Source organism: Heteronotia binoei, chromosome 2, assembly GCF_032191835.1.
Source record: "Heteronotia binoei isolate CCM8104 ecotype False Entrance Well chromosome 2, APGP_CSIRO_Hbin_v1, whole genome shotgun sequence".
Lineage (NCBI taxonomy): Eukaryota > Metazoa > Chordata > Lepidosauria > Squamata > Gekkonidae > Heteronotia > Heteronotia binoei.
The window spans coordinates 12,963,593-13,106,827 of record NC_083224.1 but is presented as its reverse complement, the minus strand read 5'-3'; the positions used below and the strand labels follow the sequence as shown (position 1 = coordinate 13,106,827).

General features: G+C 49.1%; 2 protein-coding genes across 4 annotated transcripts; one reads left to right on the top strand and one right to left on the bottom strand.

Moving 5' to 3' along the window:
- Positions 1-31,611: 31,611 nt before the first annotated feature.
- On the bottom strand, positions 31,612-55,123 carry ZGPAT (zinc finger CCCH-type and G-patch domain containing). The gene is given in 8 exon segments (XM_060230588.1): positions 31,612-32,464; positions 35,298-35,613; positions 35,616-35,717; positions 40,104-40,235; positions 42,244-42,402; positions 47,472-47,605; positions 50,872-51,952; positions 54,923-55,123. Coding segments are annotated over 7 exon segments (1,584 nt in total). The 5' UTR covers positions 51,474-51,952; positions 54,923-55,123; the 3' UTR covers positions 31,612-32,325.
- A 2,070-nt stretch (positions 55,124-57,193) lies between these two features.
- Positions 57,194-100,080, top strand: ARFRP1 (ADP ribosylation factor related protein 1). Of its 3 annotated transcripts, none has more exons than XM_060230584.1 (8): positions 57,194-57,473; positions 63,676-63,775; positions 64,692-64,779; positions 68,664-68,746; positions 70,783-70,864; positions 79,649-79,719; positions 97,361-97,461; positions 99,195-100,080. In XM_060230584.1, exons 2-8 carry the CDS (start codon positions 63,683-63,685, stop codon positions 99,280-99,282), a joined length of 606 nt encoding a protein of 201 aa, XP_060086567.1. In that variant the 5' UTR covers positions 57,194-57,473; positions 63,676-63,682; the 3' UTR covers positions 99,283-100,080. The 3 variants fall into 3 exon arrangements, with proteins under 3 accessions (XP_060086567.1, XP_060086570.1, XP_060086569.1); XM_060230586.1 differs by having other exon boundaries at positions 57,412-57,502; XM_060230587.1 differs by lacking the exon at positions 99,195-100,080 and having other exon boundaries at positions 57,399-57,473; positions 97,361-97,465.
- The last annotated feature ends 43,155 nt before the right edge of the window (positions 100,081-143,235 follow it).

The following is a 143,235-nucleotide window of genomic DNA, read 5'->3' as shown; positions in this document are numbered from 1 at the left end:
CTCTTTCTAGACAACTAAGAGATCCCGTCTTCCCATGCAGCTGTTCATGCTAAGCTAAACAGGGAGGAGACTAAGGGTGTTTTTACACTCAGTTTGATCCAGAGTTTTAGAGTCTTCAAATCGCCTGCCACCATTCCGCTCTAATTATTTCCCTTTTACATTTGCGGATTTGCTGCACTCATTTTGCGTAGCCAAACTTCTTACATTTCCTGCTGAAAGCGTTTCAATTTGGAGGGGGGGGGCGGTCTCTGATCGGAGGGCAGCCGGAATACCAGTGCTTAGTTAAATGTACTGTATACGATTGCTTGGAAATCGCGTCAACCCTACAAAAACGATACAAATTTAAATTACAAGATGAGGCAAGCAATGATATGTAAAAATTGCAAGCGCTGTCAGTTCTCGCGCCAATTGCCTCACCTTGTGGTGACTTTTGGAGGAGTCTTTTAAAACGCATGAAAACTTCTTACAATACAAAGTTTGAAACGCCTGTAGAGAAAAGACCAGATCAAAACTAGTGCGGAGGAAAACGTTGCAGCGGCAGCTCCGAAACTCATCTCACCGAAACAAATGTAGATGCTTCCGGCAGCAACGATGCCAAACGGTTGTGAGAACATTAGGTAATGTAAAAAGTGAGTTTCCAACGCCGTGATAGAGCGTCACAAACTGTCAGTGTAAAAACATCCTAAGTCCTCTGCGTGGAATCCTGTGCATAACAAAAAGACTTGGAGCCCCGGCATCGTTGTTAGTTTTACATCCATCATCCACTTACTTTTCCCTTTGGAGTCTGCCCTCTTGAGCTTCTGTGGTTTGTTGTTTGATGCACAGAGCTCCGTGGATCTTGGCATAGGCTGCAAAATATATTTTTTTTAAGTAACCATTGAGAAATTCTTCATGTCACTAGCCCAAGAAGAAAAAGCTAAGCTCGAACTTCCAATCTAGAAGAAGGAGAAGGAGGAAGAGCAGGAGGAGGTGAAGAAGACTGCAGATTTATACCCCGCCCTTCTCCCTGGATCAGAGACTCAGAGAGGCTTACAATCTCCTCTATCTTCTCTCCCCACAACAGGCACCCTGTGAGGTGGGTGGGACTGAGAGGGCTCTCACAGCAGCTCCCTTTCAAGGACAACTCCAGGGAGAGCTATGACTGACCCAAGTGGAGGAGGGGGGGAATCAAACCCGGTTCTCCCAGATAAGAGTCTGCAAACTTAACCACTACACCAAACTGGCTCTCTAGGCCCTTGCAGTTAGAGGCAAGAAACTTTGGTTACCATACCAACCTCTAGGTAAGGTTGCCAGGTCTCTCCTGGCAGCCAGTGGGGGATGGGAGGAGACTTAGAATCATAGAGTTGGAAGGGACCTCCAGCGTCATCTAGTTCAACCCCCCTGCACAATGCAGGAAACTCACAAACACCTCTCCCTAAATTCATAGGATCCTCATTGCTGTCAGATGGCCATCTAGCCTCTGCTTAAAAACCTCCAGGGAAGGAGAGCCCACCACCTCCCGAGGAAGCCTGTTCCACTGAGGAACCGCTCTAACGGTTCTTCCTCATGTTGAGCAGGAAACTTTTTTGATTTAATTTCAACCCACTGGTTCTGGTCCGATCTTCTGGGGCAACAGAAAACGATTCTGATGAATAGATAAACTCTGGGTTTTTCTTTTTGTAGAAACAGTCCAGCAAGTTTACATATTTGGACACACCCCCTGACTTCACCATTGTTTCATAGTGGACTTTTGGATAAAGCAAAGCAGGAACTCCTTTGCATATTAGGGCACACCCCCTGACACCAAGCCAGCCAGAACTGCGTTCCTGTGCATTCCTGCTCAAAAAAAGCCCTGGATAAACTGATATGAGCTCACAGCTAGACAGCTTCAAGAGGGGATTGGATAAACATCTGGAGCAGCAATCCATCAGTGGCTATTAGCCGCAGTGTGTTGTTGGAACTCTCTGTCTGAGGCAGTGATCCTCTGTACTCTTGGTGCATGGGAGGGGGGACAGTGGGAGGGCTTCTGGTGTCCTGGCCCACCTGATGGCACCTGGGGTTTTTGGCCACTGTGAGACCCAGAGTGTTGGGCTGGATGGGCCATTGGCCTGATCCAACAGGGCTTCTCTTATGTTCTTCTGTGACACAGAGTGTTGGACTGGAGGGGCCATTGGCCTGATCCAACATGGCTTCTCTTATGTTCTTCTGTGACACAGAGTGTTCGACTGGATGGGCCATTGGCCTGATCCAACATGGCTTCTCTTATGTTCTTATGTGACACAGAGTGTTGGACTGGAGGGGCCATTGGCCTGATCCAACATGGCTTCTCTTATGTTCTTCTGTGACACAGAGTGTTCGACTGGATGGGCCATTGGCCTGATCCAACATGGCTTCTCTTATGTTCTTATGTGACTCAGAGTGTTGGACTGGATGGGTCATTGGCCTGATCCAACATGGCTTCTCTTATGTTCTTATGTGACTCAGAGTGTTGGATTGGATAGGCCATTGGCCTGATCCAACATGGCTTCTCTTATGTTCTTATGTGACACAGAGTGCTGGACTAGAGGGGCCATTGGCCTGATCCAACATGGCTTCTCTTATGTTCTTATGTGACTCAGAGTGTTGGACTGGATGGGTCATTGCCCTGATCCAACATGGCTTCTCTTATGTTCTTATGTGACTCAGAGTGTTGGACTGGATGGGCCATTGGCCTGTTCCAACATGGCTTCTCTTATGTTCTTATGTGACTCAGAGTGTTGGACTGGATGGGTCATTGGCCTGATCCAACATGGCTTCTCTTATGTTCTTATGTGACTCAGAGTGTTGGATTGGATGGTCCATTGGCCTGATCCAACTTGGCTTCTCTTATGTTCTTATGTGACTCAGAGTGTTCGACTGGATGGGCCATTGGCCTGATCCAACAGGACTTCTCTTATGTTCTTATGTGACTCAGAGTGTTGGACTGGATGGGTGATTGGCCTGATCCAACGGCTTCTCTTATGTTCAAACTAGATAAAAAGATGCATGACCCAGAAAACCTGCAATTTCATCAAAATCCTGCCACAGGGCTGCTCCATTGGGTTTGTTCCCGTCCCCTTCTTGCTCTCTGCAGCTGAGCTCTCGCCCCTTCCAGTCAAGAAAAACGTTAAAAAGGCAGAACTTACCGCATCAACCAACCTCACATCATCTTGTGGAAGGGCCTTCTTGCTGTGTTTCCTTCCGAAAAAAGAACATATCACAGGATAATTTAATAGAAGAAGCCTTCTCAGGGGCTCCCTGGGAAGGAGTCTACACATTTTTGCTGGACTTAATAGCCAGTCAATTAGGGTTGCCAACCTCCAGGTGGGAGCTGGAGATCTACTGAAATGACCACTGATCTCCAGATGGCAGAAATCTTTTCCTCTGGAGAAAATGATTGTTTTGCAGGGTGGATTGTAGGGTAGTATATACCCTTCAGTGCCCTCTGCCCTCCTCTGCTCCCCCTTTAAATTTCCAGGAATTTTCAACCCAGAATTGGGAACTCTTCCCCACCCACCAAAGACCTGAATCTTGGCCAGAACTAGGGATGCCTCCGAATTGGGAGATCCCCTGCCCCCAACTGGGGATTAGTAACAACGAAAATATCCACTGCGTAACTGTACGTTGCAAATAAATGCTAAACAGATTTCTTTTAAACACTATTCATATATACTTATTTGTATACCACAAACCAAAATTCCTATTAATGTCCATGAATCCGGCACAATTCAAAATACAGATCGAACTCCAAACGCGATAAGGGACGGTGCCAAAGCCCACTGTCTCTATGATCCTCTTGTGGATAGACGCAGACAGTACCAATAAATGTGTTACTTCTTGCTTGGAAAGCAATCCGAAATCCAACAGGTGCGGCTCCACGGATCCTAAGCTCAATCCGTGTTTCATTTGCCACTTCCACGGGTTCCAGAATATAAGAAATGCAGACAGGGGAAATCTGTTTAGCATTTCTTTGCAACATACAGTTACGCAATGGGTATTCTAGTTGTTACTAATCAGTACACTGTGGTTTCCAGCTTGCCCAGCTGGTGATTGGCAACCCTATGAATGCTTTTAGATGAGTTAATAAATATTTTTAATTAAAGGCAACTGTTCTCTCTGTGTTTCTGTCCCTCTGGAGGCCCATCTGGTTGAACACTCTGTGTCACCCAGTGGCCAAAAAGAAACTCAGATGCCATCAGGGGGTCCACCAGTGGGGCCAGGACACTAGAAGCCCTTTCACTGTTGCCCCCCCCCAGCACCAAGAATACAGAGCATCACTGCCCCCAGACATAACGTAAGAGAAGCCATGTTGTGTCAAGCCAATGGCCCATCCAGTCCAACACTCTGTGTCACACAGTGGCCAAATAGAAACTCAGATGCCATCAGGAGGTCCATCAGTAGAGCCAGGACACTAGAAGCCCTCCCACTGTGCCCCCCCAAGCACCAAGAATACAGAGCATTGCTGCCCCAGACAGAAGGACATAAGAGAAGCCATGTTGGATCAGGCCAATAGCCCATCCAGTCCAACACTCTGTGTCACACAGTGGCAAAAAAACAAAACAAAACAGGTACTATCAGGAGGTCCACCAGTGGGGCCAGGACACTAGAAGCCTTCTCACTATTGCCCCTCCCAAAGCACCAAGTATTTCAGAGCATCACTGCCTCAGACCAAGAGTTCCATCAATATTCTGTGGCTAATAGCCACTGATGGACCTCAGCTCCAGATGCTTATCCAATCTCCTCTTGAAGCTATTACCTTATGAACATATGAAGCTCCCTTATACTGAGTCAGACCCTCGGTCCATCAAAGTCAGTATTGTCTACTCAGACTGGCAGCGGTTCTCCAGGGTCTCAAGCTGAGGTTTTTCATGCCTGCTGCCTGGTCCCTTTTTTAAAAATTGGAGATGCCAGGGATTGAACCCTGGACCTTCTGCTTACAAAGCAGATGCTGTACTTTCCGTCACTTACTTTCTGCTAGGGTTGCCAATCCCCAGGTGGGGGCAGGGGATCCCCCGGTTTGGAGGCCCTCCCCCCGCTTCAGCATGGAATTCACTGCCACAGGAGGTGGTGGCTGTCATGGGTGCTGGGGACCCTGCAGAAGAAGCCGAGCCTGCAGAGCCTGCAGAAGGAACTGTGCCCCTGCCACCTGCACCAGTGCCCCTGCCTCCTGCTGAAGAAGATCCAAGCCCCCCTGCCTCGCCCTCTCGGGTGGCTCGTGTGCGTAACCGCCTTCGTCGGGACCTCAGGGATCGGAGGAGGGCGGCACGCTCACAAGCAAGACGCTCCCTGAGCCCTGAGTGTTGAAAGGATTCTGGCCCTTCTAAGTGTGAGGATGCTTAAGTTTCGGCAGGATCCTGGCTGCTGCTCTGAGACAGCAATTAGCCCAAATGAGCAACAGGCAGCAGAGGGCTATATAGCTGTGGGCTTTGGGAGGAGGCTTTGTGGAAGCAACTAGTCACATACCTGACATCCTAGCATCCACTCCGGCTCTTGACCTCTGGACCCCCTGACTTCGGCTTCGGAACCTCTGACCTGTGATACCTGGATTACGATTCTGTTTTGGCGCCTTGGACCCACCTTGCTCACCAGTTGCAGACCCTGGACCGCCCCTGGACTTTGCCTGACTCAGCCCCAGCTCGTGACAGTGGCGGCCACAAGCATAGCCACCTTCAAGAGGGGTATAGATAAAAATATGGAGCAGAGGTCCATCAGTGGCTATTAGCCACATTGTGTGTGTGTGTGTGTGTGTATAAATTTTTGCCACTGTGTGACACAGAGTGTTGGACTGGATGGGCCATTGGCCTGATCTAACATGGCTTCTCTTATGTTCTTCAGGGTCATTAGAAAGTGGGGGGAGGGGAGGGAAATGTCTGCTGGGTACTCATGATTCCCTATGGAGACTTATTCCCATAGAAAATAATGAAGAAATAATGAAGAAATTTCCCATAGAAATAATGAAGAATTGATCCATGGGTATCTAGGGCTCTGGGGGCCGTTTTTTGAGGTAGAGGCACCACATTTTCAGTATAGCATCCAGTGGCTCTCCCCAAAATACTCCCTAAGTTTCAAAAAGATTGGACCAGGGGGTCCAATTCTATGAGCCCCCAAAGAAGGTGCCCCTATCCTTCATTATATCCTATGGAAGGAAGGCATTTAAAAAGTGTGTGGTCCCTTGAAATGTGATGGCCAGAATTCCCTTTGGAGTTCAATTCTGCTTGTCACACCCTTGCTCCTGGCTCCACCCCAATGTCTCCTGACTCCACCCTCAAAGTCTCCTGGCTCCACCCCCAAAGTCCCCAGATTTTTCTTGAATTGGACTTGGCGACCCTACCTTCTGCAGAGGGTACACAGAGCCAAGAGACAAGCCAAAATGCCAAGTGTGGACACAGCAACGAAAGAAAGGACAAAGAGGTTTGTCATCTCCACCTTCGAAGCCATCCAGAAGCCTTTCCCGCAGACACACCATGCATCGGAGGCTGTAGAGGAAAAGACAGGTGTAAGAACGTTTGAAACCGTCTTCCTCTGGGTCCCTCTCACTTGGCAGCGGCTCTCCAAAGTCTCAGGCAGAAAAAGTTCTCCCCCAACACCTTCATCTTGAGGTTCCGTAACTGGAGACTGAACGTGGGACTTTCTGTATGCAAAGCAGATGCTCTGCCACTGAGCGACTGGCTTACCCAGACGGTGAGATGTTGGAGACAGAGTTAGCCTCAGAGTTAGCCAAGCTCCAGGTGGGAAAAACAAACAAACAAGCAACTGTGAAATGAATGACGAAAAATATTCAGAGCAATATATCTATTCAAACAATTGCTTAAAGCAATACAATATTACTACAGAAACAAATGAACTCCACAATATCAACCTATAATCCCAATTAGGGTTGTCAAGTCCATTTCAAGAAATATCTGGAGACTTTGGGGGTGGAGCCAGGAGACATTGGGGGCGGAGCCAGGAACAAGGGTTTGACAAGCATCATTGAACTCCAAGGGAGTTCTGGCCATCACATTTTAAAGGGACTTTTAAATGCCTTCCCTCCATTGGAAATAATGATGGATGGGGCATCTTCTTTGGGGGCTCATAGAATCGGACCCCCTGATCCAATCATTTTGAAACTTGGGGGATACTTTGGGGAGAGGCACTAGATACTATATTGAAAATTTGGTGCCTCTACTTCATAAAACAGCTCCCCCAGAGCCCCCGAAACCTCCAGATCAATTCCCCATTATACCCTATGAGAATTGATCTCCACATAGGGAATAATGCTCAACAAATGATTCCCTCCCCCCCCCCACCCCCCGTTTCTGGCGACTCTGAAGCAAGGGATTGGCCTCTCTACTCACAAATTGCTGCCAACTTCTCCAAAGTAACACAGCACATCATCCCAAGAGGAAGCCTTTCAATTGGAGACTGAAGCCTCCAGAGGGGGAAAGTCACATGGTGGTTTTGGGGGTGGGGCTTCCCCCCGCCGGTCAGCTGACTGGGGGCCGGAAGGAGCCTGGGAAAGCGGAAGAACCCCCGATGGGACCTGGGGATTGGCAAACCTAATCCCAATCTCAATTATAAATGTCAACGATTACAGCCCGAAGTTTATTTATTCATGTCCATGCGCAGACATAAGAATATAAGAACATAAGAGAAGCCATGTTGGATCAGGCCAATGGCCCATTCAGTCCAACACTCTGTGTCACATAAGAACATAAGAGAAGCCCTGTTGGATCAGGCCAATGGCCCCTCCAGTCCAACACTCTGTGTCACATAAGAACATAAGAGAAGCCCTGTTGGATCAGGCCAATGGCCCCTCCAGTCCAACACTCTGTGTCACATAAGAACATAAGAGAAGCCCTGTTGGATCAGGCCAATGGCCCCTCCAGTCCAACACTCTGTGTCACATAAGAACATAAGAGAAGCCCTGTTGGATCAGGCCAATGGCCCCTCCAGTCCAACACTCTGTGTCACATAAGAACATAAGAGAAGCCCTGTTGGATCAGGCCAATGGCCCATCCAGTCCAACACTCTGTGTCACATGAGAACATAAGAGAAGCCCTGTTGGATCAGGCCAGTGGCCCCTCCAGTCCAACACTCTGAGTCACATAAGAACATAAGAGAAGCCCTGTTGGATCAGGCCAGTGGCCCATCCAGTCCAACACTCTGTGTCACACCATGGCCAAAAAAACAAAGTGCCAGAAAGACGTCAGTTTGCGACTTTTAAAACTTAACAACGATTCACCAGTTCCGTCGGGCTTAGTTAAAGTGCTGGTGCTCCAAATATTTCGTTGCAAAAAAATCCTTATGCTTTTCAAATTCTTCTTAAACGCCCACATCCAAGGCTTCCAGTTGCCATAAAAGAAAAATGCATAAAGTAAAGTGGGTGTAGCATAAACCTCTAACAGGAACGCGCATTTGCTTCTGTTTCCAGGAGAACCCTCTTTCAGAGAGGCACATCCCACTATTCTTTAAAGCAGTGGTGGGGAACCCTTTTTCTGCCAAGGGCCATATGGATATTTATAACATCATTCGTGGGCCATAAAAAATTTATCAACTTAAAAAACAGTGCTCCGCTAATGGATGAATGATTCAGGCCAGCAAAATTAATGCAAATAATTGTTTTTCTATTCGAAGTCGTGTGGGGGGAGCTTAATCTGGCACACACACACACACACACACGGCTTGCCGCCCTAGGCAAATCCATAGGTCCAGGGCTTTTTTGTAGAAAAAGCCCAGCAGGAACTCAGTAGCATATTAGACCACATCCCCTAATATTAGCATATTAAGTCACACACTCATTAGCATATTAGGCCACACCCTCTGGGATAATCAAGAGCAAACTGAACTGGGACAGTAACTTTTCCAGGCCCTGCTGCAATCCTCGATGGCCAGCCAGGCCCCAGGGAGGCTGCCGCACAGTACATCCGGGCCCTGTGATCCCTGCCTGGCCCTGGGGAGGCTGCTGTACAGCACGTTTGGGCCCCATAATCCTCGCTGGCCAGCCAGGCCCCAGGGAGGCTGCCATATGGCTCCGTTTGGTCCAGCAATCCCCGAGGGCCACACCAAGTGACCTCAAGGGCTGTATACGGCCCTCGGGACAGAGGTTCCCCACTAGGGTTGCCAATCCCAAGGTGGGGGCAGGGGATCCCCTGGTTTGGAGGCCCTCCCCCCGCTTCAGGGTTGTCAGAAAGCGGGGGGAGGGGAGGTAAATGTCTGCTGGGAACTCTGTTATTCCTTAGGGAGATTTATTCCCATAGAAAATAATGGAGAATTGATCCGCAGGTATATGGGGCTCTGGGGGGGGCTTTTTTTTAGGTAGAGGCACCAAAATTTCAGTACAGCATCTAGTGCCTCTCTCCAAAATATCCCCCAAGTTTCAAAACGATTGGACCAAAGGGTCCAATTCTATGAGCCCCAAAAGAAGGTGCCCCTATCCTTCATTATTTCCCATGGAAGGAAGGAATTGAAAAGGTGTGCCGTCCCTTTCAATGTGATGGCCAGAACTCCCTTTGGAGTTCAGTTATGCTTGTCAAAGCCTTGATCTTGGCTCCACCCCTAATGTCTCCTGGCTCCACCCTCAAAGTACCCAGATATTTCTTAAATTGGACTTGGCAACCCTATTCCCCACCCCTGCTTTTAAGCATTCCATTGTGTCCTGCTCTCTCCAGGCCAGCCCAGTCGGGTCTCCTCTGCAGCAGGGCGTTCAGGCCCAGATAGCAAGGTTTGGGAGGGTCCTTAAGTCCCAGCGGCTAGAACTGAGAGCAGCAGGCTGGCCTACAGGGCAATACCCAAGAGACCCACTGATGCAGTTCCTACGCTTGCCAATCCCCAGGTCCCAGCGGGGTTTCTTCCGCTTTCCCAGGCTCCTTCCCGTCCCCAGTCAGCTGGCCGGCGGTGGGGGGGGAAGCCCCGCCCCCAGAGGACCATGTGCCTTTCCACCTCCGGAGGCTCCCGTCTCCGACTGAAAGGCTTCCTCTTGGGATGGGGTGTCTGTGTTACTCTGAAGAAGTTGGCAGCAACTCGTGAGTGGAGAGGCCAATCCCTCCCTTCAGAGTCGCCAGAAACGGGGGAGGCAGGGGGAGAGGGAAACGTCTGCTGAGCACTTCATTATTCCCTATGAAGAGATCGATTCTCATAGGGTATAATGGGGAATTGATCTGGAGGTTTCGGGGGCTCTGGGGGAGCTGTTTCTTGAGGTAGATACACCAAATTTTCAGTATAGTATCTAGTGCCTCTCCCCAAAGTACCCCCCAAGTTTCAAAACGATTGGACCAGGGGGTCCAATTCTCTGAGCCCCCAAAAAGGTGCCCCTATCCTTCATTATTTCCTATGGAAGAAAGACTTTTAAAAAGGTGTGCTGTCCCTTTAAATGTGATGGCCAGAACTCTCTTGGAATTCAATGATGCTTGTCACACCCTTGCTCCTGGCTCTGCCCCCAATGTCTCCTGCCTCCACCCCCAAAGTCCCCAGATATTTCTTGAATTGGACCTGGCAACCCTACCAGTTCCCCTGGAGAATATGGCTGTTTCGGAGGGTGGACTCTGGGGCATTGTACCCCGGTGAAGTCTCTCCCTTTTCCAAACCCCCCAAATCTCCAGGAATTTCTTAATTCCAGAGCTGGCGACCCTACGCATCATGAAGGCTGAATGTCACTCATTGCACCGACTGAAGAATGAAGCTAATGTCAGTATCTGAGGGGGCCCATGGTTGGTGTCAGGCGTTTCCTGTACCTCCCCAGCAGCAGGGGCTGCTGAACAAAGCAAGATCTCGCTCTTGGTCTGCCAACCACCATCTTACTGTGGTCTCTGTTCTCTCTCGCACCGCGAGCTAAGAGCGAAGAAGCTCAAAGCCATGAAACCACACGGCACACACTCGCTGTCGTGTTCCTGCAAGCCTCTCTCACAGCTGCAATTAGGGTTGCCAATCCCCAGGTGGGGGCAGGGGATCCCCCGATTTGGAGGCCCTCCCCCCGCTTCAGGGTCATCAGAAAGCGGGGGGAGGGAGGGAAATGTCTGCTGGGAACTCTATTATTCCCTAGGGAGATTTATTCTTATAAAAAATCATGGAGAATTAATCCGCAGGTATCTGGGGCTCTGGGGCAGCTGTTTTTTGAGGTAGAGGCACCACATTTTCAGTACTGCATCTAGTGCCTCTCCCCAAAATACCCCCCAAGTTTCAAAACGATTGGACCAGGGGGTCCAATTCTATGAGCCCCAAAAGAAGGTGCCCCTATCCTTCATGATTTCCTATGGAAGGAAGGCATTGAAAAGGTGTGCAGTCCCTTTCAATGTGATGGCCAGAACTCCCTTTGGAGTTCAATGATGCTTGTTACAGCCTTGATCTTGGCTCCACCCCTAATGTCTCCAGGCTCCACCCTCAAAGCCCCCAGATATTTCTTAAATTCGACTTGGCAGCCCTAGCTGCAATGTCATATGGCCCTATATGGCCTAGGACCTACCTATCTGCAGGACCGCATGCTCCCCAGAGAGCACTTTGATCAAGTTCTCAAAATCTTTCGACTGTCCCTGGGCTAAAAGAGGCTAGGCACAGGGGTGGGGAACAGTGGCTCTTCAGATGTTTTTTGCCTACAATCCCATCAGCCCCAGCCAGCATGGCCAATGGCTGGGGCTGATGGGAGTTGTAGGCAAAAAACACCTGGCGAGCCACCGTTCCCCACCCCTGCACCAGAGCAAGAGCCTTCTCAGTTGCGGCCCCAGTACTCTGGAACACCCTCCCATAAACAGTCAGGGCCCTGCAGGGACTTGTTGCAGTCCTGCAGGGCCTGCAAGACTGAACTGTTTCGGATGGCATATGCCAGGGGTGGCCAACGGTAGCTCTCCAGATTTTTTTTGCCTACAACTCCCATCAGCCCCAGCCATTGGCCGTGCTGGCTGGGGCTGGTGGGAGTTGTAGGCAAAAACATCTGGAGAGCTACCGCTGGCCACCCCTGGCATATGACATCTAACGGAAGGGGGCGGCCACCACATCTGGAACTACCGTGCTTCGGTACTAACTGCCTAGGATCTGTACGCTTTGAGAAAGGAAAATATTACATGACCCGCCTGAATAGATTTCATTTGATTGTTTTACTGTTTTAATATTGCTTATTGTTTATTTTATGTTGTTAGCCACCTCGCCTGCATAGATTGGGCAGGATATAGCATAAATAAATAAATCTACTGCGAGCAACAGCTCTTGGGTAACTCAAACCTACAGAGACACCCTGCAGTTCTAGGGTTGCCAATCCCCAGGTGGGGGCAGGGGATCCCCCGGTTTGGAGGCCCTCCCCCCGCTTCAGGGTCGTCAGAAAGCGGGGGGAGGGGAGGGAAATGTCTGCTGGGAACTCTGTTATTCCCTAGGGAGATTTATTCCCATAGAAAATCATGGAGAATTGATCCGCGGGTAACTGGGGCTCTGGGGGGGCTGTTATTTGGGGTAGAGGCACCGAATTTTCAGTATAGCATCTGGTGCCTCTCCCCAAAACACCCCCCAAGTTTCAAAAAGATTGGACCAGGGGGTCCAATTCTATGAGCCCCAAAAGAAGGTGCCCCTATCCATTATTTCTAATCGAGGGAAGGCATTGAAAAGGTGTGCCGTCCCTTTAAATGTGATGGCCAGAACTCCCTTTGGAGTTCAATGATGCTTGTCACAGCCTTAATCTTGGCTCCACCCCTAATGTCTCCTGGCTCCACCCCCAAAGGCTCCTGCTCCACCCCCAAAGTCCCCAGATATTTCTTAAATTGGACTTGGCAACCCTATGCAGGTCAAAAATCTATTCTCCCAGCATGCTGTTCACAAGAGGGGGTAATTAGATGTCCTCAGAAAGCTTAGAATCAAGGAAAGGAGGGCAACGGCCACCCCTGCCGTTAACATCTGATATTCAGGGATTCACTGCCTTTCAATATGGACGTTCCACTTAGCTCTTATGGCTAACGTCAGAGAAGCTACAGGAAGACAACTGCATGGCTTGTGGTGAAGGACACTATGCCCTGTTGTTGACCCTCCAGAGGAACTGGTTAGCCCTCATGTGAAACAGGATGTTGGACTAGGTGGACCACTGGGCTGATCTAGCAGAGCTCTTCTTATGTTTTTATGAAGACTTTGGCCTCCATTCCTGTTGCTGGCCCTCCAGAGGAACTGGTGAGACAGGATGCTGGAAAAGAAGCAGTCTGCAGATTTATACCCCGCCCTTCTCTCAGAGCAGCTCACAATCTCCTTTACCTTCTTCCCCCACAACAGACACCCTGTAAGGTGCGTGGGGCTGAGAGGGCTCTCACAGCGGCTGCCCTTTCAAGGACAACTCCTGTGAAAGCTATGGCTGACCCAAGGCCATTGCAGCAGCTGTAAGTGGAGGAAAAGATGGACTGATCCAGCAGGGCTCTTCTTAGGTTGTTACGATGGCCTCAGCCTCTCTGCCCTTTTGTTGGCCCTCCGGAGGAAATGGTTGGCCCGTGTGTGAGACAGGATGCTGGACTAGATGGACCATTAAAAATTTAGAAGGACTAAAATTCTGTTACAGAAAGAAGCCTTCTTCATTCATAAATTTCAGACTGAGAGTCTCCCTGGGGTCTAAATGCTTAATTGGATCTATCAGTGTTTGTTTAAAATGGTTATTCTATTGCTTTAAGTAGTGATCGGAAACAGCTGTTGTAGACCATTTAATGCATGTTGGAGTGCTCTTGGTAGAGAACCATTCGTGCAAATTAAATACTAAGCAAGTTGATGTGAGCACGCAGTTGCCTTAGCAGGGGGTAAGATGTTTGCATGTCATATTGTAAAGTGGTTTTTGTTTGTAAGTTTATTTGCTAATTTCACCTTGTATATTAAGTTCTTGAATCAAGAATTCGTGGCCAGTGGAAGTGGCAAATGAAACACGAATTAAACCTGGGACTTGTGCAGCCGCACCTGTTGAATAGAGGATATCAGGATTGATTCCAGGATATACAGTACCGTCTGCGTCTACCAGCAAGAGAGATATAAAGACAGCAGGATTTGGTACCTGTTATTCCCAGCATCCAGTTTGGATCTTATTTGCAATAGAGCCTTTGTTTGAGGTAGGGTTGCCAATCCCCAGGTGGGGGCAGGGGATCCCCCGGTTTGGAGGCCCTCCTCCCGCTTCAGGGTCGTCAGAAAGCGGGGGGAGGGAAGGGAAATGTCTGCTGGGAACTCTGTTATTCCCTATGGAGATTTATTCCCATAGAAAATCATGGAGAATTGATCCGTGGGTATCTAGGGCTCTGGGGAGCTGTTTTGGGGGGTAGAGGCACCAAATTTTCAGTATAGCATCTAGTGCCTCTCCCCAAAATACCCCCCAAGTTTCAAAAATATTGGACCAGGGAGTCCAATTCTATGAGCCCCAAAAGAAGGTGCCCCTATCCTTCATTATTTCCTATGGAAGGAAGGAATTGAAAAGGTGTGCGGTCCCTTTAAATGTGATGGCCAGAACTCCCTTTGGAGTTCAATGATCATGCTTGTCACAGCCTTGATCTTGGCTCCACCCCTAATGTCTCCTGGCTCCACCCCCAAAGTCTCCTGGCTTCACCCCCAAAGTCCCCAGATATTTCTTGAATTGGACTTGGCAACCCTAGTTTGAGGACTGTGGACTCTTTAAGTTTCAGTTATTTGGGTTAAGAGCATTTGATGTGAGCCATAATAAGTGTTGCATGAGTAAAGAATGTAAACCATGTATTTGAAGTGTGTAATTTACACAGCGTTTTGTTTTGCTTTCTTATCAATCCCTAGGTGGGGGCAGGGGATCCCCTAGTTTGAAGGCCCTCCCCCCTCTTCAGGGTCATCAGAAAGCGGGGGGGGGGGATGTCTGCTGGGCACTCCATTATTCCCTGTGGAGACTGATTCCCATAGGATATAATAAAGAATTGATCTGTGAGTATCTGAAGCTTGGGGGGGGGGCTGTTTTTTGAGGTAGAGGCACCAAACTTGCAGCATAGCATTTGGTGCCTCTCCTCAAAACAACCTCCAAGCTTCGAAAAGATTGAACCAGGGGGTCCGATTCTATGAGCCCCAAAAGAAGGTCCTCCCATCCACCATGATTTCCAGTGGAAGGAAGGCATCAAAAAGGAATGTGACGGCCAGAACTCCCTTTGGAGCTCAGTTATGCTTGCCATAACCTTGCTCCTGGCCCCACCCCCCAAAGCCTCCTGGCTCCACCCCCAAAGTCCCCAGAAATTTCTTGAACTGGACCTGGCAATCCTAAGTGAGGGCCACTCCAAAAAGGGGACAAACTGGCAAACTAAGAAAGACTTGTGTACCCGAGGGCTCCCCAACATAGTGCCCGCGAGTGCCACTTTTCGGGCACCTTTCCGGGCACCCAAGTGTTTTTAGAATGTGGCTGGGGCCAAGAAGGCCTTTTGCTCAGCAAGGCTTTTGATTGGCTGTGCGGATTTTTAAAAAGCTCTTCACCAAAAGTAAGCTGTAGCAGCCATTTTGTGACTGGCTTCGCCCCCTGTGGCAGCCATTTTGTGACTGGTTCCACCTCCTGTGGCAGCCATTTTGTACCATGCCCACCACACTCTCTCACAATTCCGGATGTGCCCACAGGCTCAAAAGGGTTGGGGACCCCCGTTGTACCTAAACCCTTCAAGGATACACAGTGACGTTGTCTGGTTTCGTACTGATGCCACAGAAGACGTGCAGGGCTGATAGCATCTTCTGGCTCCTCTCTGAACCCTGAAGATCTGTATCGCAATCTTAGACGTGCTTGCTTGGGAGCAGACTTGAACTGGTCTAGACTTCCTGCCAAGTAAACAGGCATACACTGGGTCCCATGTACAGTAATAAAGCAGTAATTCCGGGCAACTCTGTCTCATTGCATCTTTTTTTCACTGTAAAAATGGTGGGATTTTTTTTTTTTTTGGTCTCTTCACGGTTTTTATTGTTGTTCAGTCGCACAGTCGAGTCCGACTCTCTGCGACCCCATGGACCAAGTCACGCCAGGCCCTCCTGTCTCCCACCATCCTCCAAAGTCTGCTCAAATTCGTGTTGGTTACATCAGCAACGCTATTCAGCCATCTCCTCTTTTGCTGTCTCCTTCTTCTCTTGCCTTCTGTCTTTCCCAGCATCAGGGTCTTCTCCAGGGAGTGCTCCCTTCACATTGGGTGGCCAAAGTATTTGAGAAGAAGAAGTTCAAAGTATTGATTCACCGTTTTAGCAGCATGCTAAAATTTATGCCACTTTCTAAATCAGGGGTGGGGAACCTTTTTTCTGCCAAGGGCCATTTGGATATTTATAACATCGTTCGCGGGCCATAAAAATTTATCAACTTAAAAACCAGTGCTCTGCAGAGGGAGAATGATTCAGGCCAGCAAAATTAATGCAAATAATTGTTTTTCTATTTGAGCTCATGCGGGGAGAGCCTAATCTGACGCGCGCGCATACACACACAAGGCCTGTTGCCCTAGGCAAATGCCTTGTAGAAAAACCCCACCAGGAATTCATTAGCATATTAGAACACATCCCCTAATATTAACATATTAGGTCACACACTCATTAGCATATTAGGCCACACCCTCTGGGATAATCAAGAGCAAACTGAACTGGGACAGTCACTTTTCCAGGACCTGCAGCAATTCTGGCCGGCCAGCCAGGCCCCAGGGAGGCTGCCGCACAGTACATCTGGGCCCTGTGATCCCTGCCTGGCCCTGGGGAGGCTGCTGCACAGCGCGGCTGGGCCCCCACGATCCTCGCTGGCCAGCCAGGCCCCAGGGAGGCTGCCACATGGCTCGGTTCCAACAACAACAACAATAACAACAAAATTTTATTTGTATCCCGCCCTCCCCGCCGGAGCAGGCTCAGGGCGGCTAACGGCATAATTCAAACCTTAATTATACAAAGATGAATAAAATTACATTTAAACAATTTAATTAAAATTCTGATTAAGTTTTAAAATTAAATTAGTAGAAGTGCTAATGCTATGTTTGCTTTTAGGATGGCGGTTTCCCTTAACAGTTTCCTTCTTCTTCAGCGAAAGCCGATCGGAAGAGGATGGTTTTGCAGGCCCTGCGGAACTGTTCAAGGTCCCGCAGGGCCCGCATTTCCTCTGGAAGTTGGTTCCATAGGTTCGGAGCTATAGAGGAGAAGGCCCGGTTCCATAGGTTCGGAGCTATAGAGGAGAAGGCCCGGTTCCGGGTGCTTTGCAACTTCACCTCACCCATAGGTTCACCCAGTAATCCCCAAGGGCCACACCAAGTGACCTCGAGGGCCGTATACCCCTGTTCCCCACCCCTGCTCTAAATAAACCTTTGCAAAAACTTATTTGCAGTTTGTTATCCCACGTTCTCCCAGAAGTAGCTTGTGGAAAAAACTTTCGAGCCCAGTGGCACTTTTAAGACCAACAAAACGTTTTTTTCAAGGTATGAGCTTTCATGCGCAGGCATGCTTCCTCCGATATGCTGAACTACAATTTGAAATGCATCCGTTTCCCCACTCTCCTGTCCTCTACCCCGAGCAAGCTACCACTAACGAAACCTCTGCCCCGTAATTCATCCACCCCTGAAGTGACGGTCTCCCTTTTGCCTATCTAGCAAGCTCAGGGCCTCTTAACTTTGACGCTAATTCACCAAATTCAACAGGACTGGGGCAGCCGGATATCCCAAAGCGCTTCTCATTTGACTCTCTGGGGAAGATGAAGGCATACTTTGTAAGCAAACATAAGAACATAAGAGAAGCCCTGTTGGATCAGGCCAATGGCCCATCCAGTCCAACACTCTGTGTCACATAAGAACATTATAGAAGCCACGTTGGATCAGGCCAGTGGCCCCTCCAGTCCAACACTCTGTGTCACATAAGAACATAAGAGAAGCCCTGTTGGATCAGGCCAATGGCCCATCCAGTCCAACACTCTGTGTCACATAAGAACATTATAGAAGCCACGGTGGATCAGGCCAATGGCCCATCTAGTCCAACACTCTGTGTCAAACAGTGGCCAAAAAGAAACCCAGATGCCAGGACACTAGAAGGTCCAAAAAGAAACCCAGATGCCAGGACACTTGAAACCAGGAGGTCCAACAGTGGGGCCAGGACACTAGAAGCCCTCCCACTGTTGCCCCCCTCCAATCACCAAGAATACAGAGCATCCCTGCCCCAGACAGAGAGTTCCATCAATACACTGTGGCTAATAGCCACTGATGGACCTCTGCTCCAGATGTTGATCCAATCCCCTCTTGAAGCTGTCTATGCTTGTAGCTGCCAGCACCTCCCGTGGCAGTGAATTCCACGTGTTAATCCCCCTTTGGGTGAAGAAGGACTTCCTTTTATCCGTTCTAACCCGACTGCTCAGCAATTTCATGGAACGTCCATGAGTTTTTGAATAGTGAGAAAGGGAGAAAAGGACTTCTTTCTCTACCTTCTCTATCCCGTGCATAATCTTGTAAACCCCTATCATGTCATGTCACCCTCAGTTGACATTTCTCCAAGCTAAAGAGCCCCAAGAGCTTTAACCTTTCTTCATAGGGAAAGCGTTTAACCTTTCTTCATAGGGAAAGCGTTCCAACCCCTTTAATCATTCTAGTTGCCCTTTTCTGCGCCTTTCCCCGATCTTTTTTAAGGCGCCGTGACCAGAATTGTACACAGTACTCCAAATGAGGCTGCACCATCGATTTGTACAAGGGCATTATGATACTGAAACCGACAGCACTTACTTCAGCCTTTCAGAAGCTTTTAAAACCGGAGGAGGGAAACGCATCTACACCAATCCGAACAGGATCCATGAATTATCCAGCTTGGCTTTGCATCTTCTGTTTCCTTCAGAGGAAAAGGGCAGGTCTCGCCCACCTCTTTGGCATCTCCAGGTGCCTTCGGCTCTCGTGTTCAGTTGCTTCTCCGATGAAGGCGGGGGCAGCATCTGCCAAGGGAACGTACAGTCAAACAGCGCAGCCCGTTTCCTGCCCACATCTCCCCACTACCGCTGCTCTGCAAAGCAAAAGCTGAAAAGCTAAAGGGCCCACAGGTAGATGGGGATACGGTTGCCTATCCCCAGGTGGGGGCAGAGGATCCCCCGGTTTGGAGGCCCTCCCCCCCTTTAAGGTCATCAGAAAGCGGTGGTGGGGGGAATGTCTGCCGGGAGGGGTTGCAAACACAGAAGAAGACCGAAACAGGATCCAGGATGACCTTGACAGGCTGGAGAAATGGGCTAAAATCAATACATTGAATTTGAACAGGGATAAATGTAAAAAGTTCTGCATTTAGGGAGGAAAAATCCCATGCATGGTTATAGAAGAAGAAGAAGAAGAAGATGACGATGACGATGATATTGGATTTATATCCCGCCCTCCACTCCGAAGAGTCTCAGAGCGGCTCACAATCTCCTTTCCCTTCTCCCCCACAACAGACACCCTGTGAGGTAGATGAAGATATTGGATTTATATCCCGCCCTCCACTCCAAAGAGTCTCAGAGCGGGTCACAATCTCCTTTCCCTTCCTCCCCCACAACAGACACCCTGTGAGGTAGATGAAGATATTGGATTTATATCCCACCCTCCACTCCGAAGAGTCTCAGAGCGGCTCACAATCTCTTTTCCCTTCCTCCCCCACAACAGACACCCTGTGAGGTAGATGAAGATATTGGATTTATATCCTGCCCTCCACTCCAAAGAGTCTCAGAGCGGCTCACAATCTCCTTTCCCTTCCTCCCCCACAACAGACACCCTGTGAGGTAGATGAAGATATTGGATTTATATCCCGCCCTCCACTCCGAAGAGTCTCAGAGCGGCTCACAATCTCCTTTCCCTTCCTCCCCCACAACAGACACCCTGTGAGGTGGGTGGGGCTGGAGAGGGCTCTCACAGCAGCTGCCCTTTCAAGGACAACCTCTGCCAGAGCTATGGCTGACCCAAGGCCATTCCAGCAGGTGCAAGTGGAGGAGTGGGGAATCAAACCCGGTTCCCCCAGATAAGAGTCCGCACACTTAACCACTACAGCAAACTGGCTCTCCAGGATGGGGGAGCCTTATCTTAGCAGTAGTCTGTGCGAAAAGGATCTAGGGGTCTTAGTGGCTCATACGCTGAACATGAGTCAACAGTGTGGCTAAAAAGGCCAATGCAATTTTGGGCTGTATCAACAGAAGTCTAGTGTCCAGATCACGTGATGCAATGGTATCGCTTGACTCTGCTCTGGTAAGACCTCGCCTGGAGTCCTGTGTTCAGTTTTGGGCACCGCATTTTAAGAAGGATATAGACAAGCTGGAACGGGTCCACAGGAGGGCGATGAAGATGGTGAGGGGTCTGGAGACCAAGTCCTATGAGGAAAGGTTAAAGGAGCTGGGCATGTTTAGCCTGGAGAGGAGGCGGCTGAGAGGTGATAGGATCACCATCTTCAAGTACTTGAAGGGCTGTCATATAGAGGATGGTGTGGAATTGTTTTCTGTCGCCCCAGAAGGTAGGACCAGAACCAGTGGGTTGAAATTAAATCAAAAGAGTTTCTGACTCAACATTAGGAAGAACTTCCTGACCCTTAGAGCGATTCCTCAGTGGAACAGGCTTCCTCGGGAGGTGGTGGGTTCTCCTTCCTTGGAGGTTTTTAAACAGAGGCTAGATGGCCATCTGACAGCAATGAAGATCCTGTGAATTTAGGGGGAGGTGTTTGTGAGTTTCCTGCATTGTGCAGGAGGTTGGACCCTAGAAGTCCCTTCCAACTCTGTGATTCTATGATTCCTATTGGTTATACTGGAGAATTGATCTGTGGGTATCTGTGGCTCCCGGGAGGCTGTTTTTTGGGGTAGGTGCACCAAATTTGCAACATAGCATCTGATGAGTCTCCTCAAAATACCCTCCAAGTTTCAAAAACATTGCACCAGGGGGTACAATTCTATGTGCCCCAGAAGAAGGTGCCCCTATCCATTATTTCTTTCAAAAGGTGTGCAGTCCCTTTAAATGTGACGGCCAGCACTCCCTTTGGAGTTCAATTATGTACTTGTCACACCCTGGCTCCCGGCTCCACCCCCAATGTCTCCTGGCTCCACCCCCAAAGTCCCCAGATTTTTCTTGAATTGGACTTGGCAACCCTAGATGGGGAAAAGAAGGGGAAAACTTTGGGGGAAGACTTTGTTCCACGTGACCGGTAGCTTGAGGGGAGAGCAGGTCTACCAGCGGTCATCAGCTAGGATAGCTCAACGCAACCTCCCCAGACTGCAGCAGTGTACATTTGAGTATGCCGGGGAGAAACAACAGAGACGGGTGGTTGCCTTCACGTCCAGCTTCTGGTCTAGACAGAGAGCCAGTTTGGTGTAGTGGTGAAGTGTGCGGACTCTTATCTGGGAGAACCGGGTTTGATTCCCCACTCCTCCACTTGCACCTGCTGGAATGGCCTTCGGTCAGCCAGAGCTCTGGCAGAGGTTGTCCTTGAAAGGGCATCTTCTGGGAGAGCCCTCTCCAGCCCCACCCACCTCACAGGGTGTCTGTTGTGGGGGAGGAAGGGAAAGGAGATTGTAGGCCGCTCTCTGTCCTTGAAAGGGCAGCTGCTGGGAGAGCCCTCTCCAGCCCCACCCACCTCACAGGGTGTCTGTTGTGGGGGAGGAAGGGAAAGGAGATTGTAGGCCGCTCTCTGTCCTTGAAAGGGCATCTTCTGGGAGAGCCCTCTCCAGCCCCACCCACCTCACAGGGTGTCTGTTGTGGGGGAGGAAGGGAAAGGAGATTGTAGGCCGCTCTCTGTCCTTGAAAGGGCAGCTGCTGGGAGAGCCCTCTCCAGCCCCACCCACCTCACAGGGTGTCTGTTGTGGGGGAGGAAGGGAAAGGAGATCATAGGCCGCTCTCTGTCCTTGAAAGGGCATCTTCTGGGAGAGCCCTCTCCAGCCCCACCCACCTCACAGGGTGTCTGTTGTGGGGGAGGAAGGGAAAGGAGATTGTGAGCCGCTCTGAGACTCTTCGGAGTGGAGGGCGGGATATAAATCCAATATCTTCTTCTTCTTCATCTTATCTGGGAGAACCAGGTTTGATTCCTCATGCCTCCATTTCCAGCTGCTGGAATGGCCTTGGGTCAGCCATAGTTCTTGCAAGAGTTGTCCTTGAAGGGGCAGCTTCTGTGAGAGCTCTCTCAGCCCCACCTACCTCACAGGCAATGTTCCCTCTAAGCCAGGGGTGTCGAACTCATTTGCTATGAGGGCCGGATCTGACATAAATGAGACCTTGTCGGGCCGGGCCATGTGTGAACCTATTTAAGATTAGGTAGCAGAGATATACATTTTATAAAGGACACAAACACAATTAAAGATTTTTTTTTTAAAAAAAACCCTTAAACTAAAACAAGCTTAAAACATTATCACTCAGTCTTAAAGGTGATTTCTTTGTATCTTTCCCAGGGGATCCAGGGAACTGGGCAAAGGAAGCTCTGGCTCTTTCCTTCCTTCCCCAGGGGACCAGGAGGGGAAGGAGCCTCAGCCAATAGAAGGAAGAAAGGCTCAATAACTCTGCTGTGCAATTGAGAGAGCCTGGCAAAGCAAGCTCTCCCTCCCCAACAGAAAAACCTCAGCCAATTGAGAAAACCGAAGTTTTGCTCTGTAGCTCCTGGGAGATTGAGCAAGCCTGGCGAGCAAGCCTGCAGAAGGAAGCAAGAGGGAGAAGGAAGCAGATAACAGCCAGTTGCTCGGGGGGGGGGGGCTGATGGGAGCCTTCTGGGGGCCTGATTCAGCCCCCAGCACACGTGTTTGACACCCCTGCTCTAAGCTGCAGAGTCTTGTGAGCAAAAATTCTACTTTGTGAGCTACTGGAATTAAAGTTGTGAGCTACTGCATAAACTATTGTGCTCTGGGGTCATCCTTCGTGAGCTAAGACAAAAATGTGTGAGCCAGAGGCTAAAAATCTGTGAGCTAGCTCACGGCAACTCAGCTTAGAAGAAACACTGCTCCCAGGGTGTCTGTTGTGGGGGAAGGAGATAAAAAGAGATTGCAATCCGCTCTGAGACTCTGATCTGCAGCTGTCGTCAAAGTTGATCGCCGAAGCAGCAAGCAGTGACTCTTGAAAGCTCATCTCTTGCCACAAATTTCATCTGTCTGAAGTGCTATCGGACTCTTGTTCTTTTCTTCAGGTCAGGATGGTCTAACTCTGGGGTTCTCGAGCTTTTTGGGGAGGGGGGCACTGCCCCCTTAGTCCCATAAACTTACTCCTGTTGTCCCCTACCCCACTCTATAAAAAGCATTGTTTAGAACAGCCGTTTGCAGGCTTATAAAGGAAGATAATAATCAAAAATTTCAGAATGGTAACAACTTTGTAGTGCCATTTACCAGCGTGGTGCCGTAACCTGCGAAATCGGAAAGGAGAAGACGACATTGGATTTCTATTCCACCCTCCGCTCAGAGTGGCTCACAATCTCCTTTATCTTCCTCCCCCACAACAGACACCCTGTGAGGTGAGTGGGGCTGAGAGGGCTCTCACTGCGAGAGCTACGGCTGACCCAAGGCCATTCCAGCAGCTGCAAGTGGAGGAGTGGGGAATCAAACCCAGTTCTCCCAGATAAGAGAGCTATGGCTGACCCAAGGCCATTCCAGCAGCTGCAAGTGGAGGAGTGGGGAATCAAATCCGGTTCTCCCATATAAGAGTCCGCGCACTTAACTACAACCCCAAACTGGCTCTCAGGTGAACAATGCAGTCAGAGGGGCCCACCTCCCTGACCCCTTGTCTCTTAGCAACCTTCCCCAGAACGGTACCACCCACTTTGGGAACCAGTGGTCTAACCCATGACATTCACTTCCCACAACCAGTGGATGAGAAAAGACGAATTTTTGTTTTGAAGCTCTCTGGTCCGTGCAGACCACACTTCTATTAGGGGCAGCCTCATAGCAAAGTTCAACCATGATGCAGTAGCCTGGGTGTGACACGTGAGGCCTGGGTGCGAAACTTGCTTCTTCAGAGGAATGGCGTGATCAGGAAAGTTGATGGCCAGCAAATTCAGTGATTCAAATGTGGAATTCATTGCCAAAGGATTCAGTGATGGCCACAGGAATAAACAGCTTTAAAAAGGGATTACAAAGATTCACGGTGGGGAGGTCTGTCAGTGGCTACTAGCGATGGTGACTCAAGGGCACCTCCACATTCAGAGACATTAATCCTTTTAATCCCAGTGCCAGCAGGCAACATCAGGGAAGGCCTCAGCCTCAATGCCCTGCTGTTGACTGTCCAGAAGGATTGGCTGGCCACTGTGTGAGACAGGAGGCTGGACTAGATGGACCCTCACTGGTCTGATGCAGCAGGGCTCTTCTGATGTTCTTATGAAGGCCTCGGCCTTTCTGCCCTGTTGTTGGCCCTCCAGAGGAACTGGCTGGCCCCTGTGTGAGACAGGAGGCTGGATTAGATGGACCCTCACTGGTCTGATCCAGCAGGGCTCTTCTCATATTCTTATGAAGGCCTCAGTGTCTATGCCCTGTTGTTAGCTCTCCAGAGGAACTGGTTGGCCACTGTGTGAGATGGGATGCTATACTAGGTAGACCACTGGTCTGATCCAGCAGGGCTCTTCTGATGTTCTTATGAAGGCCTCAGCCTCTCTGCCCTGTTGTTGGACTGTGTGAGACAGGATGCTGGGCTAGATGGACATTCACTGGTCTGATCCAGCAGGGCTCTTTTGATGTTCTTATGAAGGCCACATCCTCTCTGCCCTGTTGTTGGACTGTGTGAGACAGGATGCTGGGCTAGATGGACCCTCACTGGTCTGATCCAGCAGGGCTCTTCTGATGTTCTTACGAAGGCCTCAGCCTCTCTGCCCTGTTGTTGACCCTACAGAGGAACTGGTTGGCCACAGTGTGAGACAGGAGGCTGGACTAGATGGACCCTCACTGGTCTGATCCAGCAGGGCTCTTCTGATGTTCTTATGAAGGCCTCGGCCTTTCTGCCCTGTTGTTGGCCCTCCAGGGGAACTGGTTGGCCACTGTGTCAAACAGGATGCTGGACTAGGTGGACCACTGGTCTGATTCAGCAGGGCTCTTCTGATGTTCTTATGAAGGCTTCGGCCTCTATGCCCTGTTGTTGGCCCTCCAGAGGAACTGGTTGGCCACTGTGTGAGATGGGATGCTATACTAGGTAGACCACTGGTCTGATCTAGCAGGGCTCTTCTGATGTTCTTATGAAGGCCTTGGTCTCTATGCCCTGTTGTTGGCCCTCCAGAGGAACTGATTGGCCACTGTGTGAGACAGGAGGCTGGACTAGGTAGACCACTGGTCTGATCCAGCAGGGCTCTTCTGGTGTTCTTATGAAGGCCTTGGTCTCTATTCACTGTTGTTGGCCCTCCAGAGGAACTGGTTAGCCACTGTGTGAGATGGGATGCTGGACTAGGTAGACCACTGGTCTGATCCAGCAGGGCTCTTCTGATGTTCTTATGAAGGCCTCAGCCTCTATGCCCTGTTGTTGGCCCTCCAGAGGAACTGGTTGGCCATTGTGTGAGGCAGGAATCTGGACTAGATGGACCCTCACTGGTCTGATCCAGCAGGGCTCTTCTGATGTTTTTATGAAAAGGACCTTTAAGACAGGGGTCAGCAATATAATACCGCATTCAACAAACTTATGAATGATGCTGTTATTGTTCTCTCTTTAAAGATGGGAATCTGAAGCAAGTTTATAAGGGATTTTAACAAAACAGAATGGTCAAAAGAGAAGACACTGGAAGTTGAATCAAAAACCTAACTCTGTCCCCTCTACAACAGTTTTTAGAGAAGAGACAATAGGATAGGGGTGGCCGAACTGAGGCTGGCGACTTGGAGAATGCATTTAAAGAGGTTTTCTTTCCACCTCCACCTCTTATCTTCCTTCCCTCTGTCCCCCGGCTCTCAAACATCTGATGTTCATATCTTGCGACTCTCAAACATCTGACGTTCATTCTATGTGGCTCTTATGTTTGCCACCTCTGCTATAGGGGCTGTGATCAATGCTAAAACCTCTGCTTGGCAGGCAGAAGGTCCCAGGTTCAATCACTGGCCTCTTCAGGCAAAAGGTGGTGTGTGAAAGACCTCAGCCTAAGACTCTGGAGAGCTGCTGCCAGTCTAAGTGGGCAATACTTACCTTGGTGGACCACGGATCTGATTCATTATAAGGTCGCTTCATGTGCGTTCACAGAGAGACCAGGACTTCAGCACTGCCAGCACAACTGTGTAACACAAAAGTGTGAATGCACTTGCCTCCAGAAGCCGAGCTTTCTACAGCTTCCAGCAGTGTTTAAGCCAGGGGTCCCCAACCTTTCGGCACCAGGGACCGGTTTTGTGGAAGACAATTTTTCCACGGACCGGCGGGGGTGGGGGGGGGGGCAATGGTTTTGGGATGATACAACTGTGCATTTTGTGATGGTTAAGTGTGCAGACTCCTATCTGGGAGAACTGGGTTTGATTATCCACTCCTCCAATTGCAGCTGCTGGAATGGCCTTGATCAGCTGTAGCTCTCGCAGATTTGTCCTTGAAAGGGCAGCTGCTGTAAGAGCTCTCTCAGCCCCACCCACCTCACAGGGTGTCTGTTGTGGGGGAGGAAGGAAAAGGAGATTGTGAGCACTCTGAGATTTGGAGTGGACGGCAGGATATAAATCCAATGTCATCGTCTTATTATTATTAAAGAGCCAGTTCGGTGTAGTGGTTAAGTGTGCGCACTCTTATCTGGGAGAACCGGGTTTGATTCCCCACTCCTCCGCTTGCAGCTGCCGGAATGGCCTTGGGTCAGCCATAGATCTGGCAGGGGTTGTCCTTGAAAGGGCAGCTGCTGTGAGAGCCCTCTCCAGCCCCACCCACCTCAAAGGGTGTCTGTTGTGGGGGAGGAAGGGAAAGGAGATCGTAGGCCGCTCTCTGTCCTTGAAAGGGCAGCTGCTGGGAGAGCCCTCTTCAGCCCCACCCACCTCACAGGGTGTCTGTTGTGGGGGAGGAAGGGAAAGGAGATTGTAGGCCGCTCTCTGTCCTTGAAAGGGCAGCTGCAGTGAGAGGCCTCTCAGCCCCACCTACCTCACAGGGTGTCTGTTGTGGGGGAGGAAGGGAAAGGAGATTGTAGGCCGCTCTCTGTCCTTGAAAGGGCAGCTGCTGGGAGAGCCCTCTTCAGCCCCACCCACCTCACAGGGTGTCTGTTGTGGGGGAGGAAGGGAAAGGAGATTGTAGGCCGCTCTCTGTCCTTGAAAGGGCAGCTGCAGTGAGAGGCCTCTCAGCCCCACCTACCTCACAGGGTGTCTGTTGTGGGGGAGGAAGGGAAAGGAGATTGTAGGCCGCTCTCTGTCCTTGAAAGGGCAACTGCTGTGAGAGCCCTCTCCAGCCCCACCCACCTCACAGGGTGTCTGTTGTGGGGGAGGAAGGTAAAGGAGATTGTAGGCCGCTCTCTGTCCTTGAAAGGGCAGCTGCTGGGAGAGCCCTCTCAGCCCCACCCACCTCAGGGTGTCTGTTGTGGGGGAGGAAGGGAAAGGAGATTGTAGGCCGCTCTCTGTCCTTGAAAGGGCAGCTGCTGGGAGAGCCCTCTCAGCCCCACCCACCTCAGGGTGTCTGTTGTCGGGAGGAAGGGAAAGGAGATCGTAGGCCACTCTCTGTCCTTGAAAGGGCAGCTTCTGGGAGAGCCCTCTCCAGCCCCACCCACCTCACAGGGTGTCTGTTGTGGGGGAGGAAGGGAAAGGAGATTGTGAGCTGCTCTGAGACTCTGAGATTCAGAGTGGAGGGCGGGATATAAATCCAATATCATCTTATTATTATAACACTGTACTATGAAATAATTATACAACCCAGGGCCCGGTTGCTAACAGACCACAGCCTGGTACTAGTCCACAGCCCGATGGTTGGGAACTCCCGTTTTAAACAATGCCGAAGTTCCCCGAGATTGGTAGAAAGACAAAGAACCAAAACTTGAACGGCTGATCTTTTAACTTAAAAACTAATTTCAGAGCCAAAAAGGAAATGAGGGCAGGAAGTTAAACAGATGCCGAGGCCTGCCTGAATCACAGAACGTGTCACATTTCTCCCCCGCGAGCCGGCAAGAATACTGCGCACCACACGGGTATTTCTTCCTGAGATGAAACCACACGCCGTCTTCTCTGACAGCATCTCCGTTGGGGCTGCGGGTGCCAGTGAGAATGACGGGCAGCGGGGGCGGAATTCTAGCAGGGGCTCCTTTGCATATTAGGCCACACACCCCCATTGCAGCCAATCCTCCAAAAGCTGACAAAAAGGAGCCTTGTAAGCTCTAGGGAGGACTGGCTACATCAGGGGGGCGTGGCCTAATATGCAAAGCAGCTCCCGCTAGAATTCTGCCTGACGGGCAGCATCTCTTCCAATCCAGCTCCAGTTTTGAGTGAAGCAGCGGACTAAAGCTGGGGTTGAGTGACCGCTTATTATGTAGTTGGCCCTGAATCTCATCCCATGGTAGCAACACAATCTGTCAGGTGCCCACAGCAGCGTCACTGATTCCCCCACTACAACCACCATCCCAAGACTTCAGGGCAGTTTGGGGAACCGCTGGCTCACTGTGAGGCTGCACACGTGACCAGCTTTCTATAGACAGAGAAGGTAGAGAAGGGCTATGCTATTAAAGGTTTGAAATTGAAAATTGGATATAGAAGGTAGAGAAAGAAGTCCTTTTTTTCCCTTTCTCACAATACGGGAACTAGTGGGCACTCAATGAAATTGCTGAGCAGCCGGGTTAGAACAGATAACAAAGAAGCACTTCTTCACCCAAAGAGTGATTAACACAGGTGGTGGCGGCAGCTACAAGCATAGACAGCTTCAAGAGGGAATTGGATCAACATATGGAGCAGAGGTGCATCAAGGGCTATTAGCCACAGCGTATTATTGGAACTCTCTGTCTGGGACAGGGATGCTCTGTATTCTTGGTGCTTGGGGGGGTGGGCAACAGTGGGAGGGCTTCTAGTGTCCTGGCCCCACTGATGGATCTCCTGATGGCACCTGGGTTTTTTTGGCCAGTGTGTGACAATAGAGTGTTGGACTAGATGGGCCACTGGCCTGATCCAACAGGGCTTCTCTTATGTGACACAGAGTGTTGGACTGGAGGGGCCATTGGCCTGATCCAACATGGCTTCTCTTAGGTTCTTATGTGACACAGAGTGTTGGACTGGAGGGGCCACTGGCCTGATCCAACATGGCTTCTCTTATGTGACACAGAATGTTGGACTGGAGGGGCCACTGGCCTGATCCAACATGGCTTCTCTTATGTTCTTATGTGATGACACAGAGTGTTGGACTGGAGGGGCCACTGGCCTGATCCAACATGGCTTCTCTTATGTGACACAGAGTGTTGGACTGGAGGGGCCATTGGCCTGATCCAACATGGCTTCTCTTAGGTTCTTATGTGACACAGAGTGTTGGACTGGAGGGGCCACTGGCCTGATCCAACATGGCTTCTCTTATGTGACACAGAATGTTGGACTGGAGGGGCCACTGGCCTGAACCAACAGGGCTTCTCTTATGTTCTTATGTGACACAGAGTGTTGGACTGGATGGGCCATTGGCCTGATCCAACAGGGATTCTCTTCTGTTCTTATGTGACACAGAGTGTTGGACTGGATGGGCCACTGGCCTGATCCAACATGGCTTCTCTTATGTTCTTATGTGATGACACAGAGTGTTGGACTGGAGGGGCCACTGGCCTGATCCAACATGGCTTCTCTTATGTGACACAGAGTGTTGGACTGGATGGGCCACTGGCCTGAACCAACAGGGCTTCTCTTATGTTCTTATGTGATGACACAGAGTGTTGGACTGGATGGGCGATTGGCCTGATCCAACAGGGCTTCTCTTATGTTCTTATGTGACACAGAGTGTGGGACTGGATGGGCCACTGGCCTGATCCAACAGGGCTTCTCTCATGTTCTTATGTGACACAGAGTGTTGGACTGGATGGGCGATTGGCCTGATCCAACAGGGCTTCTCTCATGTTCTTTTGTGACTCAGAGTGTTGGACTGGAGGGGCCACTGGCCTGATCCAACAGGGCTTCTCTTATGTTCTTTTGTGACTCAGAGTGTTGGACTGGAGGGGCCACTGGCCTGATCCAACAGGGCTTCTCTCATGTTCTTATGTGACACAGAGTGTTGGACTGGATGGGCGATTGGCCTGATCCAACAGGGCTTCTCTCATGTTCTTATGTGACACAGAGTGTTGGACTGGATGGGCCACTGGCCTGATCCAACAGGGCTTCTCTCATGTTCTTATGTGACACAGAATGTTGGACTGGAGGGGCCACTGGCCTGATCCAACAGGGCTTCTCTCATGTTCTTATGTGACACAGAGTGTTGGACTGGATGGGCGATTGGCCTGATCCAACAGGGCTTCTCTCATGTTCTTATGTGACACAGAGTGTTGGACTGGAGGGGCCACTGGCCTGATCCAACATGGCTTCTCTTATGTTCTTATGTGACACAGAGTGTTGAACTGGAGGGGCCAATGGCCTAATCCAACATGACTTCTCTTATGTTCTTTTGTGACTCAGAGTGTTGGACTGGAGGGGCCACTGGCCTGATCCAACAGGGCTTCTCTTATGTTCTTATGTGACACAGAGTGTTGGACTGGAGGGGCCACTGGCCTGATCCAACAGGGCTTCTCTCATGTTCTTTTGTGACTCAGAGTGTTGGACTGGAGGGGCCACTGGCCTGATCCAACAGGGCTTCTCTTATGTTCTTTTGTGACTCAGAGTGTTGGACTGGAGGGGCCACTGGCCTGATCCAACAGGGCTTCTCTCATGTTCTTATGTGACACAGAGTGTTGGACTGGATGGGCGATTGGCCTGATCCAACAGGGCTTCTCTCATGTTCTTATGTGACACAGAGTGTTGGACTGGATGGGCCACTGGCCTGATCCAACAGGGCTTCTCTCATGTTCTTATGTGACACAGAATGTTGGACTGGAGGGGCCACTGGTCTGATCCAACAGGGCTTCTCTTATGTTCTTTTGTGACTCAGAGTGTTGGACTGGTGGGGCCACTGGCCTGATCCAACAGGGCTTCTCTCATGTTCTTATGTGACACAGAGTGTTGGACTGGATGGGCGATTGGCCTGATCCAACAGGGCTTCTCTCATGTTCTTATGTGACACAGAGTGTTGGACTGGATGGGCCACTGGCCTGATCCAACAGGGCTTCTCTCATGTTCTTATGTGACACAGAATGTTGGACTGGAGGGGCCACTGGCCTGATCCAACAGGGCTTCTCTTATGTTCTTTTGTGACTCAGAGTGTTGGACTGGAGGGGCCACTGGCCTGATCCAACAGGGCTTCTCTTATGTTCTTATGTGACACAGAGTGTTGGACTGGAGGGGCCACTGGCCTGATCCAACAGGGCTTCTCTTATGTTCTTATGTGACACAGAGTGTTGGACTGGAGGGGCCACTGGCCTGATCCAACAGGGCTTCTCTTCTGTTCTTATGTGACACAGAGTGTTGGACTGGAGGGGCCACTGGCCTGATCCAACATGGCTTCTCTTATGTTCTTTTGTGACTCAGAGTGTTGGACTGGAGGGGCCACTGGCCTGATCCAACAGGGCTTCTCTTATGTTCTTATGTGACACAGAGTGTTGGACTGGATGGGCCATTGGGCTGATCCAACAGGGCTTCTCTTATGTTCTTATGTGACACAGAGTGTTCGGCTGGATGGACCACTGGTCTGATCCAACAGGGCTTCTCTCATGTTCTTACGTTCTATGCAAAATGGTAGAAAGCAAACACGCACTGCTGCCATCTGACTTTCTAGAACTTTATGCAGGTTTGGGTGACGCAGCTTCACATCCAAAGACATGGAGGTTAACAACAGTCCGAGTACCAAACCGCTGTGATGTGACAATGGTATCTTGCAGCCACGTTCCCCAAGGCGGGCTTAACTTCTCTCATCAGAGCACAACATTAAAGCTGGGTGATGCGCACTGAATGCGATGTGCAGCCCAGAAACTGCGCATAGGCACGTGGCAGCTCCTTCGGCCAGGCCAAGAGGCCCCGGGGTCGAGATCCCACTTCTGCCACCATCTCATCCGCTCTAATCCTACTTACGGTGCTGCAACAGGGAAGAGAAGAGAGAAAAAATCCCCTCCTGACACAAGGGCTTCCCAGAAGCGGAAGGAGCCAAGCCGATGGCTGACCCATGCTGATGGTTTCCCCCTCTACTAAAACCTCTTCCAGAAGCCCCGGCTGTGGCTGGCTACGGGACTTCCCTGGCGAAGTCTTAGAAAAGTGACAACAAACGAAAAGGAAAGCTCATCTGCCCATACCCCTAGCACAACTGTTTCACAGCCAGACAGACAGCTGGGAGAATTCGGATCTGGCCCCGGTTTTTTTGGTCCGGTTCGGCTGCTGGGATGAAGGCAGTCCAGAAGAGAAGATCAGGTCCCGGCACAAAGTCGGCTGGGTGGCAAAGTCAGGACAGAAGCCCGGCTGACCAGCACAACTGGCCGAGGCTGAGACTAGAACTCGGTCATTTTCTTGTGTGTGTCGGCTTTCTTTTGCTCTCGTTGCAAGCTGGCCTCCTGAGTCCGTAGCTCGGCCAGCTTCTTGCGAGCACCGGCCAGCTTCTCTTCCAGCTGAGCCGTGGCGATGCTGTGCCTGAAACCCAAATGCAGAGGATTAGGAAGTCGTGCAAGGGCCACTCACGGGAGCTTGTTCCCTGCCCTCTCCCCACCCCCAAGCACCCAAAATTACACACCAAGGAATTAAAGAGTGTGTGACTCTGTGTGTGTGTGTGTATGGGTGGGTGGGTGGAGGGGAGTTAATACAAATTACCTACAGTTTGGTGTAGTGGTTAAGTGTGCGGACACTTATTTGGGAGAACCGGGTTTGATTCCCCCCTCCTCCATTTGCAGCTGCTGGAATGGCCTTGGGTCAGCCATAGCTCTCTTATCTGGGAGAACCGGGTTTGATTCCCCACTCCTCCACTTGCACCTGCTGGAATGGCCTTGGGTCAGCCATAGCTCTCTTATCTGGGAGAACCAGGTTTGATTCCCCCCTCTTCCACTTGCAGCTGCTGGAATGGCCTTGGGTCAGCCACAGCTCTCTTATCTGGGAGAACCGGGTTTGATTCCCCCCTCCTCCACTTGCACCTGCTGGAATGGCCTTGGGTCAGCCATAGCTCTCTTATCTGGGAGAACCGGGTTTGATTCCCCACTCCTCCACTTGCACCTGCTGGAATGGCCTTGGGTCAGCCATAGCTCTCTTATCTGGGAGAACCGGGTTTGATTCCCCACTCCTCCACTTGCAGCTGCTGGAATGGCCTTGGGTCAGCCACAGCTCTCTTATCTGGGAGAACCGGGTTTGATTTCCCACTCCTCCACTTGCAGCTGCTGGAATGGCCTTGGGTCAGCCAGAGCTCTCTTATCTGGGAGAACCGGGTTTGATTCCCCCCTCCGCCACTTGCAGCTGCTGGAATGGCCTTGGGTCAGCCAGAGCTCTCTTATCTGGGAGAATCGGGTTTGATTCCCCACTCCTCCACTTGCAGCTGCTGGAATGGCCTTGGGTCAGCCAGAGCTCTCTTATCTGGGAGAACCGGGTTTGATTTCCCACTCCTCCACTTGCAGCTGCTGGAATGGCCTTGGGTCAGCCACAGCTCTCTTATCTGGGAGAACCGGGTTTGATTCCCCACTCCTCCACTTGCAGCTGCTGGAATGGCCTTGGGTCAGCCACAGCTCTCTTATCTGGGAGAACCGGGTTTGATTCCCCACTCCTCCACTTGCAGCTGCTGGAATGGCCTTGGGTCAGCCACAGCTCTCTTATCTGGGAGAACCGGGTTTGATTCCCCACTCCTCCACTTGCAGCTGCTGGAATGGCCTTGGGTCAGCCACAGCTCTCTTATCTGGGAGAACCAGGTTTGATTCCCCACTCCTCCACTTACACCTGCTAGCATAGCCTTGGGTCAGCCATAGCTTTCATAGGAGTTGTCCTTGAAAGGGCAGCTTCTGTCTAAGCTCTCTCACCCCCACCTACCTCACAGGGTGTCTACTGTGGAGGGGGGGGGAGGGGGGGAAGGTAAAGCAGATTGTGACCGCTCTGAGATTCAAAGTTGTGAGCTATTGCATAAATTAGTGTGCCCAGGGCACTGTTCCCTCTAAACTGAGTTAGCATGAGCTAGCTCACAGATTACGTAGCCTCCAGCTCACACATTTTTTTTTTGTCTCAGCTCAGGAAGGACGACCCCAGAGCCAACTAATGTATGCAGCAGCTCACAGCTTTTTAATGCCAGTAGCTCACAAAGTAGAATTTTTGCTCAGAAGGCTCTGCCGCCTAGAGGGAACGTTGCTCTGGGGCCGTCCTTCCTAGCTGGCTGAGCGAAGTCAAAAATGTGTCAGCCAGAGGCTAAACCCCCCCCCTGTGAGCTAGCTCACGTGAATTCGGCCTGCTTCTAAGGGATCCTTATTCTAGATCAGATACGATCGTCCTGGTCACGCAGCACCCGGTTTTTCCAGCAACCGGAAGACGACGACGACCGATGTTGGATTTATATCCCGCCCTATGCAGAGTGTTAAAGCTGCAGTGCTGCAGTCCTAAGCTCTGCTCACGACCTGAGTTCGATCCCCGGCGGAAGCTGGGTTTTCAGGTAGTCGGCTCGAGGTTGACTCAGCCTTCCCCCCCTTCCGAGGTTGGTAAAATGAGTACCCAGCTTGCTGGGGGGAAAGCATAGAGGACTGGAGAAGGCAAGGGCAAACCACCCCGTAAAAACTCTGCGTGAAACGTTATGAAGCAACCTCACCCCAAAGTCGGAAATGACTGGTGCTTGCACAGGGGACTTTTCCTTTCTCTATACTCAAAATCTCAGAGCAGCTCACAATCTCCTTTATCTCCTCCCCCACCCATAACAGACCACCCTGTGAGGTGGGTGGGGCTGAGAGAGCTCTCATAGCAGCTGCCCTTCCAAGGACAACTCCTACGAGAGCTATGGCTGACCCAAGGCCATTCCAGCAGGTGCAAGTGGAGGAGTGGGAATCAAACCTGGTTCTCCCAGATAAGAGTCCACGCACTTAACCACTACACCAAACTGGCCGTTCTCCTTTATCTTCTCCCCCACCACAACAGACACCCTGTGAGGTGGGTGGGGCTGGAGAGGGCTCTCACAGCAGCTGCCCTTTCAAGGACAGAGAGCGGCCTACGATCTCCTTTCCCTTCCTCCCCCCACAGCAGACACCCTGTGAGGTGGGTGGGGCTGAGAGGGCTCTCACAGCAGCTGCCCTTTCAAGGACAACTCCTCCAAGAGCTATGGCGGACCCAAGGCCATTCCGGCAGGTGCAAATGGAGGAGTGGGGAATCAAACCCGGTTCTCCCAGATAAGAGTCCACGCACTTAACCACTACACCAAACTGGCTCTCAAGGTGCTCTCCTTGTGGTTTTGCGGCTGGATTTTTGCTACTCTTACACAGTAAAACCAGTAACCACGAGGCGCTCTTCTTACCGTCCCACATTGCGTGCCAGGGCCTCCTGGATCCCTCGGATGTCCTTCTGCGTCTGCTCAATCCTCTCCACCGTCTGGAAGAGGCGGACGTTCAGCGCCCTCTTGGTGCTCTTGCTGGCGTGGTAGATCTCCTTGCTGTCCCTCTCCAGTGGTGCCAGCCCCCCCTGCTGCTCCCTGGCCCCCTCGCCCCGGAGTTTTTCATTCAGAAAATCGAACACGTTCCGGGTAGGGGGCTTGGGGCTCCGGGCAGAGGGCCGGCCGGCACCGCTCCCTTTTGCTCGCCGCCTCTTGGGTTTGGCCGGGTTGAGTTTCCCCTCCGCTTCTTTTGGAGGATCTCGGCACATTGGTCCAAAGATTTGCCTTTGGGCAGCACCACGGCCAACACGGGCTCCACCCGGCCCTCAGCGTTCTTCCCCAGACCTAAACGGAGGGAGGAGGAAATACACGGTTCAGCCGGAATAACAGCTCAGAAGCCGAGCATCTGATGGGCTCAGAAAACTGGAGCGGGTGGCCCAGTTAACTTAAGAGGACGTTTTCCAGGAGGACCACCGACAGTCAGGAGCAAGTGGAATGAGGTTTGGGCCGGGGCTCAGTGGTAGAGCATCTGCTTGACACACAAAACGTCCATCTAGCCTCGGCGAGGGACAGAGCCTTTTCAGCCCTGGCCCCCGCCCGGTGGAATGAGCTCCCCCTGGAGATCCGGGCCCTGCGGATCTGCTCCAGTTCCGCAGGGCCTGTAAAACAGAGCTCTTTTGCCAGGCTTTCAGCCGAGGCAGCAGGCGTCACTTGTTACCGGTGTTCCCCCTTCATTCCATCCCAGGTCCAGATCTGCTGGACCTGGATAAGAGGTCATGTCTGTGAGGCAGAACTTGCCATTTTAGTCTCTACTGACAGTTTGGTGTAGGGGGTAAGTGTGTGGGCTCTTCTCTGGAAGAACCAGGTTTATTTTATTTATTTATTACTTTAAATTTCTATCCCGCCCTCTCCGCAAGCGGACTCAGGGCAGCTATCCCCCCACTCCTCAACTTGATTCCCCCACTCCTCCACTTGCAGCTGCTGGGATGGCCTTGCGTCAGCCATAGCTCTCTCAGAGCTTGTCCTTAAAAGGGGAGCTTCTGGGAAAGCCCTCTCAGCCCCACCCACCTCACAGGGTGTCTGTTGTCGGGGGGGGGGGGGGAGGTAAAGGAGACTGTGAGCCGCTCTGAGACTCTTCGGAGTGGAGGGCAGGATATAAATGCAATATCTTCATCTGGAGAACCGGGTTTGATTCCCCATTCCTCCACTTGCACCTGCTAGCATGGCCTTGGGTCAGCCATAGCTCTGGCAGACGTTGTCCTTGAAAGGGCAGCTGCTGTGAGAGCCCTCTCCAGCCCCACCCTCCTCACAGGGTGTTTGTTGTGGGGGAGGAAGATAAAGGGAGATTGTGAGCCGCTCTGAGACTCTTCGGAGTGGAGGGCGGGATATAATCCAATATCATCTTCTTCTTCTACCTCACAGGGTGTCTGTTTTGGGGGGGAGGAAGGGAAAGGAGATTGTGAGCCGCTCTGAGACTCTTCGGAGTGGAGGGCGGGATATAAATGCAATATCTTCATCTACCTCACAGGGTGTCTGTTGTGGGGGAGGATGGGAACGGAGATTGTGAGCCGCTCTGAGACTCTTCGGAGTGGAGGGCGGGATATAAATGCAATATCTTCATCTACCTCACAGGATGTCTGTTGTGGGGGAGGAAGGGAAAGGAGATTGTGAGCCGCTCTGACTCTTCGGAGTGGAGGGCAGGATATAAATCCAATAGCTTCATCTACCTCACTGGGTGTCTGTTGTGGGGGAGAAAGATAAAGGAGACTGTGAGCCGCTCTGAGACTCTGATTCAGGGTGGAGGGCGGAATATAATCCAGTGTCGTCTTCTGTAGTTTTAGATTTTATATATTTTAAATTGGTCTTTTGTTGTTTTTTTTACTGTTGATTGTTTTTATAATATAACCAACCCTGAGCCTGTTCCACAGGAAGGGACGGCTAACAATTGAATTAAATAAATAAATACCTTAAACGTCCCAGGTTCAATCCCTGTTATCTCCAGTTAAGGAGCAGGTAGGTGAAGGGAAACGCCCTCAACTGTGACCCTGGAGAGCCGCTGCAGTAGCAGATGCCTGATTCAGTCGTGGGCATTTCTGATCCAAAGGTCTCTTTCAGCTAGGGGTCCCCCAAATGGGGTGATGTCCTTCACAATGTTTTCTTGGAAGACTTTTGTTACAGGGTGGTTTGCCATTGCCTTCTCCAGTCATCTACACCCCGGTCCCCCCCCCCTCCAGCAAGCTGGGTATTCATTTTACTGACCTCGGAAGGAGGGAAGGCTGAGTCAACCTTGAGCCGGTTACCTGAACCCAGCTTCCACCGGGATCGAACTCAGGTCGTGAGCAGAGCTTGGAATGCAGGACTGCAGCTTACCAATGGTGCCCAGGGAACTATGGGCTATGGCACCTGCCAACACCGTTCCTGCGGCCTCCACATCTGAGAGGGCCAGAAATGTCTGGGGTGTGCTATCTGATATCAGCCCTATTATAGTTGTGTGCATGTGCATGAACATGTATGTATCACATACCAAAATCTTCCAGTTTGTCACATCTGATGTCATGAGGTAAGCATTCCTCTGAGCTTAGACGAAATTTCCCACAGAAACAAATGTACCAAACTGTGAGTTACCAGATCGACTTGTTCAGAGATCTTTCTAGCCACCCATCCATCTACTCAAAGGGCAACAGTGGGGGAGCTTCTGGAGTTCTGGCCCTGCTGATGGCACCTGGGTTTTGGCCACTGTGTGACACGAAGTGTTGGACTGGATGAGCCATTGGCCTGATCAATATGGCTTCTCTTATGTTCTTACGTGACACAGAGTGTTGGACTGGAGGGGCCATTGGCCTGATCCAACAGGGCTTCTCTTATGTTCTTACGTGACACAGAGTGTTGGACTGGAGGGGCCATTGGCCTGATCCAATATGGCTTCTCTTATGTTCTTACGTGACACAGAGTGTTGGACTGGATGAGCCATTGGCCTGATCCAATATGGCTTCTCATGTTCTTATGTGACACAGAGTGTTGGACTGGATGGGCCATTGGCCTGATCCAACAGGGCTTATCTTATGTTCTTATGTGATACAGAGTGTTGGACTGGATGGGCCACTGGCCTGATCCAACAGGGCTTCTCTTATGTTCTTATGTGACACAGAGTGTTGGACTGGATGAGCCATGGGCCTGATCCAACAGGGCTTCTCCTCTGTTCTTATGTGACTCAGAGTGTTGGACTGGATGGGCCACTGGCCTGATCCAACAGGGCTTCTCCTCTGTTCTTATGTGACTCAGAGTGTTGGACTGGATGGGCCATTGGCCTGATCCAACAGGGCTTCTCTTATGTTCTTATGTGACACAGAGTGTTGGACTGGATGGCCATTGGCCTGATCCAACAGGGCTTCTCTTATGTTCTTATGTGACACAGAGTGTTGGACTGGATGAGCCATGGGCCTGATCCAATATGGCTTCTCTTCTGTTCTTATGTCTGGGGCAGTGATGCCCTGTATTCTTGGTGCTTGGGGGAGGGGGAGCAACAGTGGGAGGGCTTCTGCATTTCTGGCCCCACTGCTGGGCCTTCTGATGGCCTCAGGATGGACTGGATAGACCACTGGTCTGATTCAGCAGGGCTCTTCTGATGTTCTTATGAAAGCCTCAGCCTCTCTGCCGTGTTGTTGGCCCTCCAGAGGAACTGGTTGACCATTGTGTGAGACAGGATGCTGGACTAGATCGACCACTGGTCTGATCCAGCAGGGCCCTTCTGATGTTCTTCTGAAGGCTTCAGCCTCTGTGCCCTATTCTTGGCCCTCCAGAGGAACTGATTAGCCACTGTGTGAGACAGGAGGCTGGACTAGATGGACCACTGGTCTGATCCAGCAGGGCCCTTCTGATGTCTTCTGAAGGCCTCAGCCTCTATGCCCTATTCTTGGCCCTCCAGAGGAACTGATTGGCCACTGTGTGAGACAGAATGCTGGACTGGATGGACCACTGGTCTGATCCAGCAGGGCCCTTCTGATGTTCTTCTGAAGGCCTCAGCCTCTGTGCCCTATTCTTGGCTATTATGTGCCCTCCATGCCCTGTTGCTGGCCCTCCTGAGGAACTGGCTGGCCACTGTGTGAGACAGGATGCTGGACTAGATCGACCACTGGTCTGATCCAGCAGGGCCCTTCTGATGGTCTTCTGAAGGCCTCAGCCTCTGTGTCCTATTCTTGGCCCTCCAGAGGAACTGATTGGCCACTGTGTGAGACAGGAGGCTGGATTAGATGGACCACTGGTCTGATCCAGCAGGGCCCTTCTGATGTTCTTCTGAAGGCCTCAGCCTCTGTGCCCTATTATTGGCTCTCCAGAAGAACTGGTTGGCCGTTGTGTGAGACAGGATGCTGGACTAGATGGACCACTGGTCTGATCCAGCAGGGTCCTTCTGATGTTCTTATGAAGGCCTCACCCTCCACGCCCTGTTGCTGGCCCTCCAGAGGAACTGGCTGGCCACTATGTAAGACAGGATGCTGGACTAGATAGACCCTCTTTAGTTTGATCCAACAGCGCTCTTCTTATGTTCTTAAGTTGGCATTCCCTAGGCACTTATCCCTTCCTCTGTACTGAAGTCTGCCAGACACATTTACTTTTTCTGTCATTGAGAATTCAGCCTTCTGCTGAGGCCCAGACACAAACAGCCTCATTCACACAAACTCGAGTCAACCCCCCTGAAACAAGCCGATTTTTGAGCAGGCACCAGGCGCTTACCTTTCCCCAGCTCATACCCCATCCGAGCCATGAGTTTCGAGCCGATGCCTCGGGTGTGCGCCTCCCAGCTGCCGAAGGAGGAACTGCAGGCGGAGGGAACTTCCCCGTTCTCGGGGGCCCCGGACTCGATGACTGCAATGAGGCGAGAGGAGCAGGTTGAAAAGAGCAGAGCTCACATTTCATGGAAAAATGGTCTTCGTTTGTAGATTATGTAGCAACTCGTGACCTCCAACCATACAATTCAGAATGTCTCAACTTACTCTATCTCTAATTTTTTTTTCTCCCCTTCGAAATATCTTCTTTCCTCTTCTGTTTGCGCTAGTTGCGGCCTACATCTTGCACAAGGCGCGTACTACTGTGGGATCCCCTGCCCCCACCTGGGGATTGGCAACCCTACTTGCAGAGCTTCGGAGCAAAGCTTCTGTACTAGGGCAGGCCAGGCAGATTTATTATCTAGCACACTTCCTCTGAAGACTCTGGGGAAGCATACATGGGAGGGGCCGTAGCTGAGTGGTCAAGCATCTGCTTGGCATGCGGAACATCCCAAGTTCAATCCCCAGCATCTCCGATTAAAAGGACCAGGCAATAGCGTGATGGGAAAGGACTCAGCTGGAGACCCTGGAGAGCGGCTGCCTGCCTGAGCAGGCAATACTGACCTTGATGGACAGAAGGTCTTCTTCAGCAGAAGGCAGCTTCATGAATATGCGGTTCTGCTTAGGTTTGCAAGATTATGCATGGGATAGAGGAGGTAGAGAAAGGAGTCCTTTTTCTCCCTTTCTCACAATACAAGAACTCGTGGGCATTCGATGAAATTGCTGAACAGTCGGGTTAGAAGGGATAAAAGGAAGTACTTCTTCGCCCAAAGGGTGATTAATATGTGGAATTCACTGCCACAGGAGGTGGTGGCGGCTACAAGCATAGCCAGCTTCAAGAGGAGATTGGATAAAAATATGGAGCAGAGGTCCGTCAGTGACTATTAGCCACAGCTTATTGTTGGAACTCTCTGTCTGGGGCAGTGATGCTTTGTATTCTGGCTGCTTGGGGGGTGCAGAGTGGGAGGGCTTCTAGTGTCCTGGCCCCTCTGGTGGACTTCCTGATGGCACCTGGGGGGGTTTTTGGCCACTGTTGTGACACAGAGTGTTGGACTGGAGGGGCCATTGGCCTGATCCAACATGGCTTCTCTTATGTTCTTATGTGACACAGAGTGTTGGACTGGAGGGGCCATTGGCCTGATCCAACATGGCTTCTCTTATGTTCTTATGTGACACAGAGTGTTGGACTGGGTGGGCTATTGGCCTGATCCAACATGGCTTCTCTTATGTTCATATGTGATATAGAGTGTTGGACTGGATGGGCCATTGGCCTGATCCAACATGGCTTCTCTTATGTTCCTATGCTTCCATTTTATATTCTTACAACAACCCTATGAAGCACGCTCATCCAACAGAAAAGTATGGGGGACTGGACCAAGGCCATTCAGTCACCTTTGTGAGAGAGTGGGGATATGAACAGAAGCCCAACCACCCACCCAATCACAGACCAGCTCTTCAACCCTACAGCACATGGGCTTTCTGCGTAATAAAAAAGGCCTTAACCCCCCTACATATCACTACCTCCTCAATAAAGCTCCAGTTTGGTGTAGTGTAAGAGCCAGTTTGGTGTAGTGGTTAAGTGTGCAGACTCTTATCTGGGAGAACCGGGTTTGATTCCCCACTCCTCCACTTGCAGCTGCTGGAATGGCCTTGGGTCAGCCATAGCTTTCGTAGGAGTTGTCCTTGAAAGGGCAGCTGCTGTGAGAGCTCTCTCAGCCCCACCCACCGCACAGAATGTCTGTTGTGTGGGGAGAAGATACAGGAGATTGTAAGCCGCTCTGAGTCTTTGATTCAGAGAGAGAGGCAGGGTATAAATTTGCAGTCTTTTTCTTCTTCTTCTCTCCATCTTCTCTTTTAAATTTCTCTTTGCAGATTGAAATTACCCCATTGTTTCAGGTTCTGTCTACCTACATGAGCAGGTGAAAAATCATACCTAGGACTCCCAGAAAGATGGAGATGCTTCATTTTCCCAGACCGAATCTACTCGTGCTAAGTGACAGCTTCCCCCAGAAACCCAGTGAGGGTTTGACCTCCCAGCCGGCTCTTACCTTTAGCGTATCCTGCATCGTCCACTTCGTCGTCATCTGACTCTGAGGAGGAAGAGCTCTCTGCGCTTCGCAGCGGGGGTATGACACCGTCCCCCTCCACGACGGCTTCCTTCAGCAGCAGTGAATCAAACTTAACCGTATAGAACCCGCTATCAATGTCTGGGAATGGAAAAGCAGAAATGCGTCACCCATGATTTAAGGCATGAGTCGCCAGACACCTACCATGTGATTATGAAGGCTTCCCACCTAAAGCCCCACATGTTAGAATTATTTTCCCAGTAAGAATGTAAGACTACCCCTGCTGGATCAGACCATCTAGTCCAGCATCTTGTCCCACAAAGTGGCCAGCCTGGAGATCAAACGACAGGCAGAGAGGCTGAGGCCTTCATAAGAACGTCAGAAGAGCCCTGCTGGGTCAGACCAGTGAGGGTCCATCTACTCCAGCCTCCTGTCTCACACAATGGCTAACCAGTTCCTCTGGAGGGCCAACAACAGGGCATAGAGGCTGAGGCCTTCATAAGAACATCAGAAGAGCCCTGCTGGGTCAGACCAGTGAGGGTCCATCTAGTCCAGCCTCCTGTCCCACACAATGGCCAACCAGTTCCTCTGGAGGGCCAACGGCAGGGCAGAGAGGCTGCCTTCGTAAGAACATCAGAAAAGCCCTGCTGGATCAGACCAGTGAGGGTCCATCTAGTACAGCATCCTGTCTCAGACAGTGGCCAACAGGGAAGAGAGGCGAGGCCTTCATAAGAACATCAAAAGAGCCCTGCTGGATCAGACCAGTGAGGGTCCATCTGGTCCAGCCTCCTGTCTCACACAGTGGTCAACTAGTTCCTCTGGAGGGACAACAACAGGGCAAAGAGGCCGAGGCCTTCATAAGAACATCAGAAGAGCCCTGCTGGATCAGACCAGTGAGGGTCCATCTAGTCCAGCCTCCTGTTTCCCACAGTGGCCAACTAGTTCCTCTGGAGGACCAACAACAGGGCAAAGAGGCTGAGGCCTTCATAAGTGCTGCTGGATATGTTTTTAGCCACAGAATGTATTAAAGATCTAAGTTATAGCACCACAATTAATTTTAATACAATTTGTAAATGGATTATGTCGATTTTATAACTATAAATGTAAGTACTATGTATAATTTTATAATTTTATTGTATTGTATTCATATGTTGTGAGCCGCCCTGAGCCTGCCCTTGCGGGGAGGGCGGGATACAAATAAAAATTATTATTATTATTATTATTAGAACATCAGAAGAGCCCTGCTGGATCAGACCAGTGAGGGTCCATCTAGTCCAGCTTCCTGTCTCACACAGTGGCCAGCCAGTTCCTCTGGAGGGCCGACAACAGGGCAGAGAGGCCGAGGCCTTCATAAGGACATCAGAAGAGCCCTGCTGGATCAGACCAGTGAGGGTCCATCTAGTCCAGCCTCCTGTCTAACACAGTGGCCAGCCAGTTCCTCTGGAGGGCCGACAACAGGGAAGAGAGGCCGAGGCCTTCATAAGAACATCAGAAGAGCCCTGCTGGATCAGACCAGTGAGGGTCCATCTAGTCCAGCTTCCTGTCTCTCACAGTGGCCAGCCAGTTCCTCTGGAGGGCCAACAACAGGGCACAGAGACAGAAGCCTTAATAAGAACATCAGAAGCGGCCTGCTGGGTCAGACCAGGGAGAGTCCATCTAGTCCAGCCTCCTGTCTCACACAGCAGCCAACCAGTTCCTCGGGAGGGCCAACAACCGGCAGAAAGGCCAAGGCCTTCATAAGAACTTCAGGAGAGCCCTGCTGGATCAGACCAGTGTGCTAAAACAGTCAGAGCGTTCAACTAGAAACTGGGAGACGCAGGTTCAAATTCTCCCCCTGAAGTTAAATTTTAATTTTTAAAAGCTCATTATTAGCAAGACCAAAAAAAAAAATTCAGAACCGTTATCCTTGGAGGACAGGAAGGCAGGAGTTATGCAAAAACATGCCCCAGCAGAGCTTCAGGTATAGAATAGCCTTAGAATAGGGTTTCCCACACTTTCTCCCCCCATGGCCAGTTATTTTTACACTTCTCCTTCATGGCCCACTAAAATTCGGAGGTGGAGTCAGGAGACTTTTGGGGGTGGAGCCAGGAAAGCCTGTCTCTTTCTTCTATAGAGGTCTTCAAGGAAAATGGAGCTCAGCATGTGTCAGTCTTCAAGGCTAGCTTTTCTCTGCAAAACACGGAGACATTAGGGGAAGGAAGGAAAATGGAGCTCAGGCTTTGCAGCCTGTGTCAGTCTTCAAGCCTAGCTTTTATCTGTACAACACAGAGACATTGGGGGATGGAAGGAAGGAAAACAGAGCCTGGGTCAGTCTTGAAGCAGAGCAGAGCTCATGCTTTGCTGGGGGTGGGGCTAGCTTTGGCTTTTCTTGTGACCCGGTATTGAGGCTTCCGTGGCCCGGTACAGGGTTGCGACCCTGCAAATGGGAAACGCTGCCTTAGAACACTCAGTGAGAGCTTTAACTAATAGAGCTTTAGCCTGGAGAGAAGGTGGCTGAGATGTGATAGGATCACCATCTTCAAGTACTTGAAGGGCTGTCATATACAGATGGTGTGGGATGGTTTTCTGTGGCCCCAGAAGGTTGGGCCAGAACTAATGGGTTGAAATTAAATCAAAAGAGTTTCCGTCTCAACATTAGGAAGAACTTCCTGACCATTAGAGCGGTTCCTCAGTGGAACAGGCTTCCTCAGGAGGTGGTGGGCTCTCCTTCCTTGGAGGTTTTTAAACAGAGGCTAGATGGCCATCTGACAGCAATGGGGATCCTGTGAATTTAGGGGGGAGTATTTGTGCGTTTCCTGCATTGTGCAGGGGTTGGACTAGATGACCCTGGAAGTCCCTTCCCCCTCTAGGATTCTATGATTCTAATACACATATCGAAAAACAAAGTTTTACACCACGGTATTTTTCACACGTTAACTTTAGAAATATTTTACAGTCCATTTTACAAAGACAATATCCAACGTTCTCCCTTCACTTGCAGGACTTCCGGTAGTCCAATGCAGGTGTGATTGCAGTTCCCCAAACTGGTGTGGCTTAAACTGGACCGCTGCTTCCATCCCCTTTCAGAGTGAATCCTCCCTCAGGCAGCTCACCGAGGGACCAGCACGCCACAAAATAAAATTTCTCTTTTAACAATATATTAAATTGCATTTTTTCCCCCTAGAGTCTTATTCAAGGTACTCCCATATATATTCTCATATCCACTCACCGCAACATTTCAATTGGCCCTGCTCTGCGTCTCAATAGATCTAGCACGGCTCCACCACTTCTATTCGTTCTCGGCTTCTCTTGAAAGGGCCAGACAAGAAATCCACAGGAGCCGAAATATAAGGAGCTTACTGGGTGTTTCCAATTCCATTGGAAGTATACTAGAATAAGCATACCTGGCTACCAATAATAATTCACTTTAAGGTGCTGTTTTTAACCTTTAAAGCCCTATATGGCCAGGGTCCCGCGTAGCTTAGGGACCGCCTTTCCCCGCATAAGCCCCAGCGAGCACTTCGGTCCGGGTCTCAAAACCTGCTGACAGTTCCCAACGTCAGAGAAGCCAGGCTTAAGTCAACCAGAGCCAGGGCCTCTTCCGTTGCTGCCCCTAGCTGGTGGAATGAGTTGCTGGAGGAGGTGAGGGCCCCGCGAGAGCTTCCGCAGTTCCGCAAGGGCCTGCAAAATGGCACTCTTCTGCCATGCTTTCTCATAACGGTAACATCTATAGCATAAACCTACACATTACTCTGGATTTCTCTTACCACGCTGCGACGTCCCTGGGTCCTCTTTGGAACATCTAATTCTGACCAACTCGCCATTTGCTATCACTGAAATTCCAACTGTTTGTATGAATGATTGCACTACCACCTATTGATACTGATGTATTAATTGTCTTTAGGTCTTTTGCTTTCTTGCTGTTTATCTTGTTTGGTCATTGTTTGACCCTAACCTGTGAGCCGCCCTTTGGCAGGGAGGGCGGGATATAAATTTAATTAATTAATTAAGACTTTTATTTTACAAAAATCCTGAAACGACTTAGAACTCTCAGCAACATGAACATATGAAGCTGCCTTATACTGAATCAGACCTTTGGTCCATCAAAGTCAGTATTGTCTTCTCAGACTGGCAGCGGCTCTCCAGGGTCCTCAAGCGGAGGTTTTTCACACCTATTTGCCTGGACCCTTTTTTGGAGATGCCAGGGATTGAACCTGGGACCTTCTGCTTCCCAAGCAGATGCTCTACCACTGGGCACCGTCCCTCCCCTGCTCTCCAGGGTCTCAAGCTGAGGTTTTTCACACCTATTTGCCTGGATCCTTTTTTGGAGATGCCAGGGATTGAACCTGGGGCCTTCTGCTTCCCAAGCGGATGCTCTACCACTGAGCCACCGTCCCTCCCCTGCTCTCCAGGGTCTCAAGAGGAGGTTTTTTCACGCCTACTTGCCTGGACCCTTTTTAGTTGGGAGATGCCGGGGATTGAACCTGGGACCTTCTGCTTCCCAAGCAGATGCTCTACCACTGAGCCACCGTCCCTCCCCTGCTCTCCAGGGTCTCAAGCTGAGGCTTTTCACACCTACTTGCCTGGACCCTGTTTAGTTGGAGATGCCGGGGATTGAACCTGGGACCTTCTGCTTACCAAGTAGATGCTCTACCACTGAGCCACCATCCCTCCCCTGCTCTCCAGGGTCTCCAGCTGAGGTTTTTCACGCCTACTTGCCTGGACCCTTTTGAGTTGGAGATGCCAGGGATTGAACCTGCGACCTTCTGCTTACTAAACAGATGCTCTACCACTGAGCCACCGTCCCTCCCCTGCTCTCCAGGGTCTCAAGCTGAGGCTTTTCACACCTACTTGCCTGGACCCTTTTTAGTTGGAGATGCCGGGGATTGAACCTGGGACCTTCTGTTTCCTAAGCAGATGCTCTGCCACTGAGCCACCGTCCCTCCCCCACTTTAACAACCACTTTCACAGGAAGTTCCAGAACAAACTTAACACTTTTAAATACATGGGAATGACAGACCAGAGGCGTGCGTTTACAAATTCACCCAAGGAAGCAGCTTAAGTCAAATTCAGTATTTAAGCCGTGGGGATGTGGAGCTTCAAGCTGGAGCGTTTGCGAGATCCAGTGACACCTCCCACCTGCCCCAGCCTCTGCTCAGACGGACAGAAGCATGTCGGGTCTCCCGACTCCACCTTTCACCCACCCAACGGCAAAGAGAAGCAAGGCTCACCGGTGATTCGAGCAGCATACCAGATCCCGTCCTGATGTCTCGCCAGGCAGGCCGACCCCACGGCCAGGCAGCTGAGGTCGGGATCCTCGAAGGGACGCAGCTCTTCCACGGAGACAACCTGCCCGTGGGAGAATCTGGGGCGGGGGCAAAAACAGGGTCATTTGCAAGTGCTTTGGCTGAGGAAACCCCCTTCCACCACCAAAGTCTCTTCCCTTTTAGATAATCCTAGAGTTGGAAGGGACCTCCAGGGTCATCTAGTCTGACCCCCTGCACAATGCAGGAAACTCACAAACACCTCCCCTTAAATTCACAGGATCTTCATTGCTGTCAGATGGCCATCTAGTCTCTGTTGAAAAACCTCCAAGGAAGGAGAGCCCACCACCTCCTGAGGAAGCCTGTTCCACTGAGGAATCGCTCGAACGGTCAGGAAGTTCTTCCTAACGTTGAGCTGGAAACTCTTGATTTAATTTCAACCCACTGGTTCTGGACCTACCTTCTGGGGCCACAGAAAACAATTCCACACCATCCTCTATAGGACAGCCCTTCAAGGACTTGAAGATGGTGATCCTATCACCTCTCAGCCACCTCTTCTCCAGGCTAAACATGCCCAGTTCCTTCAACCTTTCCTCATAGGACTCGGTCTCCAGACCCCTCACCATCTTAGTCGCCCTCCTCTGGACCAGTTTCAGCTTGTCTATATCCTTCTTAAAATGTGGTACTCAAAACTTCTCCCTTTAAGCTTCCCTGATCGGATAGCGGCTAGGATTCTGCAGTCTCGCTGGGTTCAATTTCTGGTCAAGGAACATGAATTTCAGTTTCATACCTTTATTTACAAGGAAGGGCTGTGGTTCAATGGAAGATCATCTGCTTGGCATGCAGAAGGTCCCAGGTTCAATCCCCAGCATCACCAGTTAAAAGGGACCAGGCAGGAGGTGATGGGAAAGACCTCAGCCTGAGACCCTGGAGAGCCAGGAGGAGGAGCCATGGCTCAGTGGAAGAGCCTCTGCTTGGCATGCAGAAGGTCGCAGGTTCAGACCCGGCATCTCCAAATAAAAGGACCAGGTAGGAGGTGATGTGAAAGACCTCAGCCTGAGACCCTGAAGAGCCAGGAGGAGGAGCCATGGCTCAGTGGAAGAGCCTCTGCTTGGCATGCAGAAGGTCGCAGGTTCAGACCCGGCATCTCCAAATAAAAGGACCAGGTAGGAGGTGATGTGAAAGACCTCAGCCTGAGACCCCTGGAGAGCCAGGAGGAGAGCCATGGCTCAGCGGAAGAGCCTCTGCTTGGCATGCAGAAGGTCCCCAGGTTCAATCCCCAGCATCTCCCATTAAAAGGAACAGGCGGTCAGTGATGTGAAGGACCTTTGCCTGAGACCCTGGAGAGCTCCTGCCAGTCTGAGCAGACACTACCGACCTTGGCAGACTGATGGTTTGGTCCAGTACCAGGCAGGTTCATTTGTATCCCTACATCAACTGAACTAGCTCCAAAATTGACAGCGATACGGATCCTGTGGATTTAGGGGGAGGTGTTTGTGAATTTCTTGCACTGTGCAGGGGGTTGGACTAGATGACCCCGGAAGTCCCTTCCAACTCTATGATTCTATGAATATTCCCCCCTCTTAGTGGCCTGACTCCCATCTGAACCTGGGCTATACATCCCCTGCGCACAGAGATATAGGCTTCAGGGCCTTCTTTGCCTTACAAGCATGCTGCAAAACTCATTCAGCGGCAGCGCAAGTTCTGACGGGAATGCCACAGACAGCACACATTCTACCTGTGCTGCTTCAGCTACACTGGCTTCCAATTGAGTACTGAGTTAGATTCAAGGTTCTAGTTATGACCTTTTGAGGCCTTGAGCGGTCTGGGACAGACGTATCTACGGGATCGTCTCCTCCACTATGTCCCCTGGAAGAGCACTACGCTCGACTGGTCGAAATCTACCGGCGATCCCCGGCCTCGACCTGGTGGAACTCTCTGCTGGAGGACACTAGGGCTCTGCGGGATCTTTTACAATTCCACAGGGCCAGCAAAGCAGAGATGTTCCGCCAGGCTTTTGTTTGAGGGCAGCGACGGCTGCTGGGCTGGCACCCCCCTCTACTTGGGGGGGGGGGACTGCTCCCAATGCCTGGAAAGCAGAAGAAGAAAATGAAGAAGATATTGGATTTATATCCCGCCCTCCACTCCGAAGAGTCTCAGAGCGGCTCACAATCTCCTTTACCTTCCTCCCCCACAACAGACGCCCTGTGAGGTAGATGAAGATATTGGATTTATATCCCGCCCTCCACTCCGAAGAGTCTCAGAGCGGCTCACAATCTCCTTTACCTTCCCCCCCCACCACAACAGACACCCTGTGAGGTAGATGAAGATATTGGATTTATATCCCGCCCTCCACTCCGAAGAGTCTCAGAGCGGCTCACAATCTCCTTTACCTTCCCCCCCCCCAACAGACACCCTGTGAGGTAGATGAAGACATTGGATTTACATCCCGCCCTCCACTCCGAAGAGTCTCAGAGCGGCTCATAATCTCCTTTCCCTTCCTCCCCCACAACAGACACCCTGTGAGGTAGATGAAGATATTGGATTTATATCCCGCCCTCCACTCCGAAGAGTCTCAGAGCGGCTCACAATCTCCTTTCCCTTCCTCCCCCCCCAACAGACACCCTGTGAGGTAGATGAAGATATTGGATTTATATCCCGCCCTCCACTCAGAACAGTCTCAGAGCGGCTCACAATCTCCTTTCCCTTCCCCTCCCCCCACAACAGACACCCTGTGAGGTAGATGAAGACATTGGATTTATATCCCGCCCTCCACTCCGAAGAGTCTCAGAGCGGCTCACAATCTCCTTTCCCTTCCTCCCCCACAACAGACACCCTGTGAGGTAGATGAAGATATTGGATTTATATCCTGCCCTCCACTCCAAAGAGTCTCAGAGCGGCTCACAATCTCCTTTCCCTTCCTCCCCCACAACAGACACCCTGTGAGGTGGGTGGGGCTGGAGAGGGTTCTCACAGCAGCTGCCCTTTCAAGGACAACCTCTGCCAGAGCTATGGCTGACCCAAGGCCATGCTAGCAGGTGCAAGTGGAGGAGTGGGGAATCAAACCCGGTTCTCCCAGATAAAAGTCCGCACGCTTCACCACTACACCAAACTGGCAGAATTGCAGCACATTATAAAGTATGTTCATTGAGTTGCAACTGTTTTAAATTTTATTGATTTTACGTGTACCTTTTGCTGTATACATCGCCTAGAGCCCGGCATCGGCCAGGATTAGGCGATAAATTCAGAAATTTAATAAATAATAATAATTCTTTCTGGGGAGGCAGACCCCTGATTTTTGACCCGCTTTCAGCCAACGTACAGAATGCAGTCAAGCGAAAAACGAACAGTCAAGCTTAGACGTTACCGGCAATTCTCTTTGAAACGGCATTTCTCGTCCAGGAAAAAGGGGCACGGCTTCAAGGACTTGTGAGTGGGATAGAGGTAGAGCACGCGAACCCCCGCAGTGCCGTCTTCCATGCTCTCACTGCCCACGACCATGGCATTGTGGTACTCCAGGGTGCCCCAGGAACTGTAGTAAGGGGCTTTCACTTTCATCCCGCTGGCTGCCTCCTCCTCCTCCTCCCCCTCTCCATCTGCCTCACTGTCTATCTCCGGGTAGGCCTCATCTTGAACATCCGAGGGCTCGCCCCCTCCGTCCGCGACGGCTGCCTGAAAAGCTGCGTATTCTTCATTGGCGTCCAGGTGGCCCGACTCACTACCGCCTTGGTTTAGATGAGCGGATGGAGACGGGGAGACCGTCCCTGGGTCCAAAGCGGCCAAGAGTTTGCTCTTTTTCACGGATACCAAGCTGGATTCGGTGAGTTCGATCAGCTGCTTCAAATCCGACCGCAGCTGGATGAGATCGGATTCTTGCGAGGGGTCCAGCCCGGCCCCCAAAGCCAGTTCCACCTGCTGCAGCTGGGCATTATAATTCTGGATGGCCGCTTCCAAACTCTCCTCATCCATTTCCGGAGAGCCTCGATCAGTACATTTTCACTTTACCGAACCGCACCGATCCTCGTCACAAGCCGCACTCGTCTTTTCAGCGGCAGCTTTGTCTTTTTAACAATTCAAATTGTTCTAGGGAAGAGGAGTTAGATTATAAAGAAATATTAGAGAGGGGGGAAACGAAGGTCCACAACTCAACTCAACGCAGGCTGTCCAAGACTTGGCAAAAGGAGTCAGTGTCTACAGTCAGCAAAGCAAAAAAAAGTTATTCTTCTCTCAGAAAAGCAGCCAAACCCTCGGAATAAGGGTTCTCTCAGAAGCCTCCACCTGGGGAGAGTCGGAAGTCACCGGAACAGGAAAGTCAACCTTTTTGTTTTTACTGCTCTGCAAAGATACGTTGAAGACTGCCGACTTCTTTTTTTTAAAGAAACTGGTGCAACTCCTGTGCTATTCAGAGTAGCCCAGTATACAGAAATTGAGCTGTCGCAAGTAGGTTTCTGAAAAGGAGACACAGAAATATTCAAAATAAATATGTAATTAAGTAAATGAAGCAACGGGGAAAGCTGCAGTTTCTACATGTTTCCAGGGTAAGGTAAAGGCAGTCCCCTGTGCAAGCACCAGTCATTTCTGACTCTGGAGTGACGTTGCTTTCACAACAATATTTTTTGAAATTTTATTTTATTTTATTGTAATCATGGTATGTACCATGTCCTGTGAGCCGCCCTGAGTCTGCCTTGGTGGGGGAGGGCGGGATATAAAAATAAATGTATTATTATTATTATTATTATTATTATTATTATTATTATTTTCACGGCAGACTTTTAACGAAGTGGTTTGCCATTGCCTTCCCCGGTCATCTACACTTTTCCCCCAGCAAGCTGGGGACTCCTTTGACCGACCTCGGAAGGATGGAAGGCTGAGTCAACCTGGAGCCAGCTACCTGAGCCCAGCTTCCACTGGGATTGAACTCAGGTCCTGAGTTTCCAGGGAGGCTGCTGTTAATGGCAGAGGAACAGTGTGAATCAATATACATGGCAGTCCTGGCTACAAATACATAGCCCAGATACCTTTCTATTTGCCTGATAGGGGCATTGTGCCCTTAAAACGCTGGAAAGCCAGCAGAAATGAACATATGAAGCTGCCTTCTACTGAATCAGACCCTCCTGGGTCCATCAAAGTCAGTATTGTCTACTCAGACTGGCAGTGGCTCTCCAGGGTCTCAAGCTGAGGTTTTTCATGCCTACTTGCCTGGACCCTTTTTAGTCGGAGATGCTGGGGATTGAACCTGGGACCTTCTGCTTCCCAAGCAGATGCTCTACCACTGAGCCACCGTCCCTCCCCTGTTCTCCAGGGTCTCAAGCTGAGGTTTTTCACGCCTACTTGCCTGGACCCTTTTTTAGTTGGAGATGCCGGGGATTGAACCTGGGACCTTCTGCTTCCCAAGCAGATGCTCTACCACTGAGCCACCGTCCCTCCCCTGTTCTCCAGGGTCTCAAGCTGAGGTTTTTCACGCCTACTTGCCTGGACCCTTTTTTAGTTGGAGATGCCTGGGATGGAACCTGGGACCTTCTGCTTCCCAAGCAGATGCTCTACCACTGAGCCACCATCCCTCCCCATGCAACATAAAAAAAATTTATTTGATTTTTATTACTCATATTCCTTTCCCCATCTCCGCAAGAGGTGTTGAACTTCTGACAGTCAGATGGGTGCTAAAAAGAAATCCATCTTTCTTCAAAATAATTGCGCAAATCTACCCTTTGTAAGCAAATAGGGAGCGTTGGAGCATTTGCCTCAACTTGCTTCCTGGAAAATGTCCCTTCATTCCCTTTGGGGTGGGCAGACAGTATTTCAGAAGCAAAACACAGATCAGAGAGTCCAATGACCCATTCAGCTATTCTTTTACTGACAAGCATTAGAGCTGTTCTGAGAGGAGGCGCATGCAACAGAGGCTCGGATCTGAGCTAGGAGCCAGGTCACTCACTCTCACGCCCCATCAGCCACACGTGGAGGTCTCTCCCCCTAACCTGCCAAGAGCCACCACCTGATAACAGAAACAGGTGCCACCTAATGTTGCCAACCTCCCTTTCTCCCTATACAAGAACTCGTGGGCATTCAATGAAATTGCTGAGCAGTCAGGTTTAAAAGGATAAAAGGAAGTCCTTCTTCACCCAAAAGGTGATTCACACGTGGAATTCACTGCCACAGGAGGTGGTGGCGGCTACAAGCATAGCCAGCTTTAAGAGGGGATTGGATAAAAATATGGAGTAGAGGTCCATCAGTGGCTATTAGCCACAGTGTGTGTGTGTGTGTGTATATGTACGTGTGTGTGTATACACACATATATTGGCCACTGTATATTGGTGACACAGAATGTTGGACTACATGGGCCATTGGCCTGACCCAACATGGCTTCTCTTATGTTCTTAACCTCCAAGTAGCGGCTGAATATCTTCCACTATTACAACCAATGTTCCCCTCTAAGCTACAGAGCCTTGTGAGCAAAAATTCTACTTTATGAGATACTGGTATTAACGTTGTGAGCTACAGACATTAAAGTTGTGAGCTGCTGCATGAATTATTGCGCTCTGGGGCCATTTTCCGGAGAGAAGACAAAAATGTGTGAGCCGGAGGCTAGAAATCTGTGAGCTAGCTCACGCTAACTCCGCTTAGAGGGAACACTGATTGCAACTGAGCACCAGGCAACAGAGATTCACCAGGAGAAAATGGCTGCTCTAGAAGGGGGGGGGGTGTCTCTTGCTGAGGTCGCTCCCTTCCCCAAACCCTGCCCCCCACCTCCAAACCTCCAGGACTTTCCCAGCCCAGAGCTGGCAACCCTAGTTGCCCCCAGACCTGGCTCCATTCCACCAGCCCTGCCGCCCCTGCAGCCTCAGGAAACCTGGCTGCCCTCTGCTGGCCTCCCCCAAAGGGTTTCTTGCAGGAAGGGTTGAAACTAGGATTCCCAGGTCGAATTCAAGAAATATCTGGGGTCTTTGGGATGGAGCAAGGGGACATTAGGGTGGAGTCAGGAGCCAGGGTGTGACAAGCATCATTGAACTCCCAAGGGAGTTCTGGCCATCACACTGAAAGGGACCGCACACCTTTTAAACGCCTTCCCTCCATTGGAAATAATGAAGGACAGGGGCGCCTTCTTTGGGGGCTCACAGAATTGGACCCCTCGGTCCCATCTCTTTGAAACTTGGAGGGTGTTTTGAGGAGAGGCACCGGATGCTATGCTGAAAAATTGGTGCCTCTACCTAAAAAAACAGCTCCCCCCCAGCCCCAGATACCTACAGATCAATTCTCAATTATACCCTATGGGAATCGGTCTCCATAGGGAATAATGAAGTGCCCAGCAGACATTCCCCCCCCCCGGGGCTTTCTGATGACCTGAAGCGGGGGGGGGGGGCTCCAAACCGGGGAATCCCCTGCCTCCACCTGGGGATTGGCAACCCTCGCCGACCCAATACCTGCGAAGAGGCAGCGACGCTTCAACCCCCGCAGAAATAAGGATGATGATTAATAACAGAAATAACAACCGGTAGTTTTTTGGGGGGGTCTCCCTTGACTCTTTCTCAACCCCTCCTTCCTTCCTTCCTGCCCAACGCAGCCCCGCCCTCGCCGCCCGGAACCAAGGACACTTCCGGGATCCTAGACAAGCCGGGAAAGCCATAGAGAGGAAGGCTAGAGTGGACCTTGCGCTCCACCGTTGCAGCGGCTCCTTTTGGGCCAGGTGGCTAAAGGCTTCTGGAAAGAGGGGATGTAGATGGATTTGCTTTGCGCAAAGGGAGTTTTGATATTGCACACACAAACATACACACACGTACGTGTATATATATGTGTGTGTATATACATACACACACATTCATCTACAAACATATATATACACACATTCATATACAAACGTGTATATACACACACATTCGTATACAAATGTGTGTATGTATATATGTGTGTGTGTGTGTGTATATATACAAATGTGTGTATGTATATATGTGTGTGTGTGTGTGTGTGTGTATATATATATATATATATATATATACACACACACACACATACATATACACACACACATACATACACACGCACACACACACACACTAGGGTTGCCAAGGCCAATTTAAGAAATATCTGGGGACTTTGGGGGTGGAGCCAGGAGACTTTGGAGGTGGAGCCAGGAGACATTGGGGGTGGAGCCAGGAGACATTAGGGGTGGAGCCAAGATCAAGGCTGTGACAAGCATAATTGAACTCCAAAGGGAGTTCTGGCCATCACATTTAAAGGGACGGCACACCTTTTCAATGCCTTCCTTCCATAGGAAATCATGAAGGATAGGGGCACCTTCTTTTGGGGCTCATAGAATTGGCCCCCCTGGTCCAATCATTTTGAAACTTGGGGGATATTTTGGGGAGAGGCACTAGATGCTGTACTGAAAATTTGGTGCCTCTACCTCAAAAAACAGCCCCCCCTAGAGCCTCAGATACCTGCGGATCAATTCTCCATTATTTTCAATGGGAATAAATCTTCCTAGGGAATAATAAGAGTTCCCAGCAGACATTTCCCTCCCCTCCCTCCGCTTTCTAACGACCCTGAAACGGGGGGGGGGGAGGCCTCCAAACCGAGGGATCCCCTGCCCCCACCTGGGGATTGGCAACCCTAATACACGCATTCGTATACAAACGTGTATATACACACACATTCATCTACAAACATGTATATATATGTGTGTGTATATATTATATACACATACATTCATATACAAATGTGTGTATATATACACACACACACGTAGGTATATATGTATATATACACACATATACACACACACACATATATATATGTGGGAGGTGGTGGGCTCTCCTTCCTTGGAGGTTTTTCAACAGAGGCTAGATGGCCATCTGACAGCAATGAAGATCCTGTAAATTTAAGGGGAGTTTCCTGCATTGTGCAGGGGGTTGGACTAGACGACCCTGGAGGTCTCTCTTTCTGTCTCTCTCTCCATATATACATTCATATACAAACACACATCTGTCTGTCTGTCTGTCTATCTAATCTATCCAGCCATCCATTTATTAGCTTTGCTAAACCAATTAACCATCTGTAATGAGTGAGGAGTGCGTTCACTCCAAGAGTGAACACAGATTTCATCCCCAATGTCTCCTCCAAAACAACTAGACAAAGATCCCTAGCTAAGACCCTAGAGAGCCAATGCCAGTCCAAGTAGACAATACAGTACTACATGGACCAATGGTCTGATACAGAATAACACAGCAGCTTGTGCCTACATTGCAGGGCTGTTGTAAATCTCTTTTCCCCAGCTACTACTGTTCCTAGGCAGCAATATGGTAACAGGGCTATGCCTTAGGATTATGATAAGCTTTCATCTGAGCCAAAGGTCCTGTCCTGCAACATGAAGATAATTTGGACCACATTTGCATTTATATTGAGTTAAATTATTTTTCATGTTTATTTTTTAAAAAATCAAGTTTTTACACACAAACGAAGCACTTCTGAATTAGAAAATGTAATTTCCTATCTTGCTTTCTACTTTTTTCAGGGGGGGCGGAGTTAATTCGAATAAAGCTAAGCCGGAAATGCAACTGTCTGCATTATTTCCAAGGAGCCATTTACCCCACAAGACAGGTGAAACCCATCATTAAAATAAAAAAAAAAAGGCAGGAAGTCCCACCTCCAGACTTTGGACGGTGCCATTTTTAAAGCCAACGCGGAAAGGGTTCGGACCGGAAGCACGGGCTGTGTGCCCTTCTAGCCTTCTCATCTATGCTCACGCCGGTCGCGAAACGCCTGTTACCGCAACGGGAGAACGAGATCCGTGCGCAGTGCATCCTGGGTATTGTAGTCCCTCCGCCCCTTAATGGCCTGTTTTCTTTGAGAGAAGCCTGGGGAAGAGAACTGCACTTCCCAGCGTGCCTCGCTCCAGCGCCGTTTGCCCGAGAGGGGATGAGGAGGAAGGCGACCGGGAGCCGCTGAGCTCTTTGCAGCTTCGTCCAGCCGACGCAGGTAAGCAGCGTCCAGCCTCACCTGGGCAGGTAGCTGGAAGACCGTGCGGGTCGGGCAGCCTCCAGATCTCCCGGAATCACACCTGGTCAGGAAGGATGGTAGCGAATGGATGCAGGAGCTCACCACTTTAAACAGGGGTGGCCAACGGTAGCTCTCCAGATGTTTTTTGCCTACAACTCCCATCAGCCCCAGCCAGCATGGCCAATGGCTGGGGCTGATGGGAGTTGTAGGCAAAAAACATCTGGAGAGCTACCCTTGGCCACCCAGTCTGGGGGATGGAAGAGGGGAGGGGGTTCAAGCACCACATGGGGAAATCCCAAGAGGGGCCTCGGGTGTTGAGGAGGAAGAAGAGACAGTCGGCGCATGTTCGTTAGGAATGAAGCAAAGGGCACTCTGCATGTGCTCAGAGGTCCAATGACGGAGAGGGTGGCACTCTCCTGTGGGTCCTGGCTGTATAGGAGACTGTCAAGTTTCAGGGTGTGACTGGCCAAATCCAGACCAGGGATGGAGGAGGAGAGTGCATTTTGACATGCCTGTTTGGTGTAGTGGTTAAGTGTGCGGACTCTTGTCTGAGAGAACTGGGTTTGATTCCCCATTCCTCCACTTGCACCTGCTAGCATGGCCTTGGGTGAGCCATAGCTCTGGCAGAAGTTGTCCTTGAAAGGGCAGCTGCTGTGAGAGCCCTCTCAGCCCCACCCACCTCACAGGGTGTCTGTTGTGGGGGAGGAAGGGAAAGGAGATTGTGAGCCACTCTGAGTTTCTTTGGAGTGGAGGGCGGGATATAAATCCGATATCTTCTTCTTCTTCCTTGCTGGAACTTATTTCGGAAAGGGTCTGTGGCTTGGGGAAAGAGCCTCTGCTTGGCATGTAGAAGTTCCCAGGTTCAGTCCCCAGCGCCTCCAGTTAAAAGGATCATACAGTTTGTGGTGTGAAAGACTGTGGAACAGCTGAAACCCTGTGGAGCAGCTGCCAGCCTGAGCGGACAAGACTGACCATGTTTTGATTCAGTATCAAGCAGCTTCATATGGTCAAGACTGCCGGGGAATGGGCGGTGGCTCAGTAGCAGAGCATCTGCTTTGCACAAAGAAGGTCCTACATTCAATCCCCAGCATCTCCAATTAAAAGGACCAGGGAGACCGTGATGTGAAAGACCTCAGCCTGAGACCCTGGAGAGCTGCTGCCAGTCTGAGTAAATGATACTGACCCTGATGGACCAAGGTTTGATTTGGTGTAGAGCAGACTTCCTATGTTCCTTTGTGTTCATGGTTATCTCAGGTTATGGGTTTGAAGAAGAAGAAGATATTGGATTTATATCCCGCCCTCCACTCAAGAGTCTCAGAGCGGCTCACAATCTCCTTTCCCTTCCTCCCCAACAACAGACACCCTGTGAGGTGGGTGGGGCTGGAGAGGGCTCTCCCAGCAGCTGCCCTTTCAAGGACAACCTCTGCCAGAGCTATGGCTGACCAAGGCCATGCTAGCAGGTGCAAGTGGAGGAGTGGGGAATCAAATCCAAGTTCTCCCAGATAAGAATCCGCACACTTAACCACTACACCAAACTGGCTCTCCTAAGGTTGAACATATGAAACTGCCTCATCATGAATCAGACCATCGGTCTGTCAAGCTCAGTATTGTCTACTCAGACCAGCAGCAGCTCTCCTGGGTCTCAGATCTTAGATGTCACCTACTGCCAGATCCTTTTACCGGAATTGCCGGGGATTGAACTCGGGACCTTCTTGGCATGCCAAGCAGATGCTCTATCGCTGAGCCACAAGCCCCACTCTGATATGAAGAAGAAGAAGAAGAAGAAGAAGAAGAAGAAGAAGAAGAAGAAGAAGAAGAAGAAGAAGAAGAAGAAGAAGAAGAAGAAGAAGAAGAAAGAAGAAGAAGAAGAAGAAGATATTGGATTTATATCCCGTCCTCCACTCTGAAGAGTCTCAGAGCGGCTCACAATCTCCTTTACCTTCCTCCCCCACAACAGACGCCCCTATGAGGTAGATGAAGATATTGGATTTATATCCCGTCCTCCACTCTGAAGAGTCTCAGAGCGGCTCACAATCTCCTTTACCTTCCTCCCTCACAACAGACACCCTGTGAGGTGGGTGGGGCTAGAGAGGGCTCTCACAGCAGCTGCCCTTTCAAGGGACAACCTCTGCCAGAGCTATGGCTGAACCCAAGGCCATTCCAGCAGGTGCAAGTGGAGGAGTGGGGAATCAAACCCGGTTCTCCCAGATAAGAGTCTGCACACTTAACCACTACACCAAACTGGCTCCACCTTGCTGAAGCTGAGCAGGTCTGAATCTGGTCAGTGGCTGGGGAGCAACCTGGCAGTTTCATGGCAGAAGAGAGATCAGATTATGTGAGTGCAGCTGATGCCAATTAACAGCGGCTCAGATAATCTTGACTAGCCCTATTTTGTCAGAGCTTGGAAGCTAAGAAGGGCCAGCCCTGGTTAGTATGTGGATGGGAGACCTGAAAGGGAAGCCCACGGTTTCGACATAGAGGCAGGCAATGGCAAACCGCCTCTGCTCTTCTCTCGCCTGGAGCGCCCCGTGGTGAAGGTAAGAGTGAGTTGGTTGCAACGATGGCATGCAATCGTTATTATGCAGGTTAAACGATGAGGTGTTGAGAGTGAAAGAGGAGAGCACAAAAGTAGGCTTGAAACTCAACATCAGAAAGCTAAGATCATGGCATCCGGCCCCGTCGCTCCTTGGCAAATAGAAGGGGAAGACGTGGAAGTAGTGACAGACTTCACATTTCTGGGATCCAAGATCACTGCAGATGGTGACTGTAGCCATGAAATTAACAGATGTTTGCTCCTTGGGAGGACAGCTATGGTGAACCTGGGTAGTGTAATAAAAAGTAGAGGCATCACCCTGCCAACAAAAGTCCGTATAGTCAAAGCGATGGTATTCCCAGTAGTAATGTATGGCTGTGAGAGTTGGACCATAAGGAAGGCTGAGTGCAGAAGAGTAGATGCTTTTGAGCTGTGGTGCTGGAGAAGACTCTTGAGAGTCCCTTGGGCTGCAAGAAGATCCAATTAGTCCTATGGGAAATCAACCCAGAGTGTTCCTGGAAGGTCAGAAGCTGAAGCTCCAATACTTTGGCCACCCTATGAGAAGGGAGCACTCCCTGGAGAAGACCCTGATGCTGGGAAAGACATCACCCTGCCAACAAAAGTCTGTGTAGTTAAGGCGACGGTATTCCCAGTAGTAATGTATGGCTGTGAGAGTTGGACCATAAGGAAGGCCGAGTGCAGAAGAGTAGATGGTTTTGAGCTGTGGTGCTGGAGAAGACTCTTGAGAGTCCCTTGGGCTGCAAGAAGATCCAATTAGTCCTATGGGAAATCAACCCAGACTGTTCCCTGGAAGGTCAGATGCTGAAGCTGAAGCTCCAATACTTTGGCCACCCAATAAGAAGGGAGCACTCCCTGGAGAAGACCCTGTTGCTGGGAAAGACAGAAGGCAAAAGAAGAAAGGGATGGCAAAAGTGGTCTCCCAACCAATGACTAACCAGAGCTGACCCAGCTAAGCTTCTGAAGTCTGATGAGGTCGGGCTAACCTGGGCCATCCATGGCAGGGCAAGAGATGAACAGAGGTGGCTTTGTCCTTGCCTGCCTCTGCGTAGTAACCCTGGACTTCCTTGGTGGTCTCCCATCCAGCAACTAACCGGGGCCGACCCTGCTTAGTTTCTGAGATCTGACAAAACTGGGTTAGCTTGGGCTATCAAGGTCAGGGCAAACCTGTTCTTACTAAGCAAAAAAAATTTAAATTAAATTAAAATCTAGTGTTTATACCAGGGATGGCCAAATGTGCTTAACATAAGAGCCACATAGAATAAATGTCAGATATTTGAGAGCCAGATGACATGAACGTCAGATGTTTGAGGGAAGGAAGGAAGGAAGGAAGGAAGGAAGGAAGGAAGGAAGGAAGGAAGGAAGGAAGGAAGGAAGGAAGGAAGGAAGGAAGGAAGGAAGGAAAATAGATAGGCAAGGAGGAGGAAGAGGGAGAAAGAAAGCAACTTTAATTTTAAATGCGTTCTCCAAGCTTCCAACTTCCTTGGCTTGGAGAAGTGATTTAAAGATACAAATGCCTTCTCCAGACTGGCCGACGGGGCCGTGGGGGCTTCAATGGGCCACACAATATGTGCGAAAGAGCTACATGCGGCTCCCGAGCCACAGTTTGGCCGCCCCTGGTTTATACCATCCCTGTCAGTTGCCAAATGTGTACATCTCAGTAGAAAGGAGAGAGAGAAATTGCAAGCCTGGTGTGCCTTTGTTCAAAAGGTTGGCGCATATCTCCGGCAGACATCGCTTTGAAACAACTTACATTGAGTCGCAGGGAAACCACACCAGCTGCAGTTAGCTTCCGCATTTTCTCATAGTTTCCGTTGTTCTGCTGCTGACTGCATGATATACCACAAAAAAAGCCCCAAACACAGGCAAAGAGGCCCCAAAAACCTTGTATTGTTAGTCTTGGTAACACAACAATCTGGTAGTGAATGCAGCTGAGCTTGAAGCAACTGGTGGTTGAGAGAGTTAAGTGCATAAAAGACTCTGAGATGCCTATCTTTGCAGCACTCTCTCCAGGCTCTTCCATCTGTTGGCTTCCTCTTGGGTTGACTTCAAAGGTCCTTTGAAGCAGAGATCTCTTCCCGTTTGAAAAGGATCCAAAAACTGGTTCTGTGTGGGTTTGAGTGCAGAGAGCCAGTTTGGTGTAGTGGTTGTGTGCAGACTCTTATCTGGGAGAACCGGGTTTGATTCCTCTCTCCTCCACTTGCAGCTGCTGGAATGGCCTTGGGTCAGCCATGGCTCTTGCAGAGCTGTCCTTGAAAGGGCAGCTTCTGTCAGAGCTCTCTCAGCCCCACCCTCCTCACAGAGGGTGTCTGTGGGTGAGAAGAGTGAGAGTCTAATGTTATTTGCCTGCTAATTGGCATCTGAAATTGTTCCACTTCCCAATATATAAGACAAATGGACTCACATTCTAGCTGTATCTGAATTATTTGTTGAAAATTTCCAAGCTACTTCAGGAGTGTGATACTTGGGATAGACTTATTATAGAAATGGATAACAAATAATACTGTTCCTAGTAAGCAAGTTGAAGGGCAAGCGAGGACGGGGTAGGAAGAGAAGGTCAACAGTGGACTAATACGGTCCCGATTTCCGGGAGATAGGGAGGTAGAGTAGTTAGAGTTAGGGTTGCCAAGTCCAATTCAAGAAATATCTGGGGACTTTGGGGGTGGAGCCAGGAGACATTGGGGGTGGAGCCAGGAACAAGGGTGTGACAAGCATAATTGAACTCCAAAGGGAGTTCCGGCCATCACATTTCAAGGGGCTGAACACTTTTTAAATGCCTTCCTTCCATAAGAAATAATGAAGGATAGGGGTACCTTCTTTTGGGGCACATAGAATTGGACCCCCTTGTTCAATCTTTTTGAAACTTGGAGGGTGCTTTGGGGAGAGGCACCAGATGCTACGCTGCACATTTGGGGCCTCTACCTCAAAAAACAGCCCCCCCTCAAAGCCCCAGATACCCGCGGATCCATTCTCCATTATTTCCTATGGGAATACATCTCCATAGGGAATAATAAAGTTCCCAGCAGATATTTCCCTCCCCTCCCCCCGCTTTCTGATGACCCTGAGGCGGGGGGAGGGCCTCCAAATGGGGGGATCCCCTGCCCCCATCTGGGGATTGGCAACCCTGGTTAGAGTGTTCGTCTGTCTGTACCAGGAGAAAACAGCAAGAGGAGCAGAAGAAGAAAAGAAGAAGACCGTAGATTTGTACCCCACCCTTCTCTCTGAATCAGTCTCAGAGTGGTTTACAATCTCCTTTACCTTCCTCCCCCACAAGACACCCTGTGAGGTGGTTGGGACTGAGAGAGCTCTGACAGAAGCTGCCCTTTCAAGGACAACACCTGCGAGAGCTATGGCAGACCCAAGGCCATTCCAGCAGCTGCAAGTGGAGGGGTGAGGAATCAAACCTGGTTCCCCCAGATAAGTGTCTGCGCACTTCACCACTACACCAAATCTGACCTGGTTATTGTTCCCAGCGGCTCTCTGGCTCCTCTCCTTTCCGCTGTGTTGGGCCAGCTGGCCAGAGACTGCATAACAGGATTGTGAGTTTTCCCCCCCACAGACTGGAGAGTGGGAGGGAAAAGGGAAGGGAAGCATTGGGGGTATTCTAAATGCCTGACATTTTGCATTTAGGGGCAGGATGTATACGCTGCTGTCTGGGCTTTACAAATACATGTTCCAGCGGGATGAATACTGCATCTTGATCCTCGGGCTGGACAATGCTGGGAAAACGGTGAGTTGTGCTAGTGCTGAGTTACGTGGAGGTCGGGTCCCCCGGAATTACGACTGATCTCCGGACTACAGAGGTCAGCTGGAGAAAATGGCTGCTTTGGAGGGTGGACTCTGTACCTTTACGCCCCACTGAGGGCCCTCCTCTCCTCAAACCACACCCTACCCAGGTTCCATCCCCAAATCTCCAGAAATTTCTCAGCCTATAGTTGGTGACCCTAAGTGGAAGGCAGAGGAATACTTACTACTCTCACTTTCTTCTTCTGCCTCGTCAGTTTTCTTCCCAGGTGTAATGCAATGTTTTTAGGCAAGCTAGATAAGGTGTGTAAAACCACTGGTCTGATCCAGCAGGGCTTTTCTGATGTTCTTGTGAAGGCCTCGGCCTCTCTGCCCTGTTGCTGGCCCTCTGGAGGAACTAGCTGGCCACTGTGTGAGACAGGAGGCTGGACTAGATGGACCCTCACTGGTCTGACCCAGCAGGGCTCTCTCGATGTTCTTATGTTAGATCACCTGGTCTGTATGCAGAAAGATTCGGTTCCAGACATCTCCAGCGAAATTTTTTTTGTCTAGGATGTTTGGGAAAGGCCTGTGTTGTTCATTTGTTGCTAGAGAAACATTTGAGTTTTCATTTTTCCTCCTTCCCGGAAAGGTCAAAGTACAAATACACCGGCCTCATCCAGCACCACCGGATCTACACAGAATGCAAACAAGACACCCCTCCCCCATTTTTTTCTGGTTAGAGTTCAGCCAAAGAGCTCTGTTGAACTCAGAAGCCTGCGTATTGTTCTGCATTATTTTGGTTGGTCATCTTAATAAAAGGCGTAACTTTTTTTTGTTGATTTATGGATTCCCTCTCCCACAAAGTATTTTCAACTTTTGATTTCTTCTCTTTCTCTCTTCTCTTTGTCTCTCTTTTCCAGACCTTCCTGGAACAGACCAAGACAAGGTTCACTAGGAACTACAAAGGCATGAATTTCTCCAAGATCACAACCACTGTGGGCTTGAACAGTAAGTGAGTCTGGCTTGGGAAAGGGAGAGAATTTTGTTTGGCTTATACCCCTCCCTTCCCACTGAGCAGGCTCAGGGCAGGTTACATCAAAAGCAAAGCAACAAAAATAGTTAAAACAAATTAAAGCTACAATATAGAATAGCTGAAAAACAAGGAAAGCATTGAAAATGTTCAATAGGGTGAGTGGTGGGTGGCATATGTTACTTCTTTGGAGTCTCTGTATTGTCCGAAACAATGTGGTCAAATAGCATCGTTTTATCATTGTTGGTGGTTATATCCCATTTATTTTTTCAATATCGGAAAAAGTGTTGTTTCAGTGTTAAATCAAATGCTGAATGTTAATTTGCCAACTGACCCTGTTTTGATATTGCTGGATTGTTGGATTGATTATGAAGTGGAAAACAGTGAAAGGGAGGTTATATCTATATTGTTTTCCATAGCTAAAATAGAACTAGCTACGAAATGGAAGGATAAAGAACCCGCCTCCATCTTTGATTAATTGGAAGGATAAAGTTTGGGAGTATTTCATTTTTACAGAAATGGCGTATTATTCCTCAAATAGTTCTCAATCTTTTGGGGAAAAAAGTTGTGATACCTTGGTTTCCAGTTGTGACTTATCTTATGAATAATTATATTTTACCAAAAAAAAAATCCTGTATGCAGGAAGATTCGGAAGATATATTTTTAAAGTTGAATGTCATGAAATTATTTGTTCAATAGAATCCCTTTTTATCTGGGGGGGGAAAAAAGACAAAGAGATTTATAACTGCAGTTTGCCAATAGAACACAGCAGTAGACAAGTCGCACCTTTAAGACAAACGAAGCTTGCCTGCGTATTGAACATCTGGACATTAAAACGGCATTCCTCAATGGAGACTGGAATGAAGAGATCTCCATGGATCAACTGGAAGGTTTTTCAGAGAAAGGAAAAGAAGATCTAGTGTGCAAACTCAACAAGAGTGTGTATGGATTAAAACAAGCAGCAAAAGTCTGGTATGACAAACTGACTAAGTCAGGGGTGTCAAACATCTGGCCTGGGGGCCGAGTCAGGCCCTCGGAGGGCTTCTATCAGGCCCCCGAGCAACTGGCTCTCGTCTGCTTCCTTCTCCTTCTCTCTGGCTTCTTTCTGTATCACAGGCTTGCTCAATCGCACAGGAGCTACAGAGCAAAGCCTCTATTTTCTCCATCGGCTGAGGCTTCTTCCATGGAGAGGAAGGGGGGGGGGGGGAGGAAGAGCTTGCTTTGCCAGGCTATCACAATTGCACAGCAGAGTTACTGAGCCAAGCCTCTCTTCCTTCTATTGGCTGAGTCTCCTCCCCCTTCTGGTCCCCTGGGGAAGGAAGGAAAGAGCCAGAGCTTCCTTTGCCCAGTTCCATGGATCCTATGCGAGAAATACAAAGAAAGCACCTTAAAGACCAGTGAGTGCTAATATTTAAGCAAGGTTTAAGTTCTTAAAAAAATCTTTAATTGTGTCCGTCTGTGTCCTTTATAAAGTTTATATCCCTGCTGTCTAATCTTAAATACGTACGCATATTTAGGGGAGGGACGGTGGCTCAGTGGTGGAGCATCTGCTTGGGAAGCAGAAGGTCCCAGGTTCAATCCCTGGTATCTCCCAAAAAGGGTCCAGGCAAATAGGTGTGAAAGACCTCAGCTTGAGACCCTGGAGAGCAGGGGAGGAACGGTGGCTCAGTGGTAGAGCATCTGCTAGGTAAGCAGAAGGTCCCAGGTTCAATCCCTGGCATCTCCAACTAAAAAGGGTCCAGGCAAATAGGCATGAAAAACCTCAGCTTCAGACCCTGGAGAGCCGCTGCCAGTCTGAGTAGACAATACTGCCTTTGATGGACCCAGGGCCTGATTCAGTATAAGGCAGCTTCATATGTCCATGGCCCGGCCAGACAAGGTCTTACTTATATCAGATCCGGCACTCATAACAAATAAGTTTGACTCCCCTGGACTAAGTAGTCAAAAGGACAAGGCTTTCAACAAGGAATAGCACAACCTTGCTTGTTTCCCAAATTTGAAAAATGAACAATATCGATATGTATTGATTTACGTTGATGATTTGGTTGTTTGCTGTCAAAATCCAGATGATGTACGAGAAATTGTTGATGAACTTAACAAAGAAGTGGATTTGAAACAACTGGGACCTGTAAAGTACTGCCTTGGAATAAAAATTGAAAGAACCGAAGATGGAAGTTTTCTCCTAAATCTTAAAGGTGCAACTTGCCTACTGCTGTGTTCTGTTGCTTCAGAACAACCCGGCTGCTCACTTGGTGCAGTCTGCCAAGCATGTCTCGACTGAAGAAAGACTTTATCTGCACCGTTGGGGGGAAAAACATGGCAATTAGGGGGTGGAGCCAAAGGAGGGCGGGGTTTGGAGAGGAACCTCCACAGAGCCTGCCTTCCAAGGCTGCCATTTTCTCCAGGGGAACCGAACTCTCGTCACCTGAAAGCCAGTTGTCATAGCGTGAGATCTCCAGGCCCCGCCTGGAGGCTGGCAACTTTGGTTCTCCAGCAAAAGGAAACTTAGCGGAAGGGTTAGCAAACTCTAGCCTACGAGCCCGGAATGTTTCTCCCATTTGGCTGGTTTTGGCTGGAATGCCTAAGTCTAGAGTCGGAAAACCCAAGCAAAAGTGTAACAGAAGCCGTTACAAAGGCTTTTGTCTGTTACACCAGGTGGCCAGTAGGAGGAGCCATGCCACACGGCTTCAAGGACGTGTTTATGTTCGATTTTATCCAGTTGTTTTACTATTGTATATATATTTATTTGCAAAATGTTTTTCACGTCTGACGTCGTCTAGTGCCTGCTGCCGTGCAGACTCTGAACCGGGTGGAATGGCCGTTTTTTTGGTGGGGTTTTTTTTGCTATCGAATCACAACTAACTTATGGCAACCCTTTACTCCAGGGTTTTGTTATGAGGGCCAAAGCTGACATAAATGAAACCTTGTTTGGCTGCGCCATGTCAGGCTGGGGCATGTGTGTACTTCTTTTAAGATTAGGTAGCAGAGATATAAACTTTATAAAGGACACAAACACAATTTAATAATTTAAAAAAAACATGCTTAAAACATTAGCACTCGTTGGTCTTAAAGGTGCTTTCTTTCTATCTCTCCCATGGGATCCAGGCAACTGGGTAGAGGAAGCTCTGGCTCTTTCCTTCCTTCCCCAGGGGACCAGGAGGGAGAAGAGCTTCAGCCAATAGAAGGAAGAGAGGCTTGGCTCAGTAGCTCTGCTGTGCAATTGAGAGAGCCTGGCAAAACAAGCTCTTCCTCCCCACCCCCCTTCCTCCCCAAGGGAGGAGCCTCAGCCAATGGACAAAATAGAGGCTTTGCTGTATAGCTCCTGTGCGATTGAGCAAGCCTTGCAAAGCAAACTCTGATACAGAAAGAAGCAAGAGAGAGGGAGAAGGAAGCAGACGAGAGCCAGTTGCTCGGGGGCCTGATAGGAGCCTTCCGAGGGCCTGACTTGGCCCCCGGGCCGCATGTTTGACACCCCTGACTTAGTCAGTTTGTCATGCCAGACTTGAGCAAGCCTTGCAAAGCAAGCTGAGATGCAGAAGGAAGCGAGAGAGAGGGAGGGAGAAGGAAGCAGACAAGCAGACGGGAGCCAGTTGCTTGGGGGCCTGATTTGGCCCCTGGGTTGCATGTCCGACACCCTGGCTTAGAGAGAGCATTGCCTGGATGGCCTTGTCCTCTCTTGGATTGGCACTGCGATGGGGGGGGATGGAATTAATGTAACTCCAGGAGAGGGGATCAGGCTTAGCCCCTGGATTCTCTAATGGCTGACTCTGAGCTTCATTTCATCCCCTGAATTCTGGTCTTAGGGGAGGGTGAGAAAAGGGGGGAAAGCGCATTGCTTTGCATCTTTCTGTCTGTCTTCTAGTTGGCACCATAGATGTGGGCAAAGCCAGGCTAATGTTCTGGGACCTCGGAGGACAAGAGGAACTTCAGTCTCTGTGGGACAAGGTAGGGGTTTGAGATCCGTCTCCCGGCGATCGGAGGGGAGGGGGTGTGTGGTTCCCCCAAAACTCTGCTCAAGTCCAGACCTGGGATGGCCAAAGTTGCTTAACGTATGAGCCACATCAAGAGCCAGTTTGGTGTAGTGGTTAAGTGTGCGGACTCTTATCTGGGAGAACCGAGTTTGATTCCCCACTCCTCCACTGGCACCTGCTGGAATGGCCTTGGGTCAGCCATAGCTCTGGCAGAGTTGTCCTTGAAAGGGCAGCTGCTGGGAGAGCCCTCTCCAGCCCCACCCACCTCACAGGGAGGAAGGCAAAGGAGATTGTAAGCCGCTCTGAGACTCTTCGGAGTGGAGGGCGGGATATAAATCCAATATCTTCATCTACCTCACAGGGTGTCTGTTGTGGGGGAGGAAGGGAAAGGAGATGGTGAGCCGCTCTGAGACTCTTCGGAGTGGAGGGCGGGATATAAATCCAATATCTTCATCTACCTCACAGGGTGTCTGTTGTGGGGGAGGAAGGGAAAGTAGATTGTGAGCCGCTCTGAGACTCTTCGGAGTGGAGGGCGGGATATAAATCCAATATCTTCATCTACCTCACAGGGTGTCTGTTGTGGGGGAGGAAGGGAAAGGAGATTGTGAGCCGCTCTGAGACTCTTCGGAGTGGAGGGTGGGATATAAATCCAATATCTTCATCTACCTCACAGGGTGTCTGTTGTGGGGGAGGAAGGGAAAGGAGATTGTGAGCCGCTCTGAGACTCTTCGGAGTGGAGGGCGGGATATAAATCCAATATCTTCATCTACCTCACAGGGTGTCTGTTGTGGGGGAGGAAGGGAAAGGAGATTGTGAGCCGCTCTGAGACTCTTCGGAGTGGAGGGCAAGGTATAAATCCAATACCTTCTTCTTCTTCTAAATGTCAGATGTTTGAGAGCCGTAAGGAAGGAAGGAAAGGATATAGACAAGGGAGGGAGAGTTGGGAAAAAGCAACTATAAGTTTAATTGCATTATCAAAACCACCGGCTGTCTTGGCAAAGTGATTTAAAGAGACAAATGCCTTTTCCAAGCTGGCCAGTGGAGGGGTGGGGACTTCAAGAGCCACACAATGTGTGTGAAAGAGCCACATGTGGCTCCCGAGCCACAGTTTGGCCAGCCCTGACCTAAATGAAGTGGTAGAGCATCTGCTTGGTAAGCAGAAGGTCCCAGGTTCAATCCCCGGCATCTCCGACTAAAAAGGGTCCAGGCAAATAGGTGTGAAAAACCTCAGCTGGAGACCCTGGAGAGCAGGGGAGGGACGGTGGCTCAGTGGTAGAGCATCTGCTTGATAAGCAGAAGGTCCCAGGTTCAGTCTCCGGCATCTCCAACTAAAAAGGGTCCAGGCAAATAGGTGTGAAAAACCTCAGCTGGAGACCCTGGAGAGCAGGGGAGGGACGGTGGCTCAGTGGTAGAGCATCTGCTTGGGAAGCAGAAGGTCCCAGGTTCAGTCTCCGGCATCTCCGACTAAAAATGGTCCAGGCAAATATGTGTGAAAAACCTCATCTTGAGACCCTGGAGAGCAGGGGAGGGGCTGTGGCTCAGTGGTGGAGCATCTGCTTGGTAAGCAGAAAGTCCCAAGTTCAATCCCCGGCATCTCCAACTAAAAAGGGTCCCGGCAAGTAGGCGTGAAAAACCTCCGCTTGAGACCCTGGAGAGCCGCTGCCAGTCTGAGTAGACAAGACTGACTCTGATGGACCAATGAGGGTCTGATTCAGTCGAAGGCAGCTTCATGTGTTTCGCGTTTCAGACCCGGGGGACGTGAAACCGGCCAGGCAGTGTCTGTGCTACGTGGAGCCTGTTTTCCATTGGGGCAGGCAGGTCCCAAGGGGCACTCATGCTATGTGTGGGGAGAGGGGGGGGGCACCTGGTGGCACCCTAGGCGGCCACCTACTTGGCCTGCTCCCACGCCCCAAGCGTGCGTTCCGGTTGTGCGAATCTGCAGCGAAAGGACGGCAAACCCCACCCCCCCCCACCCCCTTTGCACACTGATTCCTGTCCTCTGCTTTTCAGTATTATGCCGAATCTCACGGCGTCATCTACATCATCGACTCCACCGACGAGGAGAGGCTGTCGGAATCGAAGCGAGCTTTCGGTGAGCCTGGCGGGCTTTTTCTCGCGAGCTTTATCGTGCACGGCAAGGCCTTGTTTCGGGGAGATCCTCGTGGGCGAGAGTGCAAAGCGTTGATTTTGAAAGGCGACCGAGTTGCCTTTTCCGCGTGGCGGGCCGCCTCTCGAGCTGAGGTGATCCAGCGAGGGAGTTGCTGTGACGATCTTGGCAGTCTGGGGTAGGGGTGAAGTGGGCGGACTCTTATCCGGGAGAACCGGGTTTGATTCCTCACTCCTGCACTTGCAGCTGCTGGCGTGGCCTTGGGTCAGCCAGAGCTCTCGCAGTGTTGCCCTTGAAAGAAGAACATGAAGATATTGGATTTATATCGCGCCCTCCACTCCGAAGAGTCTCAGAGCGGCTCACAATCTCCTTTACCTTCCACACCCCCCCCCCCACAATAGACACCCTGTGAGGTAGATGAAGATATTGGATTTATATCCCGCCCTCCACTCCGAAGAGTCTCAGAGCGGCTCACAATCTCCTTTACCTTCCTCCCCCCCCCCACAATAGACACCCTGTGAGGTAGATGAAGATATTGGATTTATATCCCGCCCTCCACTCCGAAGAGTCTCAGAGCGGCTCCCAATCTCCTTTCCCTTCCTCCCCCACAACAGACACCCTGTGAGGTAGATGAAGATATTGGCTTATATCCCACCTCCACTCAGAGTCTCAGAGCGGCTCACAATCTCCTTTACCTTCCTCCCCCCCCCCCCACAATAGACACCCTGTGAGGTAGATGAAGATATTGGATTTATATCCCGCCCTCCACTCCGAAGAGTCTCAGAGTGGCTCGCAATCTCCTTTACCTCCCCCCCCCCACAATAGACACCCTGTGAGGTGGGTGGGGCTGAGAGGGCTCTCACAGCAGCTACCCTTTCAAGGACAACCTCTGCCAGAGCTATGGCTGACTCCATAAAAATATGGAGCAGAGGTCCATCAGTGGCTATTAGCCACAGTGTGTGTGTGTGTGTATATATGTATATATATATATATATATATATATATATATATATATATATATATATATATATATATATATATATATATATAGAGCTATGGCTGACTCCATAAAAATATGGAGCAGAGGTCCATCAGTGGCTATTAGCCACAGTGTGTGTGTGTGTGTATATATGTATATATATATATATATATATATATATATATATATATATATATATAGAGCTATGGCTGACTCCATAAAAATATGGAGCAGAGGTCCATCAGTGGCTATTAGCCACAGTGTGTGTGTGTGTGTGTGTGTATATATATATATATAAATTTTTTTGGCCACGGTGTGAAACAGAGTGTTGGACTGGATGAGCCATTGGCCTGATCCAACATGGCTTCTCTTATGTTTTTATGTTCTTATATTCAAGGCCATGCTAGCAGGTGCAAGTGGAGGAGTGGGGAATCAAACCCGGTTCTCCCAGATAAGAGTCCGCACACTTATGGTGTCTGTTGTGGGGGGAGAAGATAGAGGAGATTGTAAGCCACTCTGAGTTCAGAGAGAAGGGCGGGTTTAAAATCTGCAGTCGTCGTCTTCTTCCTTCACTTGCAGCTGCTGGAATGGCCTGGGTCAGCCACAGCTCTCGCAGGAGTTGTCCTTGAAAGGGCAGCTGCTGTGAGAGCCCTCTCCAGCCCCACCCACCTCACAGGGTGTCTGTTGTGGGGAGGAAGGGAAAGGAGATTGTAGGCCGTTCTCTGTCCTTGAAAGGGCAGCTGCTGGGAGAGCCCTCTCCAGCCCCACCCACCTCACAGGGTGTCTGTTGTGGGGGAAGCAGATATAGGAGACTGTAAGCCCCTCTCTGATTCAAGGAGAAGGGCGGGGTATAAATCTGCAGTCTTCTTCTTCTCTTCTTATTGGGTTGGATCTGTTTGGCAATGTATTTCGGCTGAGTGTATAATCTGCCTCCTCAGGTTAGTTGGCTTTATCTTAGATGTCTATAATTGTATAGTATATTATTTACCACAAATTGGTTTATCAGATTTGTAACGTTTTTAACTTAATCGTTCAGCTGCTATCGTAGCATTATGGTGTTTTAACATTTTAGCAGCTTGCAGCTAACTACTAGTTTGGCGTCGTGGTTGAGTGCGCAGACTCTTATCCGGAGAACCGGGTTTGATTCCCCCTCCTCCACTTGCGCGTGCTGGAATGGCCTTGGGTCAGCCATAGCTCTCTTATCTGGAGAACCGGGTTTGATTCCCCACTCCTCCACTTGCACCTGCTGGAATGGCCTTGGGTCAGCCATAACTCTCTTGTCTGGGAGAACGGGTTTGATTCCTCACTCCTCCGCTTGCACCTGCTGGAATGGCCTTGGGTCAGCCATAGCTCTCTTATCTGGGAGAACCGGGTTTGATTCCCCACACCTCCACTTGCGCCTGCTGGAATGTCCTTGGGTCAGCCATAGCTATCACAGAGCTGTCCTTGAAAGGGCAGCTGCTGTGAGAGCTCTCTCAGCCCCACCCGCCTTACAGGGTGCCTGTTGTGGGGTAGGCGGAGGTAAAGGAGATCGTGACTTCTCTGAGATTGAGAGTATAGGAAGGACATAAATCTAATTTCTTCTTCCTCTTCTTCTTCCTCTTCTTTAGTATTTTAACAATTTATTTAAGATTGTAACCCACTTAAGCCGTTGTTCTGTATTTCTATTGGACCATTCTTTGTTTCTGTTTGACTTCTTTTTACGATACTGTGTTTAACCTTGTATTGTGATGGCCAATGGCCGCATGCAATAAATCTGCTTCAAGTTTAGTGAATCAAATTTTGTCAAAAGAACCAGTTAGTATAACTGAGTGAGACCTTGGCTTTTGATATCCATACAAGCTCGGCCATATATCTCTTAGTAGGACCATACTGTCCATCTGCAAACTGTCAGGACTGAAAGACTGGCCTGAAATTAACCTTCACAATTGGCAGTTGTACCGGGCTGCAAACTACGCAACAACCTTAAACCCCAGAATACAGGTCACAGCATCCAGTTGGAACAGTGGGATCAAATATGGTCCGCCAGTATAAAAGTAACAAAATCGATAGCCTTTAAAGAAAACAGGGACAGTGGCTCAGTGGTAGAACATCTGCTTGGGAAGCAGAAGGTCCCAGGTTCAATCCCTGGCATCTCTAGCTAAAAAGGGTCCAGGCAAGTAGGCGTGAAAAACCTCAGCTTGAGACCCTGGAGAGCAGGGGAGGGACGGTGGCTCAGTGGCAGAGCATCTGCTTGGGAAGCAGAAGGTCCCAAGTTCAATCCCCGGCATCTCCAAAAAAGGATCCAGGCAAATAGGTGTGAAAAACCTCAGCTTGAGACCCTGGAGAGCAGGGGAGGGACGGTGGCTCAGTGGCAGAGCATCTGCTTGGGAAGCAGAAGGTCCCAAGTTCAATCCCCGGCATCTCCAAAAAAGGATCCAGGCAAATAGGTGTGAAAAACCTCAGCGTGAGACCTTGGAGAGCCATTGCCAGTCTGAGTAGACAATACTGACTTTGATGGACCGAGGGTCTGTTTCACTATAAGGCAGCTTCATATGTTCATATACAAAATGTTTTATAGGTGGCAAGTTACGCCGGTTAAATTATCTAAAATGTACAAGGGGTCTCCAAATTATGTTGGAAATGTGAGGATAAGGAGGGATCTTTTTACCACACGTGGTGGACCTGCAGGAAAGCTAGGAGGTGGGTTTTTTTTAGTATAAAATTTTTATTTTCAAGAAAAAAAGGGAAAAGGGAAATATGAGGATAAGGAGGGATCTTTTTAGTAAGTAAGTAAGTTTTTTTTTATATCCCGCCCTCCCCCGCCAAAGGCAGGCTCACCACACGTGGTGGACCTGCAGGAAAGCTAGGAGGTATTTTTTTTTAGTATCAAATTTTTATTTTCAAGAAAAAAAAGAGGGAAAAGGGAAAATGAAAACAGAAAAGTAATAATACATCTGTAAAGAAAAATAGAATACATTCTGCATGTCGCTGTAAATTCAAATAAAAGAAAATTTCATCATACCGTTTCACACTCAGCCTCTCATCACAGTAGTCATATAGAATTATATTGTAAGTTCCCGTTTAGGTTATCAATTTAGCTTGTATTTCAACCATATCAATTGAAGAATATTAACCACAGTTCACACCAAAGCAATTTAAATGTCTAACCATACATATAACTTCTCCCAGTATTCTCTTGCTTCTTCCTTGGATTTCCCAGCAAGCAGTAGCGATAAATAGCCCATCTCTGCTGCTTCCAGTATTATCCCGATCAGTTCCTGTTTTGTGGTCGGTGCTTGGAATTTCCATTTCTGAGCAAACAAAATCCTAGCTCCAGTATTAATGTTGTTGTTCAGTCACACAGTCGAGTCCAGCTCTTTGTGACAAAGTCACGCCAGGCCCTCCTGTCTTCCACCATCATCCGAAGTCTGCTCAAATTCGTGTTTGTTACATCAGTCACACTGTCCAGCCGTCTCATCTTTTGCCGTCCCCTTCTTCTTTTGCCTTCTGTCTTTCCCAGCATCAGGCTCTTCTCCAGGGAGTGCTCCCTTCTCATTTGGTGGTCAAAGTATTTGAGCTTCAGCTTCAGCATCTGACCTTCCAGGGAACAGTCTGGGTGATTTTTCTTAGGACTGACTGATTGGATCTTCTTGCAGTCCAAGGGACTCTCAAGATTCTTCTCCAGTGAGTGCTCCCTTCTCATTGGGTGGCCAAAGTACTGGAGCTTCAGCTTCAGCATCTGACCTTCCAGGGAGCAGTCAGAGCTGATTTCCCTTAGGACTGACTGATCTTATCTTCCTGCAGTCCAAGGGACTCTCAAGATTCTTCTCCAGCACCACAGCTCAAAAGCATCTATTCTTCTGCACTCGGCCTTCCTTATGTTCCAGCTCTCACAGCCATACATTACTTCTGGGAATACCATTGCTTTGACAATAGCAATATTAATATGTGCCATTAAATGTCATGTCTCTTTTGTGTAATCACTAGGTTACATATTCAGCAAAAATGGTTCTGGTTTAAGAGGAATCTGCATCTTCAACATTTTCTGCAATAGTTCATGTAACATCTTCCAATAGTCTTTCGCCTTCTCACAAGTCCACCACATATGATAAAACGATCCCACCTGTTTTGTACATTTCCAGCATTTGTTAGAATACGGTTTAGAAAGCTTTTGAGGGGTTACATACCATCTGTAAAACATCTTATACAGATTTTCCTCAAAAGATACTGATTTTGTTAATTTTATATTGGATTTCCAAAGGGTTTCCCATTCATCTAGCGTAATACTACGCCCTATATTCTTTGCCCATTGTACTATACAGTCCTTCACAATCTCATCTTGCATCTTCATCTGTAGTAGTAGTAGTAGTAGTACTTTATTCACGGTCATCCGACCAGCTTAATACAAACAAAAACAAAATCATAAAAACAAACCCATCACCTCTTACACAAAATTCCTGACGCCAACTATTGCACATCTTGTTAAAACTCATAACCAAGATTTACACTCTCAATTTCCCTCCTTTCCAACTGAGCAACATAACAGAAACGGGCAATCTTAGATGAAACATCAGAATGAGCGTCAGACAGGAGGAAGGCAATCTGCTCATCCTCCGGCCTGCCCGCCAAGGACCCGAGAATTGGAGAGATTAATCTTGCCCTCAAGTCATTGTAATTAGGGCACCGCAAAACGATGTGGAGAGTTGTTTCGACCTCATTGCAATTGCAGGGGCACAATCTTTCCAGATACGGGTACCCAGCGTAACGTCCCAAAAGCACCGAAGAGAAAAGTGCGTTGAGTCGTGCTTTTGAGAAAGCGATCCGATATTTTGGGATGGTGATGTTGAAAAGATACCTGGCTGGGGACAGTACTTCGGCTTGCTTCTCTAAGAAAATGTGCGCAGAAAGACTAGCTCTAGCAGATCTCAGTTCCAGCTCCACCAACCTCAGGCGCAGAAGTTCTTTCGCATCCCTCAGTTCCATCATTGCTAGGGACTCAGGGGAGAGATCACAGAGTCTAAAATGATCTAGACACCTTTTCTCCCAAGTCCCCACAAAAGAGTCGAAAAAAATCAGATGGGGAAGGCCACCTGGCTTTGAGAGAACCCTCAAAAAGTAACAAAGGGTGTTTAACCACATAGACGTCTCGATGCTTGGGACGCCAGATTCCAACCTGATGGCAGTGTTTGGCACACAACTGGGGACAGACAGAAGCTTGCGCAAGAGTTTAGTTTGTACTATCTCCAACGGCTTGGTGGTTGAATAAGGGGCAATTTCAGCGCCATAGAGCAACTGGACCCTGGTCTTTGCAGTATGCAGCCTTAGTGCTGCAGGCAAGAATTTGGCCCCTTTGGAGATGTAAAAACGGTAGATGGCATCAGCTGTTCTTTGCGCAGATTGTGCAACATAGCTCTTATGTGCCAAACGCTTTCCCTGATAATGAAAAATCACCCCCCAGGTATTTAATAATTTTTACTTGCTCAATGGGTTTGCCATTTAGAAACCAGCAATGAGCCTTGAAACGTTTGGTGAAAACTAAAACCTTGGTTTTATCTAGATTAATTTCCAACTTTTCCTGCAGACTGGTCTGGGTTAGATGGCGAAGGGCCCTCATCTGTAGTAGATAAGAATATATTTTCGAGATCAGTTTTTCCTGAGGGCCCAGGAAAATTTTATCGAATGGATATTGATCAACATTAAACCCTACTATCTTATCTTTAACATATCTGGACACTATTTGTGTTCTGAGCCACCAACTCATATTCATGTTCTTACTCTCTAGTTCTAGGGTGTCGAACTCATTTGTTACGAGGGCCAGATCTGACATAAAACAGACCTTGTTGGGCCAGGCCATATCTGGTTGGGCCGAGCTATGTCGGGCCGGGCCTTGTGTGTACCTAATTTAAGATTAGGTAGCAGAGATAAAAAATTTATAAAGAACACAGACAAATAATTTTTTAAAAAAACTTAAAACATGCTTAAAATGTTAGCACTCATTGGTCTTAAAGGCACTTCCTTTGTATTTCTCCCATGGGATCCAAGGAACTGGGCAAAGGAAGCTCTGGCTCGTTCCTTCCTTCCCCAAGGGAGGATCCTCAGCCAAAGGGTAAAATAGAGGTTTTGCTCTGTAGCTCCTGTGCGATTGAGCAAGCCTGGCAAAGCAAGCTGTTCTGCAGAAGGAAGCAAGATATAGGGAGAAGGAAACAGATGACAGTCAGTTGCTAGGGGGCCTGATAGGAGCCCTCCGGGGGCCTGATCTGGTCCCCAAACTGCATGTTTGACACCCCTGCTCTAGTTATTCCTTGGTTTTCAATTGATTATCTTGTTGCAGTATTTCCTCATATTTATAACACTGATCTGGTTTTAAAAGATTTGGTGGTGTAAATGCTTCAAAGCTAGGAGGTATTGGTACACGAAGTAATTCAAAAAATGTACAATAGGACAATTTTATTTAAACCGGAATTTTTCCTACTGAATATTATGTCGGGTATAACAGATAAGGGTTTGAAACATGTGTATGTACACTTAGTAACCGCAGCTAGAATTTTGTTCGCTAAGGCCTGGAAGAAGAAGGAGACACCAACGAAACCAGAACTAATTGAGAAGTTCCTCGCGATAGCAGAGACAGATATCCTTATGGACTTATTGAAAGAAGATAGTAAAAGAAATTTGAATGAAAGATAGTCACCTCTATACTCATGAGCCCATAAGAGCCCATGGCACAGAGTCTCAAAGCTGCAGTACTGCAGTCCTAAGCTCTGATCACGACCCGAGTTCGATCCCTGACAGAAGCTGGGTTTTCAAGTCGCCCGCTCGAGGTTGACTCAGCCTTCCATCCTTCCGAGGTCGGTAAAAGGAGCACCCAGCTTGCTGCGGGGAAAGTGTAGATGACTGGGGAAGGCAATGGCAAACCACCCCGTAAAAAGTCTGCCGTGAAAACATTGTGAAAGCAACATCACCCCAGAGTCGGAAACGACTGGTGCTTGCACAAGGGATCTTTCCTTTCCCTACTTGCTGTACTTACTTGTGAAGAGCCCCGTGGCGCAGAGTGTTAAAGCTGCAGCACTGCAGTCCTAAGCTCTGCTCACGACCAGAGTTCGATCCCTGGCGGAAGCTGGGTTTTTAGGTAGCCCACTTGAGGTTGACTCAGCCTTCCATCCTTCCAAGGTCGGTCAAATGAAGACCCAGCTTGCTGGGGGGGGAAGTGTAATGACCAGGGAAGTCTATGGCAAACCACCCCGTAAAAAGTCTGCTGTGAAAACATTGTGAAAACGTTACCCCAGAGTCGGAAACGACTGGCGCTTGCACAAGGGTCCTTTCCTTTCCTATACTCATGAACTGAAAACCCCACTAACAAACTTTTGTAGGTAGTATAAGACATGTGGTATTGAGATTTAGGGTACGTTGTTTTAAAATTGTAATAATGATAAGGTACAGCAGCTAACTAATGGAGAAGTATGTAAAGTTTTATTAATAATGTGTATGTGAATCCCTATCCTTACCCCTTTCCCATACCTTCCCCTTTTGCTTCTGTATCCCTATAACCTTAATAAATTGTTGAGACCAATGTGGAAAAAATCAAACCCAGCAACTAGTCTTTGGGGGATATTATCATAGGAGCTGCATAAATTAAACTCAAAGGGTTGTCGTGAGGGTGCAAGAGGGGAGGGGAGAAGCGCCGTGAGCTCCTGAGGCAAAGGATAAGAATAAAAAAAATGCATTTCAAAATTTTTTAAATTGAAATTCTTTTGGACTAGATGCCTGGTTCCGTCTCCCCATGTTCACTTCCCCCTTTTTCTGTCCCGCAGAGAAGATGATAACCAGCGAAGTCCTGGAAGGTGTTCCGCTGCTGGTTCTGGCTAACAAACAGGACGTCGAGGTGAGTGAGGCCTTTGCTGAGGTAAAAGCCGGCTCGTGTCTAAGATTAGCGTCTCTCTTTTTTTCTTTTCTGAAGACTCCTATCTTTGTACCGGGACATAATCTCTGGGTCTATTCTCGTGCATTGGTGGGTTATTTTTGTTCCCAGAAGTACTCGCTGTGAACGGTCTTGACTTCCAAGAAACCGAAATCCTACTCCTGCTGCTTGGGAGTTATTCTGTGCACACCCCCAAGACATCAGGCAGCTGTTCTGCGTCAGTCTTGGTTTGGTATTTGCTAATGATCACATGTCGAGACAGGAGAGAGGTTTGTCACTTTCTTGTATGAGTCGGAGATGATCGGTGAACTCCGTTTATAGAACGGAGCAGCAAGAGGACTGTAGACAAGCTGTTTGTGGTTTGAGATCCTTGAATTGCTCGGACCATCCAGGACTTGGGGGTAGACTTGACTTCAACAACTTCCTTCCTAAAAAGGAAGTCCCTCAGTTGAAATAGTCACAATTCCTATTTCTTCTTCCCTCGTCGCTTGTGCGACATCTGGATTGGGGTGGCTCAGCGGTGCTGTTATTATTAGATCTGTCAGCCGCATTTGATACGGTTGACCATCAGCTACTGACTAGCCGCCTTGCCGACGTGGGGATTCAGTGGCTGGCCTCCTTTCTCCAAGGTCGGAGACAAAGGGTGGTGATAGGGGAGGAATCATCCCAAAGGCACCCACTTATATGTGGTGTGCCACAGGATGTAGTTCTGTCCCCGATGTTATTAAACATCTGTATGCGCCCCCTTGCCCAGATTGTCAGAAGGTATGGGCTGGGTTGTCACCAATACGCAGACGACACCCAGCTCTATCTATTGATGGCTGGCCAGTCCGACTGTACCCCGGAAAATCTAGACCTGGCTCTCCAAGCTGTAGCATCTTGGCTCAGGCTAAGTTGGTTGAAGCTGAATCCAACGAAGATGGAGGTTCTCTATCTGAGCTGGAGTGGTCCGAAGGAGGAGATTCCTCTGCCGGCTCTTGACGGGGTGCCGCTGATACCGGCCCCTAAGGTCAAGAGCTTAGGTGTGCTCCTGGAGTCCTCTCTTACAATGGAGGCCCACGTAGCAGCCACTACTGGATCTGCCTTTTTTCAGCTTCGGTGGGTGCAGCAGTTGGCCCCTTTCTTGGAGCATGACGACTTAGCAATGGTGATCCATGCTACAGTCACCTTGAGAATAGATCGCTGTAATGCTCTCTACATGGGGCTACCCTTGACCCTGACTCGGAAATTACAGCTAGTGCAGAACGCTGCGGCACGGCTGTTAATGCGGCTCCCTTGTGGGCAGCGCATTCAGCCAGTGCTGAAAGAGCTGCGCTGGCTACCTATTGTGTTCCAAGTCCGTTTCAAGGTGTTGGTGCTGACCTTTAAAGCCCTTTATGGTCAGGGGCCTGCCTATCTATGGGACTGCCTTTCTCCACATGTTCCCCAGAGAGCACTGCGTTCAGGGGCACAAAACCTACTGTCCGACCCTGGACCAAAGGAGGCTAAGCTATGCTCCGGACGGGCTAGGGCCTTCTCAGTGGCAGCACCAGAAATGTGGAATGCTCTCCCGGAGGCCATAAGGACCCTGCGGGATCTCTCTACTTTCCGCAGGGCCCGCAAAACTGAATTGTTCGAACAGGCCTTTAATATCTAACCGGGAGAGGATTGCCGCCCCACATCGTTATAGAGCTACGATACTACCTGATCACCATCAGAAATGAAGAACTCGCTTATATTGATGTGGCCCAGCACCACATCATGGTTTTAAAATTGTAACTGTATTTGATTGTCAAAGATTTCAGGTTTTCACGGCTGGCATCATCATTAGGGTTTGTAGAATGTTTTGGGCTCAAGTGCCGTGTTCTGCTGGAGAAAGTTTTTCTTCCAGACGTTTCGTTCTCAGCTGCGGAGAACATCCTCAGTGGCGTTGCAGCAGGAGCAGGCGCTCTGACCTCCTTGGCTGCTGTGCATTGAGTGAGGCCAGGGCTGCTGGAGAGCTGCTATTTCTAGGCTGGAGGGGATGTGGTGAGAGGGCAATTGGAGGGCCACACCCCCTCCAGCCTAGAAATAGCAGCTCTCCAGCAGCCCTGGCCTCACTCAATGCACAGCAGCCAAGGAGGTCAGAGCGCCTGCTCTGGCTGCAACGCCACTGAGGATGTTCTCCGCAGCTGAGAACGAAACGTCTGGAAGGAAAACTTTCTCCAGTAGAACACGGCACTTGTATTTGATTGATTTTTAAATTGCAACTATAAATGCTGTTAGCCCGCCCTGAATCCGCTTGCGGAGAAGGCGGGATAGAAATTTAAGGTGCACAAATAAAAATAAAATCTTAGCTCCAGCTCAGCGGTTGCAGTGCTTCCTTCACTTGCAAAGGCTCCGTGGCAGTGTTCCGTCTAAGCTGAGTTAGTGTGAGCTAGCTCACAGTTTTTTAGCCTCTGGCTCACACAGGGCTTTTTTTTTTCTTTTTAGCAGGAACACACAGGAGCGCAGTTCTGGCTGGCTTGGTGTCAGGGGGTGTGGCCTAATATGCAAAGGAGTTCCTGCTGGGCTTTTTCTGTAGACATCCCTATGTAAAACAATGGTGATGTCAGAGGGTGTGGCCTAATATGCAGATGAATTCCTGCTGGGCTTGTTCTACCAATAAAAGCCCTGGGCTCACTTATTTTTGTCTTAGTTCATGAAAAATGAGCCCCAGACCAAACTAATTTATGCAGTAGCTCACAAATTTAATGCTAGTAGTAGTAGAAGATGATGATATTGGATTTATATCCCGCCCTATACTCTGAATCTCAGAGTCTCAGAGTGGCTCACAATCTCCTTTACCTCTCCCCTCCACAATAGACACCCTGTGAGGTAGGTGGAGCTGAGAGAGCTCTGATAGAAGCTGCCCTTTCAAGGGCAACTCCTGTGAGAGCTGTTTATTTATTTATTTATTTATTACTTTACATTTATATCCCGCCCTCTCCGCAAGCGGACTCAGGGCGGCTTACAATATCATAAAACAATGAATTCCATAAAACATATAAAACCATGATTCACTTATCAATTTAAGACTATGTGGCCTTGTGGCTGACCCAAGGCCATTCCAGCAGCTGCAAGTGGAGGAGTGGGGAATCAAACCCGGTTCTCTCAGATAAGAGAGCTCTGGCTGACCCAAGGCCATTCCAGCAGCTGCAAGTGGAGGAGTGGGGAATCAAACCCGGTTCTCCCAGATAAGAGTCCGCCCACTTCACCACTACACCAAACTGGCTAACAAATTTAATGCTAGTAGCTCACAAAGTAGAATTTCTGCTCACGACTCCGCAGCTTAGAAGAGACATTGCTCCCTGGCTCTTTATTTTGAATGGGCTCAGCTAGCAAGAACCTCTTGTTGAGGGTGAAAGCGGAGACCGCAGAAGTAGGTTTGAAACTCAACATCAAAAAAACTAAGATCATGGCATCCGGCCCCATCACACCTTGGCAAATAGAAGGGGAAGACATGGAAGTCGTGACAGACTTCACATTTCTGGGATCCAAGATCACTGCAGATGGTTACTGTAGCCATGAAATTAAAGACGTTTGTTCCTTGGGAGGACAGCTATGGCGAACTTGGGCAGTATAATAAAAAGTAGAGACATCACCCTGACAACAAAAGTCCATATAGTCAAAGCGATGGTATTCCCTGTAGTAATGTATGGCTGTGAGAGCTGGACCATAAGGAAGGCCGAGCGCAGAAGAATAGATGCTTTTGAGCTGTGGTGCTGGAGAAGACTCTTGAGAGTCCCTTGGACTGCAAGAAGATCCAATCAGTCAGTCCTAAGGGAAATCAACCCAGACTGTTCCCTGGAAGGTCAGCTGCTGAAGCTGAAGCTCCAATGCTTTGGCCACCCAATGAGAAGGGAGCGCTCCCTGGAGAAGACCCTGATGCTGGGAAAGACAGAAGGCCAAAGAAGAAGGGGACGGCAAAAGAGGAGATGGCTGGACAGCGTGACTGATGTAACGAACCCGAATTTGAGCAGACTTCGGAGGATGGTGGAAGACAGGAGGGCCTGGCGTGACTTGGTCCACGGGTTCGCAAAGAGTCGGACTCGACTGTGCGACTGAACAACAACAAAGCAAGAACTAGGGATTATTTTTGTTCCCTGAAACTCTGGAAAGATGCTGCCAGTCATAACAGACTGCCATTGCCCAACCTGGGGCCCGTGGCTTCCGCAGCCCTTGTTCACATCTTTCCCGGCGCCCAATCAAATGTTTGAGGAAGTAGGCGGGGCCAGAAGGGACTTTTGCCCATCAGGGCTTTGGATTGGCCATTGGAGACCTAGTAAGCGATGCTGAAGAAATTCGTTTAAAGATGGCTTTGGTAGGAGCTACGGCTACAGCACAAGGATCTTTGCTCTGCGACTGAAGGTGTATGTGAGAAAATATTGTAAAGCCATAAGTGCCCATTTGGGGTGGGCCATAGCTCTAGCAGAGGTTGTCCTTGAAAGGGCAGCTGCTGTGAGAGCACTTTCCAGCCCCACCCACCTCACAGGGTGTCTGTTGTGGGGAAGGAAGGTAAAGGAGATTGTGAGCCGCTCTGAGACTCTTCGGAGTGGAGGGCGGGATATAAATCCAATATCTTCATCTACCTCACAGGGTGTCTGTTGTGGGGGAGGAAGGTAAAGGAGATTGTGAGCCGCTCTGAGACTCTTTGGAGTGGAGGGCGGGATATAAATCCAATATCTTCATCTACCTCACAGGGTGTCTGTTGTGGGGGAGGAAGGTAAAGGAGATTGTGAGCCGCTCTGAGACTCTTCGGAGTGGAGGGCGGGATATAAATCCAATATCTTCATCTACCTCACAGGGTGTCTGTTGTGGGGGAGGAAGGTAAAGGAGATTGTGAGCCGCTCTGAGACTCTTCGGAGTGGAGGGCGGGATATAAATCCAATATCTTCTTCTTCGGAATAACAATTAAAAAAAATTTTTTAAGACATCCTGTTAAACAGTCCTTCTGCCTGAAATGCTGGAGAGTAGGGCTTTTTATTGTAGCAGGAACTCCTTTGCATATTAGGCCACACTTCTCTGATGTAGCCAATGCTCCAGGAGCTTACACTAGGCCCTGTAAGAAGAACCCTATAAGCTCTTGGAGGATTGGCTACATCAAGGTGGTGTGGCCTAATAGGCAAAGGAGCTCCTGCTACAAAAAAACAAAAGCCTTGCTGGAGAGTTACTGTTACGTATGACCTCATTTCCTGATATTTTGTGGTTGGCTCCACCTCCTGGAATAGACAGTATCACGATGACTCAATCAGTGATCTTTGTATCTTTTTTTTAAATCGTATTTTTAAAAATGCGCATATGTGTTTGTGTGAGCGTATGTGTTTGTGCGCACCTGGAAGAGCCCTGCTGGATCAGACCAGTGAGGGTCCATCTAGTCCAGCCTCCTGTCTCACACAGTGGCCACCCAGTTCCTCTGGATGGCCAACAACAGGGCATGGAGGCTGAGGCCTTCAAGAGAGCATACAAAGAGCACTACTGGATTAGACCAGTGAGGGTCTATCTTGTCCAGCATCCTGTCTCACACAGTGGCCACCCAGTTCATCTGGATGGCCAACAACAGGGCATAGAGGCCGAGGCCTTCATAAGAACCTCAGAAGATCCCTGCTGGATCAGACCAGTGAGGGTCCATCTAGCCCAGCCTCCTGTCTCACACAGTGGCCAACCAGTTCCTCTGGAGAGCCAGCAACAGGGCAGAGAGGCCGAGGCCTTCCTAAGAACCTCAGAAGAGCCCAGCTGGATCAGACCAGTGAGGGTCCATCTAGCCCAGCCTCCTGTCTCACACACTGGCCAACCAGTTCCTCTGGAGGGCCCACAACAGGGCATAGAGGCCAAGGCCTTCAAGAGAGCATACAAAGAGCCCTGCTGGATCAGACCAGTGCGGGTCCATCTAGTCCAGCCTCCTGTCTCACACAGTGGCCAACCAGTTCCCCTAGAAGGCCAGCAACAGGGCACAGAGGCCAAGGTCTCCCCTGATGTTGCCTCCTGGCTCTGGGATTTAGGTGCTTAGTGCCTTTGAATGTGGAAATTCCAGTAAGTCACCATGGATAATAGCAACTGATAGACTTATACTCCACTAATCCATCTAAACTCCTTTTAAAGCTCTTTATCCCTGTGGTCATCACTACATCCTCTGGGGCAGCAAATTCCATATTTTAATCACTCTCTGTGTAAAGAGAGCCAGTTTGGTGTAGTGGTGAAGTGTATGGACTCTTATCTGGGAGAACCGGGTTTGATTCCCCACTCCTTCACTTGCAGCTGCTGGAATGGCCTCGGGTCAGCCATAGCTCTGGCAGAGGTTGTCCTTGAAAGGGCAGCTGCTGGGAGAGCTCTCTCAGCCCCACCCACCTCACAGGGTGTCTGTTGTGGGGGGAGAAGATATAGGAGATTGTGAGCCGCTCTGAGACTCTTCAGAGTGGAGGGCGGGATATAAATCCAACATCTTCATCTACCTCACAGGGTGTCTGTTGTGGGGGAGGAAGGGAAAGGAGATTGTGAGCCGCTCTGAGACTCTTCAGAGTGGAGGGCGGGATATAAATCCAATATCTTCATCTACCTCACAGGGTGTCTGTTCTGGGGGAGGAAGGGAAAGGAGATTGTGAGCCGCTCTGAGACTCTTCGGAGTGGAGGAGGGATATAAATCCAATATCTTCATCTACCTCACAGGGTGTCTGTGGTGGGGGAGGAAGGGAAAGGAGGTTGTGAGACGCTCTGAGACTCTTTGGAGTGGAGGAGGGATATAAATCCAATATCTTCATCTACCTCACAGGGTGTCTGTTGTGGGAGAGGAAGGGAAAGGAGATTGTGAGCCGCTCTGAGACTCTTCAGAGTGGAGGGCGGGATATAAATCCAATATCTTCATCTCCCTCACAGGGTGTCTGTTGTGGGGGAGGAAGGGAAAGGAGATTGTGAGCCGCTCTGAGACTCTTCGGAGTGGAGGGCGGGATATAAATCCAATATCATCTACCTCACAGGGTGTCTGTTGTGGGGGAGGAAGTTAAAGGAGGTTGTGAGCCGCTCTGAGACTCTTCAGAGTGGAGGGCGGGATATAAATCCAACATCTTCATCTACCTCACAGGGTGTCTGTTGTGGGGGAGGATGTTAAAGGAGGTTGTGAGCCGCTCTGAGACTCTTTGGAGGGGAGGGAGGGATATAAATCCAACATCTTCATCTACCTCACAGGGTGTCTGTTGTGGGAGAGGAAGGGAAAGGAGATTGTGAGCCACTCTGAGACTCTTCAGAGTGGAGGGCGGGATATAAATCCAACATCTTCATCTACCTCACAGGGTGTCTGTTGTGGGGGAGGAAGTTAAAGGAGGTTGTGAGCTGTTCTGAGACTCTTTGGAGTGGAGGGAGGGATATAAATCCAATATCTTCATCTACCTCACTGGGTGTCTGTTGTGGGGGAGGAAGGGAAAGGAGATTGTGAGCCGCTCTGAGACTCTTCAGAGTGGAGGGTGGGATATAAATCCAATATCTTCATCTGCCTCACAGGGTGTCTGTTGTGGGGGAGGAAGGGAAAGGAGATTGTGAGCCTCTCTGAGACTCTTCGGAGTGGAGGGCGGGATATAAATCCAACATCTTCATCTACCTCACAGGGTGTCTGTTGTGGGGGAGGAAGTTAAAGGAGGTTGTGAGCCGCTCTGAGACTCTTCAGAGTGGAGGGCGGGATATAAATCCAACATCTTCATCTACCTCACAGGGTGTCTGTTGTGGGGGAGGATGTTAAAGGAGGTTGTGAGCCGCTCTGAGACTCTTTGGAGTGGAGGGAGGGATATAAATCCAACATCTTCATCTACCTCACAGGGTGTCTGTTGTGGGAGAGGAAGGGAAAGGAGATTGTGAGCCGCTCTGAGACTCTTCAGAGTGGAGGGCGGGATATAAATCCAATATCTTCATCTACCTCACAGGGTGTCTGTTGTGGGGGAGGAAGGGAAAGGAGATTGTGAGCCGCTCTGAGACTCTTCGGAGTGGAGGGCGGGATATAAATCCAACATCTTCATCTACCTCACAGGGTGTCTGTTGTGGGGGAGGAAGTTAAAGGAGGTTGTGAGCCACTCTGAGACTCTTCAGAGTGGAGGGCGGGATATAAATCCAACATCTTCATCTACCTCACAGGGTGTCTGTTGTGGGGGAGGAAGTTAAAGGAGGTTGTGAGCTGTTCTGAGACTCTTTGGAGTGGAGGGAGGGATATAAATCCAATATCTTCATCTACCTCACTGGGTGTCTGTTGTGGGGGAGGAAGGTAAAGGAGGTTGTGAGCCGCTCTGAGACTCTTCAGAGTGGAGGGCGGGATATAAATCCAACATCTTCATCTACCTCACAGGGTGTCTGTTGTGGGGGAGGAAGTTAAAGGAGGTTGTGAGCCGCTCTGAGACTCTTCAGAGTGGAGGGCGGGATATAAATCCAACATCTTCATCTACCTCACAGGGTGTCTGTTGTGGGGGAGGAAGTTAAAGGAGGTTGTGAGCCGCTCTGAGACTCTTCAGAGTGGAGGGCAGGATATAAATCCAACATCTTCATCTACCTCACAGGGTGTCTGTTGTGGGGGGGAAGGTAAAGGTGATTGTGAGCCACTCTGAGATTCGGAGTGCAGGGCGGGATATAAATCCAACATCTTCATCTTCTAAATGTTTCCATTTGTCCTGAGAGGGTCAGGAGAAAGGCAGGTGTATAAGTGCTTCAAATAGATAAAATAAAACTAACCCTTAAAAGACCTAACGGTTCGACCCTACCGTTTTGTGCCATCGGCAAGTGAACCTCTCTTTGGCACGAAGCACCTTCTACTGCCGGCGTGGTTGGAAGACGCCACGTGCCCGAGAAATGCACAGGCACAAACAGTAAGCTGCAGTTCATGGAGAAAATTCAGCAGCTCTCAAGTTGGGACGTGAACGTCGTTTCACAATCCCGGGTGTAGATGGCACGCTGCCACCTAAAGAGGCCCGCTCTCTGGTCTAGTGTTACCAATCCCAGGTGTGTAAACTAGGAAAATAAAACTGCGGAATTAACAAGCTTTGAAGCCAATGCACACAAATACTTTATATAGGCAATTCGTCGGAACTAAGCAAAGGCAATCAACAAACAAAAATCAAAACGGCTCAACAGAGCTCAAAGTTCAGCTATTATTTCTCCAGTTCCAAAGAAATTGTCTCGATGCTGTGATTGACTGGTAATGCATCTTGCTGTCTGTAAACTTCCTGGCTGAAAGACGCAGGAATACCATACATTCAAAATAAAGACGCAGGAACACCATACATTCAAAAACAGCGGTCCTCCATCCAACAGGTGCGGCTACACGAGTCCAAGGTTCTGTTCGTGTTTCGTCTGCCACTTCCGCCGGCCGCCTGTATCTTTACCAGGAACGTAACACAAACAAATAGACAGGCATGCATTAGCAAACAAGAATGTAAGCTATACCAGTGAGTTGTTGCCTTAGCACGGGGTACGAATCTTTTTATGAAATTGATGTATGATCATTGGTTTATTTTTTAATATAATTTTGGGAAGCAGTATATTTATTACGATTTGTTTATGTTAAGTTCCTGATAAAGATACAGGCAGCCGGCGGAAGTGGCAGATGAAACAGAACCTTGGACTCGTGTAGCCCAATAGATGGTCCAGAATAGCCCAGTCTCGAGAGAGCTAAACAGGGTCATCCCTTCGGTGGGAGAACAGCAAGCAAGCCTAGGGTTGCTACACAGTGGCAGGCCAAAACACCTCTGCTTGTCTGCCCTCACCTGGATAGCCCAAACTCACCAGACCTGTGAAGCTAAGCCGGGTCAGCCATGGTTGGTGCTGGGATGGGAGACCTCCAAGGAAGTCCAGGGTTGCTAGGCAGACTAGCAGCATCTTTATTGAGAGTCAGTTTGGTGTAGCGGTTAAGTGCGCGGACTCCTTTCTACGAGAACCGGGTTTGATTCCCCACTCCTCCACTTGCACCTGCTGGAATGGCCTTGGGTCAGCCACAGCTCTGGCAGAGGTTCTCCTTGAAAGGGCAGCTGCTGTGAGAGCCCTCTCAGCCCTACCCACCTCACAGGGTGTCTGTTGTGGGGGAGGAAGGTAAAGGAGATTGTGAGCCGCTCTGAGACTCTTCGGAGTGGAGGGCAGGATATAAATTCAATATCTTCATCTACCTCACAGAGTGTCTGCTGTGGGGGAGGAAGGTAAAGGAGATTGTGAGCCGCTCTGAGACTGTTTGGAGTGGAGGGCGGGATATAAATCCAACATCTTCATCTACCTCACTGGGTGTCTGTTGTGGGGGGGGGAAGGGAAAGGAGATTGTGAGCCACTCTGAGATTCGGAGTGGAGGGCGGGATATAAATCCAATATCTTCATCTACCTCACAGGGTGTCTGTTGTGGGGGAGGAAGGTAAAGGAGGTTGTGAGCCGCTCTGAGACTCTTCAGAGTGGAGGGCGGGATATAAATCCAATATCTTCATCTATCTCACAGGGTGTCTGTTGTGGGGGAGGAAGGGAAAGGAGATTGTGAGCCGCTCTGAGACTCTTCAGAGTGGAGGGCGGGATATAAATCCAACATCTTCATCTACCTCACAGGATGTCTGTTGTGGGGGGGGGGGAGGGAAAGGAGATTGTGAGCCACTCTGAGATTCGGAGTGCAGGGCGGGATATAAATCCAACATCTTCATCTTCTAAATGTTTCCATTTGTCCTGAGAGGGTCAGGAGAAAGGCAGGTGTATAAGTGCTTCAAATAGATAAAATAAAACTAACCCTTAAAAGACTTAACGGTTCGACCCTACCGTTTTGTGCCATCGGCAAGTGAACGTCTCTTTGGCACGAAGCACCTTCTACTGCCGGCGTGGTTGGAAGACGCCACGTGCCCGAGAAATGCACAGGCACAAACAGTAGGCTGCAGTTCATGGAGAAAATTCAGCAGCTCTCAAGTTGGGACGTGAACGTCGTTTCACAATCCCGGGTGTAGATGGCACGCTGCCACCTAAAGAGGCCCGCTCTCTGGTCTAGTGTTACCAATCCCCAGGTGTGTAAACTAGGAAAATAAAACTGCGGAATTAACAAGCTTTGAAGTCAATGCACACAAATACTTTATATAGGCAATTCGTCGGAACTAAGCAAAGGCAATCATCAAACAAAAATCAAAACGGCTCAACAGAGCTCAAAGTTCAGCTATTATTTCTCCAGTTCCAAAGAAATTGTCTCAATGCTGTGATTGACTGGTAATGCATCTTGCTGTCTGTAAACTTCCTGGCTGAAAGACGCAGGAATACCATACATTCAAAATAAAGACGCAGGAACACCATACATTCAAAAACAGCGGTCCTCCATCCAACAGGTGCGGCTACGCGAGTCCAAGGTTCTGTTCGTGTTTCGTCTGCCACTTCCGCCGGCCGCCTGTATCTTTACCAGGAACGTAACACAAACAAATAGACAGGCATGCATTAGCAAACAAGAATGTAAGCTATACCAGTGAGTTGTTGCCTTAGCACGGGGTACGAATCTTTTTATGAAATTGATGTATGATCATTGGTTTATTTTTTAATATAATTTTGGGAAGCAGTATATTTATTACGATTTGTTTATGTTAAGTTCCCGATAAAGATACAGGCGGCCGGCGGAAGTGGCCGATGAAACAGAACCTTGGACTCGTGTAGCCCAATAGATGGTCCAGAATAGGCCAGTCTCGAGAGAGCTAAACAGGGTCATCCCTTCGGTGGGAGATCAGCAAGCAAGCCGAGGGTTGCTACACAGAGCCAGGCCAAACCACCTCTGCTTGTCTGCCCTCACCTGGATAGCCCAAACTCACCAGGCCTCTGAAGCTAAGCCGGGTCAGCCATGGTTGGTGCTTGGATGGGAGAACTCCAAGGAAGTCCAGGGTTGCTAGGCAGACTAGCAGCATCTTTATTGGAGGGCGGCTGCCTCTACGTTATTTGAATATACGGCATCCCTGCGTCTTTCAGCAAGGAAGTTTACAGGCAGCAGGATGTATTGCCAGTCAGTCACCGTGCTGAGATAATTTCTTTGGAACTGGAGAAATAATAGCCGAACGCTGAGCTCTGCTGAGCCGTTTTGATTTTTGTTTGACGATCGCCTTTGTTTGGTTCCAACGAATTGGCTATATAAAGTGCGTATGTGCATTGGCTTCAAAGCTCATTAACGTCACAGTGTTATTTTCCTAGTTTACCTAAACTGCACGCTGTGGTTTCCTGCTTGCTCTAATCCCCAGGCGAGGGCAGGGCATCCCCCGGTTTGGAGGCCCTCCCCCCCCCCCCCCGTTTCAGGGTCATTAGAAAGCGGGGTGGGGGGAATGTCTGCTGGGCAATTCAAATGATTTGAATTAAAAAAACTATGGGGACCGACTCTCATAGGGTATAAATAATGGAAAATTGATCTGCTGGCATCTGGGGCTTTGGGGGGTGGGCTTGTTTTTTGAGGTAGAGGCGCTATATATCCAGGATAGCACCCCGTGCCTCTCCTCAAAATACCCTCCAAATATCAAAAGGATTGGACCAATGGGTCCAATTTTGTGGTCCCCAAAAGAAGGTGCCCATCCTTTATTATTTCCAATAGAGCAGGGGTGGCCAATGGTAGCTCTCCAGATGTTTTTTGCCTACGACTCCCATCAGCCCCAGCCATCGCCCATGCTGGCTGGGGCTGACGGGAGTTGTAGGCAAAAAACAAACATCTGGAGAGCTACCGTTGGCCACCCCTGCAAAAGAGGGAGAGCATTTAAAAGGTGTGCAGTTTGGTGTAGTGGTGAAGTGTGCGGACTCTTATCTGGGAGAACCGGGTTTGATTCCCCACTCCTCCACTTGCACCTGCTGGAATGGCCTTGGGTCAGCCAGAGCTCTGGCAGAGGTTGTCCTTGAAAGGGCAGCTGCTGTGAGAGCCCTCTCCAGCCCCACCCGCCTCACAGGGTGTCTGTTGTGGGGGAGGAAGATAAAGGAGATTGTGAGCCGCTCTGAGACTCTTCGGAGTGGAGGGCGGGATATAAATCCAATATCTTCTTCTTCTTCTTCTTCAGTGGTCCCTCTGTAAGCGACACCCGGAACTCCCTTTGGAGTTCAATCGTGCTTGTCGCACCCTTGCTCCTGGCTCCACCCCCAATGTCTCCTGGCTCCACCCCCAAAGTCCCCAGATATTTCTTAAATTGGACTCGGCAATCCTACTCTGCTTGCCACCCTGTCCGACTCCACTGAGAGATCCAGGAAAGGGCCTCCGATACAGACCTTTCCCGAAAGCTGTTGAGCTCAAATCCAGTCGCGCTGCTGCTGTCTTCAGTTCTGTTTGCACAGAATGAAGTACGGAAGGGAAGGAGCACAGTGTTCCCTGGAGTTGAACCTTCCACCCTTCCCGATTGCCCTGTTATCTCTAAGGCTCCGCTTCTGTTTTCTAGGGACTTTTTTGCGGAGGTTTCCTTTCCCCCTTTCCACTGCAGCTTCTTCCTTCTGTGATGTCAGCGTGTTGCCCTCTGTGCTTGTGTTAAGTGCGTCCGACTCATAGCGACATTCTGACTGAACAACCTCCGCAAAGTCCTCCCGTTGCCCTCTAGAGGGCGCCGTTCTCTCATCGAAATCTCAGGTTGACCCACTGTCCGGTTTAAGGAACAAAAAGAGGGGAAGAAAAATTTAAACCCAAACGAGATTAATGAAGAAACCAAAGCTTTAATTGACGCAAATATAAGGCCCAAATGATTTGAGTTAAAAACAAAAAACATAATCAACTGTACCAAAATACATGTATTGATTAGAAATTAGACAAAAACAGATGTAGGCCCAATAGCAGTTTGGTGCAGTGGTTAAGTGCGCGGACTCTTATCTGGGAGAACCGGGTTTGATTCCCCTCTCCTCCACTTGCAGCTGCTGGAATGGCCTTGGGTCAGCCATAGCTCTCTTAGGAGTTGTCTCTGAAAGAGCAGCTGCTGTGAGAGCTCTCTCAGCCCCACCCACCTCACAGGGTGTCCAAAATATATATATGTATACACACACACACACACACACACACACATACTGTGGCTAATAGCCACTGATGGACCTCTGCTCCATATTTTTATCCAATCCCCTCTTGAAGATGGCTATGATTGTAGCCTCCACCACCTCCTGTGGCAGTGAATTCCACATGTTAATCACCCTTTGGGGGAAGGAGTACTTCCTTTTATCCATTTTAACCTGACTGCTCAGCAATTTCATTGTGTGCCCACGAGTTCTCGTATTGAGAGGAAGGGAGAAAAGGACTTCTTTCTGTACCTTCTCTTTCCCGTGTATAATCTTATAAACTTCTATCATGTCACTCCGCAATCGACGTTTCTCCAAGCTAAAGAGCCCCAAGTGTTTTAACCTTTCTTCATAGGGAAAGTGTTCCAACCCTTTATTCATTCCAGTTGCACTTTTCTGGACGTCTTTCAATGTTGTAATATCTTTTTTGATGTTTGATTCCAGCAGCTGCAAGTGGAGGAGTGGGGAATGAAACCCGATTCTCCCAGATAAGAGTCCACACACTTAACCAGAGTAGACCTCACCACCTCACACACCTCCAACAGCCCAGCCTGCCCCGCCTAGGTCTGAGCAGTATCATTCTGGCAGAATTCCTTCTGCTACCCAAGAGCACTACTACCCTGACGGCACCTGGGGTTTTTTTGGCCAGTGTGTGACAATAGAGTGTTGGACTGGATGGGCCATTGGCCTGATCCAATATGGCTTCTCTTTTGTGACACAGAGTGTTGGACTAGATGGGCCATTGGCCTGATCCATCAGGGCTTCTCTTATGTTCTTATGTGACACAGAGTGTTGGACTACATGGGCCATTGGCCTGATCCAACATGGCTTCTCTTATGTTCTTATGTGACTCAGAGTGTTGGACTGGATGGGCCATTGGCCTGATCCAACATGGCTTCTCTTATGTTCTTATGTGACACAGAGTGTTGGACTGGATGGGCCATTGGCCTGATCCAACATGGCTTCTCTTATGTTCTTATGTGACACAGAGTGTTGGACTGGAAGGGCCATTGGTCTGATCCAACATGGCTTCTCTTATGTTCTTATGTGACACAGAGTGTTGGACTGGATGGGCCATTGGCCTGATTCAATATCGCTTCTCTTTTGTGACACAGAGTGTTGGACTAGATGGGCCATTGGCCTGATCCAACAGGGCTTCTCTTATGTTCTTATGTGACACAGAGTGTTGGACTACATGGGCCATTGGCCTGATCGAACAGGGCTTCTCTTATGTTCTTATGTGACTCAGAGTGTTGGACTGGATGGGCCATTGGCCTGATCCAACATGGCTTCTCTTATGTTCTTATGTGACTCAGAGTGTTGGACTGGATGGGCCATTGGCCTGATCCAACATGGCTTCTCTTATGTTCTTATGAGCCACACGGTGCCATTTCCACAAGAACCCTTTTCCTCCTCGGACCCTTCTTTTCACGCGCACTCTGTTCTCTACCACAAAGCCTCCAATGTGCTTTTGCGAAACTACTGGATCTTAGAGTACAAGAGACACCATGAATTTTAAATGACAAAACAGTGTAATTTGCAGGTCAGTGATGTTCTGACCAGGTTTGCACATAGAACTTCAAATGAACAAAAAACATGCTTCAAAAGGATATTCCCGCGAGACAGTTCAAACGCAGTTCAACAAACTTTCCAATCACAAAGTAATATCCATATTCCAGTATTTAGTTCATGGCGCTCAAGGAAGCCCTTCCAAAGACGTCTGTTCGAGATATCGAGACATTTCATGTGTCTTTCTTCACTTTGGAGGCTTATTTATCACTGGAACCCAATCTTTACAATACATTCACAGAAGACCAACAAGGTTCAAGACATATCTGATAGATTTCCAGGTTCTCAATGTGCTCCAATGTGCTTTTGGCAGTATTGGGAGGTTTGGATGTTGTGTCATAGAAACAGCTGTTTCAGCATCAGATCTCGCTGGCAAACTTCTTCCCAGGCTGTGGGATATCTTGAAAGCTTTGGCCAGCCGCCTCGTCCTGAAACGGGGGTGGGGGGGTGAGCGATTGTCGTGCATGTGTGTGTTATGGTTATGGGACAATCTCCAGCGATCTTATGGACAGTACACTGGTTTCCATCTCTCTCGCCTTTGTTCACGTAAGCGCAGAGTTAGGAAAAGGGCACTTAAGGTGAAATTCCCATGCAAAACGAATTCAATTAGGTACTCGGTCGCAAGCATCTGTTTTGAATGGGATTTTTGGTCGTTCCCTTTGGCTAAACTCTGAGTGCGGCTTCCATTTGTTTCATCCCCTCTCAATCTCGATTATGGGATTTTTTAATGGCTACGTTTATTGTCCTTACGGAAAGCGACCTGAATTACCTCGCGGTACAGAAAGGGAGCCAACAGCAGCCCTTCCCCTTCTTCTGCCAACTGCCCTAGGGCTCAGAAGTTGACTAACTCTAGATTCAGAGGCTCCCTTTAGACACCGTAGTTAGTAGCTACTGATGGACCCAGGACCGGTTCCAGATTGTGGGGTCCCTGCCTAATAACCCAGCAACTAAGTAAGGTAAAAAAAAGAGAGAGAGAGAGAGCCAGTTTGGTGTAGTGGTGAAGTGTGCGGAGTCTTATCTGGGAGAACCGGGTTTGATTCCCCACTCCTCCACTTGCAGCTGCTGGAATGGGCTTGGGTCAGCCAGAGCTCTCTTATCTGGGAGAACCGGGTTTGATTCCCCACTCCTCCGCTTGCAGCTGCTGGAATGGCCTTGGGTCAGCCAGAGCTCTCTTATCTGGGAGAACTGGGTTTCATTCCCCACTCCTCCGCTTGCAGCTGCTGGAATGGCCTTGGGTCAGCCAGAGCTCTCTTATCTGGGAGAACTGGGTTTGATTCCCCACTCCTCCACTTGCAGCTGCTGGAATGGCCTTGGGTCAGCCAGAGCTCTCTTATCTGGGAGAACTGGGTTTCATTCCCCACTCCTCCGCTTGCAGCTGCTGGAATGGCCTTGGGTCAGCCAGAGCTCTCTTATCTGGGAGAACTGGGTTTGATTCCCCACTCCTCCGCTTGCAGCTGCTGGAATGGCCTTGGGTCAGCCAGAGCTCTCTTATCTGGGAGAACCGGGTTTGATTCCCCACTCCTCCACTTGCACCTGCTGGAATGGCCTTCGGTCAGCCAGAGCTCTCTTATCTGGGAGAACCGGGTTTGATTCCCCACTCCTCCGCTTGCAGCTGCCGGAATGGCCTTGGGTCAGCCATAGCTCTCTTATCCGGGAGAACCGGGTTTGATTCCCCACTCCTCCGCTTGCAGCTGCCAGAATGGCCTTGGGGCAGCCGTAGCTCTCGCAGAGATTGTCCTTGAAAGGGCAGCTTCTGGGAGAGCTCTCTCAGCCCCTATGACTCCCAATGGTCCCCTCTTCAACATTTCAGGCAGAATCTCTGCTTAACAGGTTGGCTTTTGATCCACACAGCCAATCAGAAGCCTCATTAGCCAAAAGCCCTGCCAAGCCCCGCCCAATCTCTAAACTCATTCGCTGTGCAGGAGGGAAGGGGTTGGGGGGGTGCCATGGCGCTCACAGGCACTAGGTTGGGGGGCTGCTGGCATAAGGGACGAAGAAACGCTCCAGATTGTCAGTCCTGCGTAGGACGGTAGCCGAGCACGCACTGACCCTTTCCCTCCTTTGCCTGCAGGGCTGCCTATCAATCCCAGACATCAAGACGGCGTTCAGCGACTGCATCAACAAGATTGGGAAGAGGGACTGCCTGACGCAAGCCTGCTCGGCTCTCACTGGGTAAGTGCGAGGAGGGGTTTGTCAAGGAACGCTTCCTCCTGCTGTCCCCGACCCCCAGAACAATGTCAGAAGAGCCCTGCTAGATCTGACCAGTGAGGGTCTGTCTCATCCAGCCTCCTGTCTCACACAGTGGCCAACCAGTTCCTCTGGACAGCTGACAACAGGGCAGAGAGTCCGAGGCCTTCCTAAGAACATCAGAAGAGCCCTACTGGGTCAGACCAGTGGTCTATCTAGTCCAACATCCTGTCTCACACAGTGCCCAAACAAAGCAGAGAGGCTGAGGCCTTCATAAGAACATCAGAAGAGCCCTGCTGGATCAGACCAATGAAGAACCATCTAGTCCAGCCTCCTGTCTCACACAGTGGCCAACCAGTTCCTCTGGAGGGCCAACAACAGGACAGAGAGGCTGAGGCCTTCCTAAGAACATCAGAAGAGCCCTACTGGGTCAGACCAGTGGACTATCTAGTCCAACATCCTGTCTCACACAGTGCCCAAACAAAGCAGAGAGGCTGAGGCCTTCATAAGAACATCAGAAGAGCCCTGCTGGATCAGACCAATGAAGAACCATCTAGTCCAGCCTCCTGTCTCACACAGTGGCCAACCAGTTCCTCTGGAGGGCCAACAACAGGACAAAGAGGCTGAGGCCTTCCTAAGAACATCAAAAAAGCCCTACTGGATCAGACCAGTGAAGGGTCCATCTAGTCCAGCCTCCTGTCTCACATAGTAGTCATCCATTTCCTCTGGAGGGCTAACAGGGCACAGAGGCTGAGAACATCAGAACAGCTCTACCGGATCAGACCAGTGGTCCATCTAGTCCAGCCTCCTGTCTCACACAGTGGCCAACCAGTTCCTCTGGAGGGCCAACAACAGGGCAGAGAGGCTGAGGCCTTCCTAAGAACATCAAAAGAGCCCTGCTGGATCAGACCAGTGAGGGTCCATCTAGTCCAGCCTCCTGTCTCACACAGCGGAGTTTTCAAGTAGCCAGCCCAAGGTTGACTCAGCCTTCCATCCTTCCAAGGTTGGTAAAAAGAGTACCCAGCTTGTTGGGGGGAAAGTATAGATGACTGGGGAAGGCAATGGCAAACCACCCCATAAAAAAGTCTGCCGTGAAAACGTTGTGAAAGCGACGTCACCCCAGAGTTGGAAACGACTGGTGCTTGCACAGGGGACCTTTCCTTTCCTTTCCTTTCCTTTCCTTTCCTTTCCTTTCCTTTCCTTTCCTTTCCTTTCCTTTCCTTTCCTTTCCTTGAGGTAGGCTCGGACCAAACAAGCCAGACTTTAGAAAAATGAGCGAAGGTTTATTAAATGAGCTTTAAAATTAGCTCATTATAATTCAATAAGCATTTTAAGATTGAATTTAAAACAGCTTCCGGTGATGTCAGGGGTGTGTAGCATACGCAAATGAGTTGTGCTAATGAGCTCCAGCACCTCTTTTTCTACCAAGTGACCGCTAGGTTTGATTCCCCACTCCTCCTCCTCCCCCCATGCAGCCTTCTGGGTGACCTTGGGCCGGTCCCAGTTCTCTCCGAACTCTCTCAGCCCCACCTGCCTCACAAGGAGCCTGTTGTGGGGGGGAGGAAGGGAAGGGGTTTGTCAGCCGCTTTGAGGCTCCTCAGAGTAGAGAAAAGCGGGGTAAAAAACCAGCTCTTCTTCCGCTTCTGCATGCCCCGATGAATGCGCCAAGTTCCAATGCCCCGTGTCTCTCTCTCTTTTGTGTGTGTGTCTTTCTTCAGCAAAGGGGTGAACGAGGGAATCGAGTGGATGGTGAAATGCGTGGTGAGGAACATCCATCGCCCCCCGAGGCAGAAGGACATCACGTAAAGAACCACGGAGGAACCAAGTTCTGGCCACCTTTTGTCCAGAACGGCCTCGTTTCACTCTGACTCTTTTCTCTGTCTCTCTCTCTTTTGGAATGAAGTCCCCGGACCTCCTGGTCCGTCCCTGGCTCGTGCGCGTCGAGCGCACACGCCACATCGTCTTTTGGCGTCTCGCGAAAGGACTCCTCGACTGTGAAGGACTTTGACCGAAGCCTCGTTCTACCGATTCCTTCTAGGCCCTTAGCACAGAGGGCGTAGTCTTCTCCCCTTAACCGGGGGGGGTGGGACGGCCGTAAGTGTTTGGGGCTCAAGTCACCCCTGTGCCACTTCGACCCGCAGGGCTGAAGACCCTCTAGTTGGCCGATCCCAATGGAAACGGACGATTAAAATACATTGGGTGTCTCACATTCCGATTTCGTCAGAAGCGATTGTTTTTTTTTTCAAACCTGAAACGGTGGCCACGGGCTTGCCTGTTCCTTTGTGACGATACCTCACCAGCGTAAGTGGGAATGAGGGGCTTAGCTGGGGCGAACGGCCCCGGTTCGATCTGCATCGATACGGAGTTAGAATCGATGTATAGATTTCATTTTCTCTCGGTTTGGGGACGACAGGCAGCGGTCAGGCCCAGAGGTGGGTCCCATCAACTGAAAGCTCTCTTTTGGATGACCATCGCCTCAGCCAAGCAGAGAAAACGAGCTGGGAACCATTCTCTTGTGGAGCTGACATAACGCTCTATATATTTCTCGGATCCAGAAACGCTGTATGGGGATTGTTCTCCAATAAAGTTTCATATCCCTCTGTACAACCGTGCCTTTAATGCCATTTGCTTCCTGCAAGGGATAACGTCAAGGTACATTCCCAGGGGTGTTAAACTCATTTGTTATGAGGGCCGGATCTGACATAAACGAGACCTTGTCGGGCTGAGCCATGTTGGGCTGGGCCATATGCGTCCCTATTTAAGATTAGGTAGCAGAGATATAAACTTTGTCAGGGCTTTTTAAAATAAATTTTAAAAAAATTACTTTTTTGGTAGGGAAAAAAAAAGCTCAGCAGGGACTCATTTGCATATTAGGCCACACCTTCTGGTGTCACCATTGTTTCACATGGGGCTTTTCTGTAGAAAAAGCCCAGCAGGAACTCATTTGCATATTAGGCCACACCCTGTGACACCAAACCAGCCGGAACTGCGTTCCTGCTCAAAAAAAGCCCTGAACTTTGTAAAAGATACAGATAAACACAAATATATATATATATATATACATACATACATATATATATAACTTAAAACATGCTAAAACAGTAGCACTTGTTAGTTTTAAAGGTGCTTTCTTTGCATTTCTTCCATGGGATTCAGGGAGCTTGGCAAAGGAGGCTTTCCCTCCTTCCCCAGGGGACTGGGGGGGGAGCGTCAGTCAATAGAAGGAAGAGAGGCTTGGCTCAATAGCTCCGCTGTGCAGTTAAGAGAGCCTGGTAAAGCGAGCTATTCCTCCCCAAGGGAGGAGCCTCAGCCAATGGAGAAAAGAGAGACTTTGCTCTGTAGCTGCTGTGCTATTGAGAAAGCCTTGCAAAGCAAGCTGTGATGCAGAAGGAGGCAAGAGAGGGAGAAGGAAGCAGATAAGAGCCAGTTGCTCGAGGGCCTGATAGAAGCCCTCTGGGGGCCTGATTTGGCCTCCCGGGCCGCATATTAGACACCCCTGTTCTACTCTATGTCGCCACATGCTTCTCATTGCAACGCGTCCCTACTTGAAAAATGAAAGGTGGTTTCCCTCTTTCTATGTGCCAGTCTGGAGCCTTGAGGACGCCAAGTCTCTTGGGTGGGCATGGGCGTGTGTGTGGTTTAGATCAGGAATGCTTTACCATTGGTACCAGCCCAATCTTTTCCGGTTGCCTTCCAAGTACTTTTAGGAAAAGGGCAGGACTAAGCGTGGCTTTTGCTCAGCAAGACGTCTGATTGGCTACTAGAGATTTGATTGACTGCGTATTTTAAAAACGTGCTTCGGCTGCAGCTGCCACCACGGCACAAGGGTCTACCTCATGTGACTGAAAGTAAGCTACTTTCTTGATGTCGCTGGTCCGCCTCCTGCAGCAGCTTTTGTGGCTGAAGCTGCCATGTTGTGTAGAATTCCAAAGCTGCCCATAGACTCAGAAGGGTTAGGGTCCCCTGGCTTAGACTATAAGCAGCGATCTCTCTGGCTGAAAGCCTCTGTTCTTTGCTCACCTGTGGTTACAGATTAGCTTCCAAGTCATTAATATCTAAGGGGGATGCAGGCTGAGAGCTTCGGAGTGGAGGGTGGGGTATAAATCCAATATCTTCTTGAGAGCCAGTTTGGTGTAGTGGTTAAGTGTGCGGACTCTTATGTGGGAGTACAGGGTTTGATTCCCCACTCCTCCACTTGCAGCTGCTGGAATGGCCTTTGGTCAGCCATAGCTATCGCAGGGGTTGTCCTTGAAAGGGCAGCTGCTGTGAGAGCCCTCTCCAGCCCCACCCACCTCACAGGGTGTCTTGTGGGGGAGGAAGGTAAAGGAGATTGTGAGCTGCTCTGAGACTCTTCGGAGTAAAGGGTGGGATATAAATCCAATATCTTCATCTACCTCACAGGGTGTCTGTTGTGAGGGAGGAAGGGAAAGGAGATTGTGAGCCGCTCTGAGACTCTTCGGAGTGGAGGGCGGGATATAAATCTATAGTCGTCTTCTGTCAGAGCTCTCTCAGCCCCACCCACCTCATAGGGTGTCTGTTGTGGGAGGAGAAGATACAGGAGATTGTAAGCCGGTCTGAGTCTCTGATTCAGAGAGAAGGGCGGGGTATAAATCTGCAGTCGTCTTCTTCAGGAGAGTTTCTCCCTGCTGTTTTAATTTCCAGGCAGGAATATAGGGGATTAGTGTTGGACTAGGATCTGGGAGAGCCGAGTTCGAATCCCCACTCTGCCACGGAAGCTGGCTGGGTGTCCTTGGGGGGCCAGTCATGCCTTCTCAGCAAAGCCTATCCCACAGGGATAAAAGGGAAGAGAAGAGAATGATGAAATCCATGTTGGGTGTCCACTGGAGATGAAGGGGCGATCAAAGTGAAGTAAATAATCATAATTCACATGTAAAACTCGGGATGCGACGGGAACAAAGAACGTCTCTGCCTTGGCCTGAATGCTAATTTTGCAAGTGACAATTCTGACGTCAGTAAGGCCTTTGTTGACGCTGGAAGCAGACAGCATCCGGAGCGATGGAAGAGGTGGAAGCAAAGAATTTTTCCACTTACGCCAATGACCGTTCATCGTGTCCCTCCCCCGAGAGTGAGATTTTCCCACTGACATTGAAGTGCTCACACACACACACACACACACACACACACCCTACTCTTGCTCTGAACTGCTTTTTCTGCAAATTTCAAGTTTTGGAAGGCATCTGAAGCACTCGAAAGACTTTGTGAGTCACATCTGGCATGGGCGTTCTGCCAAGCAATGTACATGTTTTCTCAGAAATAAGTCCCGCTGAGGTTTGCCAGGTTTGTAGCCATGCCGTTACACCTGCAGAATGTAGACATCCAGGTGGGCAGCCGTGTTGGTCTGGAGCAGAGGTGGCCAAACTGTGGCTCAGGAGCCACATAGAATCATAGAGTTTGAAGGGACCTCCAGGGTCATCTAGTGGCCCCGTGGCGCAGTGGTAAAGCAGCAGTACTGCAGTACTGTGATCTGAACTTTCTGCTCATGACCTGCATTTTCCTGCATTGTGCAGGGGGTTGGACTAGATGACCCTAGAGGTACCTTCCAACTCTACGATTCAATGATTCTATGACCTGAGTTCGATTACAGCAGAAGCTGGATTCAGGTAGCCAGCCCAAGGTGGACTCAGCCTTCCATCCTTCCGAGGAAGGTAAAATGAGTACCCAGCTTGCTGGGGGGAAAGTGTAAAAGACTGGGGAAGGCAATGGCAAACCACCCCGTAAAAAGACTGCCGTGAAAACGTTGTGAAAGCAACGTCACCCCAGAGTCAGAAACGACTGGTGCTTGCACAAGGGACCTTTCCTTTCTTTTCCCAGGGTCATCCAGTCCAACCCTCTGCACAATGCAGGAAACTCACAAACCGCTCCCCCTGAATTCACAGGATCTTCATTGCTGTCAGATGGCCTGCTAGTCCTCCAAGGAAGGAGAGCCCACCACCTCCCGAGGATGCCTGTTCCACTGAGGAACCGCTCTAACCATCAGGAAGTTCTTCCTCATGTTGAGCCGGAAACTCTTTTGATTTAATTTCAACCCATTGGTTCTGGTCCTACCTTCTGGGGCCACAGAAAACAATTCCACACAATCCTCTATAGGACAGCCCTTCAAGGACTTGAAGATGGTGATCCTATCACCTCTCAGCTGCCTCCTTTCCAGGCTAAACATCCCCAGCTCCTTCAACCTTTCCTCATAGGACTTGGTCTCCAGACCCCTCACCATCTTCATCGCCCTTCTCTGGACACGTTCCAGCTTGTCTCTATCCTTCTTATAATGTGGTGCCCAAAACTGAACACAATGCTCCAGGTGAGGTCTTACCAGAGCAGAGTCAAGCGATACCATCACGTCACGTGATATGGACACTAAACTTCTGTTGATACAGCCCAAAATTGCATTTGCCTTTTTAGCCGCTGCATCACAGTTGACTCATGTTCAGCAAATGATCCACTAAGGCCCCGAGATCCTTTTTGCACATACTACTGCTAAGACAAGTCTCCGCATCCTACAACCATACCTTGAATTTTTCCTACCTAAATGCAGAACTTTACGTTTATCCCTGTTAACTTTCATTTTATTGATTTTAGCCCAGTTTTCCAGCCTGTCAAGGTCATCCTGGATCCCGTTTCTGTCTTCTGTGGCTCTTTGACATATATTCTGCAGTTCTTGAATCGCACCACTGCCCTGTTGGCTTGCTTGGAGAAGGCATTTCTCTCTTTAAAAAACTTCTCCAAGCCGAGCCAGTTGGAGGCTTGGAGAATGCATTTAAAGTTAATGTCAGACATTGTAACTTACTTGTTCAGAATGCTTTAAACTCTCTCTCAGCTCCACCCACCTCACAGGGTGTCAGTTGTGGGGGAAGAAGATAAAGGAGGTAGTAAGCGGCTCTGAGACTCTGAGAATCAGAGTATGGAGCGGGGTATAAATCCAATAGCTTCTATAAGAGGGCCAGTTTGGTGTAGCGGTTGTGTGCAGATTCTGGCATGGCCTTGGGTCAGCCATAGCTCTGGCAGAGGTTGTCCTTGAAAGGGCAGCTGCTGTGAGAGCCCTCTCCAGCCCCACCCACCTCACAGGGTGTCTGTTGTGGGGGAGGAAGGGAAAGGAGATTGTGAGCCTGTTGTGTCCTAGGTTCAAATGGGAGAAGTGTTACTTTTGGAGGGAAGCCGAACAAGCCAGAGCTTGAACTCTACACCAGGGTTCCAGAGAAGTCCTAAGTGTGCCCAATCAGGGGAAGGATTGAAACATAAGTAGCCAATCAACATCCAGGCTCATACTGTACCCTGATAGGCCATTAGGGCCCTGTAAATAGCCAATCCGTGTAGATAGTTAAAGACCAATCAGAAGGGGGCAAGAATTGTATAAAGGAGCGGGTAGTTTGAACAGGGTTGTTGTTGTGTGTGTGTTCCTGAAGTAAAGCTTGCTGAAATCACTCTCAGACTCTGGTCTCGTACTGCGCCGACCCCAGTACTTTACAGAGCCGCTCTGAGACTCTTCAGACTGGAGGATGGGATATAAATCCAATATCTTCATCTACCTCAGAGGGTGTCTGTTGTAGGGGGGGGGGGGGAAGAAGATTGTGAGCTGCTCCGAGACTCTTCGGAGTGGAGGTCGAGATATAAATCCAATATCTTCATCTACCTCTGTTGATGGGGGAGGAAGGGAAAGGAGATTGTGAGCCACTCTGAGACTCTTCAGAGTGGAGGGCGGGATATAAATCCAATATCTTTATCTACCTCACAGGGTGTCTGTTGTGGGGGAGGGAGGTAAAGGAGATTGTGAGCCACTCTGAGACTCTTCGGAGTGGAGGGCGGGATATAAATCCAATATCTTCTTCTGAGAACAGAGTGTAAAAACTGAGCAAAGTGTGAAAAGAGAGCTGCTGGAAAAGACACAAGCAGGAAGAAGGAAATAGGACTGCAACAGCGACTAAGAGATGGGAAAATATGACCAAGACTGATGGGGCGAATACAGGGGGAAAAATTTATTACTCAGCTAAAAATACTGTACAGGTTTTCCGCTGGACCTATTCAAGGGAACCTGTTAATATATAACTGCAATACTGAGTTCTCATATAATGATGATTATTTAGTTTATTTACAAGAACTCAGTGCTGCATTTCTGTGTTATATTACAGATTGCTCCGAAGAAGCCTGCAGATGAAACAGGAAGGGAATTTCAGCGGAGACAAATGGGACTCTCTTTTTCCTTTACTTGCACCAGTGGCCTTGACTTTTTTGGCACCAGGGACCAGTTTTGTGGAAGACAAGTTTTCCACGGACCGGAGGGGGTGTGTGCGGGCAATGGTTTCAAGATTATACAATTGTGCACGAGTGATTTAAAAGTCTATGAAGGGACTTCTGCTTGCAAACATTAGTTTGGTGTAGTGGCTAAGTGTGCAGACTAGGGTTGCCAATCCCCAGGTGGGGGCAGGGGATCCCCCGGTTTGAAGGCCCTTCCCCCGTTTCAGGGACATCAGAAAGTGGGGGGGAGGGGAGGGAAATGTCTGCTGGGAACTCTGTTATTCCCTATGGAGATTTATTCCCATAGAAAATCATGGAGAATTGATCTGGGGCTCTGGGGGGGAGGCTGCTGAAATGGCCGTGGGTCAGCCATAGCTCTCACAGTGTTGTCCTTGAAAAGGGCAGAAGAAGAAGAAGATATTGGATTTATATCCTGCCCTCCACTCCGAAGAGTCTCAGAGTGGCTCACCATCTCCTTTCCCTTCCTCCCCCACAACAGACACCCTTTGAGGTAGATGAAGATATTGGATTTATATCCTGCCCTCCACTCCGAAGAGTCTCAGAGCGGCTCACAATCTCCTTTCCCTTCCTCCCCCCCCAACAGACACCCTGTGAGGTAGATGAAGATATTGGATTTATATCCCGCCCTCCACTTCGAAGAGTCTCAGAGCGGCTCACAATCTCCTTTCCCTTCCTCCCCCACAACAGACACCCTGTGAGGTAGATGAAGATATTGGATTTATATCCCGCCCTCCACTCCGAAGAGTCTCAGAGCGGCTCACAATCTCCTTTCCCTTCCTCCCCCACAACAGACACCGTGAGGTAGATGAAGATATTGGATTTATATCCCGCCCTCCACTCTGAAGAGTCTCAGAGCGGCTCACAATCTCCTTTCCCTTCCTCCCCCACAACAGACACCGTGAGGTAGATGAAGATATTGGATTTATATCCCGCCCTCCACTCCAAAGAGTCTCAGAGCGACTCACCATCTCCTTTCCCTTCCTCCCCCACAACAGACACCCTTTGAGGTAGATGAAGATATTGGATTTATATCCTGCCCTCCACTCCGAAGAGTCTCAGAGCGGCTCACAATCTCCTTTCCCTTCCTCCCCCCCCCCAACAGACACCCTGTGAGGTAGATGAAGATATTGGATTTATATCCCGCCCTCCACTCCGAAGAGTCTCAGAGCAGTTCACAATCTCCTTTCCCTTCCTCCCCCACAACAGACACCCTGTGAGGTGGGTGGGGCTGAGAGGGCTCTCACAGCAGCTGCCCTTTCAAGGACAACCTCTGCCAGAGCTATGGCTGACCCAAGGCCATGCGAGCAGTTGCAAGTGGAGGAGTGGGGAATCAAACTCGGTTCTCCCAGATAAGAGTCCGCACACTTAACCACTACACCAAACTGGCAGCTTTTGGAAGAGCCCTCTCAGCCCCACCCACCTCACAGGGTGTCTGTTGCAGAGGAGGAAGGTAAAGGAGATTGTAAGCCTGTTATGTATGTGCCTTAAAGTATGTACTTCCTGCCGGCTCAGTGGAACCAGGGAAGTAGAGCTTGGGGACTGTATAACAATGGGTAGTGGGATCCAAATACCCGCCACCCTACACCAATCGCAGACCCCTGCCTGTTTGAATGAACCAATGGCAAGGTAGGGCGGGAGATTAGAGTTGTGTATAGGTTTGGCCCACAGGCCCTCAGTCAGTCTTTTGTGGAAGCAGCCATCACCATGCTGCCCCAATAAAGAGCTGTCCTCACTATGATCTTGTCTCTGCGATGCTTTAAACCCACTATATTATAGAGAAGCTCTGAGACTCTGAGATTCAGAGTGAGGGCAGGATATAAATCCAATGTTCTTGTCATTGTTATTATTACATTGTAATATATAATGAAATAATTATACAACTCAAGGAGCTGGGGATGTTTAGACTGGAGAGGAGATGACTGAGAGGTGATAGGACCACCATCTTCAAGTACTTGAAGGGATGTCCTGTAGAGCAGGGGTGGCCAACGGTAGCTCTCCAGATGTTTTTTTTTTTGCCTACAACTTCCATCAGCCCCATCCATTGGCCATACTGACTGGGGCTGATGGGAGTTGTAGGCAAAAAAATCATCTGGAGAGCTACGGTTCGCCACCCCTGCTATAGAGGATAGTGTGGAATTATTTTCTGTGGCCCCAGAAGGTAGGACTAGAACCAATGGGTTGAAATTAAATCAAAAGAGTTTCCGACTCAACATCAGGAAGAACTTCCTGACCGTTAGAGCGGTTCCTCAGTGGAACAGGCTTCCTCCTCAGGAGGTGGTGGGCTCTCCTTCCTTGGAGGTTTTTAAACAGAGGCTAGATGGCCATCTGACAGCAATAAGGGTCCTGTGAATTTAGGGGGAGGGATTTGTGAGTTTCCTCAGTGGAACAGGCTTCCTCCTCAGGAGGTGGTGGGCTCTCCTTCCTTGGAGGTTTTTAAACAGATGCTAGATGGCCATCTGACAACAATGAAGATCCTGTGAATTTAGGGGTAAGTCTTTGTGAGTTTCCTGCATTGTGCGGGGGGTTGGACTAGATGGCTCTAGAGGTCCCTTCCAACTCTATGATTCTATGAAGGCCTGGCTGCTAACAGGCCACGGACTGGTACCGGTCCATGGCCCAGGGGTTGGGACCCCTGTCTTAAGGGATTACAGTAACTCGCTCTATACAGGCTTGCCCCTTGGGGCCCTGATCCAGAAACTCCAGCTGGTGCGAAATGCAGCAGCTGTCAGACTCTGTTCATTGAGACTATTGCTGAATGCTGACTACTAACCATATTGATTAACTTGCATATATGCTCACTAACCTGTGTTAGTAGAATAGGAGAGGGGGGCCAAGTAGGGAATAGCCAAAGAGTAGCTTCCCAGGGACATCAAAGGTTGCTAGGCATTCTTTGAAGTGGAGAATGCCCAGCAGATTCTCACCTCCTCCCTAGAGGCAGCAAGGACATCGCCGCCAGGAAATGTAACCACTCACTGTAGAAGATAAGGAGGAGCTGTGTGAAAAGCCTCACATGCAAAAGCAGCCTTTGTTTTGGGAATTGGGGGGTAGTTGTAATTGCTTTGATGTAGAATGTTAAATACCAATGATTTGAACTGCTTGCCATCAGTTCCAATGCCTATCATGTTGAAGTAACTTTGGAGTATACAATAAATCAACTTTGTTTCAAATAATCAAGCTTGCTTATTTTGGGAGCCTCAATGAACCTTCGCTGACAGCAGCACGGTTGGATAGGATGCTCTGAATCCAGCAAAGAGCGCCTTCTTCCTGGCCACAGAGATACCTCGACACTCTTCCTTCACCCTCTCAAGGCATCTCTGGCCCCCACTGCTCCTCATCTAATCACAAACGTCTAATCTACGTGTGGCTAGACTAGCTTAATGTAAGAGCCACATAGCATAAATGTCAGTTATATGAGAGCCGCAAGGCTTGAACTTCTGATATTTGAGAGCTCCAAAACATGAACATCTGAGAGCTGCAAGGAAGGACGGAAAGCAGTGATCCCCCAACCTTTTTGGCATCAAGGACCGGTTTTGTGGAAGACAATTTTTCCACGGGCAGGGAGGGGGGGGGAGTGGTTTCTGGATGATACAATTATGCACTTTATTTCCATTAGTTTGGTGTAGCGGTTAAGTATGCGGACTCTTATCTGGGAGAACCAGGTTTGATTCCGCACTCCTCCGCTTGCAGCTGCTGGAATGGCCTTGGGTCAGGCACAGCTCCCATAGAGTTGTCCTTGAAAGGGCAGCTGCTGTCAGAACTCTCTCAGCCCCACCTACCTCATAGGGTGTCTGTTATGGGGGAAGAAGGTAAAGGAGATTGTGAGCCGCTCAGAGATTCGGAGTGGAGGGCAAGATATAAATCCAGTGTCATCGTCATCGTCTTCTTCCATTGTAATATATAATGAAATAATTATACAACTCACGGCTCGGTTACTAACAGGCCATGGATCGGGACCGGTCCACGACCCAAGGGTTAGGGACGCCTGAAGGCAGGCCGGCAGATAGATGAGGGGGGGAGAGGTAGAATGAAAGCAACTTTAAATATATTCTCAAAGCCACCAGCTGGCTTGTTTTGGAGAAGTGATTTAAAGAGAGAAATGACTTCTCCAAGCCAGCCAATGGGGTACTGGGGGCTTTGAGAGCCGCACAATATGTGTGAAAGAGCCACAGTTTGGCCACCCCTGGTCTAATCCATAGAATGAATAATCTAAATAGTGATATCTGAGAACTGAGAGACCTAGGCTGGGGGTGGCCAAACGGTGGCTCAGGAGACACATGTGGTTCTTTCACACACATTATGCGGCTCTCAAAGTCCCTACCACCCAGTCAGCCAGCTTGGAGGAGGCATTTGTCTTGAGAAATCACTTCTCCGGGGCTTTTTTTGAGCAGGAACGCATAGGAACACAGTTCTGGCTGGCTTAGCATCAGAGGGCGTGGCCTAATATGCAAATGAGCTCCTGCTGGGCCTTTTCTACATAAAAACCCTATGTGAAACAATGGTGATGTCAGTGGGGCATGGCTTAATACGCAAATGAGTTCCTGCTGGGCTTTTTCTACCAAAAAAAAAGCCCTGCACTTCTCCAAGCCAAGCCAGCTGGCGGCTTGAAGGATGCATTTAAATTTGCTTTCTTTCTGCCTCTCCCTCCCCCCATCTTATTTGCTTTCTTACATAAGAACATAAGAGAAGCCATGTTAGATCAGGCCAATGGCCCATCCAGTCCAACATTCTGTGTCACACAGCGGCCAAACAGCGGCCAAACAGCGGCCAAACAGCGGCCAAACACACACACACACACACACACTGTGGCTAAGAGCCACTGAGGGACCTCTGCTCCATATTTTTATCTAACCCCTTCTTGAAGGTGGCTATGCTTGTGGACGCCACCACCTCCTGTGGCAGTGAATTCCACATGTTAATCACCCTTTGGGTGAAGAAGTACTTCCTTTTATCCGTTTTAACCTGTCTGCTCAGCAATTTCATCGAATGCCCACGAGTTCTTGTATTGTGAGAAAGGGAGAAAAGTACTTCTTTCTCTACTTTCTCCATCCCATGCATTATCTTGTAAACTTCTATCATGTCACCCCTCAGTCGACGTTTCTCCAAGCTAAAGAGCCCTAAGCGTTTCAACCTTTCTTCATAGGGAAGGTGTTCCAGCCCTTTAATCATTTTAGTTGCCCTTTTCTGAACTTTCTCCAATGCTATAATATCCTTTTTGAGGTGCGGCGACCAGAACTGCACACAGTACTCCAAATGAGACCGCACCATCGATTTATACAGAGGCATTATGATACTGGCTGATTTGTTTTCAATTCCCTTCCTAATAATTCCCAGCATGGCGTTGGCCTTTTTTATTGCAAACGCACACTGTCTTGACATTTTCAGTGAATTATCTACCATGACCCCAAGATCTCTCTCTTGGTCTGTCTCTGCCAGTTCACACCCCATCAACTTGTATTTGTAGCTGGGATTCTTGGCCCCAATGTGCATTACTTTGCACTTGGCCACATTGAACCGCATCTGCCACGTTGACGCCCACTCACCCAGCCTCAACAGATCCCTTTGGAGTTCCTCACAATCCTCTCTGGTTCTCACCACCCTGAACAATTTAGTGTCATCCGCAAATTTGGCCACTTCACTGCTCACTCCCAACTCTAAATCATTTATGAACAAGTTAAAGAGGATGGGACCCAGTACCGAGCCCTGCGGCACCCCACTGCTTACCGTCCTCCACTGCGAAGACTGCCCATTTATACTCACTCTCTGCTTCCTATTACTCAGCCAGTTTTTGATCCACAAGAGGACCTGTCCTTTTACCTGTCCTTTCCACTTTTCCACCTTTCCATCCTTCCTTCCTTGCGGCTGTCGAACGTTTGGCGTTCATGTCTTGAGGCACTCAAACCTCTGACATTTATCAAACATCTGACATTTATCCTATGTGGTTCTTTCGTTAAGCAAGTTCGGCCATCCCAGGTTTAGGCTTAGGCAGTGGATTCCATAAGTTAATTCTGAATTATGCAAAGTGTTTTTTTCTGTCCTGAAACCCATCATGGAAAATGGGGCCTTCCCCACCCAGCCAAAGTCCTGCCTATTCAATAAAGCTTTTGCAAACATGCGCACTTGGTCGCCCAGGCGGGTTTATAGTTTCAGTTGTCAGGGTCTAGTTGCAGGGTGAAGGTGCACGAACCGGCCTTCTACTGAATCAAATCATCGGTCCATCAAAGTCAGTCTAGTCTAATCAGCCTGGCTCAGGGTTGCCAAGCCTGACTCAAGAAATATCCGGGGACTTTGGGGTTGTCACAAGCACAAATGGACTCCAAAGGGAGTTCTGGATGTCATATTTAAAGGGACCACAACCCCTTTTAAATGCCTTCTCGCCATTGGAAATATTGAAGGATAGGGGCACCTTCTTTGGGAGCTCCTAGAATTGGACCCCCCCCGGTCCAATCCTTTTGAAACTTGGAGGGTCTTTTGAGGAGAGACACTGGATGCTATGCTGCAAATTTGGTGTGTCTGCCTCAAAATACAGCCCCCCTAGAGCCCCAAATACCTGCAGATCAATTCTCCGATATACCCTATGGCAGGGGTTTCAAACTAATTTGTTATGAGGGTCTGATCTGACATAATGAGATCTTGTCAGGCTGGGCTATGTTGGGCTGGGTTATGTGCGTGTCTATTTAAGACCAGAAAATTTTATAAAGGACACAGACAAATACAATTAAATATTTTTTTAAAAAAAACTTTAAACATGCTTAAAGCATTAGCACTTGTTGGCCTTAAAGGTGCTTTCTTTGTATTTTTCCCGTAGGATTCAGGGAACCGGGCAAAGGAAGCTCTGGCTTTTTCCTCCCTCCCCAGGGGACTAGGAAAAGGAGGCGCCTCAGCCAATAGAAGGAAGAGTGGTTTGGTTCAGTAGCTCTACTGTGTGATCGAGAGAGCCTGGTGAAGCAAGCTCTGCCTCCCCCCCTTCCTCCCCAAGGGGGGAGCCTCAACCAATGGAGAAAATAGAGGTATTGCTCTGTAGCTCCTGTGCGATTGAGCAAGCCTTGCAAAGCAAGCTGTGATGCAGAAGGAAGCAAGGGAGGGAGAAGGAAGCAGTCAACAGCTAGGGTGTCATCTTTGACACCCCCGCCCTATGGGAATTGTTCTCCATAGGGGATAATGCCCAGCAGCAATTACCCTCCCCACCCCGCTTTCTGATGACCCTGAATCTGGGGGAGGGCCTCCAAGCCAGGGGATCCCCTGCCCCCACCTGGGGATTGGCAACCCTAAGGAGGCACCAATGACGAGATGCCCGGGAGTGAGGTCACGCAGAACTCAAATAGTAACTTGTCCTCATTTCAGGCAGAATCTCTGCTTAACAGAATGCCTTTGAAGATGGATATACTGTTTTGAAATGTTTTATTTCAGGGGTGTCAAACATGTGGCCTGGGGGCCAAGTCAGGCCCCTGAGGGCTGTTATCAGACCCGCAAGCAACTCACTGTCATCTGCTTCCTTCTCCCTCTCTTGCTTCTTTCTGTATCACAGGTTGCTTTGCCAGACTTGCTCAATCGCACAGGAGCTACAGAGCAAAGCTCCTCCCTTGGGGAGGAAGTGGGAAAAAGAGAGCTTAGGCTTCCCAACCCTTCCGCCCTGGCGGGGGACCCCCGAATTTTCAGCCTCCTACCCCGCTCTTAAAAAATCTGGGGGCGGGGGGAGAGAGAACATACCTGTAGGCATCATGTTGTTTTACAGCTTGGGATCCATTTTTAAAATGTGTCCCTTTAAGGCTGCACAGGAAACAGGAACGGCCCCTCCCTTTCTTTTCCTGTGCAGCCTTGCTTTCGTTTTCACAGCGAGCAAATTCTGCTGGAAGAAGACCAAGTACAGTAAGTATTTGTGTGTGTGTGTGAGAGAGAGGGAGGGGGCAGGGAGGGGGATTCCCTGGTATGGAGGCCCTCCCCCCCTTTAGAAAGCGTGGGGGGGGGGACGGAAATGTCTACTAGGCACTCTATTATTCCCTATGGAGAACGATTCCCATAGAGAATAATAGGGAATTGATCCATGGGTATTGGGGGCTCTGGGGGGGCTATTTTTTGAGGTAGAGGCACCAGATTTTTAGTATAGCAGCTTGTGCCTCTCCCCAAAATACCCCCCAAGTTTCAAAAATATTGGACCAGAGGATCCAATTCTATGAGCCCCAAAAGATGGTGCCCCTATCCTTAATTATTTCCTATGGAAGAAAGGCATTTAAAAAGGCGTGCTGTCCCTTTAAATGTGATGGCCAGAACTCCCTTGGAGTTCAATTATGCTTGTCACATCCTTGTTCCTGGCTCCACCCCCAAAGTCTCCTGGCTCCGCCCCCAAAGTCCCCAGATTTTTCTTTAATTGGACTTGGCAACCCTAAGAGAGCTATCTTTGCCAGGCTCTCTCAATCGCACAGCAGAGCTACTGAGCCAAGCCTCTCTTCCTTCTGATGGCTGAGGCTCAGCAAACCAGTGGGGTTAGGCTGAGTGTGTGTGTTTGCCTGTGCCCTTTATAAAGTTTATATCTCCCCTACCTGGCATTACATTTTGTGACACTCACGGCCCTGCCCAACAAGGTCGCATTTTTGTCAGATCCGGCCCTCATAACGTATGAGTTTGACACCCCTGTTTTATTTCATGCAAACCACAGATGACGAGCTTGGCTGGGCAAAAGCTCCGCCCACTTTTTAAACACTTGGTGGGGGGCAGGAAAGGTTTCGGTGGGCACGATGGCACCCCCGGGCACCAAGTCTGGAACGCCTAGAATAGGCTATTAAAAAGCTGCATTGTTATTTGTGAAATGTCCAGAAGGTCAGTTTGGCAAGGAGAGATGTCTCCCGTATATGGTTATCCCAAGCATCAAGCCCTTTTCGAGTTCTTTCAAACCTTGTAAGACGTACAGAAACAAACCTTTGTATGGTCATTCTTTATTACAGGGGACCGCTTTTGACAACTCTTTCCCCTTATTTAGATTCCTTGTATGTCTGTGTTAGTATCACTCAGGCGGAGGAAATGCTCACAAGCGTAAACATGGAAGGATGTCTTATCGACCCATCTTAGCCATCCGTCAGATCCCTGTCTGTTAACGGTGTTTACATTTATTTTGGACATAAACATGGTGCTTTTAAATCAGGAGTGGCCAAACTCACTTAACGTAAGAGCCACGATAAGTGCGCCCACAATTAGCACTTCCAAAATAGCTCTGGACTGCTTTTTGCAAAGACAAATGCTGCTGAAATCGCTGGTAAGACCAACTTTGGTCTCTTGTGCAGGTAGGGTTGCCAATCCCCAGGTGGGGGCAGGGGATCCCCCGGTTTGGAGGCCCTCCCCCCGCTTCAGGGTCGTCAGAAAGCGAGGGGAGGGGAGGGAAATGTCTGCTGGGCACTCCCTATGGAGATTTATTCCCATAGAAAATAATGGAGAATTGATCCGCGGGTATCTGGGGCTCTGGGGGGGCTGTTTTTTTAGGTAGAGGCACCAGATTTTCAGTATAGCATCTAGTGCCTCTCCCCAAAATACCCCCCAAGTTTCAAAAAGATTGGACCAGGGGGTGCAATTCTATGAGCCCCAAAAGAAGGTGCCCCTATCCTTCATTATTTCCCATGGAAGGAAGGCATTGAAAAAGTGTGCCGTCCCTTTAAATGTGATGGCCAGAACTCCCTTTGGAGTTCAATTATGCTTGTCACAGCCTTGATCTTGGCTCCACCTCCCAAAGTCTCCTGGCTCCACCCCCAAAGTCCCCAGATATTTCTTAAATTGGACTTGGCAACCCTATGTGCAGGGCTTTTTTTTGTAGCGGGAACTCCTTTGCATATTAGGCCACACACCCCTGATGCAGCCAATCTTCCAAGAACTTACAGGGCTCTTCGTACAGGGCCTACTGTAAGCTCTTGGGGGATTGGCTACGTCAGGGGTTGTTTGGCTTAACATGCAAAGGAGTTCCTGCTACAAAACGCTCCCTGCTTGTACGCCTTGCTGAAGCATCTGTTGGCATTGGCAGCAGCCAAAAGCCATATATCTCCTTAACGATTCCTTGATTACAGGTTCTTTTACTCATTTATGGTGTTTCAGTAGCAGGAGTGAATAACTGGGATGAATTCATCATCTTCTTGAATGGTCTGTCGTCGTTATCTGGTTTCTGTTAGGGCTCATCCCATGTCTGTAACTGGCACATACAAGGTATCAGGGGTAGAATTCTAGCAGGAGCTCCTTTGCATATTAGGCCACACACCCCAGATGCAGCCAATCCTGCAAGAGCTTACAAACAAGAGCCTTGTAAGCTCTTGGAGGATTGGCTACATTGGGGGGCGTGGCCTAATATGCAAAGGAGCTCCTGCTAGAATTCCACCCCTGCATACAAGCTACTGTTACTTTGACCCAGGCCTGATCTGGATGACCCGAGCTAGCCTGATCTCATCAGATCTCGGAGTCTAAGAAGGATCGACTGCCCCCTCTCTGAATACCCTCCAGGCCCGCAGCAGAGGTCAGTCACCAGAATTCGCCATGACTTTCAAGTTGTTGTTGTTCAGTTGTTCTGAAGGTCAGAGCCATCAGTGACTTTGTTGTTGTTCAGTCACACAGTTGAGTCCGACTCTTTGCGACCCCCTGGACCAAGTCACGCCAGGCCCTCCTGTCTTCCACCATCCTCCAAAGTCTGCTCAAATTCGTGTTTGTTACATCAGTCACGCTGTCCAGCCATCTTCTCTTTTGCCGTCCCCTTCTTCTTTTGCCTTTCGTCTTTCCCCTATCAGGGTCTTCTCCAGGGAGTGCTCCCTTCTCACTGGGTGGCCAAAGTATTGGAGCTTCAGCATCTGACCTTCCAGGGAACAGTCAGGGTTGATTTCCCTTCGGACTGACTGATTGGATCTTCTTGCAGTCCAAGGGACTCTCAAGAGTCTTCTCCAGCACCGCAGCTCAAAAGCATCTGTTCTTCTGCACTCAGCCTTCCTTATGGTCCAGCTCTCACAGCCACACATTACTCCTGAGAATACCATCGCTTTGACTATACGGACTTTTGTTGGCAGGGTGATGTCTTTCCCAGCATCAGGGTCTTCTCCAGTGAGTTCTCCCTTCTCATTGAGTGGCCAAAGTATTGGAGCTTCAGCTTCAGCATCTGACCTTCCAGGGAACAGTCAGGGTTGATTTCCCTTCGGACTGACTGATTGGATCTTCTTGCAGTCCGAGGGACTCTCAAGAGTCTTCTCCAGCACCGCAGCTCAAAAGCATCTATTCTTCTGCGCTCGGCCTTCCTTATGGTCCAGCTCTCACAGCCACACATTACTCCTGAGAATACCATCGCTTTGACTATATGGACTTTTGTTGGCAGGGTGATGTCTTTCCCAGCATCAGGGTCTTCTCCAGGGAGTGCTCCCTTCTCACTGGGGGGCCAAAGTACTGGAGCTTCAGCTTCAGCATCTGACCTTCCAGGGAACAGTAAAGAGAGAAAGACAGTAATTATAAGAATACAGGGAAGCAGATTTCAGAAGCATAGCCCAAAGTGTATTCAGAAGATGAGTAGACAGGTGGATTTCCCCCAAGGCACGTAAAACAGCAATGTACATAGAAACTGCCCATATATAAAAAAAATAAAATAAAAACTTCCTCATCAATATACTAATCTAGTTGCCATTTTTAAATCTGAAAAGCATTGCTTGGCCTTCCCAGAACACCCACTGAGCCATATCCGTGACAAAGGATTGAAATTCCCCTGCTCAGAGAACAGGGTTGGGAAGCCCAATTCAAGAAATATCTGGGGACTTTGGGGGTGGAGCCAGGAGCAAGGGTGTGACAAGCACAAGTGAACTCCAAAGGGAGTTCTGGCCATCACATTTAAAGGGACAGCACATCTTTTAAATCCCTTCCCTCCTCTGGAAATAATGAAGGATAGGGGCACCTTCTTTGGGGGCTCATAGAATTGCCCCCCCCCGGTCTAATCCTTTTGAAACTTGGGGGGGGGGGTGTTTTGAAGAGAGGCATCAGATGCTATGCTGCAAATTAATGCCTCTACCTCAAAAAACAGCCCCTCCAAGAGCCCCAGATTCCCACGGATCAATCCTCCATTCCCTATGGGAATCGGTCTCCACAGGGAATAACGGAGTGCCCAGCAGATGTATCCTCCCCCCCCCACTGGTTTCTGATGACCCTGAAGCGGGGGGAGGGCCTCCAAACCAGGGGATCCCCTGACCCCACCTGGAGATTGGCAAGCATAGCAGACAGGGCAACCCTAACTGGAAGCTGAAGGGCCCTGGTGTTTCCACTGGGAGAAGAGCAGAGCCAGCAGTATGGATGCAAAGAGGGAAAGCCCCAGACTTCAAAGAAAGCTATTTGTGTGTGTGTGTGTGTGCTATTCCTGGTTTCTTTCCTTTGCTTTTGAGGCCCATCTCTATTAATTACCATTGTACATTTACTGTGAACAGCTTTCCCTCATGCCTGAATAGAATCATAGAGTTGGAAGGGACCTCCAGGGTCTTCTAGTCCAACCCCCTGCACAATGCAGGAAACTCACAAACACCTCCCCCTAAATTCACAGGAGCCTCATTGCTGTCAGATGGCAATCTAGCCTCTGTTTAAAAACCTCCAAGGAAGGAGAGCCCACCACCTCCCAAGGAAGCCTGTTCCACTGAGGAACCGCTGTCACGATCAGGAAGTTCTTCCTAATATTGAGCTGGAAACTCTTTTGATTTAATTTCAACCCATTGGTTCTGGTCCTACCTTCTGGGGCCACAGAAAACAATTTTGCACCATTCTCCATATGACAGCCTTTCCTCATAGGACTTGGTCTCCAGACCCCTCACCATCTTTGTCGCCCTCCTCTGGAACCGTTCCAGCTTGTCTATATCCTTCTTAAAATGTGGTGCCCAAAACTGAACACAATACTCCAGGTGAGGTCTTACCAGAGCAGAGTAAAGCGATACCATCATTTCAAGTGATCTGGACACTATACTTCTGTTGCTACAGCCCAAAATTGCATTTGCCTTTTTAATCCCCACTCTCCCCAACATCCCCCCCCCCCAAAAAACCAATTGGGATCTATGTGACTCTGTTGAGTGAATGAACATAAGAACCCCTGAAGAGCCCTGCTGGATCAGACCACTAAGGGTCCATCTAGTCCAGCCTCCTGTCTCACACAGTGGCCAACCAGTTCCTCTGGAGGACCAACAACAGAGCATAGAGGCCAAGGCCTTCATAAGAACATCAGGAGAGCCCTGCTAGATCAGACCAGTGAGGGTCTATCTAGTCCAGCCTCCTGTCTCACACAGTGGCCAACCAGTTCCTCTGGAGGACCAACAACAGAGCATAGAGGCCAAGGCCTTCATAAGAACATCAGAAGAGCCCTGCTGGATCAGACCAGTGAGGGTCTATCTAGTCCAGCATTCTGTCTCACAAAGTGATCAACCAATTCCTCTGGAGGTCCAAGAAAAGGGCAGAGATGCTGAGCCCTTCATAAGAACATCAGAAGAGACCTGTTGGATCAGACCAGCGAGGAGGAGGAGGAGAAGAAGACTTCAGATTTATACCCTGCCCTTCTCTCCGAATCAGAGTCTCAGAGCAGCTTACAATCTCTTTCACCTTCTTCCCCCACAACAGACACCCTGTGAGGTAGGTGGGGCTGAGAGAGATCTCACAGCAGCTGCCCTTTCAAGGACAACCTCCAAGAGACCTATGGTTGACCCAAGGCCATTCCATCAGCTGCAAGTGGAGGAGTGGGGAATTGAACCTAGCTCTCCCAGATAAGAGTACGCGCACTTAACCACTACACCAAACTGGCTTTCCATCTAGTCCAGCATCCTGTCTCACACAGTGGGAAACCAGTTCCTCTGGAGGGCCAACAACAGGGCACAGAGGCTGAGGCCTTCCCTTGAGAAGAATAGAAGAGCTCTGCTGGATCAGACCAGTGAGGGTCCATCTAGTCCAGCCTCCTGTCTCATGCAGTGGCCAACCAGTTCCTATGGAGGGCCAACAACAGGGCATAAAGATTGAGGCCTTCATAAGAACTTCAGAAGAGCCCTGCCAGATTAGACTAGGGGTCCATCTAGTCCAACCTCCTGTCTCACACAGTGGCCAACCAGTTCCTATGGAGGGCCAACAAACAGGACACAGAGGTTGAGACCTCCCCCTAATGTTGCCTTTTGGCTCTGGGATTCAGAGGCTGTCCACCTCTGAATGTGGAAGCTCTCTGTAGTCACTATGGCTAGCAGCCACTGATAGACCTCTCCTCCATAAATCTATGTAATCCGCTTTTATGTTGTTTGTGTGAGATGAGGCCATATTAAGGGGAAATTCCATGTGCTAGAAGAAAGCGCCACTGCTAGTAGAAACAATTCATGAGGTTTAGCCCTGGGACCAGAGGATCTGGATTCTGGGCAACGTCAATGCTTTTGTCTCAAGCTATTGACCTCCGGTAGGAGGTAGGAGTGAGAAAAACTCTGAGGTAAGTTTCTTTTTCCTGTCAAGGGAATTGGTTCTTGTTCATGCTACAGGCTAGGCTTTCACTTTCTGAGGCGTAAATAGACGTGAGCTGCTCGCTGCCGTTTCTGGAAATTTCTTGTACGACAAAAAGAATGCAAGAAGAAAAACCTGCAGAATAAGGCTACGTGTCCGTCTCATCCAGTGTCCTGACTAAAACATAAGAACATAAGAGAAGCCATGTTAGATCAGGCCAATGGCCCATCCAGTCCAACACTCTGTGTCACACAGTGGCCAAAAAAAAAATTATATATATATATATATATATATATATATATATATATATATATATATACACACACACACTGTGGCTAATAGCCACTGATGGACCCCTGCTCCATATTTTTATCTAAACCCCTTTTGAAGGTGGCTATGCTTGTGGCCACCACCACCTCCTGTGGCAGTGAATTCCACATGTTAATCACCCTTTGGGTGAAGAAGTACTTCCTTTTATCCGTTTTAACCTGTCTGCTCAGCAATTTCATTGAATGCCCACGAGTTCTTGTATTGTGAGAAAGGGAGAAAAGTACTTCTTTCTCTACTTTCTCCATCCCATGCATAATCTTGTAAACCTGTCATGTCACCCCGCAGTCGACGTTTCTCCAAGCTAAAGAGTCCCAAGCGTTTCAACCTTTCTTCATAGGGAAAGTGTTCCAGCCCTTTAATCGTTCTAGATGCCCTTTTCTGGACTTTTTCCAATGCTATAATATCCTTATGAACACATATGAAGCTGCCTTATACTGAATCAGACCCTTGGTCCATCAAAGTCAGTATTGTCTTCTCAGACTGGCAGCGGCTCTCCAGGGTCTCAAGCTGAGGTTTTTCACACCTATTTGCCTAGACCCTTTTTTGGAGATGCCGGGGATTGAACCTGGGACCTTCTGCTTCCCAAGCAGACGCTCTACCACTGAGCCACCGGGGGAGCCTTTTTGAGTTGCAGCGACCAGAACTGCACACAGTACTCCAAATGGGACCACACCATCGATTTATACAGGGGCATTATGATACTGGCTGATTTGTTTTCAATTCCCTTCCTAATAATTCCCAGCATGGTGTTGGCCTTTTTTATTGCAAACGCACACTGTCTTGACATTTTCAGTGAGTTATCTACCATGACCCCAAGATCTCTCTCTTGGTCCGTCTCTGCCAGTTCACACCCCATCAACTTGTATTTGTAGCTGGGATTCTTGGCCCCAATGTGCATTACTTTGCACTTGGCCACATTGAACCTCATCTGCCATGTTGACGCCCACTCACCCAGCCTCAACAGATCCCTTTGGAGTGCCTCACAATCCTCTCTGGTTCTCACCACGCTGAACAATTTAGTGTCATCTGCAAACTTGGCCACTTCACTGCTCACTCCCAACTCTAAATCATTTATGAACAAGTTAAAGAGCATGGGACCCAGTACCGAGCCCTGCGGCACCCCACTGCTTACCGTCCTCCACTGCGAAGACTGCCCTTTTATACTCACTCTCTGCTTCCTATTACTCAGCCAGTTTTTGATCCACAAGAGGACCTGTCCTTTTACTCCATGATTCTCAAGCTTTCTAAGGAGCCTTTGATGAGGAACTTTATCAAAAGCTTTCTGGAAGTCAAGGTAAACAACATCTATCGGGTCTCCTTTGTCCACATGTTTGTTCACCCCCTCAAAGAAATGTAACAGGTTAGTGAGGCAAGATCTTCCCTTGCAGAACCCATGCTGAGTCTTCCTCAATAACCCGTGTTCATCAATGTGCCTACTCATTCTGTCCTTGATAATGGTTTCTACCAACTTTCCCGGTATTGAAGTCAGACTGACTGGCCTGTAATTTCCCGGATCTCCTCTGGAACCTTTTTTAAAGATGGGGGTGACATTTGCTATCTTCCAGTCCTCAGGAACGGAGGCAGATTTCAATGAAACATTACAGATTTTTGTCAGAAGATCCACAAGTTCAACTTTGAGTTCTTTCAGAACTCTCGGATGTATGCCATCCGGACCTGGCGACTTATTAGTTTTTAATTCGTCTATCAGTTGTAGGACCTCCTCTTTTGTCACCTCAATCTGACACAGGTCTTTCAACCACCCTTCCACAATTAGTGGTTCTGGGGTGGGCAGATCCAGCCAGATGATCCAACAGGTAAACTTCAACCTGGTGAAACAATCACACTTCACCTGTTTTTTGGAAGTTTCCCGTTTGGGAAGACAACAGAGGTGAAAGTTTCTGAAAGCTGACATTCTGAATAAGAGATCGTTGGTCTACTTGACTCCAGCTTCGTTCTACCGCTTCAGACCAACACGGCAGCCCACTTGGATCGAGCTATGGGAAATCTAGGACTGCCAAGGGGTTTTGCCGTCCTGGAGGTCCCCAACCTCCCGGCCCACATTGGGCCAGTGCGGGGAACCTCCCCTGACGTCGCTGCCACGATGACATCACTTTTGGGTGAGGTCATCATGCCGGCGACGTCACGTGTGGCCACTCTAGGTATTTCTGGGGGGAACTCTATGCTTTTCCTGGACTAAGGTTGCCAATCCCCAGGTGGGGGCAGGGGATCCCCCGGTTTGGAGACCCTCCCCCGCTTCAGGGTCGTCAGAAAGCGGGGGGAGGGGAGGGAAATGTCTGCTGGGAACTCTATTATTCCCTATGGAGATTTATTCCCATAGAAAATCATGGAGAATTGATCCGCGTGTATCTGGGGCTCTGGGGGGCTGTTTTTTGGGTTAGAGGCACCAAATTTTCAGTATAACATCTAGAGCCTCTCCCCAAAATACCCTCCAAGTTTCAAAAAGATTGGACCCGGGGGTCCAATTCTATGAGCCCCAAAGGAAGGTGCCCCTATCCTTCATTATTTCCTATGGAGGGAAGGGATTTAAAAGATGTATGGTCCCTTTAAATGTGATGGCCAGAACTCCCTTGAAGTTCAATTATGCTTGTTACACCCTTGCTCCTGGCTCCGCCCCAATGTCTCCTGGCTCCACCCCCAAAGTCTCCTGACTCCAACCCCAAAGTCCCCAGACATTTCTTGAACTGGACTTGGCAACCCTACCATAGCGATTATCATTTTTTGCAACAAACAAAACAAAGCCATCTAAATCCCTCTGCTGAAGGCCGAAGTTGTTTGCATTACTTAATATGGCACAGATCTCAGACTTTGCATTAGAGAGAGAAAGAGAAAAAGGAAACTGGAAAGCCCCCAGGGGCTTCTTACAAGATGCCGCTAAAGAAGCTTTCTATTAAATTCCCTGGCTTTTCACCGGATTCACATGAAAGAAGTTTGGCTTTTTGAGCTTCTTGGCTTAGGGGAAAACCTGACCATAATTCTAGAGTCTGGAAGCTGTTGACGGCCTCATGAAAAAGTCGGCTGCGGGCCAAAGACATTCCTCTAAGAGAAAGAACAAGAAAATAAAACAAGGCACAGTAGATGAGAGAAAGACGATATCCAGAGGATAGAACCGATGCCAGTTTTCCCCCCAGAGCTGAAAATTCACCACCCTAACTACCGTGCATGGTGATATCAATTTTTATCATATGTTTTGAGATTATTTATTTAGCTATAAAATGTGCTCCCTGCCTTTCAGCCGCTAGAATAGCCAGGGCTTTTTTTGTAGCAGGAGCTCCTTTGCATATTTAAGCCACACACCCCTGATGTAGCCAATCCATCTGGAGCTTACAGTAGGCCCTGCACTAAGAGCCCTGTAAGCTCTTGGAGGATTGGCTACATGAGGGAGGTGTGGCTTCATATGCAAAGGAGTTCCTGCTACAAAGAAGCCCTGATGAATGGCAAATAAGGCAGTTCATGTGTTGCCTACCTCCAGGTGGCACCTGGAGATCCCCCCTCCCTTCTCTGCTTTCATACATGCTGAGTGATTTGGGGCCCATCACGTTTTCCCTGTCTTTGTCACCCAAATCCTCCTTCTTCCCTCACGTTGTGAAGATAGCCTCATGTTCACCATCCTGAGTGCCTCTCGGAGCAAAGAAAACCGTGATAGATGGATAGACTGACAGACAGGCAGGCAGACAGGTAGGTGGTGAGCAGTGATTCACGAAAGCTCCTACCCTGAGACAAGTTGTACTAGTCCTTAATGTACTACTGGGCTCTTGTTCTTTGCTACAGACAGATGATAGATGGATAGATTAGATTGATGATGATGATAGGTAGACAGACAGACAGACAGACGGATGGATGATTGATAGATAGATAGATAGATAGATAGATAGATAGATAGATAGATAGATAGATAGATAGATAGATAGATAGATAGATAGATAGATAGATAGATAGATGACAGATGGATGACGGATGGATGGATAGATGGATGACGGATGGATGGATGATAGATCGATAGATGGATGGATGGATGGATGGATGACAGATAGATAGATGATAGATAGATGATGGATGGATGGATGGATGATAGATCGATAGATGGATGGATGACAGATAGATAGATAGATAGATAGATGATAGATGGATGGATGGATGGATGGATGGATGGATGGATGGATGGATGACGGATGGATGGATGGATAGATGGATGACGGATGGATGGATGATAGATCGATAGATGGATGGATGGATGGATGGATGGATGGATGACGGATGGATGGATGGATGGATAGATGGATGACGGATGGATGACGGATGGATGGATGATAGATCAATAGATGGATGGATGACAGATAGATAGATGATAGATAGATGATAGATGGATGGATGGATGACGGATGGATGGATGATAGATCGATAGATGGATGGATGACAGATAGATAGATAGATGATAGATGGATGGATGGATGGATGGATGACGGATGGATAATAATAATAATAATAATAATAATAATAATAATAATAATAATAATAATAATAATAATAATAATAATAACTTTTATTTCTATCCCGCCCTCCCCGCCTAGGCGGCTCAGGGCGGCTAACAACAACTTATGACGGATGACGGATGGATGATGGATGGATGGATGATAGATCGATAGATGGATGGATGACAGATAGATAGATGATAGATAGATGATAGATGGATGGATGGATGGATGGATGGATGGATGGATGGATGACGGATGGATGGATGATAGATCGATAGATGGATGGATGACAGATAGATAGATAGATGATAGATAGATGGATGGATGGATGGATGGATGGATGGATGGATGGATGGATGGATGGATGACGGATGGATGATAGATAGATGGATAGACAGACAGACAGACACAGAGCATCACTGCCCCAGACAGAGAGGTTCATCAATACACTGTGGCTAATAGCCACTGATGGACCTCTGCTCCAGATGTTTCTCCATTCCCCTTCTTGAAGCTGTCTGTGCTTGTAGCCGCCACCACCTCCTGTGGCAGTGAATTCTATGCGTTAATCACCCTTTTCATCGCAACCATATATCTATAGGGTTAGAGCAATAGAAGTGGGGGGTTCTTATAGCCCAAACTGGATTTATGTGGTCAAGGCAGATGCAAGCATATTGAATTTCTTGCTTCGCCACAGTTTTCAACCAATTGATTAATGCCGGGCTGTAGCGTGTAGCTGGCTCTCACGACGAAATTAGGCCGGAGGTTGCAGCCAATTAGTAAGTGTATATGATACCATGTACCAATGTGTCATCAATGTGTCATGAAGGGTATAGAAGATTGTAACCATTTTGAAATTTTTCAGACTGACTTGGCATGGCTCGCTATGGCCTTGCTGTGCTCTCAGTTCATTGCAATAAACCAGAGTGGCCAATGGTAGCTCTCCAGATGTTTTTTGCCTACAACTCCCATCAGCCCCAGCCATTGGCCATGCTGGCTGGGGCTGATGGGAGTTGTAGGCAAAAAACATCTGGAGAGCTACCGTTGGCCACCCCTGCAATAAACCTTTTTTCCTTCCTCCTCACCTGGACTTCGACTGTAGGTCTTTTGTTGGCCAAGGATATTCAGGTGTGCAGGTTTGTGCAACAGTTCCCTTGGAGGAAACTAGGGTTGCCAAGCTCCCGGTCTGGGCAGGGGTTCCCTTGCTCAGGACAGAGGAACCTCACCCTACATTGCTGGCATGATGATATCATCCGGAAGTGGCCGGTCTAGGCATTTCCGGGAAAACTCTATGGTTTTCCCAGACGCTCTAGCCATTTGGGAGGGGAAAACTCTATGGTACAATAGGTATCATAGCGTTTTCTCCTCCCAAATGGCTAGAGCATCCGGGAAAACCATAGAATTTCCCCAGAAACGCCTAGAGCGGCTGCGCGGGGACACAGCGGACTTGGCAACCCTAGAGAAAACAGCAGCTTTGGAAGGTGGGATCTATGGCGATTATATCTCCATTGAAGTCCCTCCCCTCCCCAAACCCCGCCCTCCTCAGGCTCCACCCCTAAAATCTCCAGACAGTTCCCAACCTGGAGCAGGAAATCCTATCCAAGAAGCCGCCATTTTGTGATTGGTCCGTTCCCACCGTGGCAACCATTTTGCAGTGCGACTTGGGAGGCTGGGAGACCTTGCATGGGGTAGCAAGCCAGCAGATTGCTTCATCTGTGGAAGTCCATAAACTCAGGGTTGACCCTCGAAGTGCTGAGCCATGGCTTCCGGCAACAACTTTTCACACACACCCCTTATAAAAATAGTTTTGTGAAACCACCAACATTTATTTTTAAGCTCAGTTGGTCATCCAAACATCATCTGCAATGAATGAACAGGCTATGACTGGTCTTCGGTTTACTGAAACCAACTACAGTTCCTGTCCAGGATCAACATCATTTACACTGCTAAAATGAATGATTCAGATCCAGTCCTGGTCCTTTTTTTTGACTGGCTGTGACAAAACCCCATCCTGTTTTGATAGAGCCACTTCGGCTTTTGTTTTGAAGTTGGTGGGATGGCTTTGGTTTATGTGGAAAGATGACCTATTTCAGAAAGAACCCGGGTTATTCGAATTAGCAAAGAGGAATTTCCTGGAGAAACAAAACAGAATGGGAGAGGAAGAGAGAGCCAGATCCTGTGAACCACAAGCAGAAGGCACACAGTGGTCGGAATCTTTCATGCTTCCCTCTTTCCCTGGGTCTATTGAAGATGGCCCCAGTTCACCCCAGCCAGAGCAGAGGCCTGGTTTGTGCTAGACCTTGGGCTAAGGAGAATTTCCTATCTCCTGGAGAATGGTTGTGAATCCTGGAAGATCTCTAAGTCCCACCTGGAGTTCCCACCCGCAGGGCCTTCTCGATTGCAGCTCCCTGTTGGTGGAATCAGCTCCCGGAGGAGGTAAGGGCCCTGCGGAGCCTTGAACAGTTCCGCAGGGCCTGCAAAACAGCCCTCTTCCGGTTGGCATACAATTAATTGTTATCGGAATGCCTGAACACCCAAATCTCGAACACCAGATTAATTAATACTGGAATATTGAGGAATTGATCTAAGGAGGGTAGCATAGTACATACTGAAGTGAGCTTTATGTGTTTTTATGTATTTTATATGTATTTTAGGTATTTCATTGTATAATTATAATTATTAATGTATTTAAATTGATTTTGTTGGTTTTTATGTTGTAAGCCGCCCTGAGCCCACCTCGGTGGGGTAGGGCGGGATATAAATCGAATAAAATAAATAAATAAATAAATAAATAAATAAATAAATAAATAAATAAATAAATAAATAAATAAATATTTTTTTTAAAAAAAAAAGCCATGAAAATTAACTAACATAACTCACCCTGAGTACTTTTACAAATTATGGGAATTCTATTTCTTAGTGCAATATAAATGTAAGTTCAGATCCCTACACACAGGGGCACCCTACCCACTAGGCAAATTACACATTTGCCTTGGGCACCGGGCTAGTGGGGGCACCACCCACATTTTGCTGCCTGTTTTGCTGCAGTTTCTGTATCTGTGCGGAGGCAGCTCAGACAGCAATACAGAGACTGTGCACCAGCCAGGCGCCCTCCCCGCTCGCTCTCTGACGCAAAGTCCATGTCCGTTCGTTATAACTCAGTCCAATTCCATATAGGTCCACCTTTCCACTTCTGTTTTTCCTTTTCCTTCTCTTAAACAGAGCAGAGTGCCTGTATAATCCCAATTCACCGTAAAGATGATTTATCCATCCGGGCATTGCCTTATCTCCTTAACCCGTCAATCATGGATTTATATCCATAGCCCCTGACAGTATTGTCACCTAGACCACCGTTTCCAAGTTTATCTTTGGTGGTCCAAGTTGGGCATAGTGGTTAAGCGTGCGGAATCTTATCTGGGAGAACTGGGTTTGATTCCCCACTCCTCCACTTGCACCTGCTGGAACGGCCTTGGGTCAGCCAGAGCTCTGGCAGAAGTTGTCCTTGAAAGGGCAGCTGCTGTGAGAGCCCTCTCCAGCCCCACCTACCTGTCAGGGTGCCTGTTGTGGGGGAGGAAGGGAAAGGAGATTGTGAGCCGCTCTGAGACTCTGAGTGGAAGGCGGGATATAAATCCAATATCATCACCATCATCATCATTATCATCTTTCTCAAAGAGGCATAATTCATATCTGAAAATACAATACAATAATACAGAATCCATGCCATTTTAACATGAAGAAGATGAAGATATTGGATTTATATCCCGCCCTCCACTTCAAAGAGTCTCAGAGCGACTCACAATCTCCTTTACCTTCCTCCCCCACAGCAGACACCCTGTGAGGTGGGTGGGGCTGGAGAGGGCTCTCACAGCAGCTGCCCTTTCAAGGACAGAGTCTCAGAGCGGCCTACAATCTCCTTTACCTTCCTCCCCCACAGCAGACACCCTGTGAGGTGGGTGGGGCTGGAGAGGGCTCTCACAGCAGCTGCCCTTTCAAGGACAGAGAGCGGCCTACAATCTCCTTTACCTTCCTCCCCCACAGCAGACACCCTGTGAGGTGGGTGGGGCTGGAGAGGGCTCTCACAGCAGCTGCCCTTTCAAGGACAGAGTCTCAGAGCGGCCTACAATCTCCTTTACCTTCCTCCCCCACAGCAGACACCCTGTGAGGTGGGTGGGGCTGGAGAGGGCTCTCACAGCAGCTGCCCTTTCAAGGACAGAGAGCGGCCTACAATCTCCTTTCTCTTCCTCCCCCTCAACAGACACCCTGTGAGGTGGGTGGGGCTGGAGAGGGTTCTCACAGCAGCTGCCCTTTCAAGGACAGAGAACTGCCTACAATCTCCTTTCCCTTCCTCCCCCACAACAGACACCCTGTGAGGTGGGTGGGGCTGGAGAGGGCTCTCACAGCAGCTGCCCTTTCAAGGACAGAGAACTGCCTACAATCTCCTTTCTCTTCCTCCCCCACAACAGACACCCTGTGAGGTGGGTGGGGCTGGAGAGGGCTCTCACAGCAGCTGCCCTTTCAAGGACAGAGAACTGCCTACAATCTCCTTTCTCTTCCTCCCCCACAGCAGACACCCTGTGAGGTGGGTGGGGCTGGAGAGGGCTCTCACAGCAGCTGCCCTTTCAAGGACAGAGAGCGGCCTACAATCTCCTTTCTCTTCCTCCCCCACAACAGACACCCTGTGAGGTGGGTGGGGCTGGAGAGGGTTCTCACAGCAGCTGCCCTTTCAAGGACAGAGAACTGCCTACAATCTCCTTTCCCTTCCTCCCCCACAACAGACACCCTGTGAGGTGGGTGGGGCTGGAGAGGGCTCTCACCGCAGCTGCCCTTTCAAGGACCGCCTCTGCCAGAGCTATGGCTGACCCAAGACCATTCCAGCAGGTGCAAGTGGAGGAGTGGGGAATCAAACCCGGTTCTTCCAGATAACAGTCCGCACACTTAACCACTACACCAAACTGGCTCTCACCATTAAAAAAAACAACCTGGACCAATTTCCCACGAGCCTTATGCCGCTCTCCCTCTCCTCTTCTCCGCGGGGCTTCTGTCAGATTTCACACTATCTGCCCTGGGACTTCAACTCACTCCGCCTCTTTCGCGCAGCAAATAAGAGCCTCTAAAAACCAGCTTCTGTTTGCCACACGAAAAAGGCGAAGCGAGTTGCAGCCCGGGGGCAGATAGTGCGAAATCCAATGGAAGCCCTGTGGAGAAGAGGAACGGGAGAGCGGCATAAAGCTAGTGGGAAATCGGTCCTGGAGTTTGGCAACCCTACTATAGAGACCAACTTCCAACACAGCCATTTTCCTTAGGAATCTGATCTCTGCTGTCTGGAGATCGGGTGTAATTTCCGGAGACCTCCCTCCACCATCTGGAGGTTGGCACCCCTATATGTGGTGGGGGGCCATGAGCATTATAGACAGGATCCCCCACCTCATCTTGAAGGCATTTGGGGGCAGCTGACTCCTCAGCTTACAGGAAGTTAGAAGAAGATATTGGATTTATATTCCACCCTATACTCGGAGTCTCAGAGTGGCTCACAATCTCCTTTACCTCTCCCCCTTCACCTCCCCCCCCCCCACAACAGACATCCTTTGAGGAAACCTTGAGAGAGCTGTGACAGAAGCTGCCCTTTCAAGTATAACTCTTACGAGAGCTATGGCTGACCCAAGGCCATTCCAGAACCTGCAAGTGGAGGAGTGGGGAATCAAACCTGGTTCTCCCAGATAAGAGTCCACACACTTAACCACTACACCAAACTGCTTCTCTCTTGAGTTATCTCCAGGTCCCAAGGAGGAATTTCTCTCTTTCAGTTCTTGAATAGGCCTAGTTAGAAAAAGAGGCCCTGAGGAGAACATTAATATTTCCAGCTTGAGTGAGAGATAAAAAGTTAGCTCAAGACTGTTAGAGCGAGGAAAGTAAAAATCGGCATTTCGTTCCTCAGCTAAAAAATCCCTATGCATTCTGCCAACTGACTTCCTTCAACAACAATAGCCAGGCAATTAAATATATTTTATATTCTAACATACTTTATATTTTATACTTTGCACAGCTGGCCTTGGCTTTATTTTTCTTAGTGATTGGTCCAGACCTTGTATTTCTCCTTGAGTCAGTCTGAGGACTGGGGGGGGGGAGGGGGGTTGGGGATTTTGCTGTTGCCAACCTCCAGGTGGAGCCTCGAGATTTCCCAGCATTTCAACTGAACACCAGACTGCAGAAATCAGTTCCCAGAACAAAATGGGTGCTTTGGAGGGTAGGGTCTCTGGTATTACGCCCTGCTGAGGTCCCTCTCTTCCTGAAATCCCGCCGTCCGCAGGCTCCACTCCCAAATTTCCAGAAATTTCCCACCTTGGAGTAGAAAGCCCTGTGATGCAGGCATCTAGTGCCTGTTTAAGTCAGGGCAATGGATTAGACAGATTCTTATCGTGCCTATTTTTCTTCTGGCATTCTTTTTGCCTTACAAGAAATTTCCGGAAATGGTAGCAAGCAGCTCACGTCTATTTACACCTCAGAAAATGAAAGCATAACCAGTAGCATGAATGAGAACCAATTCCCTTGATAGGAAAAAGAAACTTACCTCTGAGTTTTGCCCAATCCTATTTTCTACCAGAGGTCAATAGTTTAAGAGAAAAGCATAGAAGCTGCCAAAAATCCAGATCATCTGATCCCTGAACTAAACCCCATGAATTGTTTCTCCTAGCAGTGGCGCTTTCTTCTAGCACATGGAATTTCCCCTTATTATAGCCTCATTTCACAGAAACAACATAAAAGGGGATTACATAGATTTATGGAGGAGAGCTTCCACATTCAGAGGTGGACAGCCTCTGAATCCCAGAGCCAAAAGGCAACATTAGAGGAAGGTCTCAGCCTCTATGTCCTGTTTGTTGGCCCTCCATAGGAACTGGTTGGCCACTGTGTGGGTGTTTTCGCACTTACCTTTTACTGGCGCGAGTACCCTCCTGACGCCGGCGAATCTGCAGGGATTTCGCACCAGAAGCGCCGGCGCACCCAGAAGCGCCGGCAACTTCCGTCGCTAAGCCAGCGCAAACGTTTTCCTGCATCTTTGCGATTTCCGTTTGCGCTGGCTTAGCGACGGAAGTTGCCGGCGCTTCTGGGTGCGCCGGCGCTTCTGGTGCGAAATCCCTGCAGATTCGCCGGCGTCAGGAGGATGGTCGCGCCAGTAAAAGGTAAGTGCGAAAACACCCTGTGAAACAGGAGGTTGGACTAGATGGACCCCTAGTCTAATCTGGCTGGGGTCTTCTGAAGTTCTTATAAAGGCCTCAACCTTTATGCCCTGTTGTTGGCCCTCCATAGGAACTGGTTGGCCACTGCGTGAGACAGGAGGCTGGATTAGATGGACCCTCACTGGTCTGATCCAGCAGGGCTCTTCTATTCTTCTCAAGGGAAGGCCTCAGCTTCTCTGCCCTGTTGTTGGCCCTCCAGAGGAACTGGCTGGCCACTGTGTGAGACAGGAGGCTGGATAGATGGACCCTCACTGGTCTGATCCAGCAGGGGTCTTCTATTCTTCTCAAGGGAAGGCCTCAGCCTCTCTGCCCTGTTGTTGGCCCTCCAGAGAAAGTGGCTGGCCACTGTGTGAGACAGGAGGCTGGTCTAGATGGATCCTCCCTGGTCTGACCCAGCAGGGCTCTTCTGATGTTCTTATGAAGGCCTCAGCCTCTCTGCCCTGTTGTTGGCCTTCCAGAGGAACTAGTTGGCCACTGTGAGACAGGTTGGACTAGATGGACCACTGGTCTGATCCAGCAGGGCTCTTCTGATGTTCTTATGAAGGCCTTGGCCTCTCTGCCCTGTTTTTAGACCTCCATAGGAACTGGTTGGCCACCATGGGAGATGGGATACTGGACTAGATGGACATTGTTTAAACATTAAGCTTTATCTAAACTTCTGATATCCTCTGGGCCCATAACCTATTATGTTAAATGTTTTGTTTTTTAAATTCCCAACCCTCCACATTTCCCAGTTAAGGGGGAAATGCCATTCAAACAAAATCTAAACAGATCTGACTCCAATGATAGCAAGAGAAAGAAATTTTATTTGCAAAAATAGAAGCACATCTTACATGACGTATTCATGTAGGGACATTCAACATATTGTGAACAGATTAATTACAGAAAGGTAAACTTGCTATACCTCCAAGCCCAGGTAAGAGAAAAAAGAGGGTGGGACCAACAGCCAAGTGTACCTGAGCAGGGAATTCTCTTAATTTTTTCCTCTTGCATGAGGAGTTATTATTTCCTCTTTCCTTCATCCTGGCAGCTCCCATATCCTAACCATCCCTCACCTCTGCTGGAGACCTTGGAGAGCAACGGCCAGTCTGAGCTGAAAATTAGGGCTGCCTAGCCCCTGGTCTGGGCCAGAGGGAGGAACCTCCCCCGATGTCGCGATGATGTCACCCGCGAGTGATATCCTCGCACCGGCGACGTCATGTGCTGGACACTCTAGGCATTTCCAGGAAAACTCTATGGTTTTCCTGGACACTCTAGGAATTTGGGAGGGAAAACTCTATTATACAATAGGCCAGAGGCTGGCAGGGGAATTGGGGACTTCGCAACCCTACTGAAAATACTGACTTTGATGGATCGATGGCCTGATTCAGTAGAAGGCAGCTTCATTTGTGTTCATATCTCCAATTTACACTGGTTTGGGGCTTAATTGCCGTCCTAAGGATTGCGCAGAGAGATAAATACTGTGTGAGAGGTGGGATGACCCAGCAGTGGGTATCAAGTTGAAACCAAAGTTGTAAAATTTGGTCTAGGAATGGTCTGTAGACCTCAAATGTGATGGCAACCTATGCATTCTTCAATCACTAGGGGACACCACATACTTTCCTAAAGCACATGAATGTCACTCATATCTCTGTGGCTGTTTGCAAAGAGTATCTTCACATGGAATGGGATCTTTTTTAAAAAATGGAAGCAACTTTGACATCAGACTATTGGCCTCCAGAAGCAGAAAATGCAACAGTTGCTGTTGGCTTTCCACTTTGATCTCTTGAATAATCCCACAGATTGCAGTGGTCATAGAATCATAGAGTTGAAAGGGACCTCCAGGATAGCTAGTCCAACCCCCTGCACAATGCAGGAAACCCACAAAAACCTACCCCAAATTCACAGGATCTTCATCGCTGTCAGATGGCCTCTGTTTAAAAACCTCCAAGGAAGGAGAGCCCACCACCTCCCGAGGAAGCCTGTTCCACTAAGGAATCGCTCTAACGGTCAGGAAGTTCTACCTAATGTTGAGCCGGAAACTCTTTTGATTTCATTTCAACCCATTGGTTCTGGTCCTACCTTCCGCACAGAAAACAATTCCACACTATATGACAGCCCTTCAAGCACTTGAAGATAGTGATCATATCACCTCTCAGCCACCTCCTCTTCAGGCTAAACATCCCCAACTCCTTCAACCTTTCCTCATAGGACTTGGTCTCCAGACCCCTCACCATCTTTGTTGTCCTCCTCTAGACCCTTTCCAGCTTGTCTATATCCTTCTTAATGAGGAGGTTCAACTCCTCATTAATAATTCGAAGTGGAATTCACTGCAGCAGGAAGTGGAGGTGGCTACAAGCATAGACAGCTTCAAGAGGGGATTGGAGAAACATCTGGAGCAGAGGTCCATCAGCAGTTATTAGCCACAAAGTACAAAACACTTCACCTGGGCAGTGATGCTCTGTAGTCATGGTGCTTGAAGGGCAACAGGGGGAGAGCTTCTGGAGTTTTAACCCCACAGGTGGACCTCTTGATGGCACGAGTTTTCGCCACTGTGTGGCACAGAGTGTTGGACTGGAGGGGCCATTGGCCTGACCCAACATGGCTTCTCTTAAGTTCTGTGTTATTCTTGCTGCTTGGGGAGCAACACAGGGAGGGCTTCTGGAGTTCTGGCCAAGCTGGTGGACCTCCTGATGGTACCTGAGTTTTGGCCACTGTGGGACAGAGTTGGACTGGAGGGGCCATTGGCCTCATCCAACATGGCTTCTCTTATGCCATTGCTAGCCTCTGTGTAGAGATCTTGGGGTTCCTTGGTGGTCTCCGATCCAAATACTTGCCAGGGCTGATCCTGCTTAGCTTCTGAGATCTGATGAGATCAAGCTAAGCCTGGGCCATCCAGGTCAGGGTAGACAAACAGAGCTGGTTTGCCATTGTCTGGGAGGAGGGACTGTGGCTCAGTGGTAGAGCATCTGCTTGGCATGCAGAAGGTCCCAGGTTCGATCTCCAGCATCTCCAGTGGAAAGTCCCAGGCAGTAAATGATGTGAAAGACCTCAGCCTGAGACCCTGGGGAGTTCCTGCCATTTTGAGCAGATCATACTGACCTTGGTGGCCCAAGTCAGATTCAGTATAAGGATCTGATTCATGTCTGTTCATGTGCCTGTTTAGCAACCTCAGACTCCTTTGGGGTTTGCCCTTCCAAGTACTAATGAGGGCTGATGAACCTTCTTAACTTCCATGAAGTATGCTTTGTTCTCAAACCCACAGCATGGGGCTCCAGCTATTCCTGACATATTTCTAGGGTTGCCAATCTCCAGGTGGGGGCAGGGGATCCCCCGGTTTGCAGACCACCACCACCCCCCCCCCGCTTCAGGGTCTTCAGAAAGGGGGGGAGGGGAGGGAAATGTCTGCTGGGAACTCTATTATTCCCTATGGAGATTTATTCCCATAGAAAATCATGGAAAATTTATCTGCGGGTATCCGGGGCTCGAGGGGGGGGCGCTGTTTTTTGGGTTAGAGGCACCAAATTTTCAGTATAGCATCTAGTGCTTCTCCCCAAAATACCCCCCAGGTTTCAAAACGATTGGACCAGGGGGTCCAATTCTATGAGCCCCAAAAGAAGGTGCCCCTATCCATTATTTCCTATGGAAGGAAGGAATTGAAAAGATGTGCCATCCCTTTAAATGTGATGGCCAGAACTCCCTTTGGAGTTCAATTATGCTTGCCACAGCCTTGATCTTGGCTCCACCCCCAATGTCTTTTGGCTCCACCCCCAAAGTCTCCTGGCTCCACCCCCAAAGTCCCCAGATATTTCTTGAATTGGACTTGGCAACCCTACATATTTCAGAGGTCTCCGGGAAGGCTCTTCTTGCACACTGGGGAAGACCTGTCCAAAACGAAGCGTCAGATGAGAAAACAATTCTGTGTCAGCGAGGTGTTAGTGGAAAGTCACAGACAGCCATGGAATAAAATCAGATATTAAGTGACCAAGGTTTCCCGCCCCCTTGAAGGGAGTTTCTTTCCCTTACCGGCAGTTTGTTCACGTCTTACTGTGATAACTGAGCTCGAAAAGATTTTTTTTTAATGTTCCTTTTAAAAGGCGTTTAGGAAAACAATAAATGTCTAGCCCAGGGGCCCCCAACCTTTTTGAGTCTGCAAGTACCTTTGAGATTCTGACACAATGGGCTGGGTGCAGACACAAAATGGCTGCCACAAAATGGCTGCCAAAGGAGGCAGAGCCAACACAAAATGGCTGCAGCAGCTTACCTTCGGTCAGACAGAGATGAAGAAGAAGAAGAAGAAGAAGAAGAAGAAGAAGAAGAAGAAGAAGAAGAAGAAGAAGAGGAGGAGGAGGAGGAGGAGGAGGAGGAGGAGATTGGATTTATACCCTGCCCTTCACTTGAAGTCTCAGAGATTTACTTGTGACTGACAGGAGCGTTGAGTCTCAAAAGCTTATACAGGTAAGGCAGAAGAGAAGAGGAACTGGATTGACACCCTGCCCTTCACTCAGCATCTCAGAGCAGCTCACAATCTCCTTTCCTTTCCCCTCCCCACAACAGACACCGTGTGAGGCAGGTGGGGCCGAGAGAGCTCTGAGAGAACTGCTCTTGAGAGAACACCTCTGAGAACTTGTGACTGACAACCCAAGATCACACAACAGCTGTATGTTGCTCCCCCTCCCCAAGCACCAAGAATACAGGGCATCACTGCCCCAGACATAAGAACAGAAGAGAAGCCCTGTTGGATCAGGCCAATGGCCCATCCAGCCCAACACTCTGTGTCACATAAGAACACAAGAGAAGCCATGTTGGATCAGGCCAATGGCCCCTCCAGTCCAACACTCTGTCACAGAAGAACATAAGAGAAGCCCTGTTGGATCAGGCCAATGGCCCATGCAGTCCAACACTCTGTGTCACATAAGAACATAAGAGAAGCCCTGTTGGATCAGGCCAGTGGCCCATCCAGTCCAACACTCTGTGTCACATAAGAACATAAGAGAAGCCCTGTTGGATCAGGCCAATGGCCCCTCCAGTCCAACACTCTGTGTCACAGAAGAACATAAGAGAAGCCCTGTTGGATCAGGCCAATGGCCCATGCAGTCCAACACTCTGTGTCACATAAGAACATAAGAGAAGCCCTGTTGGATCAGGCCAGTGGCCCATCCAGCCCAACACTCTGTGTCACATAAGAACACAAGAGAAGCCATGTTGGATCAGGCCAGTGGCCCCTCCAGTCCAACACTCTGTGTCACATAAGAACATAAGAGAAGCCCTGTTGGATCAGGCCAATGGCCCCTCCAGTCCAACACTCTGTGTCAAATAAGAACATAAGAGAAGCCCTGTTGGATCAGGCCAATGGCCCCTCCAGTCCAGCACTCTGTGTCACAGAAGAACATAAGAGAAGCCCTGTTGGATCAGGCCAATGGCCCATCCAGTGCAACACTCTGTCACATAAGAACATAAGAGAAGCCCTGTTGGATCAGGCCAGTGGCCCATTCAGTCCAACACTCTGTGTCACGCAGTGGACAAAAAACCCAGTTGTCCTCCACAGCTCATCTACTTCTTCGTCTGTAAACCCGTCTCCCATTGTTGTCAGTGATTCTCTCAGGTAGTCTTCCTGAATTAAACCTGTTGCTTCTTCATCAAAGCAAGTACAGACCTTTCTGATTACATCTTCCGGACCAGTGCCATCTAGTTTCTCTCAGAACATTGTCAGAAACATAGTGAAGTTTATTGGTCCTGGGACCTAATTCATCATGGCATCTAGCTGTGGTCAGCGTTTCATGACTGTGATTGCTAAGAGCCAGCATGGGTTTCTTAAGAACAAGTCATGTCAGACTAACCTGATCTCTCTTTTTTTGAGAAAGTTACTACCCTGCTGGATCAGGGGAATGCTGTAGACATAGTTTATCTTGATTTCAGTAAGGCTTTTGATAAGGTTCCACATACTATCCTTGTTGACAAGTTGGTAAAATGTGGTTTGGATCCTGTTAGTTAGGTGGATCTGGTTGACAGATCACACCCAAAGAGTGCTTGTGAATGGTTCCTCATCCTCTTGGGGAGGAATGACAAGTGGAGTGCCTCAAGGATCTGTCCTGGGACTTGTTTTGTTTTGTTCAATATCTTTATAAATGATTTGGATGAAAGAATAGAGGGAATGCTTATTAAATTTGCAGATGATACTAAATTGGGAGGGGTAGCAAATACAGTAGAAGAGAGAGTCAGAATACAAGACGATCTTGACAGACTGGAACACTGGGCTAAAACCAATAAAATGAATTTTAGCAGGGATAAATGTAAAGTTCTGCATTTAGGTAGGAAAAATCCAATGCATAATTATAGGATTGGGGAGACTTGTCTTGGCAGTAGTCTGTCTGAAAAGGATCTAGGGGTCTTAGTGGACCATATGCTAAACATGAGTCAGCAGTGTGATGCAGTAGCTAAAAAGGCAAATGCGATTCTGGGTTGTATCAACAGAAGTATAGCATCCAGATGATGTGAAGTGATGGTATTGCTTTACTCTGCTCTGGTTAGACCTCACCTAGAGTATTGTGTTCAGTTTTGGGCACCACAATTTAGGAAGCATATAGATAAGCTGGAACAGGTCCAGAGGAGGCTGACGAAGATGGTGAGGGGTCTGGAGACCAAGTCCTATGAGGAAAGGCTGAAGAAGCTGGGCATGTTTAGCCTGGAGAGGAGACAACTGAGAGGTGAGATGATCACCATCTTCAAGTCCTTGAAGGGCTGTTATATAGAGGATGCTGTGGAGTTGTTTTCTGTTGCCCCAGAAGGTTGGACCAGAACCAATGGTTGAAATTAAATCAAAAGAGTTTTTGGTTAAACATCAGTGGAACAGGCTTCCTTGGGAGGTGGTGGGCTCTCCTTCTTTGGAGCTTTTTAAACAGAAGTTAGATGGCCATTGGACAGCAATGCTGATTCTGTGAACTTGGGGAGAGGTGTTTGTGCAATTCCTGCACTGTGCAGGGTGTTGGACTAGATGACCCTGGAGGTCCCTTCCAACTCTATAATTCTATGATTCTATAATTCTAATCCTCTGAAACTCATGCAACAAAGACACTTGGGAGTTCTTGGAGAGAGGCTTGTTCAGCTCGTCCGAGAGACAAAGATTAATTCCATGTTGGCACCTGAGAGTCAGCAGCCTGAAACTTGAGTCACTAGCAAGACGTGTGAGATCGCAGTGACTCAGGGAGCAGGTGGCGGCGGCCACAGTTTGCTTTGTGTTTCCACCTCAGCAGAAATGACAAAGTATATTTTTACTTTTTCCGTTTCGCCAACAAATCTGTCCCGAAGAAAGTGAGCCGTTTCCAGCAAGCCCACCAAACGAGGCACCCAAGGACAGACGGAGGAGGGGCCTGGTTATATCTGAAATCTCAACACATGGGAAAGGCAAGGCTGGTCTCCCAACAGTGAACTCCACCCCTACTCCCCCAACCCCTGCCTTTCCCAGTCTTTCCCCCAAACCTCCAGGAATTTCCCAACTGAGAGCTGGCAATCCTGCCCCAGTTCTTGCCCTTCAGGAAAGCCCAGCCAGAACTCATTTGCATATTAGGGCACACCCCCTGACATCTCCATTGTTTCACACAGGGCTTTTTAAATAGAAAAAGCCCGGCCAGGACTCATTTGCATATTAGGCCACACACCCCTGACACCCTCATTGTTTCGCACGGGGCTTTTCTGTAGAAAAAGCTCAGCCAGAACTCATTTGCATATTAGGCCACACCCCCTGACATCTCCATTGTTTTGCACGGGGCTTTTCTGCAGAAAAAACCCAGCCGCACCCCCTGACATCGCCATTGTTTACACAGGACTTTTCTGTAGAAAAAGCCCAGCCAGAACTCATTTGCATATCAGGCCACACCCCCTGATGGCTCCATAGCTTCGCGCTGGGTTTTCCTGTAGGAAAAACCCAGCCGGAACTCATTTGCATATTAGACCACACCCCCTGACATCTCCATTGTTTCATGCGGGGCTTTTCTGTGGGAAAAGCCCGTCCAGAACTCATTTGCATATTAGGCCACACCCCCTGACACCTCCATTGTTCCACATGGGGCTTTTCTGTAGAAAAAGCCCAGCCAGAACTCATTTGCACATTAGGCTACACACCCCTGACACCAAGCAAGGTGTAACAAGGAAGAAAGGCATGTAAGTCATTTACAACTAAACATTAAGCAATCGGTCCTGAACGACCAGACTTAAAAATAAGGCTACCTTTTCAGTTATTTCGGGCGATGAATCGTTCAGGAGATGGCACACCGTCACAGCATCCGAACAAACTGTCGTGTTGAGCAAAACTGAATCTAAAATATTAAAGCGTATATTGTCGTATTTGGGACAGTCAAGAAGAACCACTTAGTGTTCACGTCTCCCCCTCTGGTAGAGTTGCCAGGTTTGCCCTGGACACTGGCAGAGGTTGGAAGGGTAGGGTTGCCACATCATGGTTGAGAAACTCCTGGAGATTTGGGGATGGAGCCTGGGGAAGATACGGATTTCAATCGTTACCCAAACTGGCAGAATTAATTGATTGGTTGATTGGGGAATTTAGCTTTTAGCAAGGGGGAGGGGGTAACCTGAGACCATAATGCCTGTGTATATCGGTACTATTTCCCCCAGGGAACTCTCAAAATAAACCTTTCTAGTAAAATAAAAAATATCTTTTTAGTTTACTAAAAGGTAAAGGTATTTCTTCTTTCTTTGACACAGCAGTACCCAATAGGTGTAGACAATTCTCTCAGTGAGAATGGAGATGAACGTCTTCAGAGTTAAAGTGACACGTTTCCTAGGTACAATAAGATGTGTTTCGGTCGATCTTTCATCTGACAAATAATCACTGTCCTTTGTTGTTGTTCAGTCGCACAGTTGACTCCGACTCTTTGCGACCTCATGGACAAAGCCACGCCAGGCCCTCCTGTCTTCCACCATCCTCCGAAGTCTGCCCAAATTCGTGTTTGTTACATCAGTAACACTGTTCAGTCATCTCATCTTTTGCCATCCCCTTCTTCTTTTGCCTTCTGTCTTTCCCAGCATCAGGATCTTCTCCAGTGAGTGCTCCCTTCTCATTGGGTGGCCAAAGTATTGGAGCTTCAGCTTCAGCATCTGACCTTCCAGGGAACAGTCTGGGTTGATTTCCCTTTGGACTGACTGATTGGATCTTCTTGCAGTCCAAGGGACTCTCAAGATTCTTCTCCAGCACCACATCTCAAAAGCATCTATTTTTCTGCACTTGGCCTTCCTTATGGTCCAGCTCTCACAGCCATACATTACTACTGGGAATACCATCGCTTTGATATACGGACTTTTGTGGGCAGGGTGATGTCTCTACTTTTTATTATACCGCCCAGATTCGCCATAGCTCTCCTCCCAAGGAGCAAAGGTCTTTAATTTCATGGCTACAGTCACCATCTGCAGTGATCTTGGATCCCAGAAATGTGAAGTCTGTCACTACTTCCATGTCTTCCCCTTCTATTTGACAAGGAGTGATGGGGCTGGATGATCTTAGTTTTTTTGATGTCGAGTTTCAAGCCTACTTTTGTGCTCTCCTCTTTCACCCTCAACTGTTCTAGAACTAATATAAACACATCATCACAAATATTTAGCATATATATTACAGCATTGCTTACATTCGATTAAACAATTATATATGCTAAATATTTATCTGTTATATATGCTAAATATTTGTCTACGTCTGTTGGGTGCTGCCGTACCAAGGAAAAAAGAAATATTTCATCCTGTGGACTCCATATGCCAAATGAGTAGTGTTTGAGTCTATATTATTATTATCATTTCATTTTTTTAATTTATTGTTATAAATAACATCCCTATTGGCATTGAATGAATTCAGAATTTGTTGTTGGTATATGATACATAATATATGGTAGAGCACTGGATTATTGTAAGTAGTTTATTGACACGGTTATCTCCAGGTTTCAATTCCCAGGTGGGGGCAGGGGATCCTCTGGTTTGGAGACCCTCCCCCCGCTTCAGGGTCATTAGAAAGAGGGGGCTGGGAGGAAAATTGCTCCTGGGCACTCCATTCTACCCTAGGGAGACCAATTCCCATAGGGTATAATGGAGAATTGATCCATAAGTATCTGGGGCTCTGAGGGGGATGTTTTTGGAGTTTGAGGCACCAAATTTTCAGCGTCGCATCCGGCGCCTCTCCTCAAAATACCCCCCAAGTTTCAAAATATTAGACCTGGGGGTCCAATTCTATGAGCCCCCCCCCAAGAAGGTGCCCCTGTCATCCATTGTTTCCTATGGAAGGAAGGCACTTAAAAGTCGTGCGGTCCCTTTAAATGTGATGGCCAGAACTCCCTTTGGAGTTCAATGATCATGCTTGTCACACCCTTGCTCCTGGCTCCACCCCCAAAGTCTCCAGGCTCCACCCCAAAGTCTCCTAGCCCCACCCCCAAAGTCCCCAGATATTTCTTAAGTCAGACTTGGCAACCCTATGGGAAGCTGAGAGAGCTGCTGTAGGAGTGGGGAGGCTTCCGCTCCAGAGCCCCACAGACTTTTGCATGCCTAGCCAAAAGGCAACTAAACAGCAAGGAACTCTGTGCAAGTCATCCTCTTATTTGCACACACTTAATGCTCAGTCATGATTCAGCAATGAAACCAACGGTACTTGACTGGTCCTGATTTGAATGTTTTCTCCTGCTAGTCACAGAGTGAGGTGAGGACAGGTGAGCTTTGGCAGAGATGAGGCTCTTTGACTATAACCTGGAGTCATCGTGACTCACCTGGCAAAGGCAAAGAGCAAGTTTGGCCTCGTAGATTCTTTTAATCTGCTAAAAACATTCCCATGACTCTACATACCAACTCACTGCCCACTTTCTCTATATCTAAAGATGGCTTGCCATTCCAATTTTGTCTTGGGGAGGGACGGTGGCTCAGTGGTAGAGCATCTGCTTGGTAAGCAGAAGGTCCCAGGTTCAATCCCTGACATCTCCAACTAAAAGGGGTCCAAGCAAATTGGTGTGATAAACCTCAGCTTGAGA

Excerpts from the sequence above, each read along its gene's own strand:
- ARFRP1 (XM_060230584.1), top strand. The coding sequence starts at position 63,683 with ATGTATACGCTGCTGTCTGGGCTTTACAAATACATGTTCCAGCGGGAT. Across the intron at positions 64,780-68,663 it reads AACCACTGTGGGCTTGAACA|TTGGCACCATAGATGTGGGC; the intron begins GTAAGTGAGTCT and ends TCTGTCTTCTAG. Across the intron at positions 97,462-99,194 it reads GCCTGCTCGGCTCTCACTGG|CAAAGGGGTGAACGAGGGAA; the intron begins GTAAGTGCGAGG and ends GTCTTTCTTCAG.